At 44.4% G+C, this 126,482-nt stretch overlaps 3 protein-coding genes across 4 annotated transcripts; 2 read left to right on the top strand and 1 right to left on the bottom strand.

Moving 5' to 3' along the window:
- Nucleotides 1-2,610: 2,610 nt before the first annotated feature.
- On the top strand, nt 2,611-24,716 carry FZR1 (fizzy and cell division cycle 20 related 1). Of its 2 annotated transcripts, none has more exons than XM_087702589.1 (14): nt 2,611-2,690; nt 5,674-5,841; nt 8,002-8,127; nt 9,334-9,397; nt 10,060-10,187; nt 11,399-11,481; nt 13,207-13,390; nt 14,207-14,272; nt 14,956-15,058; nt 16,777-16,961; nt 18,334-18,567; nt 21,022-21,126; nt 22,769-22,861; nt 23,450-24,716. In XM_087702589.1, exons 2-14 carry the CDS (start codon nt 5,773-5,775, stop codon nt 23,489-23,491), a joined length of 1,482 nt encoding a protein of 493 aa, XP_087558715.1. In that variant the 5' UTR covers nt 2,611-2,690; nt 5,674-5,772; the 3' UTR covers nt 23,492-24,716. The 2 variants fall into 2 exon arrangements, with proteins under 2 accessions (XP_087558715.1, XP_087558725.1); XM_087702599.1 differs by lacking the exon at nt 2,611-2,690 and adding an exon at nt 3,436-3,672.
- Nucleotides 24,717-32,560: 7,844 nt separating this feature from the next.
- Nucleotides 32,561-44,441, top strand: TEKTIP1 (tektin bundle interacting protein 1). The gene is made up of 4 exons (XM_087702613.1): nt 32,561-32,696; nt 36,622-36,851; nt 41,407-41,532; nt 44,024-44,441. The coding sequence occupies exons 1-4, from the start codon at nt 32,599-32,601 to the stop codon at nt 44,167-44,169; spliced, it is 600 nt and encodes a 199-aa protein (XP_087558739.1). The 5' UTR covers nt 32,561-32,598; the 3' UTR covers nt 44,170-44,441.
- Nucleotides 44,442-47,142: 2,701 nt separating this feature from the next.
- LOC106548641 (uncharacterized) lies at nt 47,143-93,903 on the bottom strand. The gene is made up of 13 exons (XM_087702625.1): nt 93,833-93,903; nt 83,991-84,119; nt 81,856-81,937; nt 76,671-76,740; nt 73,889-73,992; nt 72,418-72,516; nt 71,492-71,563; nt 70,492-70,560; nt 69,158-69,203; nt 66,691-66,762; nt 64,427-64,511; nt 63,613-63,720; nt 47,143-48,330 (listed from the first exon to the last, which is right to left on the bottom strand). The coding sequence occupies exons 1-13, from the start codon at nt 93,886-93,888 to the stop codon at nt 48,315-48,317; spliced, it is 1,008 nt and encodes a 335-aa protein (XP_087558751.1). The 5' UTR covers nt 93,889-93,903; the 3' UTR covers nt 47,143-48,314.
- Nucleotides 93,904-126,482: the final 32,579 nt, after the last annotated feature.

Genomic DNA, 126,482 nt, shown 5'->3' on the forward strand with positions numbered 1-126,482 from the left:
AAATTTATAATTTACCTAGATATCTTCTCAATTTCTTCTCTGCCTCCCACCTCCCTAACTTTCTCCTCTCATGGCATTATGTGGGCCATTTTCCAGTTCCAACTGAAACAACAAAGATGAAAAATACGTGACCAACTTCAACAAGAATAGTTTTGTCTGTAGCCACTTCTAGTGGATTTATTGAGAAATAAATATTCTAGTCTTCAGTGGGATTTATTCCCAGATTAATGTTGCAATAGCTTGGTTGCAAAACAGTACAATGTACGTCCAAGAGAGTATACTAAAAAGAAATATGCAATAAGCAAATATGCCTACTTATACACGATTCAAATAAACATTCTTCCGTTGTTTACGCTGTCTCAACTCCTCCCTTCACTGTTATCTCCTTATGATTGATTGATTTTGTACAATCAAGTACAGAATGTTTTCAACTCCTAGTGACATCAATAGATTTCCTCCATGATTTCCCCTCTAACCCACTCTTTCAGGCCTCCCAACAATGCTCCTATTACCATTGTAACTAAGCCATTCCCCGGGCCTGGGATGGCAAACCTATGGCACGCATACCACAGGTGGCAGGTGGAGCCATTACTGAGGGCACACGAGGTGTTCCCCTGTGAGCTCCAGCACACATGCGCATGCTGACCAGCCAATTTTCAGTCTTGCTTTTCGGCTGTTTTTCACCCTCTGGAAACTTCCCTGAAGCCTCCGGAGGGCAAAAAACTGCCCAACGTGCAAACTGGAAGTTCGAAAACAGACTTCTGGTTTGTGCATTGGGCAGTTTTTCGCCCTCCGGAGGCTTCAAGAAAGCCTCCTGAAGCCTCAGGGGGACAAAAAACCGCCCAACACACAAACCCCCTGGAAGTTCAGAAATGGACTTCTGGTTTGTGTGTTGGGCTGTTTTTCGCCCTCCGGTTGCTTCACGGAAGTCTCCTGAAGCCTCTGGAGGGAGAAAAACAGCCCAACGGGCAACAAGGAAGACCGTTCCCTAACCTAGAAAGCCTCTGGCGCCTGGGGAGGGCGAAAAACGGACCTACCGGGCCCACTAGAAGTTGAAAAATGGACCATTTCTGGCCCCCAGAGGCCATTTTCACCCTCCCCAGGCTCCTAGAAAGCCTCTGGAGCTGGGGAGAGTGAAAAACGGACCTACCAGGCGCACTGGAAGTCGGAATTTCCGGCCTGGGGGGGGTGTGCCGTTTTCGCTCTCCCCAGGCTCCTAGAAAGCTGTGCGTGGATGCGCGGGGCAGCGGGTGTGTGTGTGTGTGTCACTAAATTATGGGGATGGGCAAGTGAGCACGATAGCGCACCTGAGATGAAAAAGGTTCACCATGCTGTTGGTTATTCTCTTCACTTTTCTTTCCACTTTTCCCAACACTACAGCCTTTTCCAACGAGTAGAATATTTGAGCCTGGCCATTTCTGCCTCAAAATGAGATCTCTGGATTGATTTATTCAATGATCCAGCAGTTTTTCTTGGTTGTATGCAGTATGTTCAGGGTCTCCTACGACATTAATGAACAAAAGCATCAATATTTTTTTCTATCCTGCATTTTAAAATCCAACTTTCCCTTCTAATAAAGCGTCGCAAAGAATACCATGGCTTGCAGAATTCTACCCAGGGTTAGTCTGTCTCCTTATGGCATGATATTAAATTGTATTTTTTAATGTTCTTTGCTGTTGATGAGTTTTTTTAAATCTGTTTTTTGTATTTTGTTTGTCTTGTTTGTTTGCTTTGTATTGCCCCCCCCCTCTCCTATTTTGGTTTGTTAGCATCCCTGAGTTCCCTCGGGAATAGGGCGGCATACAAGTTTAATAAACTATAACTATAACTAACTAACTTTATAGTAGTTATTGTTTTTTTATTTTATCCTTTCGGTAGGGAACTGCGCTTCATAGTTTGTAAATACCATCCACTATACAGGTCAAGCCTTATTAATAAACTTGTCGATGGCTGAGCCTGCACCTATCCAGAGGCTTAATGGTCAACATTAAAAATATTTTCACACCTGTCATCCCCCAATTTCCTCTTCTCAATTTTCTCCTTTCGGTTCTTGCGGTAAAATAAGACTGCGGAACAGGCAAACATCCAGGAGTTTTTAAAGAAGGGCGATTTAAAGACCTGTTATTTACTGCAACATCAAATACCCTCCAATTTCGTTCTATTTTTATTTGATATTTTTTTTCAGTGCAACCTACGAATGAACAGACTCCGGTAATCGACACATTTTCAGAGCCGCTTCTCCCTCCCCATTTATTTTAAAAACCATTCCACTGTTAGGAACTCCCCTCCTATCGTCCTCCATTTTTTAAAAAAAAAATTTTTTTATTATTGTTCATCGGATTTCTATATAGGGGAAGAAGGGCAAAAGCCAGTTCCGTGGCTCAATTTGCTGCTCCTCCCGCCCGCCTTTCCTCCCGTACTTCTGCGCTTCGCTTATCTCGCGCAAAGCTGGCTCGCCCCGGGACCGGACCGTTGCTAGGGCTACGCTCCCCTCGGAGTTGTATTGATTCGAACGGGGCGAATCAGCGAGCGAGGCCGAGAAGGAGGCGGCGGATTGGAGGGGGGGTGAGTGGACTTCTCTTCCCGTGACGCCTTGCGCGCCGGTGATGAGGAAGGAAGAGTGGGCGGGGAAAAGGGGAGGGCAGGAGAGTCGGATCGGCGCCATATTGGATGGCTCTCGCTGAGGGCAGGTGAGACGGGGGAGGGTTTATATTTCCTTTTACCTGCGGGTCCGTTCTTTCCTCCTTTTGCGCCCAGGTGAAAAGTGGGCGCGGGGCTTCTGGAGAAAGGCTCTGTTGCATCCCTGTGTGATGTAGGGACGGGGGGCTGCCTGGGCTGGGATGCGGTGGGAGGGCTGCCTGTCTTGTTACGGGAGCGTTCAGGCTGACAGGCATTTAAGGCGGAGGGTGAATATGGAGGAGAGGGAGGCGGCTCGGGGGACCCCCACTCCCCTACAGGCCTCTTCTGGAGCATCCCTTGTTCTCTGTAATAAGGGCGATTTGCAGCGGGGAGGGTTCCTCACGGGAGACTGGAGGTTAATTCCCAAATGCTGGTTATCTCCATCCTTAGTCCAGTGATAGATGCTAAGCGCCGCTCCCTCCCACTCCATGTATAGCATAGATTAGTCACTGGACTAAAGGAAACCTGGGAGAGGAATTATATTTACCTGTATTCGTTTAACACTGCCCACTTGTGCATTGCATCTGGGGAAAAAAACATTTTGTGTGGAAATGTCTTAATTTCATCGGACTCGGGTTTGAACCCGATTGGCTGGCTAGAGGGGATGGGGAGGCATTGGGTCAACTGAAGAAGTTGGGAATTGGGTGCTGTAAAAGAAGCTTGAGAGGCTTTAAGCTGGGGTGCACTTGATGGATGATGATGATTAGAATTGACTGGATATATGTGTGTTTATATATATATTTTTAATTTTGAAGCCTTAGGATGAAAATGCCCATTCTTCTTTTCTTTTTTCATGAGAAAAAAATATAGAGAAGATGCACAACATGCATTTTTTTTCACTGCTGTGAGAATGTAAAATATATCGTTGTAATTTATTTTGGCTTTTCATATTATCATTGCCCAGAACTATTTATATCAGGTAAATATTACCTGTTAGGAATGTTAGTGCAACACCCTTTGAGGACAACAGATGTTGCTAATTTAACATGTCAGGTAAGATGATGATGATGATGATGACGACGACGATAATAATTACCGTGCTTGGTGGCACACTGGTGCCATACCCAAAAATCTTGACAGCGCTTACAAAATTTCTGCATTGACAACATTTCCATCTATCAATCACAAAAGGGCACTTTTTTTGGATCTGCACATACACTTTGATAATATACTACATCCTAGATTCTATTTTGGGAAGAACTCTGTATGAAGGCCAATACTAGCTAAAGAACTGGCAACTATGATGTCACACTGTTATGTATATAATATTTTTTTAGATATTTTAGTCAATTCAGGATGACAAATATAGATACTCCTGCGTCCTATTTTCCCCATAACAAATCTGTGTGGTGGGTTGGTCTGAAGACAGTGGCCCAAAATCACCCAGGTGGCTTTCATGCCTAAGGCTTGGCACAAGGAATTGGCACATTTGTGGAATTTAGAGAAAGTCTTGAATAAATTTACTCAGAAGCCACTTGCTGGTTGATGGAGTCAGTAGATAACTTCAAGCTGTGTGTCAGATTAGCCAGACAGGAGAAACAGATTGAAATGAATCAGCATACAAGATCATAGTTCATTCAGAGGAGCAAGGAAGACTTTGTGTTGCAGCTCTCTCAGGTGCAGAAATACATTTTATGTTGTACATATTTTTAATATGGAAAATAAAAAATAAGAGTCTTTTCTATGACTTTCACAAATGTCTAGTATTTTAGATGAGGAAAAGGGAGAATACACATATTTACGGCTTTTCACATTTCAAACACGTGAAATTTATGCTTCATTTTCTTATGCCACAAGTATTGGATTAATGTTTTAATGTTATTTAAAAAATATGTTTTTAAAGTTTTTTAATAATGCTCAAATAAAATGTTGGTTATGCATTGCTCATAGTTAAAACTGACTTTAGGTTTTTAGGTTTTATTATTATTTATAGGCCGCCCTTTTCCCTGAGGGGACTCAGGGCGGCTTGCAATATATAGGGAGGGGAGTACAAGACAATAAAACATAAAACAATAAATAAATAAAAATAATACACACCATTCATCATTCGGGTGGGGACGGATTGTGACTTTTATCCCCAGGCCTGGCGGGATAGCCAGGTCTTGAGGGCTGTGCGGAAGGTTTGGACGGTGGTGAGGGTACGAATCTCCACGGGGAGATCGTTCCAAAGGGTCGGAGCTACTACTGAAAAGGCTCTCCTCCGTGTAGTTGCCAGTCGACACTGACTGGCAGATGGAACTCGGAGGAGGCCTAATCTGTGCGATCTAATCGGTCGCAAGGAGGTAATTGGCAGGAGGCGGTCTCTCAAGTACGCATACTTTGGGTAATGTAAGGTTTCATTGGTAGGTAGGTATGCACAGGCATTGAAGGATCTTGAGTGTATCTGCCACTGCTTTGTAGAGAAACATTACAGAGTTTGGTAAAAACTTTGTAAGCTTTGGTTCTCAAGGTTTTTTAAGACCCAGCTTTCTAATTTGAATAGCAATGAGGAAATTTTGAATTGTTTGTCTTTCTGTAGTACTATCATTATCTATGAAGTTTTACCACATGTAAACAGGTGAGCACTGAAGAGTTTACCGTCTATAATAAATCAGGAGAATGGAGATCTCATAGAAGAAATGTGTGATTGTTTAAATTACAAGTTGATAAGTTTAATTGTATGGAGAACAATGAATTCTTAGTCCCAGCCAATCCCCGCAACTAATAAAAGAATGGTGCCATTCTTTTATCAGCCTGATTTTAACACATAAGACTTTGGCTACACAATGTTTTTGCTTTAAGCTGGAGAAAACATTTCTAATTTTTACATAGGATGATCCAGACTTGATTGTGTCTATAAATGAGCAATTTGCCCAGTGTGTAAATCCATTGTAATTAAGTGAAAATAGGTGTCATCTAATACTAAAATAGGAATTAGAACTCACAATTATAACAGATGATGGAGTTAACATTTCAACTGCTTGGAGTTTGATGGTTCTGCCTTTTTCTTTGCAGCCTATTGGTCACTTCCTGGTCTCCATGCACAAAAAAATTGTGTGAGACTATTATAAAACGCCTTGGCTCTTTCCCTCCACTATCCTGCACCTGTCCATCATGGATCAAGATTATGAAAGGCGCCTTCTCCGTCAGATCAACATCCAGAATGAAAACATGATGCCTTCTGTAAATATTATTAAGCATTTAAAATTTCCCTGTATATGATACAAGAAATAAAATCCTTCTATTGTGGCATACATCTCTAAAAATGATTCATGTTGTGCAAGAGATAATGAGCAAACACATGCTGTGCTGTTTATATGATTAAGTTACAAATGATTACCTAGTTTTGCATTCTTCTATTTGCAATCATAAAGTGTATCTTAGAGAGGGGTGTACTTCAAAAACAGGGAATGGTAGAAAACGGCATTTAATTTAAACTTAATTAAAATTGAAACTACCTTTCAATTTTAATTCAACCCTAACTAAAGGGATATGCTGGCTCAGTGGCTAAGACGCTGAGCTTGTTGATCAGAAGGTCGGCATTTCAGCGGTTCAAATCCCTAGCGCCCCATAACGGAGTGAGCTCCTGTTACTTGTCCCAGCTTCTGCCAATGTAGCAGTTCAAAAGCATATAAAAATGTAAGTAGAAAAATAGGAACCATCTTTGGTGGGAAGGTAACAGTGTTCCGTGGGCCTTCGGCATTTAGTCATGCCGGCCACATGACCACAGAGACTTCTTCGGACAGCGCTGGCTCTTTGGCTTTGAAACGAAATTGAGCACCGCTCCCTAGAGTCAGGAATGACTAGCACATATGTGCAAGGGGAACCTTTATCTTTAACTGTAAAGTAATAATTTGATGACTTCTTAAGAGTTCAGAAACTTCAGGACCTCTCAGGGTTGCATCCCTATTTTGAGAGGCTATGTAAAGTTCTGGGAAAACCGAGTGTGGGTAAGGAGCCGAAGTGGCGCAGTGGTTAAATGCAGCACTGCAGGCCACTTCAGCTGACTGCAGTTCTGCAGTTTGGCTGTTCAAATCTCACCGGCTCAAGGTTGACTCAGCCTTCCATCCTTCCGAGGTGGGTAAAATGAGGACCCAGATTGTTGTTGGGGGCGATATGCTGACTCTGTAAACCGCTTAGAGAGGGCTGAAAGCCCTATGAAGCGGTATATAAGTCTAACTGCTATTGCTATTGCTATTGCCTAAGGAAAGTGATGAAAGAGGCAACAGAAGCAATTTGAATTCATATTAAAGAAACGTGTGTATTTTCAAATATTCAATTTGTCAGATTCAGCGGTTTCCTGTTGCTTTGGAGAAATATAAAAGGTCTCATTAAAATCATGTAATGCATATTTATATGCAGTAGCCAAATATTGGAATTGCCATTGATATTCGCAACAGAAGAGTGAAAATGAAATAAATGGGAAAGCATTCAAATTCATATATTTTTGTGGTTTTTTTTCAGTAATACAGTATTATTATTATTTTGTTTTAAAAAATTTAGTGACACCAGGTGATTGAAATTCAGTGCTCATTTTTTATCTTTCTGCAATGTGATGAAAATATAAAAATGTAGATATATATTAAATATAACAAGACAATTTTGCAAGATTATGCATTGTTAGTGTGGTGCTAAGTGAAATTGCATTAAACTGCACCGAATGCCCTCACCCAAATAAACTGTTCCAATCCTTTCAGAATACTCTGTAAGTGGTTCTAAATGTCCAGAAATGATTCAATCCATGATTTACAGAACTCTCATAATCAGTTCTGGAAGTGACAGGTTGAATCCTATCTAGAATATTCAGAAGTGGCCTTCCTAAGCTGGAATGGGTGGTTATTTAAAGTCAGAACATTCTGTACTCCCCTGCTTAACACACTTATTATACTTATTCAATAATAGATTTTGGCTCTGAAAATTTTAAAAAACCAAAACAGCCCAAACAGATAAAAAATAAGGTTTTTGTGCCATTGAAATAGTTTTTAAATGTGAATATTTTGTTGTTCTTTCCTGCAATTCTGTGGGTAGCTTGCATTATCCTCAAATGCTATAAATGAGGTAGCTTTATTTCACTCTGAGATATAGATGTGTATGTGTGTGTACTGCATTTGTGCTGATAAATAAATAAAGGGAGACTAGTATGCTCCCTCCCATAACTTTAAATGGTCACTGAATGAACTGTTGTAAGTCGAGGACACCCTGGAACCTCATTTTTCTGTAATTGCTGCATTTCATTTTTAATGCAGTTGTATTCTGTTTTGTCACTAGTCTTTGTTGTGGATTTCCAATGGCTGCTTTCCTGACCTTTTCTTCCCTCCCATTCTCGTTCTTTCAAAATTCCAGGTTACAGATATGAGGAGGACCTTGACACCTTCTAATTCACCCGTCTCCTCCCCTAGTAAACATGGTGACAGATTCATTCCTTCCCGAGCTGGAGCAAATTGGAGCATCAGCTTTCATAGAATAAATGTGAGCTTTGCAGAAAAGGCCGTTTAGTTGGCTGACTGGTTGTGGGTGACCGGATGTTCCCAAATACTTGACATGATGTTTTCTTTCTTCCTGTTGGTCATTCCATTTGTGTGTTTTGTTTTGTTTTGTTTTAAATATATATTTTACAGTCATGGTTTCCCTTAAACATTTGATGATATCCAAAATAAAATAACATGTTCAGTGATTGGAGTTGTGATCTTAACCCATATGGAGGGTACCATATGTCTTAGGACTATCATGGCCAAGATTGTCAGGAATCAGGTCATCCAGCCTACCATGTCTAGTCAGGCTGGCAATCCTCTCCAAGTTTTTAGAAGGCAATCTTACAATTTGAGCTACTTGCCTGGATAGGGAGGTGATGGTCAAATTTGAGGTTTTTTTAGGTGTGAAGCAGGAGTTTATCCAGATGTTCAGAGTGTCAGGAGTTGTGATGCAAGGCTTTTGGGTCTTAAAAATGCTGAGGAACTTCAAGTGTTTCTTTAAGATGGGTTTAGTTATTGAAAAATATCCGGTTTACACAAGTAAGATTTATTTTCTTAATAACTGATTATAAATATATGCCAGCAAGACATACTCTAAAATCAATGGAAAACAGTACATGCAGGGATTGTTTGATAGGTATTAAAAGACTGTATTTTTTTTAAAAAGCTGGTTTGAATGAAAAAGGGATGGGAGCCAGTTGATCACGGCTTTTAGAATAACTGAATAGTCTCCCTCCCTGATGCAGCCTTGCTTTGAATTTAAGCTTTAAAAGCAGAGAGTGGGGCTGCAGGAGAGGAGCTGCAAAGCAGGTTATAAAACTCCCAAGCTGAGTGAATGGGCAGCAATGTTTATTGAAGAGGTATTTTGAAAACTTTTGGCATTTTAAAAAAATATCAGAATTTCTGGATGAAAAGATGAGCTGTAATAGAGTTCCCTGAACTCCATATTCCTCTAAAATGTCTAACCATTGAAGAGGAGAACAATTTTTAAATCTAGGGAAATAAGGGAGTATAAGTAGTGCCAAATTAAGCAGGTAGTCAAAGTAGAACCTCTGATATGTGACTCAGAATCTTCTGCAGTGAGGCTGCTTAGAAAGCTTTACAACAATTATATTGCCTTTTGAAAGCAAAAAAAAAAAATCTATTATGAAGTTTGGAAATTCTCAAAATGGGTGCATGCTAATTGTTTTATCTGCATTTTTAGGAAAATGAAAAGTCTCCAAGTCAAAATAGAAAAGCAAAAGATGCCACTTCAGACAATGGCAAAGGTTAGAGACCAAATCTTGCCTATTGCTTGCATGCCTTAGGCCCTCTGAAGAGATTGGGGTAGGCTGGTTTGTGCTAGACTGCAGTACCTTGGTTTGCTGTTTGTCTTTGCCATCTTGACCTGGATGACTGAGAATCTCCGTAGACATTGGGGGAGAAAACTACATAATAACCCTGTGGAAGATATTTAGCAGAGTCTGAAGCTTTTGCCAACATGAATGTAAGCTTTAAGGAAGAATAAGGGATCCTTAACTAATATTAATAGGATCTCAGCATTACTTATACTCATCCTTCATGTTTGTAATTAAGTATATTAGCGCTTTGTAATAAGACAGATTTAACTAACTTTGAAATGTAGTCTCCAACCGCCTGGTCACTAATATCTTTTGGAAATAAAAATTCTATGTCCTTTTTTCTGTAAGTTAATTAAATATAATAGTAGCTGTTAATTTTATTACATTGCCAATAAGACAGATTTGGGTAACTTTGAAATTCAGTCTCCAATCTCTTGATTACTAATTAATATCTTTGGTAAAATGTCTCTTATCAAAAAATGTTTAGAAAAACTGTTTTTGTTTTTTGTTTTTGTAAGTTGCTACTTGCTTCCAGTTAACCTTTTTTTTTTTTAAAGAAACAGCCAATCACAAGGTTTTTGTTTGTGCAGATGGCCTTGCCTACTCCGCCTTGCTAAAAAATGAACTCCTTGGAGCTGGGATTGAGAAAGTCCAAGATCCACAGACTGAGGACAGGAGGCTGCAGCCCTCCACGCCTGAGAAGAAGAGCCTTTTCACGGTATTCTCCTCCTCTGAAAGTTATATTGCCTTTTTGTAGAATAGTCAGTGGTGACCTGCAATAAAAACCAGTAGTATTACTCATTTAGGAATTAAATGATTCATTTAGGAAGTAGTATTATTCATTTAAACTCAGTTAGGGTGTGAATCTGTTTAGCTGAACATAATGTTTTGTAAAGTGGCCCATTTAATAGTTGAAATTTAGATTGTTTCTGGATTTGGAAGTCCCAGTTAAAACATTATAGGTAAAAAAAAAACATTGATCTGTTATATTTCATTAACTATTTAAAAACAAAGAATTTATGATTGTTAGATCACATGTGGCATGGTACAGCTATTAATTTAAATGCAAATTCATTTAAAAAATCAAAGCTGCGTGTATCAGGCCAAAAGGGAATCTAATTCAGCTTCCTGTTCTCAAATTAATCTGATGGTTAATGGAATACCACTAGTGCAGTAATATTCTTCCACATTTTTAGAAATGAGTATTCAGATATTGTGTCTTAAGTATGCAAAACATTTTAAAAAGATACATCAGGAAGCAACTTAGCCAGAGCAAAACAGCTGTCCTTGAACAGAGTTGTGATACATGTTTATAAAGCAGTTATTTTGAATTCTTTGCATAGTTCTAATATCTGACCCTTGTTAAAGTTGCTAAATCGTCTCCCACTAAAATTAAAACAGAACGTTAAAGTACAACAAAAGAAGCATTGGGATAATGGTTAAAAAATATTGAAACAAATTGAAAAGAATTAGATCATAAAATAGTGTGAAGTTATTTATTGTCTTTCTGATATGTTGCTTGTCTGAAAGCAAGCAAAGATAAGCCACTCTGGGGAGGCTATTTCAATTTTTTTTTTAATTACAGCTGAAAAGGATGTGGTTGAGCAGACTCTTGAGTCACTCTCTGTTTCTTATCTTGTTGCCTGTTGAAGGAAAGCTGTAGACAAAGACAACTAAGCAGGCTGTTTGTGAGCATTTGGCAGACAGAAAGGCCAGACTGACTTCATACATATATTGCACTTAGCCAGGTTCTTATTGAATAGTCACAATGGCTGGGGTTCAGAGAGCACGTAAAGCCAAAATTAAACAAATATGATAGCTTAGTGCTATCTGTGAAGTCTGAATGGATTGTGAAATCAAGTGCTTGTTCTTTGGCAGAAAACTCAGTTTGCTAATTTCGGGGCAATTGTTTTCTCCTTGTTAATGTAGTACTCCCTCACCACAAAACGTTCCAGTCCTGATGATGGCAACGAGGTCTCTCCATACTCCCTCTCCCCTGTCAGCAACAAAAGGTTGGCTACCCTTTGAAATGGGATGGTGGTTATTTATCCATGCAGAATAATCATCCTGGAACTAATGCCCCCTCGTGGTTTGGGAACTAGAAGTTGCATTGAAATTTGTTGGGGTTTTTATTATTAAAAGAGCCGTAGTGGCACAGTGGTCAGAATGCAGTACTGCAGGCTAACTCACTGCTCACTCCAGGAGTTCGATTCTGAGCAGCTCAAAGTTGACTCAGCCTTCTATCCTTCCGAGTTCAGTAAAATGAGGACCCAGATTGTTGGGGGCAATAGGCTGACTCTGTAAATCGTTTAGAGAGGGCTGTAAAGCACTGTGAAGCGGTATATAAATCTAAGTGCTATTGCTATTGTGGATGGAATACAGTGTGGGTGTGGTAGAATAAAGCTCCCGTGAGATAAGCTGCAAATCCCCTTCCCTCATGGCTGAGCTTTTCTCTTGCGCTTGTTTTAGAAATGGGAAGGGGAAATTTTCTTGAATTGTGTTGGATTTGGGGTGGGTGGGAGTTTCCATATGTTTTGAAATGACACTGAAATGGTATAGGGTTTCCTGCCTGAGCAGGGGGTTGGACTAGAAGATCTCCAAGGTCCCTTCCAACTCTGTTATTCTATTCTATTCTATTGGCATCTGAACCATATAAACTGTGTGAGGTGTATTTGATAGAACAGTTTAATCTGATCTAGTCTTCTCTTTTTTTTAATGTTGCTTCCTGGACCATTAATCAATGAATATATTATTTCTAGGAATTTTACAGGGTGACCCTTTACAGCTGTGTTTCTCAACCATATCAACATAAAAATGTATGGACTTCAACTCCCAGAATTCCCCAGCCAGCCATGTAACAATGTCAGTGTGTGAATAAACAGGGAGGAGATGTGTGGAATTTAGAGCATTAGGTCTCAACCTTTGCTCAATACACAACTTTCAATGAAAGCATCCCCAGCATTCGAATAACCAACCCCTGCTTGATCTCTAGCTGTTTAGCATATAGAGAAAGAATATAAAAGAAATACCTTTTTCGGAATACAAGAAGAACAGTGCTGCATTAAACAAAAATTAATATGTCTAGCACTTATTACTCAAAATATGAAAAGCCCTAAATAGGGAAGAAGGGCAATGCCATCACCCAACTTGCATGCTGTTTCCAGTTCTGCCAGAAGAATGTAACTCTAATAGCCGCTGATGGTTATTTATATGGCTGTCCAGGTGACTCCAAGCATTAAAAATTCCACAACATAAAAACCCATACCTTTTCCCCATGGTAGCAGCAACATAATCAAATCAACCATTCTCCATTCATGGTCCCCAGGTGCACTGACAAAACCACGTCTTCAGGGCCTTTAGGAAAAGCAACATAGTGGAGGGTTAATCATACAATGGAGGAATGATATTCCATTGAGAAGGTCCCACCATCACTCCCTTTTCATGGTTCCACCAAATATACATCCCTAATAGACGGGATCTGCAACATACCCTGCCTTCCCATCCTGGTGGGCTGGGTGGATATAATAGGAGGGAGGTGGTCCTTTAAATGGTCTAGAATTCCTGAAGTGACTTGAGGAAATAATAGAACAGCCAGATTCCTTTGATATTTAAATATCTTATTGTTTGTGTGTATTTGTAAGAGGAGGGTAACCAAACTAGGGTATATCTGGGGAGAATGGATATTCTTTCTCTTGGATAATTTCCTCAACTTCTTTTTTCCTTCCTCCTTCCAATAGTCAAAAATTACTTCGATCACCTCGAAAGCCCACAAGGAAGATATCCAAGATTCCATTCAAAGTTTTGGATGCTCCAGAACTTCAAGATGACTTCTACTTGAACCTAGTTGATTGGTCATCCCTCAACGTCCTCAGTGTTGGTCTTGGGACATGTGTCTACCTTTGGAGTGCTTGCACTAGCCAGGTAAAGCCTGTTGTTTGATTCAAGAGTTTACATGCCTGCCCTTGGACATCTCCCCCAATAGAGAGCCAGAATATTATTTGCCCTTGAAGAAGTCTGTAGAGATTCTCAGTCATCCAGGTAATGGTTGTGCCAAAGGTGCTTTTTCAGGAGGCAACTGAACTTTCTTGTTTTTTCTTTTAAAGACATTTCGCTTCTCATCCAAGAAGCTTCTTCAGCTCTGACAGGATAGTGGGGAATGGAAGGATTTATATTCCTTGCAGACAGCTGGTCATCTGCATCCTTTAGAAGGTCGTTGAAGCCCTTGGAGGTTTATCTGTGTTCCTCAGGGTCACCTGAGTGATGCTTCTAGTTCCTGTAGTCTGCAATTTCTCTCCCCACCTCTGAAAAACCATTCCGACTCCCACTCCATTCAAAGGGTGTTCATCCCAAATTGTATAGCTAAAAGTCTGACTGATTCTCAGTCATCCAGGTCCTGGTTGTCCCAAAGGTGTTTTTTTATCCAGCTGCCTCCTGAAAAAACACCTTTGGGGCCCCTTGAAGAAGTCCCTCCTTTGACTAGCTATGTGGGTTTCTGCTCTGGTAGCCTGCTCTGAACATGCACCACATTTAAATTTGAAAACCAGTATCTTTCAGATGCTGGGCGTTTGGAAACCCCTGGCTTGAAATTTTTGTTAAGGGCAGGATTTTCCTACTGCTTAGCTTTCTGAAGCCAAAAGTACAAGAGAGGTTTCTGAAACCCAAATATATGATTCCCCCCTCTTTTTTTCCCCAGTGCCTTTACATAGATTTCTGATTCTTGACTTTTTCCCCCCTAAGGTGACGCGGCTGTGTGATCTCTCTGTGGAAGGAGATTCTGTTACCTCTGTAGGATGGTCAGAACGGGTCAGTATGTGGTCACTGCAAGTCTGAGATTAAGATTGAGAGCCAGTTTGCTATAGTGGCTAAGGTGCTGGCCTAGAAATCAGGAGTGTGGGTTGTAGGCCTCCATTGATTCCAAATAATACACCCATAGCAAACTAAACTCCAAGGCAGGTAGATTCCTCAAAGAATAGTTTTATTCAATATATCATCCAATGTATCATTGGCCCAGTTCTGGTGAGAATCGACTCTGAAGGTTCCCGCAATTCCCACCTAATTAAAAGTAAAAGTTTTCCCCCTTCCCCAAACAATCAGTCACACGGTCCAATCAAGGTGCCGTCCAGTTGCCTGGTAACATCACTCCCCTCTCTGTCTCTGTCTCTCCCTCCCTCTCTCTCCCTCCCTCTCTCCCTCTGCACAACCACGTTATCCTACACAACTTATTTTTCAAAACCATACAAAGCCCCTTTATCATTAAAAGTGCAATTCGGCGTCCTGCAGAAATTTTGTGCAAGTGACTCTGCATACAAATGCCTGTAAAATAAATAACAGCAAATGTTTAGGTGTTCAATTGCTAACTAGAGAGAAAGAACACATTCTTCAACATTGCTGTAGAGCTGGGACAGTTTTTGGAGTAGTGTTTTCCCAGGAGAGTGATAGTTCCTGCAGCCGTATGTTTGATATCTTTTTTTCACTCCCCTGCTTAGGGCAATTTGGTGGCAGTTGGGACCCACAAAGGTTTTGTACAGATCTGGGATGCTGCAGCAGGAAAGAAACTCTCAATGTTGGAAGGTCACACGGCCAGAGTGGGTAAGGACAGCTGACTGATGTCGCCTATTGGAACATTCTATCCCATCCCAAATGTTAATTTTTCCTTGCTCAGTAATGAATTCTTCTTATACTTAGCATTGTAGATGACTCTTGGTCATTGTGAGAACATGGATGATATAGCCCCATTCTTCCATAATCCTAGGTTAAATTATCTGGGACTTGAATGCTCCATAAGCCATCTTCTACCTGTCTGTGAACCTGTCCACGTGCCGAGATCCTCTTTGGTAACCCTACTTCATGTTCTGTTGGAAAGCTAGAATATTGTAACCTGACATGGAACATCGCTGGTTGCTGCAAGTTTTGGGATGTGCTTGCCATGAGTTCTCCCATAATTTTCAGATGCTAAGTGAAAACGGTTTGTTCCAGAGAGGTTAGGATTTGAAAGGCTTTGTATTTAGCTGTTTTCTGTGGAGGGAATCATGCTTTGACTGTGGCTCTTTTTATGGTTAAGATGCTTTTTAATTTGATAAATTAAATAACCCTATTTGATAAATAGGGTAGATGCTCTTTACTTTTTTAGGAGACATTAAAATTTCAAGGATTTAGATAAATTTTTAATCTGGATGTTGAGCATGCGGAAGATTGTTCATAATTTGGTGTTATTTTGGTTAGCCATAATTCTTTTTTAACCAAAGGAATATAATATATCTGTATGAGCAATTAGCTAATGTTGTATTAATCTAGTGGCTAGAAACACATCTAGTAACTACTGTATTTTTCAGAGTATAAGTTGCACTCTTTCGCCCCCTAAAAGAGCATGGAAATGTTGGTGTGTCTTATACACCAAATACAGCCATTTTTGGCCTCCTGAAGCACCCATTTTTGCAAAAGATAGGCCGTTTTTCACAAAAATTGAGGCGTTTTTGTCTGCCCCCAGTCCCCAGCAGCACTCTGCAGGCTTCAACAGGACTGGAGGAAGGCAAAAATGCCCTCATTTCTGCAAAAAACAGTAAAATAAAGGACTTTTTTGCAAAAATTGAGGCATGTTTGCCTTTCCCCAGCCCTGCTGAAGCCTGCAGAATGCTTCTGGGGGCCAGGGAGGACAAAGACTTTTATTTCTTACTTAACTCTTCGAAATCTTGGTGCATCTTATACACCGGTGCGTCTTATAGTCTGAAAAATATAGTAAGTAGAAAAGGGCTCCTCACGCAGCAATTGGGGAAAAAAACCTTCCTGAAACCTGTAGAGTTGCTGTTCCTAGTCAAAACAAGGATTGGAATAGGTGAGCAATAGCTTTCTGGATAAAGAAGGCTCTAGTGATTGGAAGACGCTTCAGAAGAGGTGACATATGCGAAATTTAATCACTTTTTAGCTTTAAACAACCAGGATATTCAGTTTCCTTTCAAGACTGTAATTCCTTCATAGTCTCGGGGCAGTTCTGTTTTTTAGCTTTCTTTCATTATTAAAGATGAAATTATGAAATCTGGCGTCATATGCTGGATATTGCACTGGAAGAGAATTGTTTTAGGAAACCCAAACCTAGTTCTTATCTTAAAAATAGTATTAATTCCAACCATTTCTGACATTACTTTCCTCTGGCAAATGGCTGTTTTGTCTGGTGATTAGAACGGCTCTGAGCATGACATTTCACAGGCGGCAGGAGGTGCCCTAGAATTTATACACATAACTTCTCTTCAGAAAGGATTTTTCCCAACAATGACGTTTTTCGTGGTTTTCACAACACTCCTCTGTTCTAGGTGCTCTGGCATGGAATGCAGATCAGCTATCTTCTGGCAGCCGGGACCGGATGATCCTCCAGAGAGACATCCGGACGCCTCCCTTGCAGTCCGAACGGCGCCTTCAAGGCCATAGGCAGGAAGTGTGTGGGCTGAAATGGTCCACAGATCACCAGCTCCTGGCATCTGGTGGGAATGACAACAAGGTGCAGTGAAGCAGCTTGGTCTAATTTTATGTTTTCCCATTCCTTTCTGAAAATAACGTGCAGTTTTTATAATGTTTATTTCTAGTTTATCGTTATTATTGGATATTTGCTTTGATGACCCTTTTGAGGGCTGCAATATAACATACACTTAACTTCAAACACTGCTGTTTGAAATTCTGAGAGACCTCCCCAGAACCATTTACAACCCATTTTCGGGCGTTGTGATGGACACACACACCATTTACATGATCGCATTTTGGATGCTTGGCAAGCGGCTCAAACTTATAGCTGTTTGTAGTGCCCCACGTGACCATGATTTCCAGCTTATTTTTGGCAGCTTCCGCCAAAAACCTCCCATTGGTGAAAATGGGTTTTCTTAACGACTGCTGAAAAAAAGCTTGTAAAATCAGGCACAGTCAAGACATGACACAATCAAAAGGCATTTAACGACTGTCATGCCCATAATTCCAGGCTCAATGACAATCATAACACGAGGACTACCTGTACGTGGTTTAATTTAAAAAAATAAAATAAAAACGAACAGCTGTGGAAAATGTAAAAACTTGAAAAGACAAAAATAGAAACGTTCAAATTCCAAACACATTCTAGTAATAGCAAATTTCTCTTAGGTCTTGAGGCCTAATTCCAAATATGTCACTGTATTCTAATAGTGAGTAAAACAGTTCAATCCACAAACCAGTTAAAGCTGTTTGATTATTCGTGACCCGTCAAAACCACGGTCCACAAAAGCGCGCTCGACAAAAGCGCGTACGTGACGTCATCACAGCGCAACGAAAAAAATTAAAAATTGAAATAAAAATACAATTAAAGCAAGCCGATTCACATAAAGGCAAGAGTTAGGTTAAGGGTTAGGGTTAGGTTTAGACCGTTAGGGTTACGTTTAGTGTTAGATTAAGGGTTAGCGTTAGGTTAAGGGTTAGGTTTAGGGTTAGGTTTAGGGTTAGGTTTAGGGTTAGGTTTGGGGGGGTTAGGGTAAGGTTTTCGCTTTAATTTTACATTTACCAATCACAGCGTGATGTTTTTGTCGCGCTGTGATGACGTCACGTACGTGCTTTCATCGAGCGTGCTTTTGTCTACCGCGGTTTTGTGGTGGAACCTGATTATTGATGGTATCGATTTTTCAATTTAAAAATACAGTTCTAGAACTTAGTGGACCGCCGTAATCAAAACTGGGCAATGAAAGAAAGTCCTTTTTTCCAGTTGCTATTCCTCTTCCCTTCCAGTGTGCAAAACATAGTCTTGGAACAAAGAATACCAGTGGTAACTTGTTTGAGCCCCTGCCTCAAGTGTTGGCAAGAGTCCCCCTGCTCTGAGAGCACAATCCTCATGAGCCTCTGTCCTTCCTTTCCAGCTCCTGGTCTGGAACCATTCCAGCCTCAGCCCTGTCCAGCAGTATACAGAGCACCTGGCGGCAGTCAAAGCTATTGCTTGGTCCCCTCATCAGCATGGGCTCCTGGCTTCAGGAGGTGGGACTGCTGACCGCTGTATACGCTTCTGGAACACCTTAACTGGGCAGCCTTTGCAGTGCATTGACACAGGCTCACAAGTGTGCAACCTTGCTTGGTCCAAGCATGCCAACGAACTGGTAAGGACCATGGGACAGTATGGGTTTGGTTGAGGCGTAGGAGAAGGATCCCCAGTTGTTGGTGGTTTCTTTTTTTAGCAGAATTCAATGTGACACGGGGAATATCATGTTGAACTTGGAAACTTTGAGAAATAATTCTCTTCAGGTGTCTACTGTGTTTCCTGCAAAATGAGACCCAATCGGAAAATAAGCCCTAGCATTATTTTTCAGGATGCTTATAATATAAGCCCTACCCCAAAAATAAAGCCCCGGTTAAGATGGACGAACCATATTTTCCCCAAAATAAGATCTAACCCAAGGGGGTCAAATTCACCGTGTCACATTGCCATCATGTGACGTATCACAATGTTTTTTTGCGCAGCTAGGGTGCATGACATATCCAGCCAGTGGGCCGCCAGTTTGACCCTCCTGATCTAACCAGAAAATAAGCCCTAATACATCTTTTGGAGCAAAGATTACTATAACACAGTGTCTTATTTTGGGGGAAACACGGTATGAATATTTAACCATGTAGAATGACTGTAGTATTACTATATCCTTATTATTATCTTCTTTACTACCACCTTTTATTGGGATGATGATGATTCTGTTGCTTTGCGCATAATACACTAAGAGCTTCTACATCAGAGACAAATTCCTTGTGTGTCTAATCACACTTGGCCAAATAAAGTATTATTTATTTATTTATTTATTTATTTTTTTATTATTTATTGGGATTTATATGCCGCCCTTTTCCCTGAGGGGACTCAGGGCGGCTTACAACCACAAGGAAGGGGAGGTGCAAGGTCAAAACAAAACAATATGTGAACAACAGAAAAGTAATAAAAACCCAACTTTCATTCAACAGTCAAACACTCGGGCGGGTAATTAGGAGCCTATCCCCAGGCCTGCTGGGAGAGCCAGATCTTGAGGGCTGCGCGGAAGGTCTGGATAGTGGTGAGGGTGCGGATCTCCATGGGGAGCTCGTTCCACAGGGTCGGGGCAGCAACAGAAAAGGCTCTCCTCCGCGTGGTCGCCAGTCGGTATTGACTGGCGGATGGGATTCGGAGGAGGCCCAGTCTGTGCGATCTAATTGGTCGATTTAGGGAGGTAATCGGCAGAAGGCGGTCTCTCAAGTACCCAGATCCACTACCATGGAGTGCTTTAAAGGTGGTCATCAGTATCCTGAAGCGCACCCGGAGACCAACAGGTAGCCAGTGCAGCTCGCGGAGGACAGGTGTAACGTGGGCGAACCGTGGTGCGCCCACTATCACTCGCGCGGCTGCATTTTGGACTAACTGTAGTCGCCGGATGCACTTCAGGGGCAACCCCATGTAGAGCCCATTGCAGTATTCCAGTCTAGAGATCACAAGGGCTCGAGTGACTGCTGTGAGAGCCCCCCGATCTAAGTAGGGTCGCAACTGGCGGACCAGGCGAACCTGGGCAAATGCCCCCCTGGTCACAGCCGACAGCTGGTGATCAAAAGTCAGCTGTGGATCCAGGAGGACTCCTAAGTTGCGGACCCCATCTGAGGGGTATAGAATTTGACCCCCCAGTCTAAGCGTTGGTGTATTAGCCAAATTATTGGGGGGGAAACACAACAGCCACTCGGTCTTATCCGGGTTGAGTACCAGTTTGTTAGCACTCATCCAGTTCCTAACGGCCTCCAGACCCTGGTTCAGTATTGTATTCAAGTATTGAATTCTTCAATATTTCAGTTCAAGTATTGTATTCTTTTCGTCAGCTGTCACCAATGCAGAAGATACCGGATGCTAGAATAGCAATCATTCTGCTAGAGTAGGGCTATTTGTCTCTTCGAAAGCAGTCAGGGGCCCTTAGCTGCTGTTAGTGGGCTTAGGGCAGAATTTACACATTTTAAAAGAGAATGCCTGTGTTCTGCTATGTTCCTTGATAATTTGAACACTGTCCTCTCATTCCAAGCTACCTTGCAGGGCTATTGTGAACGATGCATCAGTTTATGGGAGAAGTGACATAATTAGGGGGATTCTGAACTCAAGATGGAGCTGAATAAAAACGCTGTTTTTTGCTTTTATTTTGGGTCCTCCCACTTGTATAAACTTTTCCTTCATCAGCTTGTAAAGCATCTCTTGATCTCTCTCCCATCATGAAAGAGACCAATGAAACAATTGAAGGCAGAAGGAGAAGGGGATAGCATGGAATGGAGATAGATAGTGTCATTCTCATAGTGAACATGGGTTTGGGGAGACAGTGAAGGACCGGGGAGGGGGGGTTTGCTGGTTTGCAGAGAGTGGGGCATTACTTGGCAACCAAACAACAACAACGAGTCAATTAATACTTCTTAACCACCTTAACTGATAAGGATTTCTATGGAAAATCTACTTAGAGGTTACCATCAACATCCTCAACGGTCAAATGAGAATTGGGACCCCCTTCCTCAGTCTCCGTGCTTGCCTTTTGTTTGGAACTAAGAGCTGAAGAGTGTTCTCTCTGTAGGTGAGCACCCATGGATACTCACAGAACCAGATCCTCGTTTGGAAGTACCCGTCCTTGACTCAGGTTGCAAAGCTAACTGGGCATTCCTACAGAGTCCTTTACTTGGTGAGTATGGGCGTCATGCAGCCATCCTTGCTCTTCTTGACCTTTTGATTGCCTTCAGTATCATCAACCATGATATCTCCTGCTCTGGTTCCAGAAATAGGTGTTGAGAGTGTCTTGTGCTGGTGCCCCTGGGGGACAACACTGTCTTGTTTTGGTTCTCCTCCTTCCTCTAGGATCAGTTCCAGTCAGTGTTGATAAGGAGCAAGTGCCCCCCCCCCCCCCCCGCGGTCCTCAGTCCCTGCTTTGTGAGGTTCTGCAGGATTTGATATTCTCCCCAATCTCATTTAATAGCTACACAAAAGTGCTGCATGAGGTCATCTGCTGGCGATATCATCACTGTGTTTATGATACCCAGTGGAGATATATCTCTATCCTTATCCAAGTAATGTTGTTGGAGTCCTTTTCTCTGAAGTCTGGAACAATAAGTCTTAATGGGAACAATAGGCTTTGGCTCAACTAACAAGACTGAGTGGCATTGGATTTTGGGGTTCCCTGGTTCCAAGAGCCTACCATCTTTGGGTCTGGATGGGGGTGACCCTGCCTCAAACAGACCTACTGTGGAATTCGAGGCTTCTCCTGGGCTCATGGTCCTGCTTGAAGAGCAGATGACAGCTGTGGCCTACTCCTTCTTATGTGCCAGTTGTGCCCATTCCTGGACCAGTTGGCTCTGCTCACAGTTACTCATGCCCTGGTCATCTCTCAATTGGATTACTATCATATACTCCACATGGGGTTACCCTTGAAGAGCATCCAGAAGCTGCAATTGGTACAGAATGTAGCAGCGTGTGCAGTTATGCGCACCTCAATCAGCACAACAGTCTACTCCACTGCACTGATTCAGCTGCACTGGTTCCCCATAAGCTTGTGAGTTCAATCCAGAGTGCCTGTTCCGACATACAAAGTCCTGTATAGCATAAAACCAGGTTATTTGAACACCTCTCTCCAGTTGCATCTACCCAACATTGGAAGTCTTTAAGAAGATGTTGGATAGCCATTTGTCTGAAACGGTATAGGGTTTTCTGCCTAGGCAGGGGGTTAGACTAGAAGACCTCCAAGGTCCCTTCCAACTCTGCTATTGTGTTGTATTCCATCATGAGAGGCATGTTACGGGTCCTGTCTGCAAAAGAATTTCATCTGGTGAGACCCAGAAAGAGCCTTTTCTTCCATGGCAGCCACCCTGTGGAACATCATCCCCTCTAACTTAGATTGGCCCTTGCCCTTCTGCCTTTTAGGAAGTCCCTGAAAACATGGCCCTGCCGCCATGCCGGGGGTGGGGCTGGAGGGTGGTAGTGGTGTCTACTGATAGTGGTAAGCTCTTACAGTGACTACGTTGAACTGATATTGAGTGAATTCTGCTGATCATGATTTTCTGGGTTGTTTTTTTTAAATTGATGAATACTTTTTATATGTCCGTCTATTGTTTTTAACCTGCTTTTACTGAATTATTGTTGCGAGCTGCCCAAAGTCACATAAATAAGATGGGTTGCCATATGAATCATATAAATAGTATTAATCATTTTCCTCAGACAGGCCACCGTGAACTGAGGAAAATCACACTCACACACACACACGGTGAAAGGGGTAAACAGTGCTCTGTGGATGGGTCTATCTGGTAAGAAATTCAACTCCTTTCATTTTATAGGCAATGTCACCAGATGGAGAAGCCATTGTGACAGGAGCCGGGGATGAGACACTGAGGTTTTGGAATGTTTTCAGCAAAACTCGCTCTACCAAGGTAAAATCTTTGTGTGGTTTTTTTTTTTTTCATGTACTTGAGCAATCATCTTTGAAGCTAATGCTGACTTCCAGTGGTACATAATGAGATGAGTCCTTCGGCTCGTCACAAGAGACCATCCAGGCAGAAACCCAATATTTTTACTGTTGCCTTTTTGTTACATTTTGTTGTATTTGTGCTGATAAATAAATAAATAAAGAGAGACTAGTATAGATCTATTTCAAGCTATTTAGCTCTCATCAGCTAGCCATACTCTTACTGGGATTTGAACCTTGGCAAGACACCTCCAATTTTACGCAGGAGAAAACCCGAATAACTAAAGACCTACATACTTACACCCGCGAAAACCTCAGAAAACAAACACACACACACACACACACACACACACACATACACATACACATACACACATATATATATATATTTCCCATATTCTCTATTTCATTTTATTTTATTTTACTGCTTTTTCTCAGTGTTAGAATATGTTTACATTTCCAGGTGATATTACATCCCATTTGGAGATCTTCTGTTAAAACACTTCTAAGAAATGCAATGCTAACGGTTCCTTTTCTGTCTCTTCAATCCTAGGAGTCTGTTTCAGTTCTTAACCTCTTCACCAGGATACGGTAAAAATCAACCCACGGACTGTATTTTTGGGTCAAGACCACTAACCGGTGTGCATGGAGCCAGAAGCCTGGATTTGGGAGACGGGGTGGGTGGGAACCGGGGGGCAAGGTGTCAATCTGTTTAGAGGGGACTCAGAGATGCTTATTAAATACCTGAGTATCAATGCTATTGAGCATTATTTAGGGGGGGTGGGGTGGGTGGGAAGGGAAGCTGGCAAAAAAAAAAAAAATATTTTCTTGTCCTCCAGGACAGGAGACAAATGGGGAAGGGCTTCAGAGAGAGGAGAATCTTCAAGTGTGTGTCTGTGTGTAGTGTATGTGAGTGAGTGAGTGAAAGAGAGAGTAAGTGCCCAAGTGTGCCTGCCTGTTGCACGAATTTTAAAAAAAAAGGAAAAGGAGCAGGGGTCAATTTGGGTCCTGGCCATGAAGATGAATAAAAGAAAATGAATTCTGTGTATCGATAGAAAGTAAACCAGCTCTGATGGAAGTATCACCAGTGTGGAAAGTAACCAAGGAGGAAAAAGACAACTTTGCAGGATTCATTTCCCAAGACACAGAGTTCGTTGATGTCAGTTCAGCAGCATTTGGATGGACCCCTGAGCACGTGGTGGATTGGTTTGTGGGAGCGGTACTGAAAAGGGGAAGAGAAGAGTACTTTTATTTAAGCCTTAATCCTTCTGCTCTCCAGTTGTGCTGAATGCACACCTGTTGTCATTCTCAGCACGGCTAGGGCCTGAAGAACAGGCTGCAGGGATGAGTGTAATTCTTCGGGCGTATTCAGCTTAAGGAAGGCTAATACAGACCTGCAAGGCAGTATTTTGCACGCCATATATAGCCCCTGCATCCTTTTTCATTGCCCTCAGAACACCTCTGCAGTGGGCAAGGCCAAATGTTCAGCCCTTTATTTGTGCTTTAAAAAATAATAATTGGAGGAACAAAAGTTGAATAATTAAGGAACAAAATAAAGTGTGGGAAATTTTTCCATCTTGCTTCCTAAAGGGCTGTTTTTTTCCCTTCTGCTGATGGGAAAACAAGGCTTTGTAAGAGCCATCCGATGCCTCAACTCCTCCTCCTCCTCCTCCTCCTCCTCCCCTTTTCCAGGAAGAAAAAAGGGGCTAAGCGTGTTGAGTTCATCTTCTTAGCGATGATGGCATTTCACCAGCCATAACCCTGCAATCCCTGGGCCAAGCATATCTTTTAGAAGAAAGAAAGAGTCCTTGGCTGGGGGGGGGGGGGGGGGGAGTTACTCATCCCTGCTTAAGGTACACCGATATAAAGTGACTTGTCCCCAAACAGCACAGCAATATGTTTATGCTGAACCATTTCATAGGTTTCAGAATGAAGCCCTGTTGATTTTGAAGAGTTTCCAATAAGCAAATAAGCACAAATTGCTGGGCGAGAGCTGAGAGAAGGGTTGGCTTTTAAGCTTGACTTGGGGGCAAATGTAAAGAGATGCCAGAGATTTGAAAGCCGAGGCTGGGTGGCTTGTATTTTGGTGTGTTGGCGGGGGAGGGGGGGGAATGTTGCTTTCCAAAAGGAAGAAAGCATACAAGTTGAGTTCATACTGTATTTAAGACAATTCGCAATTTCGGCTCTTAGGGTTGAATGTTAGAGTGATGCACTTCCTTCTTTGTGTCCTAATATTAAAAATTGGACTCCTTGCGGCTTGTCCAGAATGAGAAATAAGAGACCAAATTGAGAATGCAAGGAGAGAATCGAAAGTTTAGATCTAATAAGTCTCGATTCACTCTGAAGGAGCTATATAGGTTTGAGGGATTTATGTTTAGTGTTAGAAAGAAGTCAATAAACGGAACATTTTTGGTTATATGAAGTCCTGTAATTCAGTCCAAAGTGAATTTTTTTTTTTAATTTGGTTGAATAGGACAGAATGATGTTGTTTATTTGAAGCCCAGTCAGAAATGCCAGGAAGGTCTGAGATACGAAGACTACAGCACTTGAGTTCTACGTGTTGCTTTTAAAATCAGTGTATTTTGTATTTTAGCAGCCCTTATTCCTCTTTGTGAAGAACTACCCCAGCTGTACAATCTGTTGCTTGTTTGCGGTGTCTTTGCACTTAATAGAATATTTGCAGAAGTCCAGTTCTCTTTGTGAGCATGTAAGGAATCGACATGTGGCCCTTCATGCATGGTGTGTATCTTCTGGTCTTCCTCCAGCTTTGGGTTCTGTTGATGTGGGAACTCCAGTTGCTATCATCCTTGAGCCCTTTTGACCGAGGGTGGTTTAAGATTACACTGATTGTAGTCACATAGCACCAGACTGGGGGAAATACTGGTGTTGAGGCAAAATTTTCTGCTGCTTAGACTATGCAAGAAGTGCTACGTACAAATACCACATAACCAACTGGAGTATTCTTGAAAGGAAGTTCTGAATAGAGCGCTGGTTTCCATACAGAAGGATGAGCGTTCTCCTGGATGGCTAGAATGTGAAGTACTTTCTCAGAAAGATTATTTCCCTTCCATCCGAGGCCCTGTCAGCTTTTTGATGTCCACCTGGTCTACACAGTGGCACCCCTTTTGTTTTGGTGTTTGAACAACCGGCTTTGCCTCAGTGTAGTATCTAACATGACAAACCCAGCAGTTATTTATTTTTAAAAAAAGAAAAAAATTGCCCATGGACTGCCAGCATCTGAAGGAGGATCCCTCTTGTTTACTTCCATTCACAACGTGCCATCTTGAGATCATGTTCCTAAGAAGAGAATAATTTGAATCCCCAACTCTTACTTTCCATCTGGAGCAGATGCTGCAAATGGGGAGTTTGTGGTGGGTTTAGCTGCCTCCAAATAAGTATTGTGTGTGTGTGTATGTGTGTGTGTTGTCTCAATTCTCATATGGGTTGCAAGAGTTGATTGTACTGACGTATGTTGACCAGTTATGTGTAAGAAAAACAAAAATCCACGTAAGAGGATTAAAAAAAAATACAAGTTCCATGAATTGTATTTCTTTATGTATTATCTTTTGGCCAGAAGTATCTGAAAAATTCTTTTTGGAATGGGGTGTTTCTGTTTTGTGTGAATGTGTGGCATTTTTATGTATGCAGTGCGTCACATAAGGGGCCACAGGATGTGTGGGGTATGGTACAAAAAAAAAGTGTATAGCTTCATGTGTAAAGTTAATGTATCTGGCATTAAAGACTTGTGAATAGAACAATTTATTTGTCAAGTGTCTGATATTTTTCAAAACAGGGTTACATTCTAAAATGCCGTGTCTGTCAAAGCTCTGAGGCCTGGAGTTTCCTCAAAGTAAATTTTTATTAGGAATGGCATCTTGGCACAACTGGTGAAAACCCGACTCTGAAGGACCCAAAGTTTTCCCCACCCAAATCAAAACCCAAAGTTCATGCCCTCCAGGTCACACATCCATCACATTGTCTAATCAGGTCTCAGGTCCTCCTTTGGCTGCCTTTGGTCCATGCCTTCCAAGCACCTGGTGGGGATGTCCTTGGCTTCCATGGGAAAGATTGTTATTTTGGCTACACTTCCCCCCCCCCAACTATCTCTATCTGCCCCTTCACGTTCCCACAGCTGCAACCGGCCTTGCTGTGATACCCCTGAAGATCTTCAAAACAGTTTCAGGGCTGACACTGTCCTTCATTGGGTCACACATTTATATTAATAATAAGTAAAACGGCATAAAAGAGGGAAAGTTTTTAAATTCTCCAGAATTGTTCGGGCAGATGATACCAAAAGTCAGGCATGCTAAAATCCCAAGGGCAACTGACTAGCAGTCTCTTCCAGGAGGAATGAACTATGACAAATGCTGAAAATTTTGAAAAAGCACTTTGGGGACAACATTGTCCTACCCGGACGATGACAATAGACATTTCTAAATGGAAGAGTTGCTGCACAATTTAAAAAAAAACAAGGTGGAAAGAAGTTGGCTGGTATTTTATTCCATCCATATCCTAAGATTTGCCTGCTTGTCATTGCTTAGAAAAGAATCATGTTTCTCCCTTTGTCATAGTGGACAGTGTACAACGAGTGTAGCGTTTCTCAACCTTGGCCCTTGGGAAGATGGTGAATGGCAATCGCATAACCCCAGGATACTGTAACCATCATAAATATATATATGCCGGTTGTCAAGTACCTGAATTTTGATCCTGTGAATGTGGGGATGCAATAGTTGTAGGTATGGGGACATGTTTTCATTGAATGTTTCCCCCCACTTCTGTTCAGGGAACTGGAGGCTAAAACATATGAGGAATGGTTGCAGGAACTAGGTATGTCTGGTCTGATGAAAAGAAGGTCCTGGGGTGACATGATAGCAGTGTTCCAATATAGCAATAGCAGTTAGACTTATATACCGCTTCATAGGGCTTTCAGTCCTCTCTAAGCGGTTTACAGAGTCAGCATATTGCCCCCAACAACAATCCGGGTCCTCATTTTACCCACCTCGGAAGGATGGAAGGCTGAGTCAACCCTGAGCTGGTGAGATTTGAACAGCCGAACTGCAGAACTGCAGTCAGCTGAAGTAGCCTGCGGTGCTGCATTTAACCACTGCGCCACCTCGGCTCAGGGGCTGCCCCAAAGAAAAGGAGGGGGGTGTCAATCTATTGTCCAAAGAACCTGAGGGTAGAACAAGAAGCAATGGATGGAAACTAATAAAGGAGAGACCCAACCTAGAACTAAGGAGAAATTTCCTGAAGGTTAGAACAATCAATCAGTGGAACAACTTGCCTCCAGAAGTTGCAGGTTGCTCCATCACTGGAAGTTTCTAAGAAGAGATTGGACAACCATTTGTCTGGAGTGGTATAAGGTCTCCTGCTTGAACAGGGGGTTGGACTAGAAGACCTCCAAGGTCCCTTCCAACTCTGTTATTTTATTCTGACCTTGGTGCTGAGGAGTATAATCCCAAAGAATGTCCTTGTTTTAGACACTGTACAGTTTTAGATAGGTCGGGCTTTCTGATCTTTAGTTATGGGGCCTCTGTTCACACAAAACATGGTTCAGCTCCAATCCAAGCTGGGTTACATCCTCGTACAATATCTGTGGCTTTCATTGGTAGTTTACAATCCATAGTTTAAGGCTTACTGTGTATTGTGAGTATTCAGCCATTGAGACTTAGCAAATTATAGGTTTTTAAAAAAATGATTTAAAAAAATGGCAAAACACTAGATGAAATAATGGATGAAATAAAGTTGATTCTATTAAACTTAACGTGGAAAATGAAAAGTTCATTTGTTGCAATCATCTCAAAATGTTAAATGTGCAGCGGATTGCTTTTAGTTGCTATAGAAACCATTTCAAGCTTCTATTAATAGAAGCAAGCAATCTGTCATCGAATCTTTGAGTACCCTCATAGACACTGGTTTCACACATTGCATTCTTGCCATAATATCATCTGTTTGCTGTTGTTTTTCATGCTGTGTTTGACCTTAGCCATTGTAGTTGTTTAATCATAGTTAATGTCAACTCATAAAGCATTGGCATGTTTGTATAAGTTGCCATGGTGAGGAAAGGGGGAGGACCACATTCCAAGCACACCTGACAGTTAACTCATTTAGCCCAATGTGTTAACCAGGTTGGATAGCAAAGCATCCACAAAATGCTTAAACCGTAAGTTGTTGAACAAACCTTAAAACATCTGGGTTTCTCCGACAATAAATCATAAACCATAGCACACGTGCAGCGTTAACCAGGCTCATAACATATTATGCCAAACATGTAGATTTATTACTTAGGTTCCCCTGCACATGCGTGCTAGTCATTCATGACTCTAGGGGGCAGTGCTCATCTCTGTTTCAAAGCCAAAGAGCCAGCACAGTCTGAAGATGTCTCCGTGGTCATGTGGCCAGCATGACTAAGCGCCGAAGGTGCACAGAACGCTGTTACCTTCCCACCAAAGGTGGTTCCTATTTTCTACTTGCATTTTTATGTGCTTTCGAACTGCTAGGTTGGCAGAAGCTGAGACAAGTAACCGGAGCTCACTCTGTTACACGGCGCTAGGGATTCAAACCGCTGAATTGCCAACCTTCTGACTGACAAGCTCAGTCTCTTAGCCACTGAGCCACCGCGTCCCTGGTTTTATTACTTATCTACCATCAATTGCTGGTTTTCAGCAACCACATAAGATAGATTTCCTCCTGAAAAATCTGTCTCCAACCAATGCTTCAATCTTCCAATGATGTATCCATTGCTACTGTTAACTATCTCAAAACCAAAACTGTCTTAGAATTTAGGATGATCTGTGTACTAAATTCAGGTATGCACCTCAATGCTACTCCGTGCTCAAACTTATCTTTCCGTGCTCCGTGTTGCCTGCAGCAAAAGTGCTTAAATCTTTCTTGGTTTGTTTTTCATGCCTTTGAATCAGTATTGATTCCGGGAACCAGGGGTGGATTCCGGCTTCTTTTACTCCTGGTTTACTCAGGGACGTGCTTTGCGTGCGTGCACGATTGATGCGCGCTACACAGGTATGCACAGTAGTGAAGAAATTGCTTCTGCACATGCTCAGAAGCAGAAAACAAAATGGCGGCATCTATGGCGCTGCCGATAGAACCAGTTTGGGGGCGTGGCCAGCCAAGTTACTACCTACTCAGCCGAACTGGTTCGAACCGGTAGGAATTCACCTCTGCTGGGAACTGTCCGGACTAATCCCTGCAGTTTTCTTGGTAGGATTTTGGATATGATTTGCCATTGCCTCTTCCTAAGTCTAAGAGAGGTTGACTGGCTCAAGTTCACCGGGATTAGAATCTTTGTCTCTCGGTTTGTAGCCCAGTGCCTTAACCATCAATCAAAACTGGCCCTTTTAAAGCTTTTCTCTTGGATCCAGTTTGGAGATTTATTTAAGGTGTCATGAAAAGTGTTGTTGACTAGAGTTCAATCACACTTCAAATGAAACTAACTCAATTTTTATTTCATTGCTATTTCCATTACATACACCACGCTATAAAAAAGATGAGGAGAGTCTAGAACAGAGGTCTTCAAACTTGGCAACTTTAAGAGCTGGCTGGAGAATTCTGGGAGTTGAAGTCCACAAGTCTTAAAGTTGCCAAGTTTGGGGACCCCTTACTCTAGAAAGAGTGCAGAGAAGAGCAACGAAGCAGGTTAGGGGATTGGAGGCTAAAATATATGCTGAACAGTTGCAGGAACTGGGATAGAGAAGGACCAGAGGCAACATTATAGCAGTCTTCCAATATTTGAGGGGCTGCCACAAAGACAGGGTCAAGCTATTTTCCAAGCACCCAAAGTCCATGCAAGGAATAATGGATGAAAACTGACCAAGGAGAGATTCAACCTGGAAATAAGGAGAACTTTTCTGACAGTGAGCACAATCAACCCATGGAACAGAAGTTGCTTTCAGAAGTCATGGGAGCTTCATCACTGGAAGCTTTCCAGAAGAGATTGGACTGCCAGCTGTCAGAAATGGTGTACGACTGTGATGGTGAACCCATGGCATGGATGCTAGAGAGGTGGCAGGCAGAGCCATTCTCGGCATGAATGCCGTCACCAGCTGCTCTTCTGGTTTTTAGTGCGCAGCTGCACACCAGCCAGGTGGTTTTTGTGGGCACCAGAAAACAGCCCCAAAACCAGCCAAAAAAACAGACCATTTTCCGGGCCATTTTTGGGCTGGTTTTGGCCCGAACAATGGCCCGAAAACAGCCCTAAAAACAGCCTGAAAATGGCCCCAAAACAACCAAAAATGGCCAAAAACCTGGCATGCGCACCAACTGGTCTTTGGCGCTCCAACACACATATGCCCATATGCACGCACATTCTGGTTTGGGCACTCGGTGCCAAAAAGGTTTGCTATCACTGATCTATGCTGATCTTTTCAGGCTGCCCCTGAAAAGTGTTCGGAGACTACAGTTAGTCCAGAATGCAGCCGCGCAAGCGATATTGGGTGTACCAAGGTACACCCATACTACACCTATCCTCCGCGAGCTGCACTGGCTTCCCATTGGTCTCCGAGCACGATTTAAGGTGCTGGTTATCACCTTTAAAGCCCTACATGGCCTAGGACCCAGAAACCTACAAGACCGTCTCCTGCTGCATACCTCCCTAAGACCAATAAGATCGCACAGGATGGGCCTTCTCTGGGTGCTTTCAGCTGGACAATGCCGGCTGACGACGTCTCGGAGTAGAGCCTTCTCTGTTGCCGCTCCGGCCCTATGGAATGAGCTACCTCCAGAGATCCGGACCCTACCCACTCTCATGGCCTTCCGTAAAGCTATTAAAACCTGGCTTTCCGGCAGGCCTGGGGTTGTTGACCTCTTGATTGAGGTCCAGCCCCCCTTTGATTGGGGGCATGTTGTGTTTCTTCTTAATCTTGTTGTATCTTATTGTTTTAATCCTTTTAAAATATTTTTTCATTTCTGTAAGCCGCCCGGAGCCCTCCGGGATTGGGCGGCCTATAAATTCGATAAATGAAATGAAATGAGTGAATGAATGATCTGAGTGCTAATAACTGCTGGAGAGGTGCTGAAGTCTTCCATTTAATTTAATAATTTAATTTTCAGCAATATTTGCTTCATGGGCAGGGAATGGGATCAGAAAGGGAACCTCTCTCCATCTCAACCCCTTGGCCACTGGCCATTCCCTGGCTGGGGAATTCTGGGAGCTGAAATCCTTGTATCTTAAAGTTGCCAAAGTTTTTTTTAAAAACCACTCTTGTTAGAAGAATTTCCGACCCATATTGATAGGTTGTTAATTGAGCAGAATCTTTTAGAATGATTCCGTGTTTCTTGGTGCCTATGCTCTCTTCCCTTCCTTTCCCAGCTACCACCATTTCTCATAATATCACTCCAAGACACCCCCCCAAAAAATGTATGAATACAGCCAACACTATTGCAAACAACACCCGCAGGGAGAAAGGGAAGAAGGACTCTGTCCCTTCTTCTCTTCTGTACAAATTGGGGGCTTTTCCTGATCAGGGCCTTCTTTTACTATTACCTTTCCTCCCCCTTCCGGTCCTTTGGACCTAACACACTCCATCGTTCATTGTCTCCCCTGTTGCTGCACCGGTTGCTAAGGAGATGGTTGCCAGGAGGTGTGTAAGTCAAACAATGATGTGACTCATCTTTCTCTTGCCTCCAGCCAAAGGGAAACTCTCTTAAGCTGGCCTGGGCTGCAGGAGGGGACATCACAGGCTTGCAATGGATTTCCATGACTTGTCGCACCGGGATTTGGTATTAAATCGTCCATATGTCCCTCTTAACACCTTAGAAACTAACTTCCCCACTCCGCTCTACAGGTAAGTGTCTTCACAATGGTGCAAACTACTATCACAACCCGGCTTTATTTGACAGGGGAAAATGGCTTCCTAACATCATCTATGCCTATGGCCATGTTTTTCAACTCTGGCAACTTAAAGATATGTGGACTTCAACTCCCACAATCCATCCTTCCATCCATCCTTCCTTCCTTCCTTCCTTCCTTCCTTCCTTCCTTCCTTCCTTCCTTCCTTCCTTCCTTCCTTCTTCTAGATTACTGCAGGAAAAACTTACCAGGAGATCACCGAAGGTCCAAAAAATCAAAATGGTGGCTGCAAAAGTGATCAAAACTCCACCTCTTTGTTATCTGCATCCAGCAAAGATTCAATTCAGCTGTGGCAGCCACCATTTCTGACTTCAATCTTTAAAGATGCTCCCGATTCCTAGTTTGGTCTTTGGATCTTGCAAATTTTCCAAATAATCCACCCTGCCTTTGCCCCCTGCTCAATACTTTCCCTCCGGTGTTCAAAAGGATGGTTTCCTTTCTGCAGCTTCCTACAGACATATTTTAGGGCAGGGGTGTCGAACTCAAGGCCCGTGGGCCAGATCCAGCCCACGGGGTGCTTAGATCTGGGCCATGGGTTGCCCTGGAAACAGCAAAAGACCAGACCGCGGTGCAGTGGTGGGATCCTGCCAGGACAGGCAAGCAGATCCACCTGATCGTTGGAGTGAACTGGTTCACTCTCAGCTGATCATTGGAGCTATCAGTTTGCCCAAACTGGTCCGAACCAGCTGAATCCCACCCCTGTTGCCTCTGCCAGGGAAAACAGAGAGACTCCATTTTCCCTGGCAGAGGATTGCAGGAGGCCGTTGCAGCTGGAAACGGAGCTCTGGAGCCCATTTTCGTTGGCAGAGCACTCGGGCCATCACAGGGACCCCTGACACGAGTGATGTCAAGCTGGCTATGCCCCGTGGCCATACCCATCCCGGCCCCCAAAGTCAAACACAACCCTGATGCGGCCCTCAAGGAAATCGAATTTGACACCCGTATTTTAGGGGCTCGGATAGTGTGTCAGTTCAGTAAAGCCATGTGCCAATCTCTCTTTCTAGAGGCAGAACAACATTTTAATTCCAAAAAGTGGATTAAAATGAGCTCATGTCCCATTCCGAAGTCCCATCCTTTGAAATGAACCTTTCTATAAAATGCGGGCCTGGAGACTTGCAGGAGATGAATGGGGATCTATAAATTTATTTCATATTGTCGCAATTATTGCCCGGAACTGTTGATTTGGTTGTAAAAGCTTTTGAAAGGCCAGATGAATCATTTTCTTTTCAAAGAATAAATAACAGGTGGAACAAGAATGGCTCATTCACTTTTCATCCAAACTTTTTTTTTTACTCTTTATGCAACTCTTTAGGGGGTTCTGGATTATAAGCCAGTCACTCCTGTTTGTGACGGAAGCACCGATTATGCTTCCAGGTTGAAAGGCTTAGTTGGTGACATCACCACTGCCCCGGGGGGACCTCCGGTTGAGGGGTCCTTTCATGTCCCTGTTAATGTACCCACCAAAGTGGTACCTATTTATCTACTTGTGATTGCTCCCTTATACTGCTAGCTTGGCCGGAGCAAATGATGGGAACTCACTCTTCCACACAGCAGCACTCGGGTCTCGAACGCGGGCTTGCTAATCAACCCAGTGTCCTCACCTTGTGAGCTCACCGCGTTCCCATTTTAAGCCATTAAATTACTCCCACAACAAACTTGAGATACATTTTGAAGAGAAGCCCTTCTGATCAGAGCAGCCCAGAAGACCAAGGGTGGGGTTCTAGCTCCGACAATCAGCTGGATCCTCCCACCTGTCCCTGCTCTATCCTGTCCTTTATTTCCTGCTTTCTAGCTCATCTCAATCGTGCAGCGCAGCTGATTCCTCCCCCCTGCCCCCAGCTGCTCTACTTACCATTGCTGACTTGGAAGGTAAGCAGCTGAGCTTCTAAATGCTCCATTTTCACCGCTGCACGCATGCGCAAAACACGCATGCACACAAAGTGCGCGCTCACCGACCCGGTTGTTAAACCGGCAGCATCCCACCACTGCTTTTACCCGTATCCTTGGTGTCCCACAGTGGCCAATTAGATGCCTTTGGGATGCTCACAGGAGATGGAAACATCTCCCTCTCCTAACATTGTTGTCCTTCAGAGGCTGCTGTCCCGTGACCCAGAAGGAAGATTAACCCTCAGTAGAACCTGTCATTTGTGGATTCATAAATCACTTTAGCTTTTGGCCCTCTCAAGCATCCTGTGGTGTTGAATTCGTAGATTTCATCATGGGAAAGGTTTTCTTTTTGTCTGTTTTTACCTCTTGCGGTCACTGAGCCCTGGTTTTAAGAGAGTGAGGAAAACTTCCTATTCAAGGGGTTGGGGGAAGTCAAAAAAGGCAAGATAGGCAACCCCCCAACCATGTGACCAAAGTCATAAAAAGAGGTTGGGCTTCAACTGCATGGTTGTGGAATCCACCTTGATCTTTGTGGACCTGTTTCCTATGGATCATTCTGATCCAACCTCTTTTCTCTATGGCGGTGATGGCTAACCTTTTTATCCTTGCGTGCCGAAAGTGCGCATGCGCGTGCCCACACCCATAATGCATTGCATGGGTGACACTCCCCCCCCCGTAACCCCCGCATGCACACATGACCCCCCCACACACACACTCCTCCCACGCATGCACATGCGACCCTCCCTGTTTTGGGCCTAGTAGGCATCCCTGAAGCCTTCTGGGACCGAAAACGGGGTGCAGGGAGGCGCGCCACACCATCCCATGTTCCCCCACACCCCCATGTATGCACAGGTGACACACCTCTCCCTGAGCATGCATGGCAGAGACCCAAAAATCAGCTGTGCTTGCCTACGCGGTGGAGCTGAGCCAGGGCGAGAGCTCACATGCCCACAGAGAGGTGGCACCCATGCCATGGGTTCTCCATCATGGCTCTGTGGCATAAATGATTGTGTGTGTCTTAATTATGAACCATTTTTCCAGGCTAAAGCACATTCAGTGAAAGGAAGCCACTGAAGTGCAGTGATCTTGTTAATTCATGTTGATTTAATTGATTACTTATGTACTTTTCCTGTTTGTTTGTTTGTTTGTTTGTTTGTTTCACACACGTGTGCTGCCCATTTGATTGAAACTGACTCTAGGCGGCTTACATCCTTTTTCTAAATGTTTTGATCAGAAGAGTTTGCAGTATATCCCTGATATGAACATTGTATAGTATAGATTTCTCTAGGTAAGCAGTGTGGTGGCCCACAGGTGGAGCTCTCACATCACAATCACATCACAAGGCTGTGAGTTCAATCCTGGGTAGGGCAGGTATTTCTCTCTCTGGGCGTAATGAGTAATTGTATGCTGCGAACTTTGCATAGGCATCAGGAAGGGCATCCGGCCAGTAAACTTAAGCTCTGTTTAGTCACCCTGATTCCACCTCCATGTAAGGGGATTATTAGGTTGTTAAAAGAAACAAAGAAAAGATTTATCTAGGACTGTGGATTACTGGGCTGGCAATTCCATTTTCAGCCTTTTCTTAGGATTCCCTAGCCTTTTCAATTCAACAGATCCACTCTGTTCTCCACTAGATCTGAATATTTCCTGTTTAATTATGTATTGATAGCTCTGACCCCATCAGCATGTATGGAAAGTCAAGATCTCTTCACATTTACTTCATCTGAATCAGAGTGTGGTTCAACCACTGCTCCAATTTGATTGGCACTTAATGCAGTAGTAATAATTTAATAGAGATCCTTCCTTCTGAGAGAGCATTTAATGTAAGCTTAAACTGAATTGAATTTGATTTCAATTTACTCCTGGGCATGCTGGTCACTCCAAAATCCATATCCCTCTCTGTGTTTTCTTGGCCAGCCATGATGCATCTGGGTAATTGAAGTAATAGATATTTTATTTTGTCCCTTTGACAGTGATCAATACCTTTCTCTGAGAGGGCCCCGGAACGCCCCTGTTATAAAAGAGGCCGTCCGCTGGAAATTCACCCCTATGGGGTGGGATGCCATCCCTCAAACCTGGTATACCGGTCTGACAAACAGCCGCAACCGCGATGCCTGGTACGCCATCACTGAGCCCCTGGGCCGAGAGACCCACCACCGCTGGCTGAGGTCCGGTGCCAAACAAGAGAAGGCTCTGCCACCTGGTAAGTGTTTAAGGCAGTGGGAAACAGGCAACAATGGTAATTTTAGGAGCTGTGAACTTCAATTCCCAGAATTCCTGAGTCAGCATGGCTGGCTCAGGAATTCTGGGAGTAGAAATCCACAGGTCGTAAAGTTGCCCTAGTTACTCACTCCTCTCCCCCCCCCCATCTTCTTTTAGCTCACTCTGGCCAAATTGTATTATTGCTAGAATTGTTATATTATTATTATTATTTTTTATTTCACTACTTCACTGCAAATAACTCAAGGTAGCAAACATATCCAACACATCTTCCTCCTCCCCCACACCACCACAACAACAATCCTGTGAGGTGGGTTGAGCTAAGAGAGAGTGATTGGCCCAAAGGCACCCAGTTGTCTTTCATAGCTGAAATGGGACTTGATTTGATTTGATTTATTTCATTTCTATGCCGCCCTATTCCCGGAGGGACTCAGGGCGGCTTACAAACCAAAGTAGGGGGGGGGGGTGGAATACAAACAGGAGGGAAAAACAACAGACAAACAACTACAAACAATTTAAAAAGGCACTCAACAACCACACAATTCAAGCGGGGGCGGGGCACCCGTCAGCCCCAGGCCTGTCGGAACAACCATGTTTTAAGGGCTTTGCGGAAAGCCTGAAGGGTGGTGAGGGTTCGAATCTCCACGGGGAGCTCGTTCCAGAGGGCTGGAGCAGGCACAGAGAAGGCCCTCCTCCGGGTGGTAGCCAATCGGCATTGGCCAGTAGATGGAATCCAGAGGAGGCCTAATCTGTGGGATCTAATATGTCTGTTGGAGGTAATTGGCAGCAGGCGGTCTCTCAAGTACCCAGGTCCAATACCATGAAGGGCTTTATAAGTGACGACTAGCACCTTGAAGCATATCCGAAGACCAATAGGCAGCCAGTGCAGCTTGCGGAGGATAGGTGTGACGTGGGTGTACCGGGGTGCACCCACAATCGCTCACGCGGCTGCATTCTGGACAAGCTGAAGTCTCCGAATGCTCTTCAAGGGCTGCCCCCCCTTGAACACGCTCCACTGCTTTCTAACTTTAGCCCTAGCCATAAGCACTAGACCAGTGTTTCTCAACCTTGGCAACTTGAAGATGTCCGGACTTCAACTCCCAGAATTCCCAGCTGGCTGGGGAATTCTGGGAGTTGAAGTCCGGACATCTTCAAGTTGCCAAGGTTGAGAAACACTGCACTAGACTAAACCGGCTATTATTTAACTAATAATGGTTATTAGTTAAATATTAATTAATATTTTCTGATCATAATAAATTATTATCTAACTAATAGTTGCTTACAGTATATTTACCGGGAGCCCTGGTGGCACAGTGGTTAGAATGCAGTATGCTAAGCAAACTCTGCCCACAGCTTGGAGTTCAATTCTGAGCAGCTCAAAGTTGACTCGGCCTTCCATCCTTTCGAGGTTAGTAAAATGGGGACCTAGATTGTTGGGGGGCAAGAGGCTGACTCTGTAAAACCGCTTAGAAGGGACTCTAAAGCAGAGTTCCCCAACCTTTCTGCGTTGTCAGCCTAGGGGTGATGGTGGAGGAGCAGGCGCCTTTACGCGCGCATGCACACGGACAAATGGGGCCATGCACGTGCCGCAAATGGGGCCCTGAGTGCCCATGCGACTCCCGCAGGAATGCCAGCGCCTGCATTGCTAAGTCCTCAACTTGCGACCGGTCCTAAAGTCTTCAACATACGACCGGCCACAAGTCCTCAACTTACGACAGACAGCTGGCAACAGCTCAGCCGTGCCTGATTGGCTAAAGCGCGGCTGGCTGAGCGTGGGCTGTCTAGGCATTCCTATTGGTCGCCCTGCTTGACAGCTCTAGTATAAATAGCTGTCAAGCAGGGCGAGATGCTGAATCTCTCTACATAGTTGTTGCTTGTTCTATTGAATAAATAGCTGTTCTACTTACCTCAGCTGCCTCTTCAATTAACCACGAATCCAACACGCATGATGCGCAAAACGGCGCTAGCATTCGTATGACGCTTGCGGCAACACTAGTGCGCACCCGCACGCACACTAGCCAGCCACTCACGCAGCCCAGGGGCCATCAAGCCACGGTCTATAGTGGCCCACAGGTTGGGGACCCCAGGTGTAGGGCCTCCCGCTTGAGCAGGGAGTTGCACCAGAACAACCTTCCCAACATTTCTGGGTTGGCGACTGAGATGGGGGGAGGGGAGCTTTTATATGTGCATGTGCGCACATGAATGGGCGTGTGTGCATGTGCCCCCCCCACACACACACGAGGCCACACACGCAAATGGGGCTGTGAGCATCTGTACGACGCTCACAGTAACACTAGTGACTGTGTGTTGCTTGTGGCGATGCTAGCGTGAGTAGGGGTCACAGTTTGGGTCCCGTGCTGTAAAGGGCTATGAAGTTGTCTAAGTGCTATTATATTGCTATTTAAGAGTAGTGCAATATCTATTTTTGCCCATAACAACCCCGCTGGGCTGGGCTGGGCTGGGGACAGTGGTGGGTTTCAAATTTTTTTAGAACCTCTTCTGTAGGTGTGGCCTGCTTTGTGGGAGTGGCTTGACAACCATGTGACCAGGTGGGAGTGGCTTACCAGCCATGTGACCGAGTGGGAGTGGCTTGGCAGTCATGTGACTGGGTGGGCGTGACCAACTTGTAAAATGTGGTGAAACTCATTTAACAATGCTCTTGCTTAGCAACCAAAATGTTGGCTCAGAAACTCTGGCATTTGAAGCACGCAAGTCTTAAAGCTGTCAAGTTACAAGACCCTTCCACCCCTAACCCTTCAGAAAAAAAAAACCCAGGGGTGTTCAAACTTGACAGCTTTAAGACTTGTGGGCTTCAACTCCCAGAATTCCTCCTCCAATCATGTTGGCTCAGGAACTCTGGCATTGAAGTGTGCAAGTCTTAAAGCTGTCAAGTTACAAGACCCTCGCACCCCTAACCCTTTAGCAAAAAAAAGGGACGTTAAAACAACTCTAGTCATATGAAGGATGAGGTATGATGATAGCATGATATATAAATATATGTGATGTAAAATAGATAATTGGATATGAATCAGAGGTGATGACTGTGGAAGGGATGCACAAAAGCTCTTTGTAACCAATTGACACACTTTCTACAATTTGTAGTGGAGGATGATTTTGTTTGTCTTTATTCAAAAAATAAAAAAAATATATAAATATAAAAATAAAATATTCCTAAAGAAAAAATAGTTCATTCTGGAAAAGGGTAAGTGGGATGACATGTATATAGATTTTGAATTAGATATTAACTTGCTCTATTGGGTTTATAAGAATAAACACTGCTATCAATAAAAATAAACAAACTCCTAGGTAGCTTTCGTTGCTGAAGGATTAGAATCAGGGTCTCTCCGTCCAGAGAACTCCTGTGGTCAATGAGGGACCAGAAGCTGCACCTTCTTGTCCTCCTCCTCCAGCACCTTCACCCTTACACCAAAGTGTCTTTCATCCAGACCATACAAGTCATTTTGGGCCAACTGCTAACATTTGTCCCAACTGAGTTCATTTGACAACTGCAGTATTTGCTTAATGACCACCGCAGAAAAAGTTCTGGAATTGAGAATGGTCACATAGTGATTAACGTTATGGCCTTCATGTTCTAAGACTAAATTGCAGGGTCAGTTTCAGTTGTATATTAAGGACTACCTGTATTTGCTACTGGCCAGTAGAGGGTACTATATGACTAGTTCTTCCATATATTGGAGTTTTCTGGCATAAAGTAGCCCCCATACATTGAAATGAATGTTGTTTGTTGCAAAGTCGGCTCAGACCCATCGCGACCCATGGACAACATTCCTCCAGGCCTTCCTGTCCTCAAGAGTCCATTTAAGCTCACGCCGACTGCTTCGGTGACTCCATCCAGCCACCTTATTCTCTGTCGTCTCCTTCTTTTGCCCTCAATCTTTCCCGCATTAGGCTCTTCTCCGATGAGTCTTTCCTTCTCATTAGGTGGTCAAAATCTTTGAGTTTCCTCTCCAGGATCTGGCCTCCTAAAGAGCAGTCAGGGTTGATCTCCTCTAGGACTGACCGGTTTGATCTCCTTGCAGTTCAAGGGACTCGCAGGAGTCTTCTCCAGCACCAGAGTTCAAAGGCCTCCGTTCTTTGGCTCTCGGTCTTTCTTATGGTCCAACTTTCACAGCCATGCATTGCAACTGGGAAAACCATAATCTTGACTATACGCACTTTTGTGGGCAAGGTGATGTCTCTGCTTTTATGTTTGTTCAAAACAAGGGTCTTTTCTTAGCTTTAAGTGCACCCTATCCTAAGAAAGGAATCAATTTTAAATAATAATACTCTGACTTCTGATCAATAAGGAAGGTAAAAGGTTTGAACGCCATTAAGCGAGGACCTAAACAATCTGACGTAGCCAATTAAAGTAAGGATGGCCCTTTTTTGACTTGTGGACTTCAATTCCCAGAATTCCTGAGCCAGCCATGCTGGGAGTTGTAGTCCACAAGTCATAAAAGGGGTGTGTTTCCCCACCCCTGAAATAAAATATTGGCCTTTTCAGCTGTAGCAACACAAGGCTTTTTTTTTATCCTCAGGTTATGCCCAGCATTTGCGAGACAGCAGCTGCTACGATCCAATCATCCCTCCTCAGTATTCGGATCCTAACACACGATGGGGTGCTTTTCTATGGAAGGATAAGAGTATTCCTGGCAAAGAATATGGTAAGAAGCAGGATTTTGGGGGGGGGGGGGGGGGAGAATGAAGGAATGTGGAGGGAAACTCAAGCAGGTGTGGTTTATCAGAGACTTGCAATATGGTTCTTGAGAGTACAAGGGGAGACTTCAATCCCCAATCCAGTGGTGGGTTTCAAAAATTGTTCGAACCTACTCTGTGGGTGTGGCCTCCTTTGTGGGAGTGGCTTGCCGCCCATGTGACCGGATATGAAGATGCCGACGACACTTGTCAGAACCACCTTAAATTACCTCACACACAGCACTGGCAAGCATAAGAATATGATGTCAACTTGTTTTTTAAAAGGGATCTATGGTTTGCGTTAAAACAACTTGAACACACGCAATGTTCTGATTGCACCACAAACGCAGTAGTCATCCTTACCTTTCACAGAGGCACTGAGTTTTATAAATATGAGCTTGATAGTGTAGAATAATCATATCCAAGGACCAGTGGTGGGTTTCAAAAAACTTTGGAACCTCTTCTGTAGGTGTGGCCTGCTTTCCGGGTCCACTGATGGAACCTCTTCTAAGCGTTCGGTAGATTTGACGAAACGGTTCTACCGAATAGGTGCGAACTGGTAGGAACCCAGCTCTGCCCCAATCCGTACCTGCCTTTTTCCCAATTCTAGAAAAATGGATCCTCCAGTGAAATTCATCTGGATTTAAAAAAAAAAAGTATTTCTCACACCAGATAGACCTTGATGTACGACCAGTGGTGGGTTCCTACAGGTTTGGACCAGTTTGGCTGAACCAGTAGTGGTTTGGTGGCCTGGGTCGCTGGAACTGGCAGCGGCCTAGGCTTGCCCCCCCCACCGAACCAGTTCTCTGGATGGCACCGTAGGCACTGCCATCCTGTTTTTTGCTTCTGCGCATGCACAGAACAATTCTTGTTGCACCGTGCATGTGTGCGCAGCATGCATCAAGTGAACCAGCCGTAGTGGTTGCCAGAACCCGACCACAATTGAGTCCAACATTTCCAGAAGTTGAGGACCACCGATACCTTTGCCGGTTAAGAATGGCCCCTTTTCTTATCACCTGCCATCTTGATGGTTTTTCTTTGAATTGCTGATCTTGCCTGCAATAGGTGGGCGCCTTCTTTGACTCCCCTCAAGAGACGCTTCCAGGTGCTTTGAGACAACAGCTCCCCCAAGTCCCAGGCCTTGAAGAGGTATATGCAGAATGTAGGACAACAGAGTTGGAAGGGACTTTGGAGGTCTGCTAGCCCAATCCCCTGCTTGAGCAGGAGACCATATACCAGTGATGGCTAACCGTTTCCGGACTGAGTGGCCAAAGTGTGCATGCCCGTGCGTGAATGCGAGTGCCTGCGCCCAAACCCCCAAAATGCAGCGCATGCGTGTCCCCCTGCATGCGCCGCCCCACATGCACATGTGGCCTCCTGCATGCGCCTGCCTCCCTGCACGGTCTTTAGCTCCTGCATATGAGACCCAAAGACCAGTTGGCCAATGGTAGGTGTGCGCATATGAGCAGTGGAGCTGAACTGGGGCGATGGCTAACATGCCATCAGAGGGCGCTGCATACCACCTCTGGCACGCATGCCATTGATTCGCCATCAAGGCCATATACCAGTGGTTCCCAAACTTGGCAACTTTAAGACTTGTGGACTTCAACTCCCAGAATTCTCCAGCCAGCAGAGCAACTTTAAGACTTGTGGACTTCAACTCCCAGAATTCTCCAGCCAGCAGAGCAACTTTAAGACTTGTGGACTTCAACTCCCAGAATTCTCCAGCCAGCAGAGCAATTTTAAGACTTGTGGACTTCAACTCCCAGAATTCTCCAGCCAGCAGAGCAATTTTAAGACTTGTGGACTTCAACTCCCAGAGTTCTCCAGCCAGCAGAGCAACTTTAAGACTTGTGGACTTCAACTCCCAGAGTTCTCCAGCCAGCAGAGCAACTTTAAGACTTGTGGACTTCAACTCCCAGAGTTCTCCAGCCAGCAGAGCAACTTTAAGACTTGTGGACTTCAACTCCCAGAATTCTCCAGCCAGCAGAGCAACTTTAAGACTTGTGGACTTCAACTCCCAGAATTCTCCAGCCAGCAGAGCAATTTTAAGACTTGTGGACTTCAACTCCCAGAATTCTCCAGCCAGCAGAGCAATTTTAAGACTTGTGGACTTCAACTCCCAGAGTTCTCCAGCCAGCAGAGCAACTTTAAGACTTGTGGACTTCAACTCCCAGAATTCTCCAGCCAGCAGAGCAACTTTAAGACTTGTGGACTTCAACTCCCAGAATTCTCCAGCCAGCTCTGCTCTGCTGGCTGGAGAATTCTGGGAGTTGAAGTCCACAAGTCTTAAAGTTGCCAAGTTTGGGAACCACTGCCATATACCATTCCGGACAAATGGCTGTCCAACCTCTTCTGAAAAACCTCCAATGATGCACATGAAAACAAGGAAATCCACCTTCAATTTTCCCGGGCCTCTTTTTGATCACAACCTTCCTTATTCTTTCTTTTTTTTCCCAGTCGTCAACCGCAATCGTTCTGCTGAGGAGCTGAAGGGAAAACCAGGGTACGTACCCCACCTTTCTCTCCACACCCCGGTCTTCACAGCAAAGGACTACCGCACCTGGAGGATGTTCGGCCACCAGCCTTCGACCAACAACCAGTAAAGCACCTTCAGCTGCTTGACGCGATGTGATAATCCTCCTTCGTGGTGCCAGGTGGGGATAGCATCTCCCCTTTGTGCTCAGGGCCCATATGTCCTAGGCCCAGAGCCTTGGAGTGATGTGGCATGGCGGCGTAACCCCCCCCCCCCCCGCAGCCTGGTACACATGGACACGTGGGCAATTTGTTGTGAACGGTGCTGTAAAAGGAGGGAGCCGAGAACACTTCGCCCTTTTACCTGTGTGTTTGTTTTCTAATGAAATTGTTGGGCAGACAATTCTTCATGTACTTCTTCACACAATGCAGAAATAATCGGCGGGACTCCCTGCCATGGAATAGCAATAGCGGTAGCACTTAGATTTAATATACAGCTTCACGGTGCTTTACAGCAGCCTCTTAAGCGACTTACAGAGTCGACACATTGCCCCCCCACAACAACCTGGGTCCTCATTTTACCGACCTCGGAAGGATGGAAGGCCGAGTCAACCTTGAGCCTGGTGAGAATCAAACTCCTGGGAGTCAGCAGAATTAACTTGCAATACTGCATTCTAACCACTGTGCCACCATGGCCCTTTAGGATGACCCCCTACTTCAATGATGTTGGTTTTTAAAAAAAAAAAAACAGAGACAAACTAAGGAAAGATAGAAGAGACGAAGGCAAATGACATCTGAGGTAATATATATTTTTCGGAGTATAAGACGCACCTTCCCCGCCCCAAATCTGGGTGTGTCTTATACACTGAATACAGCATTTTTGGCCTCCTAGAACTCTGCTCCCTTTGCAAAAATGAACGTACAGAGTTTGAGAGGCCTGCAAAGTGCTCCTGGGGGCTGGGGAGGGTAAAAATGAGTGAAAAGGGGCCCTTTTTAGCTTGTTTTCTCCCCCCTCAGCCCCTGGGAGCCCTTTGCAGGCCTCTCAAACTCTTTGCATGCCCCATTTTTGACAAATAAGAAGGCATGCAGAGGGTTTGGGAGGCTTGCAGAATGCAAAAACTTTTTCTTTTAAGTTTAGCTCTTCAAAATCTTGGTGCCTTTTATACTCCGGTGCGCCTCATACACCAAAAAAAAAGGTAACTGGTTGAAAAATGCCAAATGGAATGCCTTTACAACTCCTCTTTGAGTAAATCATGGGAAGTAGGCCTGTGCATAAAATGAATGCAGGTTGGGATAATTAAGACACTTTCAATAACTCACCTTAACTGGTAGTGTTCTAATGACAGCCTGGAAGCCATCTGTTGGGGAAGCGTTAATTAAGATTCTTGTGCTGAGCGTGGGTTGGCAGTTGGACTTTCTAGGACGTCAATTCTATGATTCAGTGACTCTTGGCTACATTCCCTTACCTTTTAGGTCAGAGCTCAACATACTGTACAATGCCAAGAGAGATAATTATGTATCTTCCCCCACACTAATATACATGTAAAATAGCTGAAATCTCGGTCAACACTCATAACGTTTGTATTGAGATCCCCAGAGAATACTGAACTCTGTGTCTGGTGACAGCTTAAAATCTAGTAATAGTTTGGTATTAGTAATTGGTATGAAAATAATGCACTCTTGAGATAATTGCAGGAAAGTTGGTGACCCATTTTAAGGCTAGTTTGGTGTTTTGAATGGATTGAGATAGGTTTTACCAACATTTCAGTCTATTGTGGTTCTTTTAAGCATTTTAATCTACCCATTTACCAATCCTAATCTTCCCAATGGGACTGATTTTTTCCACTTTTGGCAGTTTTTAGGAGGAAAATAATTTAAGACATCGTTTAGATTTTTGTGGTTGTTAGGGTTCCTTTCAACTTCTACCCTTAAAACGACGCTATAGGGCACTGCACACCAGAACAACTAGACACAAGGACAGTTTTTCCTGGAATGCCATCACTCTGCTTAACAACTAATTCCCACAACACTGTCAAACTATTTATTAAGACTGCATTACTATTATTCTTCTCATCCTTCCTAGTCTCTCTCCACTTATGACTATAACTATGTTGCTTGTATCTTTCAATTTATGTAGTTTTATTTGTCCCCTAGTATGATTTGATAGCTTATTAGTAACATTGACTATCACTAAGTGTTGTATCTTTTTATTCTTGATGAATGTATTTTATTCTCCTTATGTACACTGAGAACATATTAACCAAAGACAAATTCCGTGTGTCCAATCACACTTGGCTAATAAAGAATTCTATTCTATTTTATTCTATTCTATTATTCTATTCTGTCCTGTCCTATATCCTATCCTATATTTCTATTCTATTCTATTCCATTCCATTCAAACTTAACCAAGAATCATGAGGGCTGAAAATCACTAACAAGAATCATGATTTTTTGCAGTTTGCAGTAGATTCACAAAGGAAACCGTGGTCTGCTCTAAACCTTTGAATGCTCACTAACTAATATTACCCATTTTACACATGTGACTCACTTGACTTTCTTCAGCAAGAGTTTTTCAGATCAAGGATTGCAATCCTGATTAAAACTGCACCAAGAGCTATTCTTTGTTAAGTGACTGGAACCAGACAAAAAAAGAACAAAATAAGAAATGGATAATTATTTCCAATAAGCAACACTAAAAGGACCACTCCTCTTTTGTCATGGTCCTTACTACAAGGTTATAGGCACCCTTCCACTTGATCTCTAACAGGGTTTTTCAAATTTGGTAATTTAAGATGTGCTGGGGAATTCTGGGAGTTGACGTCCACATACCTTAAATTTACAAAAGTTTTTAAAATACTGATCCATTCGTATGTCATATTTATCATTTTACATGTTAAAACGATTGACACTTTATCTCTCTGCCTGAAATTGTATGTGTTTTAAGAGTAATTCTAAACCACACTGAGATTTAAAGGAGAAAAAAGAAAGAAATATGCCAATAATGACTTCGGCTGCACAATGTAGACATTGATGTAAAATGAGAGAAATAACATGCGTTAAGGGTGACCATCTGGTTTGTTTAACATAATGCTATTCACACAATGTATTCCAGCAAGTTTAATAAAAGAGAAATGCTACTTTGCGTTATAAATAACTGGATTTAATTTATGCCCAAACGGATGATATTTTAAAAATAAGATATCTGTTCATGAGTCAAAATCCAATTTGTCCCTGAAAATGCTGGTCTGGGTGTGGGGGAAGGGCAGGGAAGGGAGAGGGGAAAAACCTTGGAGTTTTAAAACAATCTTTAACAGATTTTCAACTGAATGTAGAACTCGGGTCCACATCCATTCTTCTCCATCTGAAATGCCAACGGGTTACCTCAAGCAGGATTTGAAAGGGCCAGCCGTTTCCCTGCTCAGCTCTTAACAGTTTCTACTTGGTGGTAGATCACATGTGAACATGGAGGCTCCACACTTATTTTGTTTAAAAATTAATAACACCCCAATATTCTGAACTTTGGAGGTAGCGTCAACAGTAAAGCTGTGTGAAAGCATAATCCTCTTAAACTACTCCCTTATGCTAATTACAAAAATATTACGTGGCCGCAAGACAGAGCTGGGTTTCACATAATTTTACCACCGGTTCATTGCGCACCAAAACTGTGCGTATGCGCCCTCAGCGCATGCGCTTTGCTCACGTGCATGGCTTGCACACATGCGTGCGGCTTAGAAAACTTGGCTAAATAGGATGGCATAGAGCCGGGCCTGCCCACCTTCAGATTGTCACTACCAGTTCACCCAAACCAATCCGAATCGGCTGAAGACCACCGCTGGTGCAAGAAGACACCTTTAAAAAAAAAGAGGAAGGGGGAAAGGTGTTTTTTTCCCCCCCACACAAACTAAAAGAGAGGTGTTTCACTTTTCCCATCTTCTTTTACCCAGAAATGTTAGGAGTAAAAAAGTTACTAAATGTTGGCTTTTCAAGGCACACGATAGATCCATAGCGGGCTAGTCTCCAAATCTTGGAGCACAGGAACCCTTTAAAAGTCATTCTCTACTTCTTGGGGGAAACCCCCCTCTATTTCCAGAGAAGTTGGTGGGGGGAATAACTTTCAAACAGAATCGATGTTGTGGGTCTTGCGTAGTTGAGCTTGACAACTGAAGGCCTAAGGAAAGTTCTGTGCCCAATTTAAGTTGTGATCAGCAAGAACAGCCGTCACAGAAATGTCAGTTTCCGCATCACCTTGCACAGATGCCTGGAACACGGTGGTTTCTCAGCTTGCCTTATATCTAAATGGAAGAAAAAATAAAAAAATGTAAGAAGAACAGATAGTAAAGACCATGGGCACCTTTTCCAGCTCAAGAGGGGTGATAAAATCTTTTATTAGACCAAGGGTAACATATTGCGCCAAGTGACTTTTAAAAAATACTTATTTTTGTACGACAGACATCCAGGATAAGACAGTGATGCCAAATATATGCATGGAAAAATATTACATGGGTGTAAGATGATACTTTGGCCACCTGATGAGAAGGAAGGACTCACTGGAGAAGAGCCTAATGCTGGGAAAGATGGAGGGCAAAAGAAGAAAGGGACGATAGAGAACGAGGTGGTTGGATGGAGTCACCAAAGCAGTCTCTGTGAGCTTAAATGGACTCCAGGCCTGGAGGAACGTTGTCCATGGGGTTGCGGTGGGTCGGACCTGACTTTGCAACTAACAACAGCAAATATGATAAATCATACCTTCTCTAGCCTTTAAAAAAAAAGTCAGAGGAAGAGGAAAAGGTAGGGAATTTTTCACACCCAATCCCCTTAAAAGACAGGTGTTTCACCTTTATCATCTTCTTTGACAGGGAAATGTTGGGAGCCAAAATGGATGGAAAAAAGAAAGAGCTCATTTTTGACCTACGTTTTTAAAAAAAATTGTTTAAAACATTTCAGAGATTTAGCATCTTTTTGTGTGGCTGCATTTCAGGATGGGATTCAAGGGTCAGGCAGTCACTCTACATCCTGTCTGCGTGTGTACAGGTAATTCTCGACTTACAACAGTTCATTTAATGACTGTTCAACGTTACAACAGCACTGAAAAATATAACTTACGACCGTTTTGCAGAGTTATGACTTTTGCAGCGTCCCCATGATCACATGTGATCATAATTCAGATGGTTGGCAACTGGTTCAATCTTATGACGGTTGTGATGTCACAGGGGGTCATGTGATCCCCTTTTGCGATCTTCTGACAAGCAAAGTCAATGGGGAAGCCAGATTCACTTAATTACTATTAAGTTAATTACTAACTTGTCAACTGCAGTGATACACTTAACAACTGTGGCAAGAAAAGCTGTAAAATGGGGCAAAGCTCACTTAACAAATATTTCACTTAACAGAAATTTGGGGCCCAATTGTCATCGTAAGCTGAGGCCCACCTGTATATCTGTACATTTGAAAATTGTGTTTGCTGAGTTCAAATAGCTTAGGCTCAGATGTTTGGGCTCAAACGAAGCTATCTTGGACGAGTTGCCAAGGTTAATTCACTGGATTAGTAGATTTGTGCAATGCAATAACTGCATTGATTCATTTAAATATATTGTGTAAATAATTTCAGGTCGGTTCTAACACAGATGAGCACAGAACAAAATGGACTGTCAGTCATTAAATGCACAACGCAAGTCATTTTTCCCACTGTCCACAACCAGATTCAAGTTACTGTCAGGGTTCCAAGAAACACCCAAGTTCCATTTTATTAGAGATGTCATATTGGCACATCTGGGAAAACCCGGATCTGAAAGCTCCCAGGTTTCCCCCACCCAAAGGAAAGTCCCAAGTCCCTGCCCAGCACCCACATGTCCGTCACATGACCCAATCAGGCACCGTCCCAACTGGAGACTCCTCCCAGTCACACCACTCAAGATGCAGGGCAAAGTGTCCTTGACACTCTGAGAAAGGAATGTTGTTATGACTATATATCTCCCATACGCCATATAATCCCCCCCCCTCTCATTTTCCCACAGCATTGAATGTGGCAGCCCGGAAGGTCCAATGTAACTGTTACGCTTTTAGCCATCCATGGCAGTAAATGAATCGTTACACTTTGTTGTTGTTTTATTTTTTTGGGGGGGGGGTATGTGATTAGGGAGGAAAAGTAGCAGCCGCATCCTTTGAATGTTGCAACTATTGCCCCAAGGAACCAGAAGAGCGTGTCTAGACAGAAAAGAAGAAAGACAGCTACTGAGTCACTGAGAGAAATTGAGACAGCAGCTGGCATTATCCAACTTGCAGTTAAGAGCAGAAGCATTAAAACAACCAGAAGCAACGGGGATTTTGTAAGCTGTTTTTTAACAACCCAAATATAAATATTTTTCCCCCGCCTTCTAAGCCACTATGTGAAATCAACTTCCCCAAGGAGCGGGAAGGCATTGCTCCATAGAAAGATTCTTTCTTGTGGAGCCACTCAAAAGTCACAGTTGGAAGTATTTTTCTATATATTTTTCTATGTTTTCTACATTCTGTTGGTCCTTTTTCTCTCTGAAGATTTCATCAACTCCATCCAGCCACAACTTACTTGATGTTCTCCTTTCTCCCTTACCTGTGTAGTTCCTTTCCTTCATGTAATTGGTTTGCAACTTAACTATCATTATCTCTAGATGACCCAACCCTCACAATATATTTCTTTAACGCTGGCCACTCCCTTTGATATATATATATATATAGTCTATATTAATTGAGCAGCCATTTATTCTTATCTCTTGTTTTTATTTCACATGCAATTAAGCACTTTATTGCCACAGCATTCAACTTCCTCCCTGCCACCCAAATACAAACACTGCTCAAAAAGTGAATTATGGAGTCCTGAAATCTCTATGGAGATTCTCAGTCATCCAGGTCATGTTTCTCCCAAAAGTGTGCTTAGTGTTGTGGCCCGCCAGCGGAGCTGACAGCAGACTCAGACAGTGAGGAGGTTGGGGAGGAACATGGCCCAGTCCTGGAGTCTGGGGAAGGCTCAGATGAGGGCTCTGCATTGGAGGCAGAGATGGGGCCAAGGCCTTCTGGCAGTTCTCAGGTGCCTTCGGAGCTAGACAGCAGTGAGGCAGAGGAACAGCTGGAGCCTGTTCCTAGTGGGCGCATGCACAGAGCTGCCAGAAGAAAAGAACAGCTCAGAAATCAGGATCGACTTGGGAGTCAAGCCACAGGTGGATGGTAGATGGACCCTCCCATAGGGAACAAAAGAGGAGTGAAAGTAGAGTGGGCTTTTGCAGGAAACAATTCGTTTGTTCATTCGTTCATTCATTTCAGGAGTGTGAAGATCTGTCTGTGAATCCCAGAGACTCTCTGCCAACTCTTTCCGTGCACTGCACTGCATTTGGGAAATATTTACATGGAAACCTTCCAAGCTAGATAAGGTTTGTGGTCATAACTTCACCTTTGAAAGGCTGTTTACCAGGCCTTTGCTGAATGTGAATGTGCGGAATTCACATTCGCTTCATAAAAGGAGTTTTCCTGCGACCAGGAATCTGCTTCATGCTTTTTGGGGAAGCCTAGGTCAGAACACTTTTCAAGAGGCAACTGGACTTTCTGGTTTTTCTTTGAAGATATTTTACTTCTCATCCATGTTACACCCACATTACACCTATCCTCCGCGAGCTGCACTGGTTACCGATCAGTCTCCGGATACGCTTCAAGGTGCTAGTCGTAACTTATAAAGCCCTTCATGGTATTGGATCTGGGTACTTGAGAGACCGCCTGCTGCCAATTACCTCCCACAGACCCATTAGATCTCACAGGGTTGGCCTCCTCCGGGTGCCATCTACCAGCCAATGCCACCTGGCTATTACCCGGTGGAGGGCCTTCTCCTTGGCAGCTCCGGCCCTCTGGAATGAACTCCCCGCAGGGATTCGGACCCTCACCTCTCTCCAGGCCTTCCGAAAAGCCGTCAAAACCTGGCTTTGCCGGCAGGCCTGGGGGTGATGAGTTCCCTCCCCTCTCGACATGTATGGTTGTGCGACTGTTGTCTACTTTTATTATCTGTATTTTGTCTTTTATGTTCCTCCTTTTTTCCCCCTTGAATTGTTCGCCGCCCTGAGTCCTCCTGGAGAAGGGCGGCATACAAATAATAAAATTCTATTCTATTCTATTCTATCCAAGAAGCTTCTTCAGGCGCGTGGACATCTACCAACATTTAACCACTCGCTAAAAGAATGCAAATGTCCAGCGGTCTACAGGGAGTATAAACCCTTCCATTCCCCACCATCCAGTCAGAGCTTGAGTAGGTAACTTGATCAATGCCCTTGTAAGCAAAACAGCCAAACTCAAAGAACATCAAGAACTCCATGGTTCAACCCTGAGCTACAAATATTGCCTGCTAAAATGAACTTCAGGTCCTCCTTGACTTACAACCATTTTTTAAGTGGCTATTCAAAGGTACAACGCATTGAAAAAAGTCACTCGTGACTGCTTTTCACACTTTGCAACATCCTCGTGGTCACGTGGTCAAAATTTTGGGCCTTTGGCAACTGTATGTATTTACGACGGTGACATGTATTTACGACGATTTACCTGGGGTCGCTTGATCACTTTTTGCAACCTCCTGACAAGTAAAGTCAACGGGGAAGGCAGATTCACTTAACAACCGTGCTACTAACTTAACAACTGCAGGGATACACTTAGCCACTATGGAAAGAAACGCACTTAACAACTGTCTTATTAAGCAATGGAAATTTTGAGTTTCAATTGAGACTTTTGTTTCAAATTGAGACTTTGGAAAACGTGCAGAGCAACTAAGACGATTAAAGGCCTGGAGACTAAAACATATGAAAAAAGATTGCAGGATTTGGGCTTGGCTAGTCCAGAAAAAAAGGATTGGGGGGGGGGGATGACATGATAGAAGTATTCCAGTATTTGAGCAGCTGCCACAAAGAAGAAGGGGTAGACTTATTTTCCAAAGCACCAGAAGGCAGGACAAGAAACGATGGATGGAAACTAATCAAGAAGAGAAGCAACCTGGAATAATTAAGGAGAAACTTCCTAACAGTCAGGACAATCAACCGGTGGAAGAGCTTGACTTCATACATTGTTAGGTGCTTCACCACTGGAGGTTTTTAAGAAGAGACTGGACCGTCACTTGTTTGAAATGGTATAGGACTGTGATGGCGAACCTATGGCATGCGTGCCACAGGTGGCATGCAAAGCCATATTGGTGGGCACACAAGGTCAGCTCCGGCGGGCCTTCTGGGACCACTAGAAGTCAGGAAACAGGCTGTTTTCGGCCTGTGGTTTTCGCCTTCCCCAGGTTCCTAGAAAGGCTCCATAGCCTAGGAAGAGCAAAAAATGGCCCTTCCAGTCTAAACGGAAGTCGGCAAGTGGGCCGTTATTGGCCTCCAGGGCATTGGGGAAGGTCATTTTTGCCCTCTCCAGGTTCCTAGAAAGGATCTGGAGCCTTGGGAGGGCGAAAAACCGTCCGCCGTGCCATCGCGTGCCAAAAGCAGGGGGAGCATGGGGGGGGGGCGCACACATACGCAGGGGGAAGGCACATGGAATTATGAGTGTGGGCATGCACGTGCACGCCCCCCCTGTGCTCCCCCTGCTTTTGGCACGTGATGGCAAAAAGGTTTGCCATCACTGGTATAGGATCTCCTACTTGAGCAGGGGGGGGGGGCTGGATTATATGACCTTCAAGGTCCCTTCCAGCTCTATTCTGATTCTAATTTTGAATTGTGGTCATAAGCCAAGGACTACCTGTATATATAACTGTTCTGCCTTCTCAGTCACAGTACCCATCCCACCCTGCCCCTAGTATTTTGTTATTTCTGCAAGAAAGACTGCAGTAGAAAAGGGAGGCTCTTCTACATTCAGGAGAGAAGCTCCTACAAGGCCAGGTAAGTTCAATTCCCAAGAAGGGTGGATTGGCTACAGATTTTGCCAAGCATCTCTGGTGCAATCTATTATCGTTTTAATCTTTCCACTATCTACTTGCTAATGCTTGTAAAACTGTAGACAGGGCCCCAGGGCGCGTGACCTGCAAACACAGGCACCCAAGAGTCTTCAATGGATTTTGAACCTTCCTATTTAAGCCAAGCCCAATTTAAAGAACTGAGACGCTTCAGCAAGCTAGGTGAAGTAGAATGAAACTCAGGATCCTTTCCTGAAACAGCCAAACTGCTGCAGGTTGAGATGGTGGCTTGGATGTTTCATATCCCAGGTAACTAGTGCTAGGTGAAATGAGTTCAAGCCAAACCAGGAAATGGTACAGGTGCCAACAGATACTTCTGCACAAAAGTCAGATTGCATAAGGACCAGCCTTTGCATTTCCCCCCACTCTGGTGCAATTCTGCCTTCAGGTAATTGGGGGAAGATGGTAACCTAAGCCTTTGATGCTCCAGTTTTCTCTTAGTTTCTATGTTTGCCCCGCAGGTTGAAGAAAGAAGGCTGACTTCTAAAACCCCTTTTCAAACCTGTAGATAGTTCCAAAAAAAGCTACAATACAGTGGTGGCTGTTGGCATTTATTCTGGAATTGTAGGGCAGTATTTCTCAGCTTTAATGGCTTTTGAGATTTCTAGACTTCCCTAAATTAAAAACCAGAGAAGAACCAGAAAAGGAAGGTTACATTTGTTAACGGTTCACTTATGCTCAGTTGACATAGGGCAGTGATGGCTAAACTTTTTGTCCTCATGTGCTAAAAGCACAAGTGCACATGCGCAACAGCACACATACACGTGCCCACATCCATAATGCAATGTGTGCATGACCCACCCTCGGTACCCTGCCCCCTCGTGCATGCATGTGTAACCCTACCCATGCCCTGTTTTGAGCCCAGCAGGCCTCCTTAGCAATATCAATAGCAGTTAGACTTATATACCGCTTCATAGGGCTTTCAGCCCTCTCTAAGCGGTTTACAGAGTCAGCATATTGCCCCCAACAACAATCCGGGTCCTCATTTTACCCACCTCGGAAGGATGGAAGGCTGAGTCAACCCTGAACCGGTGAGATTTGAACAGCCGAACTGCAGAGCTGCAGTCAGCTGAAGTAGCCTGCAGTGCTGCATTTAACCACTGCGCCACCTCGGCCCTCCTTGAAGCTTCCTGAGACCAAAAATGGGGCATGGGGGGAGCGCCACACCCCCGTGGCCTGTTTTGGGTCCAGCAGACCTCCCCGAAGCCTCCTGGGACCAAAAACAGGGCGGGGGGACACTCCCCACACATGTGTATGCGACCCCCGCATGCGTGTGTGACCTCCCTTGCCCCCTACGTATACACACACATCTCCCACATAAGCGGTGGAGGCCAGAAAATCAGCTGGCTGGCGGATGGCACACATTCATGTGCAGTGGAGCTGAGCTGGGGCGATGGCTCGCGTGCCCGCAGAGAGGGCTCCATGTGCCACCTGTGGCATCCGTGCTATAGGCTCGCCACCACAGACATAAGGTTTCAAATTGGATGAGAAGTATTTTGTCTCCTCCGCGCAGCCCGTTTTTGTCTGGCAGAGTGCTGCTGGAGGCTGGGGAGGCTGAAAACGAAGAGCTGTGCCCCCCGCCCCGTTTTTGACGGCAAAATGCTGCAGGAGGCGTCCGTCTCACCTCCTACCTGCTCCCTGCCCCCTCCATCCCCCAGCCTGTGGAGGAGAACTACAATGCTGATCCGGCCCTCGATGAAATCCAACTTGACACCTTTGGCCTAGACAAAAGGGGCCTAAGGCCTTTTATAATGTTCAGAAGCAGCTCAGACAAACAACACCCTAATTCACTGAACTATAAGAGGAACGGATACAGCATCATCAGACTTTCAAGATGCTGTTGTTATTTTTATAGCGCTATTCAATAAAGGTAGGTTTATCCATCCTGTGGAGTTGATTTCATGGCTTGGTTTATCTAGGGAGGCCGGCCGATAAATATTCTCCTAAACATTTGCTGTCATTTGGGTATAAACTCCTTAAACCAGTTGCAAAAACTGCAGCCACATAATCCTGCCACACACATACACGACACACCCGAACTGCTCTCAAAGTTTAGGCTGATTTAAAGCACAGAAACGTTATTAAATCCATGGGAAGTGGATTTCCCACTAATTAATTCATCAATTAATGTCACTTCATTTAAGAAACACTTAAATGTATGTGACATTTTTTGTAGTCTGGTCCTTGATTGCATTGATTGATTGATTGTATACTTCGCAGGCATCCAAGAGGGAGGAGGATAAAAAAAGTCAAGATAGCCACCACAACTACACAATCAAAGCCCCCTTCCTTTTTCCATAGATCATACAAAAGGAAGGGGCATCAGTCAGGCACTCACAGCTGCCATTTTGACTTTTTTGAACCTCACCCACTCCCTTATGGGATACATCCGATGCCCTTTTTTGACAGAATTAACTTTATAATATATTGACTCTCTGCTTCTGCTAGAATAGCGTTGCTAACAGTAGTGCGATTCAATTTTTTTACTACCGGTTCTGTGGGCGTGGCTTGGTAGGCGTGGCAGGGAAAGGTTACTGCAAAATCCCAATTTCCTCCCAATCAGCTGGGACTCGGGAGGCAGAGAATAGATGGGGGCGGACCCAGTCAGAGGTGGTATTTACCGCTTCTCCGAACTGCTCAAAATTTCCACTACCAGTTCTCCAGAACTGGTCAGAACCTGCTGAATACCACTTGTGGTTGCTAAGTATTGGAGTGCAGACCCATCTCTATGTGGCCCTCTAGATGTTGTTAAAAACCAGTTTCCAAGAAGTTAAACTGGCATCTTGAGTGCTGAGGAATGTCAAGAGTTGAAGTTTAGGATTACAACTACGTTCAGCACTGGGAAAGAGTTGTGGGCTTCAATGGGACTTATTTCTATGTATGCAAGTAATCCTTGACTTACAGCCGGAATAGGACAATTTGCTGTGGCCAACGTGCTGTGGCCAACTCGCCATGGGGGGATTCAACAAATGCAAAAGCTAAGTTACATTTTGACGGAACCATAACCATCAATAAAATAAGAATGTCAATCCAGAAATAAAAGTTACACTAATTTTGATGAAAACGACATCGCCAATAATAAAAGTACTTGAATGAAACTATTAATACAGCATTGAATTGTCCCATGGTGTGTTGTTCTGTGGCATCTTGGCCGTGGTGAGTTGGTCCGTGGCCAGTTGGGTAGGGCCAGTTGTCTTAGGCCCCTTACAACCGCAATTGAGATAAGAGTTTCCATTGCTAAGCAAGAAGGTTGTTAAGTGAGTCGCTCCTGATTTTCTAGCCTTTTTGGTTCATGGTTGTTCATTGAATAACTGCAACTGCTAAGTGAATCTATCAGGCCTGGAAGCCATCTTTTGCATTGGGCCTGCAGGCCTGCCAGATTTACTGCTGTGGGGAAATGGGAGAGGATCATATGGAGTAGGGGAGATTGTTCTGACACCCCCCCTTTCTCCGTTCAGGAACAAAAGCCAAAACAGAGGTACGAAAGAATGTTTTAATCAGTTCTTGTTGGCTGCAAGCCCAAAATAAACAGAGATAAGCATTCTGGCAGCAAGTTAGGCAGCAAATGCAAAAACAAACTCTCACAGCAAACCACTTCTCCAAGTTGGTTTCTCTGAATCATGAACGTGAACGAGAACATTGACTCCTGCAACCAGGGCGTGGCACAAACAGTCTCTTTTATAATCAGGAGAGGATCTTAATCAGCATCAGCTGCTCGTAATCACCTCCTATAGTTACTCCGTTGTTCTTTCCATCGAGTAGCCTTTTGGCTGCCTGCATCCTGAAACAACTCCCAAATGTTTTCCTGAACATTCCCTTTGATCCAATGCTCTGCCGCCACCTGGTGGCCAACCAGTCTCTCCTCGCCCTGCTCGGAGTCGACACCTTGTCCAGGGTCCTCCACCTTATCCAAGGCCGACTCATAAGACCCCTCGCTGTCAGAGTCTGGCGGCAGCTCCAACGGCTCCTGCCGGGCCACAACAGGAGATATATAGTCAAAATAACATTCCTTTCTCAGAGAGTCAAGGACGTCTTGCCCTGCACCTGGAGTGGTATGACTGAGGCATCTCCAGTTGGGACGGTGTTTGATTGGACCATGTGATGGACAAGAGGGTGCTGGGGCAGGGGCTCGGACTTTCATTTGGGTGGGGAAAACCTGGAAGCTTTCAGATTTGGGTTTTCCCAGATGTGCCAATGTGACATCTCTAATAAAATGGAACTTTGAGGAATTTCAAGCCTCGGAGTCTTCTTTCGTTGGGGGTGTTACTTGGAACCCAGACAGAATCTGGCTATCGATAACCAAATCTGTAAAATTCCTCCACTGACTTTGCTTGTTAGAAGCCAGCTGGAGGGTCACCAATGGTGACTGGATGACCCCAGGATGCTGCCAGCTGTGGTAAATGCAGGCTGGTTGCCAAGTGTCTCAAATTATATTCTGGTTTCTCTTCAGATCGTACAAATCTTTCGCCTGAAATTTAATCACACGATCCTGGGGATGCTGCCATGGTCATAAGTGCAAGGACCGGTCATAACTAATTTTTCTTTCAGTGTAAAAAAAGTTGTAACTTTGAATGGTTGCTAAACAAATGATTTTAAATTGGGGATTGCCTGTAATTGTCTCAAATTTGAAGGAGGAATTGGAGTAGGAACCCCCTGGAGAAGAAACTTTAGCTATAGGGATGGCTTAAGGATAAAGATTGTACTTAGGGGACAGATGGAGGTGGCTAGAGAGAGGCACATTTCGAAACGAGAGAGGATGGTTTTGCTCTCCTGTGCCAAGTTTATGCAATATGGAGCCTGTCTTCATTCCTGGCTATCTTAATCTCTCCTTGTCACACAAATCAGAGAAGATGCCTCTCTGCCAATAGTTATATAACGAGAGCTAGCTGAAGGTGATGGAAACTATGTTGAAGGTGGCTAAGAGAAGGTGTTACCGCCCACAAAACTCATGGTCATCTGATTTCTTTAAAGCAGTGGTTCCCAAACTTGGCAACTTTAAGACTTGTGGACTTCAACTCCCAGAATTCTCCAGCCAGCAGAGAATTCTGGGAGTTGAAGTCCACAAGTCTTAAAGTTGCCAAGTTTGGGAACCACTGCTTTAAAGGAAGAATTAATTAATTTCTTCCTTCAAGGAAATAAGAACATTTTCCTTGAGGAAACCATTCAACAATTAAAGGAATGGACAGCAAGCAGTAGCAAGGTCTTTCTCTTAATACAAAGAGCTATTTCAGAACAGCGTCTGGGATCATAGACAATACAGGTAGTCCTCGAATTATAACCATTGGTTTAAGGGGAAGGTTCCCCTCGCACATGTGTGCTAGTCGTCCCCGACTCTAGGCGGCTGGCTCAAAGCTGAAGAGCCAGCGCTGTCCGAAAATGTCTCCCTGGTCATATGGCTGGCATGACTAAATATCGAAGGTGCACGGAACGCTGTTACCTTCCCACCAAAGACGGTCCCATTTTTTCTACTTGCATTTTTACATGCTTTTGAACTGCTAGGTTGGCAGAAGCTGGGGCAAGTAACGGGAGCTCACGGTTTTATGTGGAGCTAGGGATTTGAACCGCTGAACTGCCGACCTTTCTGATCGACAAGCTCAGATTTTTAACCACTGAGCCACTGCGTCCCTCAACCATTGGTTGAGGGATTGTTTGAAATTACAAGTTTTACAAAGGGACCAAGGATTGTTTTTTACACTTAGAACTTTTGCAGCATCTCCCGTGGTCATGTGATTAAAATTCAAATACTTGGCAACTGGCATTTTTTTTATGATGGTTGCAGCATCCCTGGTCACGTGATTACCTTTTGCGATCTTCTGACGAACGAAGTCAATGGGGAAAGTAGAGTCACCATGTTACTAACTTAACTGCAGGGATTCACTGAACAACTGTGGCAAAAATGGTTGTAAAATGAGACAAAATTCACTTAACAACCACCTTGTTTAGCAACAGAAATGTTGGGCTCAATAGTGGCTGTAAATCAAGGACAACCTGCATACACAAGTTCAGTAACTCAGAATCATCCAGTATATAAACAAACATTATCTAGGCGGGTGTTCTCCCCCACCCCGTCCGGTAATGAACGCAGACACAGGCTTAGCTGTTTGCCACTCTTTATTCACAGCACTTATAATCCTGTTGGCTGAAAGCCCAAACACGACTCACTGGCAAGAAGTTGGAAGCAACCTAGACTCCAACAGACACGGGAACACAAGGCAGACCAGACAAGGAGTTCTCCAGATTATTACGAACGGTTGTGTCCTGCAAAAGGACTCCTCCCAGAGTCTCTTCTTATATACTCTCTTGCGAGGGGCCAAGCCACAACCACCTGGGCTTGATTATCTCTTATGAGTCTGTCTCCATAACTGCTGCCTCCGTTTCTCCGCCCTACGTTGCCTGGCATCAGGGACAAACTCCCTTTGATCTTCCCCACTGCTCTATGCCTCAGGCACCTCCTGGTGGCCAACCAGCCTCTCTGGTCCCTGCTCTGAGTTGGAACCCTGCCCAGGGTCCTCCACATCTTCCTTAGCCGACTCATAGGGGTCCTCGCTATTGGAGACTATCGGCAGCTCCAACAGCTCCTGCTGGGCCACAACAGGTGGGTATTGAAGGATCTGTGCAATAAGGCACAAAGGCCACACAACCAGCTGAGAGTTCTAACTCCCCTTTAATGTTCCAACTTTCCCCCAAATGCTCCCATGTTCATGGCAAGTCCCAGAGCAAAGCACACTCACACCCACACACAGCAACCTCTGGCTGCGAGCAGTCCAGCAAAGCAAAGGAACAGGGAAATGAATCCACAAAGCGAGGAACAAGGTACTGAGTCTAAAAAGCAATGAGTCCACGAAGTGAGGAAGCAGGCAAGTAACCCTGAAAACGCCAGCCGTCTGCAACGGCACGCAAAACTCCACTAATTCAGCGTTGTTCCCGATAAACGCCCCTCCCCACAGCATCTCCTTAAATCTCAGTCCCCAGGTGTGCCTTGTGAAGAGGAGTTGGGCGGTCTCCTACCAAGTCGTTGGGTTGGCCTGTGCTGTTCCTGCATTCTCTCCACTCTCCGTGCTGGGGAATCAGGAAGGAGCGGTCCTTGCTCATCACCTAAGCTCCGTTGCTCCGCATTTCCACTGCTTGCCCTCTCTCAGTCATCCTCCCTGCCCTCATTCCTCCCTGCTAACAAGCTGCCCCAACCCTGAGGGCCGCCTAGGCTGCCTTGTCCTGCTTCTCCCCATATTCTTCCGACGCCGTCCCTCTGCAGATTCAGGCTCCAAGGAGGGCAGGGAGGGGGGGCTCCAAGGGGGGCATGACAATCTGTTGAAGGTAATCACTAATCTGCCAGCTGTAAATTCTGATAAATCTACTGGAGGAGCACAAACGTTATTCCTGGCTTCAAACTAGAGACGATTTGGGAAATTATAAACCAGTAGATTGGACATCTACACTAGACGAGTGTATTTGTGAACATTTGTAAAGGAGCTCAGCAATTAACAAGGTTTGTCACAAACAAGTTATGCCAGATTAATCTTAACTCCCATTATGAAATAGTATTAGCTTAATAGGGAGAATGCTATGGGCACAGTATACTTTGATTTCAGCAAAGCATTTCACCAAGTGTCTCATGATGCTTTGATGAATAAAATGGTAAAATATAGGCTAGAGGCTGCTACTGATTCATAACTGGCTAATGACCACACCCAGAGAGTCAGTACAAATGCTTCCACATCAGATTGGAAACCAGTCAAGAAAGATGCCACAGGAGTCTGTCTTAACTTCCAACATATTTGCTAACGATCTGAATAAAGGGACTAAGAGGATGACTATTTAGAGATGACACAAAACCAGGAGTGGATGCCATTTTAGAAGGTTCAGAAACATCTCAGCGGGATTGAACCATGGGACAAAGCAAACAGGGTGAAATTTCATTGGGAGAAATGTTGGAAAGTTGTGTCTTACGATTTATGGTAGATGTATTTATAAGTGTGGCCATGATTTGTAACTAGTTGCTTGTATGTACAGTGAGAACTTATGCACCGGAGACAAACCCCTGGTGTGTCCAATCACATTTGACCAATAAAGAATTCTATTCTATTTTATTCTAAAAGGAAAAAGGTCAAGTAATATAATCAAAAGGTCAAGTAAACTAATCAAGGAGGGAAGCAACCTAGATCTAAGGAGACATTTCCTAATCAAGGAGAGAAGCAACCTAGATCTAAGAAGATCTAAGGAGAACAGCGAGAACTATTAACCAGTTGGACAACTTGCCTCCAGAAGTTGTGGGAGCTCCATCGCTGGAGTTTTTAAAGAGATTGGACAGCCTTATGTCTGAAATGGTACAGGGTCTCCTGCTTGAGCAGGGGTTGGATTAGAAGGCCTCCAAGGTCCCTTCCCACTCTGTTATTCTGTTCAACTATCCAATAACAGAGACTTGATCATACAAAATACACATGAAAAGGATCTTGGTGTCCCAACAGATCACAAACTTGTGACCTGGGGGGGCAAGAACTTGCGGTTTTGATTTGGGTGGGGGAAACTCCGGGTCCTTCAGAGTTGGGGTTTCACCAGCTGTGCCAATATCACATTCTTAATAAATTCATACTTTGAGGAAACCCTGGCCTCAGAGTTTGGATTGCTTTGGGTCTGTTACTTGGATCCCTGACACTGAATATAAGCCCTCAGCGTGATGCAGCTGCTAAAAGGGCAAGTGCTATTTTGGGAGCAATGAATCCAGATCATTTGTTGTTAGTTGCAAAGTCGTGTCCGACCCATCGCGATCTCATGGACAATGTTCCTCCAGGACTTCCTGTCCTCTACCTTCCTCTGGAGTCCTTTTAAGCTCACGCCTGCTGCTTCAGTGAGTCCATCCAGCCACCTCATTCTCTGTCGTCCCCTTCTTCTTTTGCCCTCCATCTTTCCCAGCATTAGGCTCTTCTCCAGTGAGTCCTTCCTTCTCATGAGGTGGCCAAAGTATTTGAGTTTCCTCTTCAGGATCTGGCCTTCTAAAGAGCATCCAGGGTTGATCTCCTCTAGGACTGATCGGTTTGAATCCCTTGCAGTCCAAGGGACTTGCAGGAGTCTTCTCCAGCACCATAGTTCAAAGGCCTCAATTCTTTGGCATTCAACCTTTCTTATAGTCCAACCTTCACAACCATACATTGCAACTGGGAAAACCATAGCCTTGACTATAAACACTTTTGTTGGCAGGGTGATGTCTCTGCTTTTTAGTATGCTGTCTAGATTTGCCATAGCTAGAAACAATCCCACTCTATTGTGCCTTGGTCAGGTCATACTTCTTGGACTATTCCCAGTTCTGGATGGCACACTTCCAAAGGAGCAATTACAAATTGGGGATGGGGGGGGGGCAGGACAAGAAATAATGGATAGAAACTAATCAAGGAGAGAAACAACTTGGAATTGAGGAGAAACTTCCCAACATGAGGACAATTAACCAATGGAACAGCTTGTCTTCAGATATTCTGGGACTGGTCTAGAAGATCTCCAAGATCCCTTCCAGCTCTATTCTGATTCTGCCGCCATCACTTAGGCTGCCGGTCCGTGGAGCCAGGAAGTTGGGGAACTGCTGCTGTATATAACATTGTCTAACGCTGTACAAATTAAGAAACAAAACACTCACTGATGCTGAAGGTCCAATTCAGGCCAAGCCCCCATGGAAATCAACTGTTCTTCCAGTTGGATGATACGCAGACCAATGTAGCCCGAAGAACAAAGTAGGAGAACGACCCTACGGGAAATGCAGATAAAGCTTGTTTAAAAGTCAGCATTGGGAAAAGAAGTAACATCTGAGATTATTCCTAACTCAGTCTTGAAAGCTGTAGTGTAGTACTAAAGACATACAAGATCCAGACTCTAAAATATCTTGAATAATAGTGACGAGAGCAAATTGGTTTTTAGTCTTCTACTAGCCGATAACTCGGTGATCCCCAGATATTTATTTATAGGGGGGAAATCTACAGACCAAATGTAATTTCTAATGTTGGATTTTCCCCTTACCAGAGGGAGCCCCCTTGTGGAGTACTGTGAAACCATTTACAGCAGTACAGTAGAAGCCATTTAAGGCACAACAGGCTATATCTTAACAGAACACCCCTCTGCCCGAGGGGTGTTAGGGGTGTCTTACTCCCACAGTATTTGTTTCCAGAGTGTACCAAGTTTCCATCTGTGTACCAAGTTTGGTTGAAATTGCTCGAGGTATTCCAGTTATGCTGGAAACAGATTCCAGCTAAATATTACAAAGTGCTTCCTAGTTGAATAACACTTCAACAGTTCAACCAATTAAGCCGTAAGGCGGGGAGCTTTTCTTTGCTGGATGTTCACAAAGAGGTTAGGCAGTTTTCTATCTGAACATTTAGATTTCTGCACCAAGAAGATGGTTGGGCTAGATGGCCTCGACCGCCCCCTCAAGCAGCAGGGTTTGAAAGTTCACTCACAAAAAGAGGTAGATGATTATAATTGTGTTGAAACGGCACAGTGGAGTCCTCTGGGTGGCTACCGACTTCGGCGTCTGCCCTGCCTCTGCCAAAGGAAAGTTCATCACAGTTCATTACAAGATGGTGACAAAGATAACCAGATCCTTCTTTGCTATGCAATAGGATGATTAGGAGGATTGGGAAATTTCACTTAGTTTTGGGAGACAACAACACCCAGCAAATGGGTTGCAAACAGCGTCTCAAGGAACAGAGCTAAATACTGCAAGATGAATTAATTTACCAAGGCATACAGGTAGTCCTCAATGAATAATCTTTTTTTTTACCCTTGTTCAAAGTTACAACGGCTCTGAAAAAAGGGACATATGACCAGTCCTTGCATTTACAACCACGGCCATGTTCCCATGGTGGTGTGATCAAAATTTGTGTGCTTACCTGGATTGACCATCCAAGAAGTAGACATAGACAGAGATAAAGATTTAAGAGAGGAATTTGGAAGGCAAGTAAAAAAAAAAAATCATGGCAACTAAAGTATTGAAGCGGGCAAGAGATGATGGATAGATTTTTTTTTCTTTTCCTGTTGTTTTGATTTGCTTCTCCCTTTCCCTCTCTTTCTCTTAAAGCATAGCAATTTAAAGTATTGGAGTGGGCAAGAGACAATGAATGAATTCTCTTTTTTGTTATTCTGATTTGCTTCTCCTTTTCTCTCTTTGCTTATCGCTTTTTTTAAAGGCAGGTGACATGATTAGAAGTTAGATAGGAAGCAAAGGGAAAGTCTTTTAATAAAGGGGCGGCATGATTTAAAGCTGGAATAAGTGATAGAAATAAGAGAAGGGGGAATTTTAGTGTATACATTTTTGTATAATAAAATGAAAGTAATAATAAGAGAAAATGTGATACAACTGAACAATGATAGACTGCAACTTAATATAAACATGTATTATTATTAGAAATACATAGGTTGATTGAATGTAATACTTATGATTAACTTTGTTAGTTTTATTTGTATTAGAATAGATGACACCCATGCATTGATTTGACACATTTATAAAAAATAAAAAGAATATAAAAAAAAAACTTTTTAAAAAAATTTGCGTGCTTGGCAACCAGCATGTATTTACAAGGGTTGCAGCCTCCTGGGCCCTGTGATCATTACTATTAACCCTAACCTTCCCAGCCAGCTCTGACAAACAATGTCAACAAGAGAAGCCAGATTCCCTTAGTGATCTCATGATTCACTTAACAATTGCACTGATTCGCTTAACTGTATCAAAAAGGTTGTAAAATCAAGCGTGGATCATTTAACCACCACCTTGCTTAGCAACAGAAATTCTGGGCTCAATTCTGGTCATAAGTCAAGTATCAGGAATCCGAGGAATGCCCTAATTAAATCATGAGCCTCAAGCCAAGCTTCAAAAGAAATCCAGTCATTTATTAGGAGCTTCATGTCGGCATGTACCCAAGTGAAGCCAGCTCTGACCCCACATAATTTACAACCCCAATCATGACCCAGTTTCCCCACTCCCACCCACGGGTGTGTCATCAATCACATTCACCAAGAGGACAATTTCTCGGGTTGTAGAGACCACTCCCCTCCCACCGCTGTAAGTAACCCTGGGATACAGCCTTGAGACAGATACTGTACATCTGGAATGTGGATCTGTCTGTTGTTGCCATGCCATTTCATCGGTTTCCCATCCCCCCCCTTTTCTATGGCAACTCACGAGCAGGCCAGGGATGCTTTGCGAGTTGACATCAAGGATTACCTGTATCTACAGAATTAGTCTAATTTGCAGATCTTCTGCTATTACTACGGTGATCTAAAAGCAGTCGGTATTTTTCTACCCTTGGTTGTTATTGTTCAATTGGGAGAAACTTGTTCACTTGATGGCAGCCGAGATCCATCTTTTATAGCACTGCATCTCCCAAGCATATGTAGCTGAGATTCTATAGCAAACCCACTGAATTTTCGGTGGGCCAATGTTTTTGTTTTAAAATACAATCTAAAATTGGCATCTTCCATCTTTATTAGTTCCATGCAACCTGATTTACTAGAATTTCTTCTAGTAAATTTCTTTGGCCTTTGCCCCCAATTTAGTCCACCCCTATCATTTAGCCATGACTATACCCTGTGCAGCTCTTGAAGGCAGATTTTTCTTTTAAAGGAACATTCTCCCTCCTTCTCAAATATTGTCCACCGTACTGAGAAATCCAGACCAGTTTTGCCAAACCCACAAATCTCAAAACTGAAAGGATCGGTTACTTACTTTGCTGTTTTGTCACCGGCTGTTGCTGCTCGCAAGATGCTTCATAAGGTATCTGGATCCTGTCTGCCACGTCTATTAAATAAGAAACAAGCCCATGTCCTAGTTAGCACACACCCTGAGAATTGGCAATGAAAGCGGTGGGCAGTTTGTGTTTTTTAGAATCCCTGATCAGCGGTTAAGGAACCAACGCTCAAGAAATTTGCCGCAGACTAGATTTGATAGTGTGGTCATGAAGGGCTTGGAAAAGTCTTCATGGACAACCAGCTAAATATGAGCCAATAGTGTGCTGCAGCAGCCAAAGACAATGCAATTCTAAATTGCATTAACAGAAGGATACAATCAAGATCAATTGAAGTACTAATACCACTCTATATGGCCTTAGTAAGACCACACCTAGAGTACTGCATCCAGTTTTGGTCAACACACTATAAAAAAGATGTTGAGACTCTGGAAAAAGTGCAGAGAAGAGCAACCAGGATGATTAGGGGACTGGAGGCTAAAACATACGATGAACGGTTGCAGGAACTGGGCATGGCTAGTCTAGTGAAGAGAAGGGCTAGGGTAGACATGATAGCAGTTTTCCAGTATTTGAGGGGCTGCCACAGAGAGGAAGGGGGTCAAGCTATTTTCCAAAGCACCTGAAGGCCAGACAAGGAATAATGGATGGAAGCTGAACAAGGAGAGATTCAACCTAGAAATAAGGAGAAATTTTCTGACAGTGAGAACAATCAACCAATGGAACAGAAGTTGCCTTCGGAGGTTGTGGGGGGCGTCATCACTTGAGACTTTCAAGGAGAGATTGGATTGCCATTTGTCAGAAATGGTGTAGGGTCTCCTGCTTGAGTGGAGGGTTGGACTAGATGACCTATAGGGTCCCTTCCAACTCTGTTAATCTGTCAAAATTAAAAGCCCTTCATGATATTGGACCTGGGTACTTGAGAGACCGCCTGCTGCCAATTACCTCCAATAGACCGATCAGATCCCACAGATTAGGCCTCCTCCAAATTCCATCCGCCGGCCAATGCCGACTGGCGACTACCCGGAGGAGAGCCTTCTCTGTGGCTGCTCCGACCCTCTGGAACGAGCTCCCCATGGAGATTCGAACCCTCACCACCCTCCAGGCCTTCCGCAAAGCCCTTAAAACCTGGCTGTTCCGACAGGCCTGGGGCTAAAGAGTTTTTGCCCCCCTTCTCGAATGGTATGGTTGTTGTGTCTTTTTAAATTTTGTATTGTTATGTCTCGTCTTTTTTATCCCCCTGTCTGTACCTCCTTCCCTGATAGAATTGTGAGCCGCCCTGAGTCCCCTTCGGGGAAAAGGGCAGCATATAAATGTAATCAATCAATCAATCAATCAATCAAAATCATTCAAACGCTATGATATGTCTACAAAGATCAGAATTATGCAGTTTTCCCTGTGGTAATCTTGGGAAGCAAAAGTTGGGACTCTGAAGGAGCAGACTAGAAACAGCATTGAACTTTAGTGTCTATGGCGATTCTCAGTCATCCAGGTCATGGTTATCCCAAAGGTGCTTTTTCAAAAGGCAGCTGGACTTTCCTTGAAGGTGCTTTGCTTCTCATCCAAGAAGCTTCTTCAGTTCTGCCTGAAGGGTGACGGATGAAAGGATTGTTATTCCTTGCAGCCATCTGGTCGTTAGCATTCTTTCTGAGAATCACTGAGGCCACTTGGAGGTTTATCTGTGACCTCAGCGTCACCTGAGTAGTGCAAATGGGTGTGGAACCTTCTTGGAAGTGCTGAAAGGACTGAACTTTAGTATTGAAGAAGGCTCCTGAGCATACTATAGCAATAGCAATAGCAGTAGACTTATATACCGCTTCATAGGGCTTTCAGCCCTCTCTAAGCGGTTTACAGAGAGTCAGCATATTGCCCCCAACAACAATCTGGGTCCTCATTTTACCCACCTCGGAAGGATGGAAGGCTGAGTCAACCCTGAGCCGGTGAGATTTGAACCGCTGAACTGCTGATCTAGCAGTCAGCTGAAGTAGCCTGCAGTGCTGCATTTAACCACCGCGCCACCTCGGCTCTTATTACTTATTACTTATTACTTACTATGGATAACAGGGCTGGGGGGCACGACGACGAACAGACGGACAATGACGTATAGAGCAGAGAAAATCAATCCAGAGTTCTTGTCCAAGGGACACAGGACCAAATTCAAATATCATATTTTGGACACATTACGCTAAGACCTACTGTAGATCTTTTAGCATAATATGAACTCCCAGGAGGCGATAATGGGGGGAAAGGTGGAAAGAAAAAGAATTAGAGGACAACCAGTAGTAAAGTGGACGGACTTAGTTGCAACGGAGATGGGGTGACCTGTTGAGTGAACTACTCAGATGAGCTTTGAAAGGTGACCTGGCCTTTAGATGGAAGCATTTTGCTATTCCTTTCCATATATTTATTCGTTCTCAAAACATGGCAAAAAATAAAAAACTCCAATCTCACCCGTTTTTTCTGGAAAGGTATCATTTGCCTCTGATTCCTTAGAGTTCTACAAAGAAAGAAGAACAAGGATTGGTTGGGGCAAGACTTTTTTTTAGAGTGTTCAGAATAATTCAGCAGCTTTTCGCTTAAAGATTGGACTGTACTAGCGTGACCCGACAAATGCGCGCATGACAAAAGCGCGGCGATGAAACCACGGCAAGAAAACCGCAACATCATCAACGCGCCGACAACAGCGCGCTGACAGAAGCGCGATTTAAGTTAAGGTAAGGGTTAGGTTTAAGGTTAGGTTTAGGGTTATGTTTAGGGTTAGGTTTAGAACTCGCGGTTATTAGTTGTTCGTTGAAGGCGTGCTTTTGTCGGCACGCTGTTGTCGGCGCGCTTCTGCGCTCATTCATCGGCGTGATTTAGAACTAGCGGTTTTTTCGCTGCGGTTTCGTCGTCACGCTTTTGTCGAGCGCGCATTTGTCGGTGAACCCTGTACTAGGAATATAGCTAATCCTCAGTTTACGATGGGCCACTTAGCAACCATTCAAGGTTAAAATGAACTTCCTTGGGGGTTTCCCAAAGGTGCTTTTTCAAGAGGCAACTGGACTTTCTGGTTTTTCTTTGAGGACGTTTTGCTTCTCAAGCCAAGAAGCTTCTTCAGCTTCTTAGGGGTATTTATAACCTAATAAAGTTAGCGGAGATGGTCAAATTGACTGCTTTGATTTAAAGAAAAGAGCACAACAAATTTTCTTTCTACTCGGAAACCATTTTTGGACTTTGTGCTTGTGGTGGGAAAAAAATAAAACTTTCGACTTTGGGTTTTCTTGGTTAGAATAGCTTTGATGTTATAGAAACTGCTAGTTTACATTATTATAAAAAAGTAAAAAGTTGAGATCTTGTTACTAACATATTCTTTACCTTATTTAAGCATTTATTTAAGGACTGCTACAAACAAGGTCATAAAATCAAGTCAGTCACATTTTACGACCATCACGATTTATAGCCTTAATGGGCAGGCTCCATTACAGTGGTAAACCTGTACTATAAATGAGCCAGTTTGATTGCGGGGTTATATCAAATATGGGCTGCAAGAACTGAGACAACTAGAGGGAAGCAAAGATGCAGAAAAAAAATCTCTGAACACTTTGCTGTCACCCCATGGCCACCTAGATTTTTGCAGCCCAGGAAGGCTTTTCAAAATAAGTTGGGAGCAATATGTCGCTTGAAAGAACGATGATTCTCCAGATCCCTGATTTACACAAAGTATAATGAGTCTAACCATTTATTTCCTAATAATGTCAATGTTTGAAAGAGGATGTTTATATTATTTGTGACTTGAGCATACAAACCAAGGTTATCTTCGGGAGGTGGTCTGAGTTGATGGAAGGTGCAGTTGGACTGTTATTCTGACTACTGTCCTGGAAGCAGCACAAAGAGAAAGAGGATTATTTCCTGACAGTTAGAACAATTAATCAGCAGAACAACTTGCCTTCAGAAGTTGTGAATGCTCCAACATTGGGAGTTTTAAAGATGATGTTGGATAACCATTTGTCTGAAGTGGTATAGGGTTTCCTGCCTGAGCAGGACTAGAAGACCTCCAAGGTCCCTTCCAACTCACTGTATTTGTATTATTTGTATTGTATTGTATTGTATTGTATTGTATTGTATTGTATTGTATTGTATTGTATTGTATTGTATTGTATTGTATTGTATTGTATTGTATTGCATTGCATTGCATTGCATTGCATTGCATTGCATTGTATTCTAACATATGAAGAACGGTTGCAGGAACTGGGTATGTCTAGCTTAATGAAAAGAAGGACTAGGGGAGACATGATAGCAGTGTTCCAATATCTCAGGGGTTGCCACAAAGAAGAGGGAATCAAACTATTCTCCAAGGCACCTGAGGGCAGGACAAGAAGCAATGGGTGGAAACTAATCCAGGAGAGAAGCAATTTAGAACTAAGAAATTTCCTGACAGAACAATTAGTGGAACAACTTGCCTCCAGAAGTTGTGGATAGTCCAACACTTGGAAGTTTTTAAGAAGATGTTGGATTTGACTGAAATGATATAGGGTTTCCTGCCTGAGCAGGGGGTTGGACTAGAAGACCTCCAAGGTTCCTTCCAACTCTGATAACAGAATACCTCTGTTATTCTATATTCTATTGTATTCTATTGTAATTCTGATTTTGATTCTAACATCTTGTGATGTGCAGGAAGTCAATTAAGCCACACTTGACAGCCCCAGGCCTATTGAGATTAGATGGGTGGGGATGGATGGGGGAGGATTACAAAAATAATCTGGGACAGCTAAGAAGCAACATTTCCAGTCTGGAGCTTTTAATTACCTCGAGATGTTTACAAACAGAGCGCAGGAGCTGGTAGGCACTCTCCCGTGACCGGATGGAGCTGAACAGAAACTGCAATAGAGAGTAGAGGACAAACAGGACATTTCAGCACAAAGCAAATTCAGTCAGAGAGAACACACTTAGCTTAGGAGAGGGACCATCTGTTTTATGCAGCAGACCCTGATGAAAATAGTCCGAACTGGGATAAAACCATTTCCAGGGTCTCAACAACTTTTAGTCCAAGACTAGACAACACTAAATTTTCTCTTCCAAAGAAGGCCTGACCCACAACTGTTGCTTAGTTTGTCTGGTCTTTAGCGTTACCATTCAGAGTCTCCTACTGTTCTCACCGAGGCTTCCCAAGAGCATGAAGCAAAGTCTTGGTCCCCACAAAAACCTCTTTTATTAATTGACTGTGAATTCTGCTCATTCACATCCAGCAAAGTCTTTCAAGGGAGGATTTACAATCACAGACCTTATCTGGCTTGGAGAGCTGCCCGGCTGATATCTGCAAAATTTGGCAAGGAGTCTCGGAGAGTCACGAATCAATTAAGGAAACTAATTGTCTCCTGCAAACTCCACTCCCCTTTCTCTCCTCTTTTATTTCCTCTGGGAGGGGCCATTCATCGTCCACCTGTGACCTTACTCCCAAGTTGACCCCTGTTCTTTAGCTGTTCCCTACGACTAGCAACTCTGCGCATGCACACACTGGGAACAGGCTCCAGCTGTTCGTCTGCCTCACTGATGTCTGACTCTGAAGGCAGCTGATAACTGGCATACGGCTCTGGCCCCCTCTCTGCCTCCGACACAGAGCCCTCATCAGAGCCTTCCCCAGACTCCAGGACTGGCCCAGGTTCCTCCCCAACCTCCTCACTGTCTGAATCTGCTGCCAGTTCCACTGGCCACTAGTGGGCCACAACACCTACCTTTTCTCCTTCAGTCGTACGGATGCAAATGGCGTTGGGTACCAACAAGGCTGTGTTGGCCTTCTTTAGGACACTGATATTTAGCACGGAAATGGTAACCTGCCCGGAGAAAAATGGTGGGAAAGAGAGAGTCAGAGGCATAGACCAGCTTTTCATTGTTCCTGAGGAGACATTGGGGGAAATGACTATGAATGGGTTTACAGGCAGTCCTCGACTTATGTTCATTCGTATAGTGACCGTTACAACGGATATTGAAAAAAACGGACTGTAAAGTTTTTCACACTTACAACCTTTACAGCATCCCCGTGGTCATGTGATCAAAATTCAGAACTCACTTAACAACGCTCTTGCTTAGCAACCAAAATGTTGGCTCAGAAACTCTGGCATTGAAGTGTGCAAGTCTTAAAGCTATAAAGTTACCAGACCCTCGCACCCCTAACCCTTTAGAAAAAAAAAACCCAGGGGTGTTCAAACTTGACAGCTTTAAGACTTTAAGGACTTTTAGGATTCTTAGAGGAAGGCAGGGCAATTGGTGAGCCAGCCAATCAGTGAGTGGTGGGCGGAGCAAGCGTGGCGTGGACGGGCGGGAGGGAGGGAGCTGGAACCGGTTCTAAACAGCACTGTAGATTTGTGGAACCTCTTCTATAGAAGAGGTTAGAACTGGCAGGAACCCACCCCTGGGTTGTTTTGATGGTTGTAAGGCTCAGGTTGTTGTGGTCCACTGGCAGCCTGCGGAGCCGGCAGCAGAGTCGGACAGTGAGGAGGTTGGGGAGGAACATGGGCCAGTCCTGGAGTCTGGGGAAGGCTCTGATGAGGGCTCTGCGTCAGAGGCAGAGAGGGGGCCAAGGCCATCTGGTAGTGATGTGCTGCCTCCGGAGCCTCCAGAGCGAGGCAGAGAGGGAGCCTGTAAGCAGTGCGTCCATGCGCAGAGCTTCCAGATGGCAAGAACAGTTAAGACAAAAGGAGCAACTCGGGAGGAAGGCTTGGAGATGATTGGCCCCTCCCATAAGACATAAAAGAGACCAAACGGACGGGAGCCTTTGCAGGAAGCAATTAGTTCATTCGGGTCAGTTCAAACTCTGAGAAGCTCCGTTTGACTGTGTTATGCTTGGCCTTGCAAAACGAATTGGCCATTAGATCTCTGACAGCGTTTCAAGGGAGATAAAGTTGGGTGCTTATCAACATTGCCCTGAAAGACTTTGGCAACTCCAGCAGACATCTGTCGTACTCTTCACAGACTGTTTGTGAATCATTACGGGCTGTGAATGACCATAATTCACAGCCGTTTAAATAAAAGAGGGTTTTGGGGGATTAAGAGTGTGATTTACGCTTTCTCAGGAAACCTAGGTCACAACAGAAGTCTGGTTGCAAGTCACTTTTTTCAGTGCCGTTATAAATTCAAATCAAGGACTACTTAAAATTTTGAATCAGTACCACTATTGTTAATCTGCTAACGCCCCAAAAGTCCTACCTTAACTTCCCGTCGAAGCACGCTACAGTAGAAGCAGATATGATTGCTAATGACGTAGAGGCGGCCATAATAAGGCATCTCTCGTTGCCAGGAACATGAAAATGCTGTGAAACAAGATGAGGAATTCGGGATTAATGAGGATCGTGGGCAATTCAGGAACATAAGAAGCTGCCCTGGCCTGAGGAGGGATCTAACAGGACATTATATTCCATCAGTGTGATGACTACTCCACTCATAAAATCCATGGCACAAGCCCCATCCGGTACTCCTAACGCAAATTTCCATTCGCTTCCCTAGCTGCTTTCTTAAAATGAATTGTGTCTTCCATCTGCTGTAATGTACAACATGTTTTACTTTTGGGACACAAACAATAAGCCAACAGAAGGAAAGGCACTATTTCCTCTAATGGATTGGTAGGTAAGATTTAAATAAAAAGATTAATTTTAAAAATCCCACATCAGAACAGTGAGACACCTTCCATTGTTCTTGTCAGGAATATAATTCTAACGGTTGGGTTGGCAATATATAAATCATGTAACAATGCTATACCTGTTTCTTTAAATCATACTGTAAAATGTGATTGGTTGCTGTTTTCCTCAATCGGCCATAAGAGGGAGCCAGAATGACTGCTCTCTGTTTTGTTAGATGCTGGGCTGATCTGATCTGAGTGCCGTGAGTTATTGTAAGTTTTACAACTGCTAGCAAACTTTGAGTACTGAACTGATTATATGATACCGGGCTATGTTATTTGGATTATGCCTTAACTGAAAGACATTGATGACTGACTGTCTTATCCGTGTATGACTTGGACTCTTTGATGGACTCTGATACCTCTATTTCCATGAAAGTCAAAGCCTATTTAAACTGCAGTGTCTCTGTATGCTGGTTTGTGTGTTCTCCAACACAATTCTCACAACGCTTCGCTGAAGGTACTCACTCTCCCAACGGGGAGCTTACCTAATACTTCTGATGTGGGAAGCCTATGAGAACTATTACGAGAGAATTGGCAGTGGGATACACCTGGCACATCACTACATTCGATCCATTTATTTGCAAAGGCAAATATAGCAATAGCATTTAGCCATGCCACTTAGACTAATATACCTCCCCATAGTGTTTATAGCATTCTCTCAGCGGTTTACAGAGTCAACCTATCGCCCCCCAGCAATCTGGGTCCTTATTTTACCGACCTCGGAAGGAACCTTGAGCCAGTCAGGATCGAACTCCTGGGAGTGGGCAGAGTTAGTCTGCAATACTTCATTCTAACCACTGTGCCACCACGGCTCTTTTTAAACTTTTTTTTTAAAACTTATAAAAGTTTTTTTAAAAAGGCTGAAAACTTATGAGAGAGCTGGGTTCTATAATGAGATCTCAAGCGATGCGTTTTTAAAAAAAAACCATTTATACGATTTTTTTTAGCGCCTACAAAACAGTATCCACTACCTTGTTGCAGGGAAAGATTTAATCTGGATTAATGTAAAAATAAAAGAGACCCACAGTGTTAGGAATATAATCTAATGGTTGGGTTGGCAATATATAAATCATGTGTTGTATTTGTTTCTTTAAATCATACTGTAAAATGTGATTGGTTGCTGTTTTCCTCAATCGGCCCTAAGAGGGAGCCAGAATGACTGTTAGCTCTCTGTTTTGTTAGATGCTGGGCTGATCTGATCTGAGTGTTTTGGAAGCTGGCTGTTAGAAAGTGCCGTGAGCTATTGTAAGTTTTGCAACTGCTAGCAAACTTTGTGTACTGGACAGTTTGTATGAGACTAATAATAAACAGCGTAATAAAAAATAGCAAATGCAGACTTGACAAAAAGAAAAAAAAATCCCTCCCATGTCTTCTTTTTAACAGATTCTATGATAGTGATGGCTAACCTTTTTGTCGTTTGGTACCAAAAGTGCATGCGCCCGTGCACACGCACCCATAATGCAATGCTTGCACGACAGCCCCCCATGTGTCCCCCATTTGCATGCACATGCAATCCCTCTGCGCATGCGTGCTCCCCTCACCCCATTTTGGGTCTAGTGGGCCTCCCTACAGCCTCCTGGGACCAAAAACTGGCCCTGTGCATGCGTGCATGCCCCACGCCCACTCGTGCATGCTCACGCGTCTCACACATGCACCCCACCCCACATGCATGCACGGCAGAGACCCAAAAATCAGGTGGGCGGCAAGAGGTGCAGGCACCTGCACAGTGGAGCTGAGATGGGGCGACGGCTTGCGTGCCCGCAGAGTGGGCTCTGCAGGCCACCTGTGGCATATATGCCATAGTTCTCCATCACAATTCTATGAAGATCCCTGAAGAGTGGATGAAACAGTTCTCGGAGTCCATCATGAGTTACAGGTAGTCCTTGACTTAGTTTAGTGACCATTCAAAGTGACAATGGCACTGAGAAAAGTGATTTGTACTGTTGTACTTATAGCAGTCATAGCATCCTCACAGTCACATGACCAAAATTTGGGCACTTGGCAACCAGAATTTATTGCAACATCCAGGGATCGTGTGATCACCATTGCAAGCTTCTCAGTCAGCATCTGACAAGCAAAGTCAATGAAGGAATTGCACAAAACTTCCCTCGCTTAATGGCCATGTGATTCATTTAATAAGCATAGCAAAAAATGGTCGTAAAACCAGACAGGATTCCCTTAACAACTCCCTGGCTTAGCATTGGGAATCCTGGTCCCAATTGTAGCCGTACGTCGAGGACTACCCGATTGGCATGTTTCTGAGCCTTAAGAAGCAGAGAGATGGGCTGGCATCCTGCAGGAATCACTTACTTCCCAGGAGGTCCCCCTCTTCAGAGAGATCTTTGAAGACACGGTGGAAATTCACGGCATGTTTCACCAGCTTGAGAGGGGAAAAACAATGTAATTTTCAGCGCTTAACTTTTTTAAAAAAAACCCACAACAAAACAAATGCCATCTGCTAAGGCATTTGTCAACTTTGCAAAATTCAACAATAGCAAAGGAAGGTTTGGATAAAGCATCGATGTTTTTGCTGATATTTTGGATTCAGCAAATCACCTAATCAATATCGCTAACCAACTTCTGAGTCCCTTCCATTCATTTCAACGACCTCCACACTGCAGAATTCACAAACCTTGCCAATTAATCAATTATTCCTAAACTGAAGCAGCACTAAAGGGGTGAAAATGGGTGAAAATAATCCCATGGGGCACGTTATCAATTCTGTCATTCCTGAACAGGGCTATTTTTAAAGCTAAATGCTTCAATCTTCCAATGATGTATCCATTGCTACTGTTAACTATCTCAAAACCAAAAGTGTCTTAGAATTTAGGATGATCTGTGTACTAAATTCAGGTATGCACCTCAGTGCTACTCCGTGTTCAAAGTTATCTTTCACCAATTTTGGTTTTCTGCGGCAAAAGTGCTTAAATCCTTCTTGGTTTGTTTTTCATACCTTTGAATCAGTATTGATTCCGGGAACCAGGGGTGGGTTCCGGCTTCTTTTACTGCTGGTTTACTCAGGGACGGGCTTTGCGCGCACACGCGCTTGATGCGCACTACACGTGCATGCACAGTAGTGAAGAAATTGCTTCTGCACATGCGCAGAAGCAAAAAACAAGACGGTGGCATCTGTGGCGCCGCTGATAGAACCAGTTTGGGTATGTGCCCCCCCCCCACACGTGCACCACCCCCATGCATGCATGCATGGTCCTCCCACACGCCCTCCCTCTGTGTATGGTGCAGCAGAGACCTGAAGACTAGCTGACTGGCAGGAGGTGTGCGGGCATCTTTGACTGGTGAATGGAATATACCTAGGCTGGCAGTGGACGAGAATCACAAATCTGGATAGACATACTCTAAGATGCTGTGCCTTAAGAACGAGGAAGATCAGTGAGACTTAGATGATTCTAGAAAACATGAGCAATGACCAAAGAGGCGTCCCCAGACAAGATGACCAAAACATTAAAGAAAGTGTCCTGAAACTGGCTTGTGGAAGGAGGCTGAACCATGGTTTGGTATTGCACAGAAATCCTACAGTATTATAGAATTCCCATATCAGAGAAATTCATGTGAGAATGCCATACTTAACTTCAGCCTAGATAGAGAGCAGCGATAGGCATCTTTCTTGCAGATGGGGCTAAAATGTTCTTGCAAAATTTTGGGGTGAGGGGAAAAGGTCTGAAGACCTCATGATATCTCCATAGTGGCACAAGTATTTTAGCTTACTTTTTGACAACGGGAACCCTGCTAGTATTAATCAACCCAACCATTTTGCTTGATAAAGAAAAAATCAAAACACCCTGAATGGAAAAATAGCCTAATTTGAAGAGATTTTGGCATCTTAAATCTTTGAATTTGGGCACCTTGAGCCTCTGAATTAAGGGGCAGCTGTTTCCCCTTCAAAGACCCTCCTCAATGTTTCCCCAAATGGCCAACATTTTGGCCTCTACCCACTTCACGGAATTGCGATATTTTCAGCCTGTGGGCTTCCTAAGATATAAACCTAATATTTCAGAAACATTCCATTGACATTTTAAGAAATCTGAATTTGCTCCAAACCTTCCTACTATTCAAATGTGAGATATATTGATTATGTGCCAGCAAGTTGGTGTCCACTCTTAGTGACCACATAGAACAGAGTTCCCCAATGTTTCCGGCTTTGCAGACCAGTGGTGGAGGGGATGGTTACACACAAGCTGCCAGCAAGAACGTGCCTGCAGCTCCATTTGCACAAGTAAGCATGCATGCGCGCCTGCTCGCCTACTGCTCGCCCAAGTGAAAATGCGCATGCACGCACATTCGCCGGCCATTTCCACCACCTGGTTGCAAATCCTTCACGGTCCACAGGTTAGGGACCCCTGACAGAGATGTTCTTCTGTAAGATGGTATTCTCATAATTACATATAAAGGTAAAGGTTCCCTTCGCACACAGGTGCTAGATGTTCCCGACTCTAGGGGGCGGTGCTCATTTCCATTTCAAAGCCAAAGAGCCAGCGCTGTCCAAAGACATCTCCGTGGTCATGTGGCCGGCATGACTCAACGCTGAAAGCGCATGGAACATTGTTCCTTCCCACCAAAGGTGGTCTCTATTTTTCTACTTGCATTTTTATGTACTTTCGAACTGTTGGATTGGCAGAAGCTGGGATAAGTAACGGGAGCTCACTCCATTACGCGGCTCTAAGGATTCGAACCTCCAAACTGCCGACCTTTCTGAGCAACAAACTCAGAAAAGGACACTCTTTTGAGGACCCTCATGTTCACATTTTGGTCAGGGAAGATAGATGGTTTGAGAGAGGAGTGAAGGATTCCATTTATACTAATGTGGAGGCCTCAGAACACAACCCGTCCCCCTACTTTTTTTAGGATGCTCCTGCATCTGTCCCCAGAAAGATCCAGATTATTTCACAGGTTCACCAGGGAGATCATATTTAACAACCCAGCTAAGAGCAGGATTTAGGAGCAACCAGGCTTAATGACTGTCTGCCTACTTACTTAACAAGCCTTGTTCAGATTAGATGAGAAGGGTCCCCCTACCCAACTTTGTGAAACTGGAGAAGCTATTTGGATAAACACCAAAAACTATTCAGAAAATCAATGGTTTCAAATCAAAAAAGAAAACTTCCAGACATCTCTACCTGGATCTCTACCTTCACTGACCTATTATCATAACAATTTAAAGTTTCCTATTAAGGCTGCTTCGGTTTCAAATTTTCTGTGGAAACTCAACCCTGGCCTTAATCAACTTTTCATACACCAGCATAGAAAACAATGACCAAGAATTACTTGGCAAGCTCTTTCATTCTACTAATCTATGCTCTTAAAAATATTTTTATGGATATTCTGTTTCCTGGATGACTCTAATTTACAATAGTCCTATTCCTTTAAAGGCAGAATGTATCCGTCTGGGAAAAATGTATGAGCAAAACCAACATATTTTTTTATTCTTTAAATCCCAGAGTCCTTCGGGATTGGGGCAGCATAGAAATTCAATAAATTCAATTCAATAGGTTCAATTTGGTCTTTGAGCATGTACTAATGGAAGTATGATTTGAGAACTGTGCATATCGTGGATCACTCAGCCCCAATCAGTCTTCCTCTCTCCAGATGTAATTGGGATTACGATACAATACAACAGCAGAGTTGGAAGGAACCTTGGAGAGCTTCTAGTCCAACCCCCTGCCTAGGCAGGAAACCCTATACCGTTTCAGACAAATGGCTATCCAACATCTTCTTAAAGACTTCCAATGTTGGGGCATTCACAACTTCTGGAGGCAACTTCTGTTCCGCTGATTAATTGTTCTAACTGTCAGGAAATTTCTCCTCAGTTCTAGGTTGCTTCTCTCCTTGATTAGATTCCACCCATTGCTTCTTGTCCTGCCCTCAGGACACAGTAATCAAATAATTTTGGTTAAAAGACAGGTTCAATGTTGGGTTTCACTCTATGGGTTAAGGGCAGAGGTGGTATTTAGCAGGTTCTTACCAGTTCTGGAGAACCGGTAGCAGAAATTTTGAGTGGTTTTGAGAACGGGTAAATACCACCTCTCACTGGCCCCGCCCCCAGCTATTCTCTGCCTCCCGAGTCCCAGCTGATCAGGAGGAAATGAGGATTTTGCAGTATCCTTCCCCTGCCACGCCCATCATGCCACACCCACCAAGCCATGCCCACAGAACCAGTAGTAAAAAATGTGAATCCCACCACTGGTTAAGGGTTGTCAAACATTTCCAAACTGTAGACCCTCTACGTTTACACAGAACGCTGGAAGTCCAGCGATGACTCACTTTATGCCAGTTGTAAAACTGAATCAGGTCACACAGTGACCCACTTAATGACTGCAATGACTTGCAACCAAAATTCCAGATTCAGTTGTGGTTGTTAAGCAGGGGTGGGTTTCTCGCCCCGTTCCAACCGGATCGGTTGGAACGAGGCCGGCGGCGTCCGCACGCACGGACGCGGCGCCGCGCGCACGCACGCAGGCAGCATCCTCGCGCACGCACGTGGTGCGCGCATGCACGCACGCGGCGCGCGCATGCACGCACGCGGCGCGCACATGCGTATTAGCATCTGCGCGATGCTCCAGCTGCTCCTGGAGGATCGCGCAGGCGTTCTGCGCATGCATGGAAAGCGCAAAATTCAAAAAAACCGGGTAAGGAGCGGGCGCGGGTGTGCGGGCGCGCGCGGGCGCGGGGGGGGGGGCTTTGCCGTTCCCGGAAGTTACTTACTTCCGGGTTCGGCGACCAACCGGATTGCAGGGACCGGTGCGAACCGGTTGAAACCCAGCCCTGTTGTTAAGTGAGGACTATCTAAAGGCAAACCAGAAATAATTCAATAGTGAGCCAGGGCTGCCCCCAAATGGCAATAGATAATTGATGCGAAAGTTGAAGTCCCCAAGATTTAAATCTGCAGCATCTTCAATACTACCAACCTCAGAGTCACCTGAAAAAGCTGCTAGGGAGACAGGACACCTGCCCCTCCAAATCCAGCCTCAATTCTCCATTCCAGATATGCAAAACTGCCCCTTGTGGATTGGAAAATCTAGGCAGGGAAATCAACACCTCTAAGCCAAGATAGGGACACCGTAGCTCAATGGCTAAGACGCTGAGCTTGTTGATCAGAAAGGTCGGCAGTTTGGCGGTTCGAATCCGTAGCGCTACGTAACAGAGTGAGCTCCCGTTACTTTCCCAGCTTCTGTCAACCTAGCAGTTCGAAAGCATGTAAAAAAATGCAAGTAGAAAAATAGGAACCACTTTTGGTGGGAAGGTAACAGCGTTCCATGCGCCTTCGGCGTTTAGTCATGCCAGCCACATGACCACGGAGACGTCTTCGGACAGCGCTGGCTCTTCAGCTTTGAAACGGAGATGAGCACCGCCCCCTGGAGTTGGGAACGACTGGAAGATGTGTGTGAGGGAAACCTTTACCTTTACGCAAAGGTAGAATCAGGACAGTTACATCATCATTGGGGCCGGCCCTCGGAAACTTCACCTACCCCAAACTTACATCAGAGACAGAAGTCCTTCTCTGGAGAGAAACTGTTTCCTTCTCAACCTCTTTGGAGACAGACACATCGTATGTTTTGGATCTAAATGCAGAGGTAGAACCATATGGATCAATTGATATTTATTTACTTATTAAATCCCTAATTTCTTTACAACAATCTTAAAAGCGGAAGGTTCCAAACAAGTTTCGACAATCCAGCTTTGTTCACACAATATCTTTCCACAGACCAGTGGTTACACTCACACAACACACTAAGCGTGGTTGATTTTTAACAGAATAAGAGTTGGAAGGGACCTTAGAGGTCTTCTAGTCCAACCCCTGCTCAAGGAGGGGAACGTGTACGATTCTGGACAAACGGATGCCCAATCTCTTCCTTAAAAACTCAAGTGATTGATATCCCAAAGTGCTTTTTCAAAGGGCAACTGGCATTTGAAGGCATTTTGCTTCTCATCCAGTTCTAAAGCTTCTTGGATGAGAAGGGGATTGGAGACTAAAACATAGGAAGAACAGTTGCAGGAACTGGGTATGTCTAGTTTAGTAGAAAGAAGGACTAGGGGAGATATGATAACAGTGTTCCAATATCTCAGGGGTTGCCACAAAGAAGAGGGAGTCCAAGGGACCTGAGAGTAGAACAAGAAAGCAATGGGTGAAAACTAATCAAGGAGAGAAGCAATTTAGAACTGAGGAGAAATTTCCTGACAGTTAGTGGAACAGCTTGCCTCCAGAAGTTGTGAATGCCCCAACACTGGAAGTCTTTAAGAAGATGTTGGATAGGCATTTGTCTGAAAAGGTATAGGGTTTCCTGCCTAGGCAGGGGGTTGGACTAGAAGACCTCCAAGATCCCTTTCAACTCTGCTATTGTATTGTATTGAGAAGTGAAACATCTTCAAGGAAGAACAAACTCCAGTTGGCTTTTGAAAAGCCAACATTTGGGACAACCATGACCTGGATGACTGAGAACCTCCATAGAGCTCCAGTGATGAAGCACCCACAATGTTTCCCCTTTTGCATTTGAGCATGCAAGAAGGGACAGGAAGAAAGGAAGGAAGGAAGGAAGGATGGATGGATGGATGGATGGATGGAAGGAAGGATGGAAGGAAGGAAGGATGGAAGGAAGGAAGGAAGGAAGGAAGGAAGGATGGATGGAAAGAAGAATGGAAGGAAGGAAGGATGGATGGAAGGAAGGAAGGAAGGATGGATGGATGGAAGGAAGGATGGAAGGAAGGAAGGAAGGAAGGATGGAAGGAAGGATGGAAGGAAGGATGGATGGATGGATGGATGGAAGGAAGGATGGAAGGAAGGATGGAAGGAAAGATGGATGGAAGGAAGGATGGAAGGAAGACTATGGGAGTGAGGGAAGGTCTGATGGAAATCCTGCCTTAGCACTTGGCCATCACAGGTCCCCCTGACATGAGTGACACTGAGCTGTTCATGCCCCCCCCCGTCCCCCTGTGGTCAAACACAACCCTGACGCAGCCCTCAATGAAATCGACTGTGACACCCCTGTCCTAGAGAATAACTATTCCGATCATCTCCAGCTGCCACAGCTGACCACCTGCAGCAAAATGGCTCTTGATGGGAGTTCAAGTGCAGCTTGTCCGGAGCCGGATTTAAATCAGCCTCAACCCATCCTGGCCATCTTGGTTTAGCTGTGTTTTTCCATCACAGGATCAAAATAAGCAGGAAGAGGTGGATCCTTCCATTAATGACAGCAGCCAAAGTCAGTAATGCAAATATAAATAATGCATCTACTTCCTTTCCCTGAACTCAAGAAGGAAGGAAGGCTGTAATGAGGGAGGGAGGGTCTCAGGGAAGTCCTGCCTTAGCACTTGGCCACCACAGGTGCCCCTGCCACAAGTCCCATATCCTGCCCACCCCCCGTCTCACCCACGCACCCCCTCCGGCCCTCCAAGGTCAAACACAACCCTGATGCGGCCCTCAATGAAATCGAGTTCGATACCCCTGGACTAGAGAAGGTCATCCACCCTTCTTCTCATCCTATCTTTCCTCCCCACAGTGCAGTAACCCACTGCTGGACTACAATGCCCAGCCAGAATGGAGAAGCTGGCATTAATGGGTTTTGTCATCCGATTCAATTGGCAGGGATCTTCCCTGGAAGGGTTACGCAGACTCACCGAGTCAAAAGCGTGTTGTGTTCATTTCGGAAGCCCTCGGGAACAAACTCTTCCAGGCTGTAGGATTTTTTCTGCTCCGACATCTTCCTTTTGCTCTTTCGTTTTTTCCCGGACATGTCAGGGTTGCAGCTGGGAGGAGGAGGAGAAGAAGAAGATTCGGTCAGTTGTGTCATTCGGTCCTCCCTCACCTCCAGCCACAGGTGGATACCGGCATTCCTCATCCGGAGTCATCCGGAGTGAGTAACTGCCTGTCGCCATCATCCCAAAAGAGAGCCACTTCCACTGCGCCCATTACACAGATGATTCCCCCTAAGGCTCCGGTGTTATTGCAAACAAGAACCTTCAAGAAAGGCGGGAAGGGCCATAGAAATGGGATAAAACAAGTTCCATAAGGAGAGAGCAGAATGCTTAACCGAGACTTAAAAGGCCGTCACCTGGATTGTTATAAACAACAAACAAACCCCGAATTGAACGGTGCTGCCGAAGAAGCGAAGCCAAAAGTTTTACAGCGGTGAAAAAGAAAAGCGACTCCTTTCTGCCCTCGTTCGGTTTTTGTTTCGCTTGGCTTTTGATCGTCTGCGTTTCCCATCGCCTGTCATTAACCCAAAACAATTATCTTGCCATCAATCAGCTATGCGTTCATAAGTTGCCCTGCCCCGATACAAAACCCTGAACAGATGACGGGAAGCTTCTGGCCGGGTGCAACTTGGCATGGCTTTTAACTCTCAGTGAAGTATAAAACAGCAATTAGCTTAGGGAACTTCCATGCTCCGGAATAGTCTACCTTGGAAGACCAGTTGTTTGGGATTAAACACAGAAGGAATGATCCTTCCCTTTGGTCTTGCTTTTAATCAGGTTTAAATGAATTTTTCATCTGGCCTATTGAAGACCGGATATGACTGGACAGGGGAAACCTATACCTTTATTAAATTGCATATTCTTATGAAGGCCAAATCTGCTGATTTAAAGCCAAAGTCAATAGACCAGTGTTTCTCAACCTTGGCAACTTGAAGAGGTCTGGACTTCAACTCCCAGAATTCCCCAGCCAGCATTCGCTGGCTGGGGAATTCTGGGACTTGAAGTCCAGACCTCTTCAAGTTGCCAAGGTTGAGAAACACTGCAATAGACCATATAAAGCAAAAATGTTATTGTTGTTGTTGATCTGTCTTAGCTAAATAGCCATAGTAGCCAACTGGAATCTCAATGCTTGGAGCGGTCTACCTTGCAAGCAACAAAGGAGGACTAGAAGGGGAAATTCTGTTCTGCGGGTACAATGTTCACTATAGGTAGTCCTTGGCTTACAACCACAATTGGGACTAGAATATGCACTGATAAGCAAGTAGCTGTTAAGTGAATTGCCTTCAATTTCACAACCTTTTTTTTGCCACATCTGTTAAGTGAATCACTGCACTTGTTTACCGTATTTTTCGGAGTATAAGACGCACCTTTTTTCCTCAAAAGAGAGGCTGAAAATCTGGGTGCAGAACTTTTTGCCGCTCGAAGCCCCGCCCCCTTCACCAAAATGGGTCGTGCATATCCTTAAGGAGGCTTTCAGAGAGCTCCTGGGGGCTGGGGAGGGCAGAAATGAGCAAACAACGGGCCATTTTTCGCCCCTCCCAGCCCCCAGCAGCCCCTCCCAGCCCCCTATTAGCCTCCATAAGGCTATGCATGAGTTTTCTTTTTAATAAAAAAGGGCCCATTTTCACGAACAATTGGCCATTTTTTGCTCGTTTTTGCCCCCCTGAGCATTCTGCAAGGCCCCCCCCCAGGCTATATTCATGCCTTTTTTTAAAAAACGGGCCTGTTTTCACAAAAAATCCGGGCCGTTTTGGGGAGGTTTACAGACTGCAAAAACTTTTTTTTTCCTTTTGGAAAGCTCTTTGACTGATCGATGAGAATTACAGTGATCAAGTGCTGTGCCAGCAGAAACAAAGTCTTAGGTGCTGCAGATTGTCAGCGATTTTCTTCTCCAGCACATGGATAAATACACCTGGAAAAATCTACCTACCTACCTACCTACCTACTCTCTGTACCTACCTACCTACCTACTGTATTTCTCTCTCTCTCCCTCTCTATCCCTCTATCTACCTACCTACTTTTTTTAAAAAAAATTGCCTCTTCAAAACCTTGGTGCGTCTTATACTCTGGTGCATCTTATACTCTGAAAAATACGGTAAGTGAATCACATACTTGTTAAATAAATCCGGCTTCCTCCATTGACTTTGCTTGTCAGAAGCCACTGGGAAAATCACAATTGACAATCAGATGACCCCAGGATGGTGCAACCATTGTAAATAGATATGGGTTGACAAAAGCACAAATTTTGATGAAGTGACTGTGGGGATGTTCTGGTAGTCATAAGTGCACGGTCTGGTTAACAGAATAACAGAGTTGGAAGGGACCTTGGAGGTCTTCTAGTCCAACCTACTGCCCAGGCAGGAACCCTATAAGTCATTTGTAAGTCACTTTTTCAGTGCGGTTCTAACTTTCAGCGGTCGCTAAAGCAGTGTTTCTCAACCTTGGCGACTTTAAGTCCTGTGGACTTCAACTCCCAGAATCCCCCAGCCAGCTATGCTGGCTGGGGGATTCTGGGAGTTGAAGTCCACAGGACTTAAAGTCGCCAAGGTTGAGAAACACTGCGCTAAAGGAATGGCTGTCAAGGACAACCTGTGCAGAAACTTCCCAATTAGATATTCATGGTGCAAATATATAACTTAAGAAAGAGGAATATGAAATATTAAAAAGTTGTCTTTCAAAAAAAACCAAAAAGTCGGCGTCATGCTTACAGGCATAAATATATCAACAATGCCACACAAATAAAGGGGGATAAAAGAAATCCGGCCACTGAATAATTTGGAATGATGGAATACTTATTAACTGGAAATGGTAAGTGTTGGATGAGTGCTTGAGATGCTTTGCAAAACAGGATCTGAAACACAAATCCACCCAGTTGGATGGCTTCCACATTCCTGAGATTCTACGGCAAGCCCCAAGGGATCTGGTTCCCGAAGGAAGCTTGGCTGCGGTGTGGATGCAGAGTTTCAATTGCAGAACTGCCATGTTCCGCCAACTGGCTTGCTTAGCAATTAAAGAGCACTCTAGTATCCTCCCAGAGCAGTCATGCTGGCTGGGGAATTCTGGGAGTTGAAGTCCACCCATCTTAAAGTCCCCAAGGTTGAGAAACTTTGTCCTAGAGCAGGGGTATCAAACTCAAGGTCCGCGGGCCATAGCTGGTCCGCAGGGTGCTTAGATCTGGCCTGTAGGGAATCAACGAAGGACCAGCCCGCGGTGCCTCTGCCAGCAAAAATGGAGCTTGAGAGGGCCGCGCACTGTTTTCAGCCGCAACGGCCTCCTGCAGCCCTCTGCCAGCAAAAATTGCCCTGAGCTCTGTTTTCACTGGAAGAGGTTGCAGCAGGCTGTCGCAGCTGAAAATGGGGCCAGGGGAGGCCGTACACGCCTCCCGCCCCCAACTTTCATTTGCGCTGACAGAGGGCTAGCAAAACAAACTGAAAACAAAGCAAAAGGAGAAATGTTTCCCCTTTTTTCATTTGAGCATGCAAGAAGGGACAGGAAAGGAGAAAGAGGAAAGACAAAGAAAAAGAAGGGAAGATGGGAAGAGAGCAAGGAAGGAAAAATAAGGAAAATAAGGAAGAGAGAGGAAGGAAGCAGAAAGAAGAATGAAGAGGGAAGGAAAAAGAAGGAAGGAAGGAAGGAAGGAAGGAAGGAAGGAAGGAAGGAAGGAAGGAAGGAAGGAAGGAAGGAAGATTATGAGAGGGAGGGAGGGTCTGATGGAAGTCCTGCCTTAGCGCTTGGCCACAGGTGCCCCCGACACAAGTGACATTAAGCTCTCCACGCCCATTGAGTTTGACACCCGTGTCCTAGATGTAAACATTCCAACCATCTCCAGCTGCCATAGCCGACCATCTCCAGCCAAATGGCTCCTGGTGGGAGTTAATTTGGGGCTCAATAGAGGGCGTAAATGGAGGACTATCTGTATTTTAAAGCACGTTAAACAAGCTGCTTCTTTTTGTCAACATGGCATTTCTTTACTGATATAATTCTGTAAGCTGAATTTCCTGCAGAGCAATTGTGCTGAAGGAATAATAACTCTTTGAATAAAAAGTACTGAAACAACAGAGCTGTGAGTAATTTTCTTTAGTGAAAGCTGAAACCTCTGGGAGTTGGGAATTCCACACTTCCCATGATTTTTTCCTGTCTGGGGTTGTGTGGGGTGAGGCAGGCTCTGACTTGTCAGGACTCCTCCATTTTATTTTATTTTTGCAAGCTCCAAGCATCCCACGCTGGGGAACCAATAAAAAGTCAGATTTTATATGCCGATGCGTATTGCCTCCAGGTATCTCCACAAGCTTGCATGTAAAATCGTAAAACGATTGTCAACTACAATTAAACCACGCATAGCAAGAAGTGGTTTGTGGCTGAATGGGTTGAAACCTTAATGCAATGTCTCTCAATTTTAAGACACTTGGTTTTCAATTCCCAGAAATCTCCAGCAAGCTTGGAAGAATTCTGGGAGTTGAAGTCCATCTATTTTCAAGTTGCAAAGACAGAGAAACACTGCTTCTAATGGCTTAAACCAGTGTTTATTAATCTTTTCGGCACTAAGTGCCGGAAACCGTAAAAGCAGATGATCTTCTGGTTTCCAGGATCCATGCCAGCCACCAGGTCTTCCGGTTTCTAGCATGCATGCATGCGCGAAGACCACCTGTCCAGTGCGCATGTGTCAGCTCCACCTGGTCTTTCAGGGGTCCTTGCGCCTCCCTGCCCACCCCCCTGGCCCCCATCAGAGTGGTGGGATATCCCCACCAACGATCCGGTTCCGCAACCCTGGACAGGGAGAGAAAGTTGGGAGGGGAATGCTGCCTCCCTCCACTGGAAAGCCGGAACCCCTTCCTGGCCTTGGAGGGAAGGGGCATCGACATTCCTGGGGCTCAGGTTGGAGGGCCAGCAAGTGGGAGAGCCCTCCCAAACTCTGGCCGGGATGAAGCGCCCCCTCCAGCCTGCCACCGAGAACAAGCCACCGCAGCCCCCCCACTTCTGCCAAGGGAGTGTGACCCCTTCCTGACCGGCGGTCCTCTTACCCCGTCTGCTGGACCGACGTTCCTCTCGCGCGGACTTAGCTGGTCTTCGCATGCGCATGCACGCCTGAAACCGGAAGACCAGGTGGCTGGCACATGCATGCGCACTGGGCGGCATATAAATGTAATCAAATCAAATCAATCCTCTGGTTTCTGGTGCTCCCAGACGCGTGAAAGCCAGCATGCCAATTACCTCCAATAGACCGATTAGATCCCACAGATTAGGCCTCCTCCGAATTCCATCCGCCGGCCAATGCCGACTGGCGACTACCCAGAGGAGAGCCTTCTCTGTGGCTGCTCCGACCCTCTGGAACGAGCTCCCCGTTGGGGAAAAGGGCGGCATATAAATGTAATCAAATCAAATCAAATCAATCCTCTGGTTTCTGGTGCTCCCAGACGCGTGAAAGCCAGTGTGCCAGAACCCGGAAGAACAACAGGTGACAGCTCGCGTGCCCGGAGAGATGGCTGTGTGTGCCATTTCCAGCACACATGCCATAGGTTCACCATCATGGACTTAAACTAAAGGATGAACTAATCCAGTGTGTGTGAATGTGGTGGGCTAAAGGCAGAGGGAGTGGCTTGGGTTCGAGTCTCCCCTCAGCTACAGAAGCATCCTGGGTGACTTTGGGCCAGCCCATTCCTCTCAGCCCCACAGGCAAGGTGGTCCAGGGATGACGCTACTGGACAAAGAACAGGGAGACCCATTTGAATTCTCCTTCAACCAGAGAAGCTTCCTGGATGACTCAGGGGCTAGTCCCTTTCATGTCTTCCAACCTAGCTCGCAGATTTTATTGTGCGCAGGGAGTGCTATATAGATTGCAGTCTCTACAGCAGGCGGGATATAATTAAAATCAATCAATCACCCCATTTCTAAATGTTGACAACAACATGGCTTCCAGAAGCCCACAAGGAATGAATTAGCAGCCTTCTCCTGCTGTATATCTCTCAAACAGCATTTCTTAATCTTGGCAACGTTAAGATGTCTGGATTCCAAGCTGGCTGTAGAATTCTGGGAGTTGAAATCCAATTATGTTAAAGTTGTTAAAGTTGACAAACATTGCTCTACAACAGTGGCTCCCAACCTTTTCTTCACCTCCTTTAAATTCCTTTTGTGGCCACGGACCCCCAAGACTTAATTCAAGATTTAAAGCACATTGGACCCCACCCCCACCGCCCGGAGCTCCATGGACCACAGATTGAAAACCATTGTTCTAGAATGTGAGATTCAGAGGAAGGTTGCCTCTGCACCAAGAGGGTCTATTTAGGTTCCAGATTTCTAGGGTCAGGTTCTGCCTTGTCCACATCATCCGGGGTCTCCCAGCAGGATTGGGCCTGCAATTCTTAGGATTTCCAATCAGAGCAACCAAAGATCTTGTGACCAAGAGGGGTGACCTAACTCCAATACATTAAAATATTATGTGCTATCCTTGAAATGTTGAACGAAATAAGTACAACACATAGATACATACATACATACACACACAAACATACGCTCTTTATATCTATCTATCTATCTATCTATCTATCTATCTATCTATCTATCTATCTATCTATCTATCCATCTATCTCCCCTATCTATCTATCTATCTTCCTTCTGTATCTATCTATCTATCTATCTATCTATCTATCTATCTATCTATCTATCTATCATCTATCTATCCATCCATCCATCTTCTCTATCTTCCTTTATCTATCTATCTATCTATCTATCTATCTATCTATCTATCTATCATCGTCTGTCTGTCTATCTATCTATCCATCCATCTTCCTTCTGTATCTATCATCTATCTATCTATCTATCTATCTATCTGTCTGTCTGTCTGTCTGTCTATCTATCCATCCACCCATCTATCTTCCTTCTGTATCTATCTATCTATCTATCTATCTATCTATCTATCTATCTATCTATCTATCTATCTATCTATCTATCTATCTATCATCTTCTGTCTGTGTATCTATCTATCCATCCATCCATCTATCTTCCTTCTGTATCTATCTATCTATCTATCTATCTATCTATCTATCTATCTCTATCTCTCTCAACTCTCTCTATATCTATCTATCTATCTATCTATCTATCTATCTATCTATCTATCTATCTATCTAATCTTCTGTCTGTCTTCTATCTATCTATCTATCTATCTATCTATCTATCTATCTATCTGTCTCTGTCTGTCTGTCTGTCTGTCTATCTATCTATCCATCCATCCATCTATCTTCCTTCTGTATCTATCTATCTATCTATCTATCTATCTATCTATCTATCTATCTATCTATCTATCATCTATCTATCTATCTATCTATCTATCTATCTATCTATCTATCTATCTATCTATCTATCTCTATCTCTCAACTCTCTCTATATCTATCTATCTATCTATCTATCTATCTATCTATCTATCTATCTATCTATCCATCCATCCATCCATCCATCCATCCATCCACACACACTCAATATATATAAAAGAAACAGGCATACAAACAGAGATACCTGCCAAATTTGTTAACATTGTATAAAGGCAGGTATCTCTTTAATGGCTTTTATACTCTGTCGATATTAGCAGTAGCTAACGAAAGCTAAGTGAACAATATATTTTAAAGTTCCGGAGATCGCAATGTCTGTTTCTTTTATAACTACACCTGGAACTCGCATTTTTAGGACTCAATACACACACACACACACACACACACACACACACACAAACACACATATATAAATAGTGATGGATTCAACTTGTGAATGGAATAAATTCTTTCATTTTGTTCGCCTTTTCCCTCAGACCATGAGGCCAACCAAAGAAACACAATTTAGAAATTATCCTTTAAAACGGAGGAGATATGTTTGGTCTAATGGTTAAGGCAACAGGCTAGAAACCAGGTGACTGTGAGTTCTAGTTCTCCCTTAGGCATGAAAACCAGCTGGGTGACTTTGGACTAGTCACTCTCTCTCTCAGCCCAACCCACCTCACAGGGCTGTTGTTGTGGTTGTGGGGAAAATAGGAGGAGAAAGGTGTGTTGGGATATGTTTACTACCTCAAGTTATTTGTAAAAATAATAAATGCAGGATACAAACAAACAAACAAACAACTAACTAGGAACTTCAAAATTCCACCCAGTTTTTTTTTTATTCTCCCATCTCTATTCTTTTTTTTGTTGGTTGTTATTTGTATTGTCTTTTTTATGTTTTAAATCATTTGTACACTACCTAAAGTCTTTGGAAGTCAGGAGACCTAGACATTTAATAATTATTAATTATCTCACTTACTTTGGTTATACCATATGTGGAAAATTCACTGGAGTTAATTCCCATAATTGGGAATTCCAATTATGTTTTAAAGAGTTAGCGGTAAAGGGGAATCACGCCATCAAAAACCATGGTGGCTAGACACTATCAAAGCTGACATCGGACAGAGCATAGAAAAACTCAAAAAAATAGTGCAAGATCGGAAGATGGGAAGAGACCTGACCCATAGAATCACCAAGAACCAGACTTGACTGAATGCATTACATCAGTGGTCTCCAACCTTGGCAACTTTAAGACCTGTGGACTTCAACTCCCAGAGTTCCTCAGCTTTGGGAGTTGAAGTCCACAAGTCTTAAAAGTTGCCAAGGTTGGAGACCACTGCATTACACCATCAATAATTATAAAATAAAGATTGAGGATAATCATAATACTGTAATAACTGAAGGGGCAGCACAACACAAAACATTGCCAAATTAGGCTTAGCTAATACCTGGATGGAGTATCAGGAAATCCCAGACTAGGAAATTTTAAAAAAAGAAAAAAAAACCAGAAGATGGCAATTGCAAACATAAACAGTAACCGAGTTGGAAGGGACCTTGAAGGTCGTCTAGTCCAACCCCCTGTTCATGCAGGAGACCTGTATTAGGGATTCTTTCTACCCCCTTTGTTTCTTGTTGTTTCTATTGTCTTGTTTTTTATATTTTATGTCATTTATAAACCAACCACCGTCGCTGAGAGTCAGGTGGCATATACATTTTATTTATAAATCCAGAAGGCAGCAATTACGGTACACAATTTTCAAAAGAGCTACACCACATAGGCTTCAATCTCCACTAGAAGGAGCTAGATCAGACTTACTCCTGAAAGCCAGATTAAAAAATATACAGAACAGAAAATGAAACCATCACTTAGCAAAGTAAGAAGAAGCTAATTTGCAACCTCAAAATGTCCTCCCCCCTCCCCCCAAAAAAACATGCTGGGGGGAAAATGCAGTACTCTTAAACTGTTTTTTTTTAAAGAAATATTGTAATTGTGAGACCATTTATAACAAGCAGCGTCTCCTTGTGGGATGAAACAAACGGGATTTTTCCCCCCTTTTAGGACTCTATGTCTGAATGCCAAAAAACGTACGAATGGAATAAATTTGCCAGGATGAGTGGATCGGACCCCAGGGGTTCATCTGGAAGTAGAAACCGCCTTTCTTTAATTGGGGTGGGGGAGTTTAAATTGGAGGAGGGCGTCTATAGCGAAAGGGTCACAAAAAAAATCCCACAAGAGATCCTATGTAAATTGAAACCACAGGGGCGCAAAAGAAACCTGGTTAGTTTGCTGGGGGCAGGAGGAGGTCAGGAAATTGGCTTAACGTCTCAGGGTTGGGTTAGCATAACATTGGGGATTGTTCCTTAGCCAGGGCAGCCACGGGGTCTCCGGGGAAGACTGGAAACGGGACGGAGCGAGCGCTGGCTAGCCTCTAAGGCGCAGAACCGGGACGCGGCGGGTACCTGATTTCGGGTAAGGTGAGGCTGTTGCTGCGCCGGGCCATCCCCAGCTTCGCCATCCTGGATGTTTGGCCAAGCACCCGCGACTAACGCGAGGAAGCGGTCCCCGGGAGACGGGCAGATCGGATAGGCAGCCTCTGGCTTTGCTCCGGACCGTCCGATCTTCTCCTCCCCTTTTCCGGACCGTCCGATCGTCTTCTCTCCTCCCCTTTGCCTTCCTCCGTGGCTGATGCGGCGCCGCCTCCGCCGTGGGAAAACTTTTCGAAGTCCGCCAAAATCCAGAGGAGGATCTGGCCCCCCTCGCAACTCGGAGGAGGACGGATTCCTTCGCTCGGCTGCGTCTCTCGTCCGAAAAAAAATCGGGATTAACCTTCGGGAAGTCTGACAGCGATTCGGAATCCCTAAAACTCAGCGGAGTGACTCCGGATTGGCCGAAAGGGAAAGGCGACTGCTAAAGGCAATGGCGCCCCCTGGTGGTTTAAAAGAAGTTTAAAGGAGGGCTAGCTTCATCCTAAACGCGGATCCAAGTCGGGCATCTGATTTATTTCTTGCTTAGATTTATAGCATATGTCATATATTTCTTTTGAATAGAATAGAATAGAATTCTTTATTGGCCAAGTGTGATTGGACACACAAGGGATTTGTCTTTGGTGCATATTGCTCTTAGTGTACATAAAAGAAAAGATACATTTGTCACGAATCACAAGGTGCACTGCTTAATAACTGCTTAATAGGGTACAAATAAGCAATCAATCATACTAGGAAACAAACAATATAAATCGTAAGGATCAAAGCAACAAAGTTACAGTCATACAGTCATAAGTGGGAGGAGATGGGTGATAGGAACAACGAGAAGATTAATAGTAATAGTAATGCAGACTTAGTAAATAGTTTGACAGTGTTGAGGGAATTAATTGTTTAGCAGAATGATGGATATTTGGGGGGGGGGAACTGTCCTTGTCTCTAGTTGTTCTGGTGTGCAGTGACCTATAGCGTCGTTTTGAGGGTAGGAGTTGAAACAATTTGTGTCCAGTATGTGAGGGGTGTGTAGATATTTTCACGACCCTCTTTTTGACTCGTGCAGTATACAGATCCTCAATGGAAGGCAGGTTGTTAGTAATTGTTTTTTCCAGCAGTTCTAATTATCCTCTGAAGTCTGTATCTGTCTTGTTGGGTTGCAGAACCAAACCAGACAGTTATAGAGGTGCAGATGACAAACTCAATAATTTTGATAATAAATTTTAATAATAAACTTTGGAGGCACACTCCGCTTCCTCTTCCCATTCCCCCTCTCCCCAAATTAGAACGACAATCCTGCAGGGTAGGGCAGGTGGAATGAGTGTGACTACCAGCTTAAAGAAGAAGCGGACTATTCCCCCCAAAAAATAAGGAATATGGCATTTGGTGAAGAGCTTTGCTTCAATAGATCCTGGAAATCAGTTGAGAAAATTATTTTAGGTAGAGAGCAGGACTTTAGCAGCTGGAGTGGGTTCACGTGATGGGTTTTCTATTGAGCTGTGAAATGTTGGTACTGTGAATAGCAATAGCAATAGCAGTTAGACTTATATACCGCTTCATAGGGCTTTCAGCCCTCTCTAAGCAGTTTACAGAGTCAGCATATCGCCCCCACAGTCTGGGTCCTCATTTTAACCACCTTGGAAGGATGGAAGGCTGTTAACCCGTGGCACGACAAAACCATGAAGCCCTTATCCGCGGAGACATAAGCGCGTCGCTAAAGCCACGATGTCATCACCGCGCGTCATCACCGCCGCAACAACAGCGCGGCAACAGAAGGGCGCTTTAAAACGGTGCCGCAGCAGAAAGCCAATTTCAATTAAGGTAAGGGTTAGGATTAGGTTTAGGGGTTTGTTTTAGGGTTTGTTTTAGAGTTAGGTTTAGGGTTAGGTTTAGGGTTAGGTTTAGGGTTAGGGTTAGGGTTAGGTTTAGGGTTAGGTTTAGGGTACTGAGTGCTTGGGAATGCGCGGATTTGCCCTCCGCAATTATGTCATCGCGGTAGGGTCGCGTTTTTCCTTAGCGCTTAGAACGGCGCGAATTAGTCTTCGCGCTTATGTCTCCGCAGATAAGGGCTTCGCGGATTTGTGGTGGAACCGAGTTAACCTTGAGCCAGTGAGATTTGAACCACTGAACTGCAGCTTAGCAGTCAGCTGAAGTGGCTGCAGTACTGCACTCTAACCACTGCACCACCTCGGCTCTAAAATGAAAATGAAAAGATGAAGGATTCTAATTTTTATATTTATTATTTATTCATTTTATTTAATTTCTATAGCCAGCCATCTTAGGCAGGGTAAAATTATTAAAATGTTTTAAAATAATTATAGCATAGTAGAAAAATAAATATATATACAACTGCCAAGGTAAAGTATCTTTATAGGTGTCAATACAACTAGTGCTTCTTAATGTTTTTTTCTTTTACAACTCTTTCCCACTTTTATATTTATCAATATTTACTGAATAATTCAAATGAACACATTTGCTGCTACCACATCTTACAATTCTTTGATGGGATTTTAATATTGTTTATTATTTTTCAACATGGGCTGGCAAATACATTTGATTTCATGGACCCCTGAGAGCACCTTGGGAGGTTCGAAGGATCCTGATCACATTTTAAAAAACTGTTGTCTGGAGCAGTGTTTCTCAATCTTGGCAACTTTAAGATGTTATGGACTTCAACTCTCAGAATTTCCACAATTCCACAACCAGCTGTGTGTCATTTTAAAATTGCCACAAGTGAGAAACTCTGGCCTAGAACAATGTTTCTCAACCTTCCCAACTTAAGGATGGCTCGCTGGCTGAGGAATTCTGGGGATTGAAGTCCGCATATTTTAAAGTTGCCAAGGCCGATAAACACTGGACTACAGCAAGTAACAGAGTAAAGAGCTGAGCTTGCTGTATGTTAATATAGCCCTGTAGGAAGTTACCACCACCACCCCCTCTCCTAGAAAAATGAAATATACTGGGAAATATTAAGAAGGCAGAATATTATATTTCCCTTGATCAGAAACGGAGAATCATGTTTTTAGGCAGGAAACAGACTCACTCTTAATAGCCCCCACTTTCCTTAATGGGCCATTTAAAAGCCTGGGGCAGTCTACTCTACATAACAAAGACCCCTCCCCTTCAGCTCCAGGGTGATGGGATTAAGGCATGATAGCATTAGCCCTTTACCCATCTCCCCACAGGGCACCTTGGAAGAAGCAACACTCAACCAAACTTGGACTCAAGAAAGCCTACAGAGTTGCCACTGCCTGTCCCCATGGGAGTCTGTCCACAAGTCTTAAAGTTGTCCAGGTTGGAGACTCCTGAGCTATACAACAACACCCAACAAACTATGGATAGCCATGCAACTTCATCAAAGAGCACTTGACCACTCGACCCACAGCACAACCGACACAATAATTTTGCCTTGATCTCTGGACCGTTGGCGCTCAGGATTTCCTTCCAACTGTTATAAAACAGCAATTATAGCTCAGAAGAACCTTGATTCTTGAGACAAAGTGTTAGATGATAACACCGGTCCCAAAGGCAACCTGCAAATTCTTTTGAGTGAACAGAGAGTGGAAATAATTTATTAGCACTATTTCATTTAGCTATCCTCTTGCTATTTACATTTATTCTGGTGTATGGCATTTCTGGTAGCAGCTTAAGACTCTTACCATCCTTGATTGAAGGATTGTGTATGTGCATACATAGACAGAAGAATGGTACCCTCAGCACACCTTTTTGTCTGATTCAGCAAGTTGTTCTTACAGCAGATACCAAGAAAATAGATTCTATCTACCTACTGAGATGCTTGCTCCTGGGAAGAAACGCTATGGCAAATCTAGACAGCATACTAAAAAGCAGAGACATCACTCTGCCAACAAAAGTACATATAGTCAAGGCTATGGTTTTCCCAATTGCAATGGATGGCTGTGAAAGTTGGACCATAAGAAAGACCGAGAGCCAAAGAATTGAGGCCTTTGAACTCTGGTGCTGGAGAAGATTCCTGTGAGTCCCTTGGACTGCAAGGCAATCAAACTGGTCAGTCCTAGAGGAGATCAACCCTGACTGCTTTTTAGAAGGCCAGATCCTGAAGAGGAAACTCAAATTCTTTGGCCACCTAATGAGAAGGAAGGACTCACTGGGGAAGAGCCTAATGCTGGGAAAGACTGAGGGCAAAAGAAGAAAGGGACGACAAAGAATGAGGTGGCTGGATGGAGTCACCAGAGTAGTAGTCATGAGCTTAAATGGACTCCGGGGGATGGTAGAGGACAGGAAGGCGTGGAGGAACGTTGTCCATGGGGTCGCGATGGGTCGGACACGACTCCACAACCAACAGCAACACCTCCAAAGCATCCTAAGCCAACCAAAAGACCCAACAGCCCCAGAAGAAAGAAAAGTAATCTACAAGCCAGAGTGTAAAGGCTCTAATATAGGACAAACAGGCAGAAGGCAGTCAGGGCATCCATGAACACAACTAGCAGTCAGAGGACCCAATTAAAACTTCTGAGTTGCAAAATACCTGGAAAGACTTCTTTGGGCTTCTTCCTCAATTCTTTGGCTCTCAGCCTTTCTTTTTTCTTCTTCTTCTTTTGATATTTTTAATTGTTTTTGCATTTAAAATAGTGCAGCACAGTGAAGCCGTTATGGCCATACAATCCCAGTATATTTTACTGAAAGTTAGAACAATTAATCAGTGGAACAGAAGTTGCCTCCAGAAGTTGTGAATGCCCCAACACTGGAAGTCTTTAAGAAGATGTTGGGAAGGAAGACCTGCCTACAACTCAAGAATGGACATTGAAAGTTACAAACTTAGCCGAGATGGCTAAAATATCCGGCATATCTTAAAAATCACTCAAATGAGAGATATAAACGAGACTGGAAAAAATGGATTGACTATATACAAAATAAATATGGGACCAAGAAATTCCAGTTAGCCTATGCTTAAGATCAGAAATGATTTAAATTGTTTAAAGTTAGCTCGGCAAGAAGAAGCTAAGATCAATGTAGAGATGTCATTAATTTCTTTATTTCTTTTTTTTTCAATAGATTTTAGACTGTGTTTGTTAAAAATCCATACCGTGTACGGGTTCTGGGAAGTCGGGGGGGGGGGCTGGAGGGAGGGAGGGGTATACATTAGGCTAGACAAGAATTTGGTGGTAAACTAGAACTATTTTGACACACAAAAAATTGTACTCCGATGTCTTACTGATTGAGGAATGATGAAATGTTTGTTTTAAAAGAAATAAAACTTTTGAACAAAAAATAAAAAATAAAAAAAATACAAGGATAAAGAAGATGTTGGATAGCCATTTGTCTGAAATAGAGGACCTCCAAGGTCCCTTCCAACTCTGCTATTGTATTGTATTTTGATTTGATTTTTTTTTTTTGATTTTATTTAACATTTATAGGCCGCCCTTTTCCCTAAGGGGACTCAGGGCGGCTTACAATAGTAAGGAAAGGGGAGTGAAAGACAAAATACAGAGAAAAAAAAAAGTGTGAGATAACAAAAAGTACTAAAACACAACATTCACTCAGCATTCGGGAGGGGCAAGAAAATTTATCCCCAGGCCTGACGGGCTAGCCAGATCTTGAGGGCTGTGCGGAAGGCCTGGACTGTGGTCAGGGTACGGATCTCCACGGGGAGATTGTTCCATAGCGTCGGAGCAGCAACAGAGAAGGCTCTCCTCCGGGTGGTCGCCAGTCGGCACTGACTGGCGGATGGAATACGGAGGAGGCCCGCTCTATGCGATCTGATGGGACGCAGGGAGGTTATTGGCAGGAGGCGGTCTCTCAGATAGTCAGATCCACTACCATGGAGCGCTTTATGGGTGGTAAGTAAGACCTTGAATTGCACCCGGAGATCTACAGGCAGCCAGCGCAGCTCGCGGAGGATAGGTGTTATGTGGGCGAACCGAGGTGCGCCCACTATCACTCGCGCGGCCGCGTTCTGTACTAGCTGAAGTCTCCGGGTGCTCTTCAAGGGCAGCCCCATGTAGAGCACATTGCAGTATTCCAGCTTAGAGATCACAAGGGCTCGAGTGACTGTCGTGAGAGCCTCCCGATTCAGGTAGGGCCGCAACTGGCGCACCAGGCGAACCTGGGCAAATGCCCCCCTGGTCACAGCCGATAGATGGTGATCAAAACTCAGCTGTGGATCCAGGAGGACTCCCAAGTTGCGGACCCTATCTGAGGGGTATAAGTTTTGTCCCCCCAGCCTGATTGATGGTACGGTGGTCAAATTATTGGGAGGAAAACACAACAGCCACTCGGTCTTGTCTGGGTTGAGCACCAGTTTGTTTGCTCTCATCCAGTCTTTAACAGCTTCCAGACCCTGGTTCATCACGTCCACCGCTTCATTGAGTTGGCACGGGGCGGACAGATACAATTGTGTATCGTCCGCATATTGGTGATACTTTATCCCGTGCCTCCGAATGATCTCGCCCAGCGGTTTCATGTATATGTTAAATAGGAGGGGGGACAGGACCGACCCCTGTGGCACCCCATATGTTAGGGGCCTCGGGGACGATCTCTGCCCACCCACCAACACCGACTGCGACCTGTCCGAGAGGTAGGAGGAGAACCACTGCAAGACAGTGCCGCCCACTCCCACCTCCCGCAGTCGTCGCAGAAGGATACCATGGTCGATGGTATCGAAAGCCGCTGAGAGGTCAAGGAGAACTAGAATGGACGCAAAGCCTCCATCCCTAGCTCTCCAGAGATCATCGGTCAATGCGACCAAAGCGGTTTCTGTGCTGTAACCTGGTCTGAAGCCGGACTGGAAGGGGTCAAGATAGTTTGCTTCCTCCAAGGTACGCTGAAGCTGGAGAGCAACCACTTTCTCAACAACCTTCCCCACATAGGGAAGGTTGGAGACTGGACGGTAGTTATTAAGAACAGCTGGATCCAAAGACGGTTTCTTCAGAAGGGGTCTCACCACCGCTGCCTTAAGCTCGGTGGGGAAGTGCCCCTCCCGAAGAGATGCCACAACAACCGCTTGGATCCAGCCTCGTGTCACCTCACTGCTGTTGGCAACCAGCCAGGAGGGACACGGGTCCAGTACACAAGTGGAGGTACTCACAGCTCGCATAGCCTTGTCCACATCCCCAGAGGCAACTTCCTGAAACTCAACCCAGAGATGGTTTGCCAAGTCTTTCCCCTGTGTCTCAGCTGGCTCTGCAAGAGTGGAGTCCAGGTCCGCTCGAAACCGGGCAACTTTGTCCGCCAAGAACTGAACATACTCCTCAGCCTTACCCTGTAAAGGGTCCCCCGTCTCCCTCCTATTTAGGAGGGAGCGGGTTATCCTAAACAGGGCGGCTGGGCGGGACTCGGCGGACGCTACCAAGGAGGCAATGTGTGTTCTTTTTGCCGATCTTAAAGCTCGAGTATACTCCTTGGTGCATGCTGTTACAAGTGCCCGGTTCAATTCGGACCTGTCTGATCTCCACAGGTGCTCTAGGCGTCTCCTCCGGCGCTTTATCTCCCGGAGCTCCTCGGTGAACCAAGGAGGCCTCCGGGGGCCGCTGACCCGGAGGGGCCGTAGTGGCGCAATCCGGTTTAGAGACCCCGAAGCTGCCGAGTGCCAGGCAGCGACAAGGGTCTCCACCGAACTGTGGGCGAGAGTATCTGGAATAACCCCAAGCTCCGTCTGGAACCTAACAGGGTCCATCAGTCGCTTGGGGCGGAACCACCTGGTCGGTTCCTCCTCCCTACGGTGGGGGTTTGGCCTCCGGAAGTCTAGCCTCAGTAGGCAGTGGTCTGACCACGACAGGGGTATGATCTCATTACCCCTCAGACCAAGATCATAACTCCACTGCTCCGAGAGGAATACGAGGTCGAGCGTGTGACCCGCTGAGTGGGTTGGGCCTCGAATTACCTGAGTCAAGCCCATGGCTGTCATGGAAGCCATGAACTCCTGCGCTCCATCAGAGCGTTCACTGAGCGAAGGCAGGTTGAAATCCCCCAGTACCATAAGTCTAGGGAACTCAACCGCCAGCTCGGCTACTGACTCGAGAAGCGAGGAGAGGGCTGTTGCAACGCAGTTGGGAGGCAGGTACGTAAGCAACAAACCCACTTGACCCTTGAGGTCCAGCTTCACCAGTAGGGACTCACACCCGACAAGCTCCGGAGCAGGGATCCTACGAGGTACTAAAGACTCCCGGGCTACTATAGCCACACCGCCACCCCTTCCCTGGGCCCTCGGCTGATGCAGCACCTGAAATCCGTCTGGGCACATCTCTACGAGGGGGACTCCTCCCTCCGTGCCCAGCCATGTTTCAGTAATACATGCCAGGTCTGCGCCCTCATCAATTATCAAGTCCCGGATGAGGGGGGCCTTATGAACCACAGACCTGGCATTTAGTATTGTATTGTATTGTATTGTATTGTATTGTATTGTATTGTATTGTATTGTATTGTATTGTATTGTATTGTATTGTATTGTATCGTGACCCATCAAAACCGCGTTCCACAAAAGCGCGGTCGACAAAAGCGCGTATGTGACGTCATCACAACGCGAGGAAAAAGATCGAAAAATTGAAATAAAAATTAAATTACAGCAAGCCGATTCACATAAAGGTAAGGGTTAGGTTTAGGGTTAGGGTTAGGGTTAGGTTAAGGGTTAGGGTTAGGGTTAGGTTTAGAGCGTTAGCATTACGTTTAGCGTTAGGTTAAGGGTTAGCGTTAGGTTTTTCGTTAGGTTAAGAGTTAGGGTTAGGGTTAGGTTTAGGGTTAGGTTAAGGGTTAGGTTTAGGTTTAGGGTTAGGGTTAGGTTTGGGGGGGTTAGGGTAAGGTTTTCGCTTTATTTTTACATTTTTCGATCTTTTTCGTCGCGCTGTGATGACATCACATACGCGCTTTCATTGACCGCGATTTTGTCGTCCGCGGTTTTGTGGTGGAACCGTATTGTATATACACATAATCTCGTCCATTAGCTGTCAGCCTACTTAGTACATTATCTATCCTTCTATCCAATCACATGATTTACAATTTGTTCCAGTCTTGTCACCCTGTCTTATACCAATAATAAAATCTGTTCCAAACTGCATAATATTCCAACTGACCTTTATTTTTTAATTCTAGAGTGAGCCTATCTGCTTCCACACAGACCCATGGACAATTTTCCTAATTATGTCTAACTCTGATGGGATACTTTCTTTTTTCCCAATACTGCGCATAGGTTATTCGCGCCACAGTCAATACATGGATAACTAGATAGAGCACATCTTTCTTATACCCCCCCTGGTATTATGCCTAGGAGGAAAATGTATGGTTTGAACAGGATTTGACCTCCCACCATTTGTTCCAGCCATAATTGTATCATTCTCTCAGCCTTTTCTTTGGCCAACTTTCACAGCCATACATTGGAACTGGGGAAACCATAGCCTTGACTAGGTGCACTTTTTTTTGGCAGGTAATCTCTGGACATAATTCCGTCATAGACATAATAATGGTGCACCAGTTGCGCCCCTACCTGAACCGGGAGGCTCTCACAACAGTCACTCGTGCCCTTGTGACCTCTAGGCTGGAGTACTGCAATGTGCTCTACATGGGGCTGCCCTTGAAGAGCATTCGGAGACTTCAGTTGGTCCAGAATGCAGCCGCGCGAGCGATCGTGGGTGCACCTCGTTTCACCCACGTAACACCTATCCTCCGCGAGCTGCACTGGCTGCCTGTTGGTCTCCGGGTGCGCTTCAAGGTGCTGGTTGTCACCTTTAAAGCCCTTCATGGTATTGGATCTGGGTACTTGAGAGACCGCCTACTGCCAATTACCTCCACTAGGCCAATAAGATCCCATAGATTAGGCCTCCTCCGAATTCCATCAGCCAGTCAATGTCGACTGGCAACTACCCGGAGGAGAGCCTTCTCGGTGGCTGCTCCGACCCTATGGAACGAACTCCCCGTGGAGATTCGCACCCTCACCACCCTCCAGACCTTCCGCATAGCCTTAAAAACCTGGCTGTCCCGACAGGCCTGGGGCTAAAGACTTCAACCCCCACCCGAATAGTATGACTGTTGCGCTTTTAATGATGTATTGTCTTTATGTGTGTATCTTGTTTTGTTTTTCCCTCCCCCTGGATTGTGAGCCGCCCTGAGTCCCCTCAGGGAAAAGGGCGGCGTATAAATAAAGTTAAAATCCAAATCCAAATAATGCCTTCTCGCCTGAAATACAAGTTGCAATCCAGGCTACAGAAGTGTGGCTTGGCTAATCTATTTTTAAGCATGCAGCCTCACACCTCCGCTTTGCTTTAAAATCAGGGCTGGCAACTTGGCAGGTTGAGCACAGATTTAGCAACCCTGTAATAAAAGGCGTCTCAGATGCCCTTGGCATGGGCCTATGTTATACTTAAAAGGGGGGGGGAAGTTCTTTCTTTTTTTAATGTTGGCACAATAACTGGGCATCAAAGATCGTTGCAGGAGACGTGGCACAGCAGCTGATTGTTCCTTAATCACAATTTCCTGCTTATTGGAGGCTTTTGTGCCTTTTCTTCACAGTAGACATTGGTATTTTGGCTCCCAGCCTTTTGTGGCAGAACTTCTATTTTGAGAACTACAGGAGAGGGTGTGGAAGTGCAGGGAAGGGAATAATTTGAGCTAAACGTCACACTGGGAATGGTGACAATCACCTTGGTAAAAGAAACCTCAGAGAACCAGTTTGAAGTAGTGGTTAAGGCATCAGGAAGGAAACCGGGAAACAGCCGGTTCAAGTCCTGCCTTAGGCACAAAGCCAGTCGCGTGACTTCGGGCCAATCCTTTCTCTCTCAGCTCAAGGAAGAGCTGAATGGTCAAACTACTTCGGGAATCTTGCCAAGAAAACTTGCCAACTAGTCCAGGCAGTCACCAGGAGTGTGACTTCAAAGCACAAAAAAAGAGAAGAGAAGCAAAAGGAAACAAAGGTTAAAGAAAGCTGTAGGCTGAAGGTGTACAATTACCTGACCTATAAACTAGCATGCAGCCTTGTGTTATATGAACCCAATCTTAAACAAAACTGCAAAGATAAAATTTTGATTTGTTCTGCATCTACGAGTCAGGCCCTGGCGGGTCTGTGTTGTTGTGTTACTAAAAGTAGGACGTAAAGTGAGATTTGGACATTAAGTGTGAAACCTACTGGGTCAGGCTGGACAGCCTCTCAGGGCCCCTTTACTTCTATATTAAAAGCCACATAGACAAAGTTGGAGCTTGTAAAAGAACAGGAAGCAAGTCCCTAACAACAAGATGTCCCTATGTCAAAACCTATGTCAAAAGTCCAAGGTTCAATTAAAGTTCGTTAATGACACGTACTCCATAAACAAAAGGAGAAGTAAGACCCCATCTCCTTATAAGGCTTTCTCCTCAAGGTAACCACTAAGAAATGAGTTAAGTGTTTCCGTGTTACGCTGCCTTTGTGAATGTATAAGAATGCGTGCTTCGATAATGAAGGTTGTTCAGAACTTGCAATGCTAGCCATGGTCTAGCTTTCTGAACCTGGCTGCCAAATAAACTTTTCCTGTATCCTGAGAAGTCTAAAGCCTGTCATTTTCTCCAACATTCCCACTGAATTAAATGGAGATGTACTTATGTGAAAGTCCTGCTGTCTATAAAGGACATTCTAGCCTCAGGAAGGGCTAGATGAATCAAAAGTTGGAATTGCCAGGAGAAATATCAACAACATCAGAAATGTAGATGGTTGGACTCTCATGGCAGAAAGTGAGGAGGACCTAAAGAGACTCTTGATGTGGGTGAAGAAGGAGAGTACAAAAGTTGGCTTGAAACTCAACATTAAGAAAACTAAGATCATGGCCTTCGGCCCTCTCAATTCCTGGCAAAATAGATGGGGAAGAAATGGAGGTAGTGACAGATTTTATTTTCCTGGGCTCCAAGATCACCGCAGATGGGGACTGCAGCCAAGAAATTGAAAGGTGCTTGCTCCTGGGGAGGAAAGCTATGGCAAATCTAGACAGCATCTAAAAAGCAGAGACATCACCCTGACAACAAAAGTGCGTATAGTCAAGGCTATAGTTTCCCCAGTTGCAATGTATGGCTGTGAAAGTTGGACCATAAGAAAGGCTGAGCGCCACAGGCTGAATCCCACCACTGCCCTTTACCCTACTCGCCACATGGCATCTGAGAACTCAACGAAACCTAGATTCAAAACGCAGCCTAGAGAGTTGCCCCTGCATGGCCCCATGGGAGCCAATCAATCAGAATACAAGCTCAAGATCAAAAGCCAGAGAGAGCATAAAACCAGGGACTCAGAATCTCAGGCCTCCCTTCTCTTCTTCTCCACCAACATTGAAGCACGTGATCACCTTTTCTGTTCAGGACTCAAGCCATGTGGTCCTGTCCACCAACCATCTTTCCAAGCAGCCTCCTTGTCTCCAGTGTCTTTTTCCCCACTTGGAGCCGAACCCAGAAGGACATTTCTTTCAACAATACTTTTGCCTTGATCTCTGGACCGTTGGAGCTCAGGATTTCCTTCCAACTGTTATAAAACAGCAATTATAGCTCAGAAGAACCTTGATTCTTGAGACAAAGTGTTAGATGATAACACCTGTCCCAAAGGCAACCTGCAAATTCTTTGAGTGAACAGAGAGTGGAAATAATTTATTAGCACTATTCCATTTAGCTATCCTCTTGCTATTACATTTATTCTGGTGTATGGCATTTTTGGTAGCAGCTTAAGACTCTTACCATCCTTGATTGAAGGATTGTGTATGTGCATACATAGACAGAAGAATGGTACGCTCAGCACACCTTTTTGTCTGATTCAGCAAGTTGTTCTTACAGCAGATATCAAGAAAATAGATTCTATCTACCTACTGAGATGCTTGCTCCTGGGGAGAAAAGCTATGGCAAATCTAGAGAGCATACTAAAAAGCAGAGACATCACTCTGCCAACAAAAGTACATATAGTCAAGGCTATGGTTTTCCCAATTGCAATGGATGGCTGTGAAAGTTGGACCATAAGAAAGACCGAGAGCCAAAGAATTGAGGCCTTTGAACTCTGGTGCTGGAGAAGACTCCTGTGAGTCCCTTGGACTGCAAGGCAATCAAACTGGTCAGTCCTAGAGGAGATCAACCCTGACTGCTTTTTAGAAGGCCAGATCCTGAAGAGGAAACTCAAATTCTTTGGCTACCTAATGAGAAGGAAGGACTCACTGGGGAAGAGCCTAATGCTGGGAAAGATGGAGGGCAAAAGAAGAAAGGGACGACAGAGAATGATGTGGCTGGATGGAGTCACCAGAGCAGTAGGCATGAGCTTAAATGGACTCCGGGGGATGGTAGAGGACAGGAAGGCCTGGAGGAACGTTGTCCAGGGGGTCGCGATGGGTCGGACACAACTCCGCAACCAACAGCAAAACCTACTGAGAGGTAGCCCCAAGGTCCATCCCCTCTATCAGTGCTAGGCTGCATCTCTTCTGAACAATTCTTCAGCCATTCTCATCCTTTTGGGTGGAGAAGAAATCGTTTGCACTGTTCGTCCAAAAGGAAAACAAGATTTTTACAAGATGTTCGTGCATTTAGGATGCCAAGCCCACAATCCCAGAGACAAAATCCTGCCTTTCTTTCCAGAGATTTTCAACTTTCCTGACTGCAAACACCCGTTCCACTCCAGAGCAAGATTCCCTAAAGGAATTCCTTCCAGAGGAACTTTCAGAGGCTACAGATTGTAAGCAAACCAAAACACACCAATCGCACCTTTATTGCCTCACCGTTGTTGAGTAACCGCAAAGTCATCATGAAATAAAGAAATTTGAAAGCCACCCAGAGGATGAGAACAAATAGAAGTCTCTGAAACTACAGGTGGTCCTCTACTTATGACGATCGAGTCCAAAGGTTCGGTTGCTAAGTGAGACAGTTAAATGAATTTGCCCCATTTTACTGCCTTTCTGGCTACAGTTGTTCAGTGAATCACAACAATTGTTAAGTTAGCAACATGGTTGTTCAGTGAATCTGCTTCTCCATTGACTTGGCTTGTTAGAAAGTCACAAAAGGTGATGATGTGACACACACACACACACACACCCCAAGACATTGCAACCGTCCCAAATATGACTCAGTTGCCAAGTGTCTGAATTTTGATCATGTGACTATGGAGAAGCTGCAACCGTCGTAAGTGGGAAAAATAGTTGCGTCATTTTTTCCAGTGTTGTAACCATTGGAATGTCACTAAGTGAACTGTTGTAAGTCGAGGACCACCTGTACTCAGATCAGCAGGCTGTATCTAGAAACTTTTCAAAGCTTTACTGTAAATGCAAGCATCACACTTGATTTCCCAGCAAGGTCGGGAATTCACTCTGCACCAGAGTGCCAGAAATCCGATGACCAGCTGGGCAGCCCACCTTGGAAACCCAACAACCAGCTGGCTGAGCTGGGGCAAGAGTGCGCCTGCCACACAGATGGGTCTGTGCACCACCTCTGCCACACGTACCATAGGTTCGCCATCACAGACATAGGACTTTGCACTTTTAATTGTATTCACCATTATAATATTACATGCATACAGCCATTTCTTGAGTAAGATACTAGCTTGGGGAGGAATCCTGTACTGTTATGACTATGCTAGAGGAATTTCTGACATCATCATGGGAAAAAATGTTGTTTACCTGAGATGTCAAAGAACTGCTGGGAATGAGAGTTAAAATCACTCCCCCAAAATTATTGTTTAGAAGCTTTGGTCATTGATCAAAGAGGTTCATAGGCCCCCTACACCCTACCCTGCACAGTATCCTGAAGTTCATGAATGAAGGCAGGTACAGTGTTTTCCCTGAAAATAGAACCTACTCTGAAAATAAGACCTAGCCCAAATTTTCCACACGTGCCTAATATAAGCCCTACCCAAAAATAAACCCTAGTGAGGGAGGGCGTGATCAGCATAGGAGGCAGCGAGTGTACATGGGCCGATGGTGTCTTGCACAGGTGACTTGAATACAGTGGGGGGTTCCGGATCCCATTCCAACTAGTACGGTTGGAATGGGCCTGGCGTCGGCCACATGGATGTGTGCGGCGTGCGCGTGCATGCGCATGGTGCGTGCATGTGTCCTACCTGCCTGCGACGCCTCCACAAGCCTCTGTGACGCTCCAGCTGCTCGGCAGAGTGTCGCGCAAGCACCATATGCGCCATGTCCATGCGCGGAAGTGCCAAAGGCTTAAAGGACAGGTAAGGAGCTCAGGTGGGCAGGTGGGCCCTCAGGAGCACCGTACTGGAACGGTACCCGGTGCTCCGGGCAGGCTCCGGTACGCCCGTACCGGGGCGTACCGCCTGCAACCCACCAATGGTTGAGTACCTGTACCAGCAGTAGGCAAAAGCAGAGGCAGGTGGGTGGCTGGGGGAGGCTCATCTTTGCATGGCGACACCAGCAGCAGACAGAGGCAGACGTGTGGGGGTTCAGGCGATCTGGGCGTGCCACGTGGGCCGCATGAAAGCCAAGCAATGGTGGGCCAGAGTGGCAAGCGGCCATAGAAGACTCATCTTCACATCTCTCGACTTGCCTGCAGCCTGCACGATGTGTTGGGATCGCCTGCCTTCTGCTCCGTGACTTCCACTTCCACTCTGCGCAGCCACAGAGTGTGGTGACTAAGGGACTGTCAGGCTGCAGCTGCTGCTGGATACCATCCACTCCCCACGCTTGCTGGCTCTTGTATGCATGGGCAGGGGGTTGGACTAGAAGACCTCCAAGGTCCCTTCCAACTCTGCTATTGTATTGTATTGTATTGCATGCCGGGGGTGGGACGCCCAGCCAGGTTGATCACCCTGAAATAATGTTTCCCCAAAATAAGTCCTAGTGCTTATTTGGAGGCCCGGAAGAAAATAAGACCGGGTCTTATTTTAAGAGAAACATGGTATACTGTATATGTCCCAGAATAATGTTTACAGGATCCAATCTGGGCCGGTCAATAGAACCAGAGGTTTAATCTTCCGAACTTTCAGACTCGTGCTGGAGCCCATCATTTCGGTAGAGAGAAGTTCCCCGAGGATTAGGATTAGGATTAGGATTTATTTCATTTATATGCTGCCCTTTTCCCCGAAGGGGACTCAGGGCGGCTCACAACTCAGTCAAGGGAAAGGAGGTACAAACAGGGAATAAAAAAGACAAACAAACAATACACAATTTAAAACACACAACAACCATACCATTCGAGAAGGGGGGGCAGAAGTTCTTTAGCCCCAGGCCTGGCGGAATAGCCAGGTTTTAAGGGCTTTGCGGAAGGCCTGGAGGGTGGTGAGGGTTCGAATCTCCACGGGGAGTTCGTTCCAGAGGGTCGGAGCAGCCACAGAGAAGGCTCTCCTCCGGGTAATCGCCAGTTGGCATTGGCCGGTGGATGGAATTCAGAGGAGGCCTAATCTGTGGGATCTGATCGGTCTATTGGAGGTAATTGGCAGATGAGCTCCAGCCAAAGTCTGAAAGCTAAGAAGACCTCTGGCAGTAACTGACCCAGATTGAATCCTGCATTCAGAAGGTAAAGGGTGGAGGGGGAGGTCAACCTCATTTCCAAAGCACTAGAAACCGAGACAAGAAACAACGAATGGAAACTAATCAAGGAGAGACGCAACCTAGAACCAAGGAAAATTTCCCAACACTGAGAACAATTCACCAGTGGAATAGCAGTAGACTTATATACCGCTTCATAGGGCTTTCAGCCCTCTCTAAGCGGTTTACAGAGAGTCAGCATATTGCCCCCAACAATCTGGGTCCTCATTTTACCCACCTCGGAAGGATGGAAGGCTGAGTCAACCCTGAGCCGGTGAGATTTGAACCGCTGAACTGCTGATCTAGCAGTAGCCTGCAGTGCTGCATTTAACCACTGCGCCACCTCGGCAAGGAATGCCTTGCCTTCGGAAATTGTGGGTGCTCCATCACTGAAGCAACTGGACAACCACTGGTCTGGACTGGTAAATGGCCTCCTGCTCAAGCAGGGAGGTTGGATTAGAAGACCTCCAAGATCCCTTCCAACTCTATTGTTCTATTCTAAGTTCTCCTGTCCTTGGCTTCTCTAATTCTGCTTAATTAATTAGCTCCCATGTGATTTAGCCATTTTTTCAATTTCAATCGCACTGAAACACCCTACTCTACCCTGATCCAGTGTGATTTGCGATCCCCTTCTCTTCTATACAAAGGAGGTTTTCCCCACCCAAGTGAAAGTTCAAGACCCTGCCCAGCAGCCACACACGGGGTCCATCACTGGGCCCAATCAGGCACAGTCCCGGTTAGAGATGCCTCCCAGTCATGCCACTCCATCTGCAGGGCAAGGTGTCCTTGAGCCTCTGAGAATAGAACGTTATTTTGACTTTATATATCTACCATACTCCATATAACCCCCCCTCCCATTTTCCCACAGTAGAAAATATGACAGGCCTGAAGGCCCAAATGTAAAAAGAGGGCTTCCAGGTTCTGACACTGGTCCCAATAACCAACCCAGATTGGCTCCTGCATTCAGAAGTTGAGGGGGTTAACAACCTCATTTCCAAAGCACTAGAAAGCAAGACAAGAAACAGTGGATGGAAACTAATCAAGGAGAGCCGCAACCTAATACTAAGGAGAAAATTCCCAACAGTGAGAACAATTAATTGCCTTCAGAAGATACGGGTGCTCCATCACTGAAGAGACTGGAGAACCACTTGTCTGGAATGGTAAATAGCCTCCTGCTCGAGCAGGGGGTTGGACTAGAAGACCTCCAAGATCTTCCAACTCTGTTTATCTGATTCTATTCTAAGTTCTCCTGCGCTTGGCTTCTCTAATTCTGCTCAATTAATTAGCTCTGATTCAGCCACTTCTCACTTTCAATCACACTGAATCTCCCCACCTGCCAATCCAGTATGATACCTGATCCCCTACTCTTCTATACAAAGGAATACAGTAAGAAATCCTGCCCAATTTAATAAAATGGGATTGCAAGAAAACCTGCCAAATCAAGACACTTACACCCAGCTTGGTGATGCCAAGGCAGGATCTTCAGCCAGCTGCTCATCCTTCATTTCTCACCCTTTGGCCTCCTGTGTCTGCTGGCAACTGTTTTAAACCACAGGTAGGGTGAGAAAAGGCCAAAGCTTACCTTGGCGGGGGTTTTACCTGCTCTACCAGGAAATAAGTGTTGATTGGAGAACAAAATTGTTGAGGCTTCTCTTGTAACAGATTGCCGGGAAACCTATCCTTCAAACAGTGCCCTTGCCATGACAGGTGATTTCCTCGCATTTCAAGGAAATTGCAGAAGGCACGCCTCAGTGTTCCCAAAGGTAACCAAACACCTTTTGCACAGCCTGTTCTTAATGTACTTGACAGCGCACCTGGGAGTGTGAGCAGTAGTGACACGCTTAGGTTTTATTCATGGCAAGTGGTAGAGAAAAAAACACCTCCTGCTTACTTTTCATTTAATTCTATGAAAGAGTCTCTGGAAAGCATTTCAGTAAAATTCTCAAGAGTGGGTCTATTTGAGGGAGAGGTGGAAGGCAAAATCCATTTGTGAATACCCTACTCCTTTAATGTGTAATGATCCCTCCATTCTTACATCTTAATTTCATTTGAATCTAATTTAAAACACTTACATCTCAAGGGGAAATATCTGGAAGAAATTTACCCACAAAACTGTCTCTGCCCTTGAGAAATGTTGCTTAATTTCTCCTCCTCTTGGTGATTTATATTTAGAAGAAAAAAAAATCCACTCAGTTTTTAACTCCCCACTTACAATTTCAGAGAGGCATTTGTAAGTAGGCCTAATTGTTATTACAGCAATTCTTGCCTTCCTTCAATGGTATTTAAATACGGTTGTCTGAATGCAAGAAAATTACCCGTTGGGGAATCTATTAAAAGGATTTCTAATTTTATATCAGATTGCTTCATCTGTTTGCAGTTTTCTACAGCCAGGGGAAAAAAAATGTTGCATAAAGTTTGGTTATATTTGCAAAATGCACTGAACCAGCAACATTTGAATCTGGCGTGTCTCTGCCAACTCATCGCACATGGTGATTTGCATGATCTCTGCCCCCTTTCCCCCAGCTGCATTTTCGCTGGCAGAGAGCTGCAGGAGGCCTGGGATGCAGGGGTGGGTTGCTGACGGCATTACTGCCGGTTCACTCCACGTATATGTGCAGTTGCCCAAAAATAGCTTTGCGCATGCACAGAACCTTAAAAAATAAAATAAAAACATGTCGCCCCCGGAGAAGCGGTTTGGAGGCGTGGCAGGCCTGGGTCATTGCCGGTTCCAGCGACCCAGGCCGCCAAACCACTACCGGTTCGCCCGAACCGGTAGGAACCAGTGGTGGGTTCCGGATCCTATTGCAACTGGTACACTGCAATGAGGCCAGGCATCCACCATGTGCATGCATGCAGCACGTGTGCAGTCTGTGCATGCGTACCCACCACCTGCGATGCTCCAGCTGCTTGGCGGAGCGTTGCGCAGGCGCCATACACTCTGTGCGCATGCGTGAATGCCCCGATCGGCTCAAATAGAGGTAAGGAGGGCGGGCGGGCAGGTGGGCCCTCCAGAGTACCGTACCGGAACGGTACCTGTTGCTCCCAGCAGGCACTGGAACGCCCATACTGGGGCGTACTGGTCATATCCCATCACTGGTAGGAACCCACCTCTCCTGGAATGGCTGCACATGGCTCTCCCAAGCTCTATTTGTTCTGGCAGAGGCACCGGTGGGATGGTCTTTTGCTGTTCCAGGGCAGCCCCTCGGGCCAGATCTAAGCAACCCATGGGCAGGATTCAGCCTGCGGGGCTTGAGTTTGACACCCCTGCTTTAACTGATTCAGATCAAATGTCACACAAACAAAATGCCTTATAGAGTGCTTATGTTGCCACTTGTGCAATATGTACTATCATTATGTGCTTTTGAGGCCCAGTTTCATTCCCCTTGCTATTGCATGATCCTTTCGCCATTTCGTTCCACTTTTATTCATAACCAGTTGTCTGTCTTTCAGCATTTTCCTCCTGCCCTCATTCCTGGCCTTTGAAAAGGTAGGCTGAATTGGGCAACAGGAACATGGCATGTTTTTAGATCTTGCCCTAGGCATCATTCTTTTTTTTTTTTCCATGTCAAAGGTGGTAGTGCAGGAGCTTCTAGCTTTTTTCGGTGCTTTCCAAGAAAGTTGTGTCTCAAACTCTTTTTAAAGAGAAAAATGAAGTGGTGTTTTATCTGTCTATCATCTATGTCTGTCTGTCTGTCTGTCATCTATGTCTGTCTGTCTGTGTAACTATCTATCTATCTATCTATCTATCTATCTATCTATCTATCTATCTATCTATCATCTATCTATCATCTATCTATCTATCTATCTATCATCTATCTATCTATCTATCTATCTATCATCCATCTATCTATCTATCTATCATCTATCTATCTATCTATCTATCATCCACCTATCATCTATCTATCATCTATCTATCTATCTATCTATCTATCTATCTATCTATCTATCTATCTATCTATCTATCTATCATCTATCTATCTATCATCTATCTATCTATCTATCTATCTATCATCTATTTATCTATCATCTATATCTATCTATCTATCTATCTATCTCTCTATATCTATCTATCTATCTATCTATATCTATCTATCTATCTATCTATCTATCTATCTCTCCATATCTATCTATCTATCTATCTATCTATCTATCTATCTATCTATCTATCTATCTATCTATCTATCATCTATTTATCTATCATCTATATCTATCTGTCTGTCTGTCTGTCTGTCTGTCTATCTATCTATCTATCTATCATCTATCTATCTATCTATCTATCTATCATCCACCTATCATCTATCTATCTATCTATCTATCTAATCTGTCTATCTATCTATCTATCTATCTATCTATCTATCTATCTCTATCATCTATTTATCTATCATCTATATCTATCTATCTATCTATCTATCTATCTATCTATCTATCTCTCTATATCTATCTATCTATCTATCTATCTATCATCTATTTATCTATCATCTATATCTATCTGTCTGTCTGTCTGTCTATCTATCTATCTATCTATCATCTATCTATCTATCATCTATCTATCTATCTATCTATCTATCTATCTATCATCTATCTATCTATCTATCTATCTATCTATCTATCATCTATCTATCTATCTATCTATCTATCTATCTATCATCTATTTATCTATCATCTATCTATCTATCTATCTCTATCATCTATTTATCTATCTCTCTATATCTATCTATCTATCTATCTATCTCTCTATATCTATCTATCTATCTATCTATCTATCTATCTATCTATCTATCTATCTATCATCTATTTATCTATCATCTATATCTATCTGTCTGTCTGTCTGTCTGTCTGTCTATCTATCTATCTATCTATCTATCTATCTATCTATCTATCTATCTAATCGGTCTATCATCTATCTATCTATCTATCTATCTATCTATCTATCTATCTATCTATCTCTCTCTCTCTCTCTCTCTCTCTCTCTCTATCTCTCTATCTATCATCATCATTTCCCACCTTTATTATTTTTATAAATAACTCAAGGCAGTGAACATATCTAACCATCCTTCCTTCTCTTCTTCTTTTCTCCACAACAATAGCCCTGTGAGGTGAGCTGGACTGAAAGTCACTGCCCAAAGTCACCCAGCCAGCTTTCAAAGTGGGAGTAGAACTCCTGGCCTCCTGGTAGTTGACTCCCTTAGTCACCCAGCCGATGTTCATGCTAATGCAGAACTCCCAGTTTCCAGCCTGGCCTAGACCAACCTGGCTTTTAATAGTTGTGCCACTTGCAATTCAACCAGAAAATGTCCCCTTGAATCCCTAAAGTGTGAGAGATTGTTATCAGAGACTCATGTGTTTTAAAAAAACAAACCATTATTTCCGTGAGCCATGGGACACACACCCTTGATATTTACTGTTTCCGTATATATAGAAAATTCAGAAAGATTAGCTGCAGATGATTTGCAAGACCTGCCCTCAGAAACTATATATTCAAAGCACAGTGAAACATTTGTAAATACTGGACACATTTGCATAGTTGGCATTTTTTAACATCTGATTTCTCATTTTGGAAAACTCAGCCATTGAAAATTGCAGATTGAATATTTCAAGACAACGTACTCTTGTTTTTAAACAAATTCTTCCCGGGAATGTGTACCACTTGTAAAATTTATTTAGATATGCTTTGGAGAAAAAAAAGAAGTGTAATCATAGCACGCTTTGGGTCAAACTGCAAACCTAAATGTATTATGACTTGATAAAAAGTTATATGGCGTTTTAAAGAAAAAGGACCAGCAAGTTAGTCTTGGCGTTTTCAAAAAGAGAAATAAGAAAATGAGAGAAACTCACAAGTAGCAATTCACAAAAATCAGAAATTGCAATGGATGTATTTGCTCAGCTGGACTTCATTTCATCAAGAGATAGCCCAGTTTTATTGCTTGCCTTTTTTATAGTCCAAAGATTTATTTTTAAATCGGGTCAAGGATCATTTTGCTCAGCTGGGAAAACTGATGGCTCTTAATGGCATATAAGAATGACGTGTCTGCCAGATCAGGCCAAAGGTCTGGTTGTCTCTGGAAAAAATAGGAAGATAATATTTCACCCCACTGCCACTACAGTATCTATCAACTCACTCACGCCCTAGTCACCTCAAGGCTGGATTACTGCAACGCACTCTACATGGGGCTACCCTTGAAAAGTGTTCGGAGACTGCAACTAGTCCAGAATGCAGCCGCGCGAGCGATCACACCGATCTTCCGTGAGCTGCACTGGCTACCTATTGGTCTCCGGACGCAATTCAAGGTGTTGGTTATTACCTTTAAAGCCCTACATGGCTTAGGGCCAGCATACCTCCGAGACCGCCTACTGCCACATTCCTCCCCAACGGCCGGTGAGATCCCACAGGGGGGGCCTCCTTCAGATGCCGTCAGCCAGACAATGCCGGCTGGCGGCTCCCCGGAGGAGAGCCTTCTCTGTGGCTGCTCCGACCCTTTGGAACGAGCTACCCCCAGAAATCCGGACCTTGCCCACTCTCATGGCCTTCAGAAAAGCTGTGAAAACCTGGCTATTCTGGCAGGCCTGGGGCTGTTGACCTCATTGTTGAGGTCCAGCCCCGATCGTAACAAATGTATATGTGTTGTTTTTAACATGTTTTTATTGTCATTTTTAAATTATTATTCTTTCTTCGATGTAAGCCACCCGGAGAGCCATCAGTTTTCCCAGCTGAGCAAAATGATCCTTGACCTGAGGTAAAAATAAATCTTTGGGATTGGGCGGCCTATAAATCGATTAAATAAATAAATAAATAAATAAATAAATAAATAAATAAATAAATAAATAAATAAATAAATCCTCGACTTACGATCACAATTATTAAGTGAGACATTAGTTAAGTGAGTGTTGTCCCATTTTATAAGCTTTCTTGCCTCAGTTGTTAAGTGAGTCACTGCAGTTGATAGTCTGTAACCTGGCTGTTAAGTGAATCTGGCTTTCCATTGACTTTGCTTTTCAGAAGGCTGCAAAAGGTGATCACATATCCCTAGAACATAGCAACGGTCACAAATATGAGCCAGTTGCCAAGCATCTGGATTTTGATCACAGGCCGCAAGATCATAACTTCTGAAAAATGGTCATAAACCACTTTTTTCAGTGCCTTTATAACTTCGCTCACCAAGTGAACAGTTGTAAGTCGAGGATTTGTAGGACCTGGTGGCTCAGTGGTTAAGACGCTGAGCTTGTCGATCAGAAAAGTCGGCATTTCGGAGGTTCAAATCCCTAGCAACGTGTAATGGAGTGAGCTCCCGTTACTTGTCCCAGCTTCTGCCAACCTAGCAGTTCGAAAGCCATGTAAAAAATGCAAGTAGAAAAATAGGGAGCACCTTTGGTGGGAAGGTAGCAGCGTTCCATGCCCCTCCGGCATTTAGTCATGCCGGCCACATGACCACAGAGACATCTTCGGCCAGCGTTGGCTCTTCGGCTTTGAAACGGAGATGAGCACCACCCTCTAGAATCGGGAACGACTAGCACATATGTGCAAGGGGAACCTTTACCTTCACTTTTAAGTCGAGGATTACCTGTATTGTTCTTCAGAGCGGAGCCATCCAAAGTATGAGGGGTTGCCAAGACAGTCAACATGGTAACCATAACCATCACCCTCTCCTCGCTCCCCAGTCCTATGGACATCCTCCTTCAGAACTGATACATCTAAACATCTTTATAGCCTGTGAGAAGACAGGCTGCCTGCAAAATGAGCAGCAGCTGGATAGTTGGTGCCCTGTCCCTTTAAGACAGACCTGGGCATTTTAAGGCCCGTGGGCCACATCAAGCCCACAGGCAGTCCCAGTCTGGCTTGGGGTGGCAGTCCCAGTGTCAGGGTGGGACATCAGGAACATTGGCATCGGGGAGGGGGAGCACCAGGGTATCATCAGTGCGGGTGATATGGTGCATTAGTGGAGGACAGGGCCTCAGTGTGGCAGTGGTATAGGGGGATGGGGAGGCAAGTGGTAGCCGGGTGTTGGGGGTGGGGCATCAGTGTGATGTTGGCAGACAGGGTGGCGTCTGTAGTGGGTTGCAATATTTTAAACCAGTGTTTTTCAACCTTTTTTGTGCAAAGGCACACTTTTTTCATGAAAAAAATCACGAGGCACACCACCATTAGAAAATGTTAAAAAAATTTAACTCTGTGCCTATATTGACTATATATAAAGTAATTCTCCCACGGCACACACTATGTCACGGCACACTAGTGTGCCGCGGCACAGTGGTTGAAAAACACTGTTTTAAACAACCAGTTCTCTGCCCAAATGGCTGGGTGGGCGTGGCTGGGGGGATGTCATGTGACTGAATGGGCATGGCCAACTCTATGTCACTTGTGTGGGTTGTACCTATATCTAAAAGGCAGGGTTGAGGAAGAATCCAGGGTCTCCGATAAGGTGGGGAAGGAGGAAAGAAAAATCCAACCAAAGATGAGAGGAGGAGAGGGGGAGGGAGAGGGAGGGAGGGGGGAGAGAGAGAGGAGAGAGAGAGAGAGAGAGAGAGAGAGAGAGAGAGAGAGAGAGAGAGAGAGAGAGAGAGAGAGAGAGAGAGAGAGAGAGAGAGAGAGAGAGAGAGAGAGAGAAGAGAGAGAGAGAGAGAGAGAGAGAGAGAGAGAGAGAGAGAGAGAGAAGAGAGAGAGAGAGAGAGAGAGAGAGAGAGAGAGAGAGAGAATTTTTGCTGGAAAAAATGGCCTGAAAACAGCCTGTTTTTCAGGCCATTTTTAGGCTGTTTTCAGACCATTTGGGGGCTGATATTTGGCCAGAAAACGGGCGGGAGCGGGGACAGCCAGTGATCTGATTTGCCAGTTCCCTGAACCATGCAGAATCAGAACAACTGGTTCAAGCGAACTGGTACGAACCAGAAGCAGGCCACTTCTGTGTGGCGTGACATCAGGAAAAGGGTGGGGCGACAGTGCAATGGCAGCTGGAGTGGGGCGGCAGCAGCAGCTGGGAGTTGGGTAACAGCCCTCCACAATGGTGCCAATATTTTATGTTGCCTCTTTGGGAAATTTAATAATTGCCCATCCTTACTAAGCCCAGCCACTGGTGGCTATAAAAACTGAGCAGAGAGGCAGCTGGGTGGTGGTGGTGATGTTGCAGTGAGAGGGGAGGTGGGTTGTGTGTTTGTTTGGGAAACTAAAACAGCCTGAAACAGCCTAGATTGATCAACCATTCTACTTGGAAACCATTTCTGGACTTCATGCTTGAGGTAGAAAAAAAATGGAAACGTTGATTTTGAGTTTTACTGATTAGATAGATTTGTTGTTAGAGAAATGGCTAGTTTATACAATTATGTAAAAGTAAAAAGTTGAGGTTTGATGCTATTATCTTAATCTACAACACCAAAAGGAGTTGGAAGTCAACATCTTTTATTTCTTTTCCCCCCTTTTCCTACACTTTTCCCTTCCCTTCTCCCTCCCTTGTTTTCCCACTATTTTCATTTGTATTTTATTTTAATTTTAAACATCAGAAAAAAGGAAGTCAGATCAACCAATCAGCATGAAGGATGTGTATCTCTGCACAATGCATAGTCGAGATTTGGAAGGTGTGGGCCTCAGCCCATCTGGAAGCTATGCTTACCCATCAACCTCTTAGCACCATAGGCATGTGTTAACATCCATGCGCGGTTATGGACAAGTCTAAATCAAGCTTAAGGCAAATAGAGGAGTTATTGTTCTCTAAAAGCATGACTCACAAAGAGAAGTAGTGGAGGAGCAAGAGTTATAGTAAAATTGGGGAAGAGGGGTATAGTAAACCGTGAGTACTAGCCTTTGAGTACTTCTGTGTATGTTGCCTAGATGCCAGGTGTGCTTATGTTGGCTTTCTGGAATTTTGGAGCCCACTGAGCTGGGTATACATAAAAGAACCTGTGGCATAACCATTGACGTCAGTCCGAGCAGGTTTAGAGTGTATGGCATGATTGCCGTCTAAGAATTTCTGAAGGATTATGTTACTCCAGAAATGCCAATTTTACATTATGACTCTTGTTCTAAGCAGCTATTTGGCCAGAGACAAGAAAGAACAGGCTATCCAATTAGTTTCTAAAACAAATAAGAAGACAAAAGGTAGTTAAGGAAACAGAGGATTCAGACAAATCAAAGCTCTAAAACCTATCCCACCTTGCCCCCTTCTTATAAAATGTATTGGAAGCACTGCCAATCCTGAATCTGACCTGACCGAAGCCATCTTGCTGCTTCAGTGTTGCCACACCGGAGCTTAGGGATAGGGAGGGGTGGGGGAATAAGGATAGCTGGGGTTTTGTAGCCAAAACAAAATACTTTCTCTTGGGGACCAAGGTCATTCTCACATCTGGTCAGAGAGAGGAGGAGTGATGTTATCCGTCAACCAGACAGCGCCTCGATTGGACCATGTGACTGTTTGGAGAAAGGGAAAAACTTTTGCTTTTAATTAGGTGAAAACCACGGGAACCTTCAGAGTCCCTTTTCACCAGATCTGTGCCAATATGATATATCCAATAAAGCTATTCTTTGAGGAATCCAACTGCCTCAGAGTTTTGCTTGCTATGGATGTGGAACTCTGACAAGGCACTTTATTTGATTCTGGGCAAAGAAAACATCCTGCACATATGGCCACAAGAAACTTCTAAAACTACCACTTTTAGTATATTCTTGTGGCTGTACAGATGGTCTATATATGTTCAAAGATCATATAATATATCATTAAAAGCAAGATCTGTGGCTGTACAGGAGAATAGTGCCTCCAGTTGGTCAACAGGATGCTTCTCGTAGATCATCATTTGGTTTGTTCCAGTGGCTACTGTTATCATCATCATCCTCTTTTAACAACCCCATAATCCCTTGCAGGGTGGAGTCTGGACAACTGAATGGAGCTGAGCGTTTACTGGCTGGATGCCATTCCTGTCGCCAATGCAGAGTTTTTTTCCCCAGCAGATATATTCTCAGAATATAGAATCGAACTCACAGCCTCTTGATTGTGAGGCAAAAGTACCACCTCTAGGCCACCGCACCACTCCCAGTAACTATGATTATATGTCCTGATAAATTCATGGATAGAATAGAATAACAGAGTTGGAAGAGATCTTGGAGGTGTTCCAACTCCCTGCTTAGGCAGGAAACCCTACACCAGACAAATGGCTATCCAATATCTTCTTAAAAACCTCCAGTGCTGGAGCATTCACAGCTTCTGGAGGGAAGTTGTTCCACTGATTAATTGTTTTGTCAGGAAATTTATCCTTAGTACTAAGTTGCTTCTCTCCTTGATTAGTTTCCACCCATTGCTTCTTGTCCTGCCCTCAGGTGCTTTGGAGTATAGTTTGACTTCCTCTTCTTTGTGGCAACCACTGAGATATCGGAACTCTGCTATCATGTCTCTCCTAGTCCTCCTTTTCATTAAACTAGACATACCCAGTTCCTGCAACCGTTCTTCATATGTTTTAGCCTCCAGTCCCCTAATCATCTTTGTTGCTCTTCTCTGCACTCTTTCTAGAGTCCCCACATCTTCTTTACATGGTGGCGACGAAAACTGAATGCAGTATTCCAAGTGTGGCCTTACCAAGGCGTTATAAAGTGGGATCCTAGCTGTGCAAGCAGTTACTACAAGTAGTCCTCAACTTGCAACGGAGACTGGAATCATGGTTGCATATCATGCCGGTCTTTAAGCAGATCATGGGATGACTTCCCCTCACCCAATTTTACAACCTTTTTTTGTGGCAGTTGTTAAGTGAACCCATTGTCTTCAATGGATGTCATTTTGCTGGGAACTGGAAGTAAATGGTTTCCAGGATTAAAAAAAAAAAAAGAATTGAAAATTGTAGTCTTGTGATTGTGGGACGCTGCAAAGGGTTTTAGCAATAGCAATAGTTAGACTTATATACCGCTTCATAGGGCTTTCAGCCCTCTCTAAGCGGTTTACAGAGTCAGCATATTGCCCCCAACAACAATCCGGGTCCTCATTTTACCCACCTCGGAAGGATAGAAGGCTGAGTCAACCTTGAGCCTAGTAGGATTTGAACAGCCGAACTGCTGAACTGCAGTCAGCTGAAGTAGCCTGCAGTGCTGCATTTAACCACTGCGCCACCTCGGCTCTTTAAATGTGGGTCTGTTGCTGAACGTCAAAAATGTGATCACATAACTGTGGAACTTGGAATTGGTATCGTAAAGTACTTTTTTTTAGGTCCATTGTGATTTTGAATTACGTGTAGTCCTCACCTTACAACAGTTCATTTAGTTACAACATTGCTCAAAAAAGTGACTCGAAAAACAGTCTTTTTCACACTTACAATCATTGCAACATCCCCATGGTCACGTGATCAAAATCCAGATGCTTGGCAACTGACTCACATTGATGGCGGTTGCAGAATCCCCTTTTGTGACCTGCTGAAAAGCCAAGTCAATGGGGAAGCCAGTTTCACTTAACAACCGTGTGACTAACTGAACAACTGCAGCAGCTCACTTAAACAACCATGGCAAGAAATGCCGTAAAATGAGACAAAAATCACTTAACAAATATCTCAGCATCAGAAATATTGGGCTCAATTATGGTTGTAAATCGAGGATTACCTGTAATTGTAATATGATACATTTCTTCCCCAATGCCGGTTCCAGATGAGTTTCAGGTCAAGCAAATTAGCTTTTCTACTTTCTCAAAATTAGGAATCTTTCCTGATTAGCTCTGTGCCCTCTGGTAGGCTAGACTAGGCTGAACGTGTTGTGGTTTGCTTGGCTCAGCGTTATATAAAAAAAGCAGATAGCTTATATAAAAAAGCAGATAGCAACTTAGCATGTTGTGGAACTGTAGAAAGCCACAATTCATAATGGACTATTCATTTGAGTGTACGGTAGTAAATTTTGCAAACAGAGTAGTGTTTGTTAACCAGATTTCAGATTAAGCTGTTGTTGGATTCCATTTTCTACTTCTTCAGTTATCAATGAAACTGAAATTCACCTATCAATTTAACTTGGGTAGCTTCTGTAGAATGGAACTATACAGAATCGGAAGGGAGGGAGGGAAGGAGGAAGGAAGGGTTACAAATAATCCCTGCCATTTTGTTCAAATACAGGTAATCCCCGAGTTACGAGCAGCCCCTTAGTGAATGTTCAAAGTTACGTGATGAATGTCCCCTAGTGTTTGCGAACAAGTCCCTAAACTACGAATTTTGCAGCATCGTGGCAGTGGTTTGCCCTTACAAATAACAATAGAGGCTCTGTAGTATTTGTCACGAATGTTGCTGGCCCAAGTGGAGCTTCCAAGGGCCAGATCCGCCCTTCTGATGCTCTGTTCGGGCCCCTGCAGACCTCCCCTGGCCTGTTGCAGGCCGAAATGGAGCTGGGGTGGATCCAGCCCTCCAATGCACTGTTCAGACCTCTACGGGCCTCACCTGGCTCTCGGAAACTCCATTTCAGCTTGCAATGGTCCGTGGGAGGCCCATGAAGGACCAAACTGAGCGTTGGAGGGCTGGATCCTACCCCCTGGAAACTCCAACTCCTGTTCCATCACTAACCGCCCCCACCCATGGCCTGCTCCACCCTGAAATACCTAGTGTGCATTTAACAAGCCTCACGTTTGATTAGCGAATGCGTGGGCGAAAGGAGGGAGTGATCCTGTTCAAGGAATGAGATTCACTCCCACAAATCCTCGGGTTACAAATGGAATGGGCAGGCTCCATTACATTCGTAACTTGAGAAGTACCTATATAACTACAGTATTAAAGGGACCTAACATCAAAGTGTCTAGCATCAATATGTCTCAGATCAGAATATGCTTGATTAAAAAAGTAAATGGTCCGCCTTTTATGCATTATGGGGGAAAGAAAGCAGAAGGCTTGCATTTCTGATTCCTGCTCTGTTTTAATTCTTGACTCTTTTTGGATTTAATTGGTTCAAATCAGTTCAAATGGTTTTAACGTTGAACTGGGAAATCACAAGCATTACAAGTGGCCCAAACTCAGCATCTTTCTAAAGAACGCAACAGCTCCTGATTTCCACACATATACCACCACCTTTATGCCTCTGCCTACATGGGTTTGAGAATACCACAAATGCACAAATGGATTAGGGGCTATGTGGTTTGGTTTATATTTCAATAGCACTTACACTTATACGCCGCTTCACAGTGCTTTTACAGCCCTCTCTAAGCGGTTTACAGAGTCAGCCTATCGTCCCCAACAATCTGGGTCCTCATTTTACCGACTTCAGATGGATGGAAGGCTGAGTCAACCTTGAGCCCCTCAGGATCAAACACCAGGCTGAGGGCAGAGTTAGCCTGCAATACATTCTAACCACTGCACCAGCTATATACAGTTCACTCAGTTATTGAATTTATCAAATGCCTGGGTTTGTACAATGCATGAACTTACACATTGCTGCATCTCCTCCCACTTATGACTTTATGACTGCAACTTCGTTGCTTGTATCCTAGGATGATTTGATTGTTTACTTGTACCCTATGATTATCACTAAGTGTTGTACCTTGTGATTCGTGACAAATGTATCTTTTCTTTTATGTACACTAAGAGCATAGGCACCAAAGACAAATTCCTTGTGTGTCCAATCACACTTGGGCAATTTCTATTCTATTCTATTCTATTCCTCTGCTTTGCGCCAGGCTAACAACAAATGATGTCAAGCAGCTTCACAATGCAGTGGCTTGATGATAGTGCATCTTGGTTTCACTGTATACCAGGGTAGAATTCCCCTGGTTTCCAGGTGGAATCCACAAGGCTGGTTGTCATTTATAAAGACCTTCAAATCTCATGATCTGGATATCCCCAATTCTCCTAATCCCATTAACAACTATCTTGTCCCATAAACTCTGGTACTCTTTGTCTTTTTTCTTTTTTCTTTTGCTAGGCACCGGTATCTTCAAAAATCACAAAAACAGCTCTCAGTCACTGCCCCCTCTAATACTGTCAGCCTTGTGAAGTAATCCAGACTAGAAGTATCAGCCTAAAGCTCTAACTTTATTGTATTGCGGATGAAAGTCAATATATGTGTCCCAGGATAATGTTGAAATCTGGGTCGGTCACCGGGACCAGAGGTTAGTCTTCTGGGCTTTCAGATTCGTGCTAGAGCCCATCCTCAGGAAGCTTCTCTCTAGTAGTGTGTGTGCTTTGAGCTATTCTGTATGTGGTATTTATATGGTGCCTGTTGTGTGTGGCCTTTTAGATGTTGGTTGAGATTTCGATGGCTGGCTATTAAGTCATTGTTATACTTTATACTTAATAAGACTTATAGGCCGCCCTTCTCCCTGAGGGGACTCAGGGCGGCTTACAATCACAAAGGGAAGGGTGTGCAATAACAAGACAAACAATAAGTGACCAATAATAAAATAGTAAACCACAACATACATTCAGCAATCAACATTCGGGCGGGTGAATTGAAAACCTATCCCCAGGCCTGCTGGGAGAGCCAGGTCTTGAGGGCTGTGCGGAAGGTCTGGATGGTGGTGAGGGTACGAATCTCAACGGGGAGATCGTTCCACAGGGTCGGAGCTGCAACAGAAAAGGCTCTCCTCCGTGTAGTCGCCAGTCGGCATTGACTGGCGGATGGAATCCGGAGGAGGCCCAGCCTGTGTGATCTAATCGGTCGGAGGGAGGTAATCGGCAGAAGGCGGTCTCTCAAGTATCCAGATCCACTACCATGGAGTGCTTTAAAGGTGGTCATCAGTACCCTGAAGCGCACTTGGAGACCAACAGGTAGCCAGTGCAGCTCGCGGAGGATGGGTGTAATGTGGGCGAACCGTGGTGCGCCCACTATCACTCGCGCGGCCGCATTCTGGACTAACTGCAGTCGCCGGGTGCTCTTCAAGGGCAACCCCATGTAGAGCCCATTGCAGTATTCCAGCCTAGAGATCACAAGGGCTCGAGTGACTGTTGCGAGAGCCTCCCGGTTCAGGTAGGGCCGTAACTGGCGGACCAGGCGAACCTGGGCAAATGCCCCCCTGGTCACAGCCGACAACTGGTGGTCGAGAGTCAGCTGTGGATCCAGGAGGACTCCTAAGTTACGGACCCTATCTGAGGGGTATAAAATTTGACCCCCCAGCCTGAGTGTTGGAATGTTGGCCAAATTATTGGGAGGGAAGCACAACAGCCACTCGGTCTTGTCTGGGTTGAGTACCAGTTTGTTAGCGCTCATCCAGCTCTTAACGGCCTCAAGACCCTGGTTCATCACGTCCACCGCTTCATTGAGTTGGCACGGGGCG

Source organism: Thamnophis sirtalis, unplaced genomic scaffold (genome assembly GCF_051295495.1).
Source record: "Thamnophis sirtalis isolate CommonGarterSnake01/CBP01778 unplaced genomic scaffold, rThaSir2_p1.2 scaffold_1, whole genome shotgun sequence".
NCBI lineage: Eukaryota > Metazoa > Chordata > Lepidosauria > Squamata > Natricidae > Thamnophis > Thamnophis sirtalis.

Bases quoted from the DNA above. Each gene is read 5' to 3' on its own strand.
- FZR1 (XM_087702589.1), top strand. From the start codon at position 5,773: ATGGATCAAGATTATGAAAGGCGCCTTCTCCGTCAGATCAACATCCAG. The intron at 21,127-22,768 runs GTGAGTATGGGC...TTCATTTTATAG, and splicing joins CCTACAGAGTCCTTTACTTG to GCAATGTCACCAGATGGAGA. The intron at 22,862-23,449 runs GTAAAATCTTTG...CTTCAATCCTAG, and splicing joins GCAAAACTCGCTCTACCAAG to GAGTCTGTTTCAGTTCTTAA.
- TEKTIP1 (XM_087702613.1), top strand. From the start codon at position 32,599: ATGGATTTCCATGACTTGTCGCACCGGGATTTGGTATTAAATCGTCCA. The intron at 36,852-41,406 runs GTAAGTGTTTAA...TTTTATCCTCAG, and splicing joins AGAGAAGGCTCTGCCACCTG to GTTATGCCCAGCATTTGCGA. The intron at 41,533-44,023 runs GTAAGAAGCAGG...TTTTTTTCCCAG, and splicing joins TATTCCTGGCAAAGAATATG to TCGTCAACCGCAATCGTTCT.
- LOC106548641 (XM_087702625.1), bottom strand. From the start codon at position 93,888: ATGGCGAAGCTGGGGATGGCCCGGCGCAGCAACAGCCTCACCTTACCC. The intron at 71,564-72,417 runs GTAGGTGTTGTG...TCTCTATTGCAG, and splicing joins GTACGACTGAAGGAGAAAAG to TTTCTGTTCAGCTCCATCCG. The intron at 64,512-66,690 runs GTAAGTAACCGA...TTCCTTTGGCAG, and splicing joins GCCGGTGACAAAACAGCAAA to AGGCAGGGCAGACGCCGAAG.